Source organism: Equus asinus, chromosome 18 (genome assembly GCF_041296235.1).
Source record: "Equus asinus isolate D_3611 breed Donkey chromosome 18, EquAss-T2T_v2, whole genome shotgun sequence".
Classification (NCBI taxonomy): Eukaryota; Metazoa; Chordata; class Mammalia; order Perissodactyla; family Equidae; genus Equus; species Equus asinus.
This window is the reverse complement of record NC_091807.1, coordinates 19,849,935-19,994,113: the sequence shown is the minus strand read 5'-3', so window position 1 is coordinate 19,994,113 and position 144,179 is coordinate 19,849,935. Positions and strand designations below refer to the sequence as shown.

Sequence of the window (144,179 nt, the reverse complement as noted above, 5' to 3'; positions counted from 1 at the left end):
AAGAAAAAAATCATAAGAAGTTAGTGAATAAGAGAATTTCCCTGAATCTGGAAATATACTATTTAAAAACTCAGAGACTGAAATATAGCTCCACGAAATACCTTCCTTATAGGATTTGTTGTGTACACTTGTGTATGAAGATTGCTTAGAAGTGTGCCTAAAATTTAGTAAGTCACATAATATTTAGCAATGACTGCATGCATTCACCAATGATGGTGGCTCAAACTTGCTTTGCATTGGTAGATCCAGTTTCAGAGGACGCTCTGCACAGATTAATGCTTTGCATAATGCAGGTCATGACCTATTGTTGGGTCACAACACAATTTAGTGAGTTGCAATCTCCATTTTTTTAAAAATATGAAATAGAATAGACTGCAATTGAATAGAATGAATAATAGTGTACATTGCATAAAGTATAGATATTGTTTCTTAAATATTTTCTTTCAGATTATATCTCCACATCATAGGCATGCATGACCTATGTGGTTGCACTATAAAATATTTTTCTTCCTCTGGTCAAATATAGATAAAATTCACAGATTCTTGTTAAATCATCTAAAGATTTAAACTTAGATATGTCTGATATTCTTCTTGAAACTTTATTCTCTGAAAAAGGAAGTCATCTAGTTTCATTTTGCAGAGCATTTTTTTCTAAGTAATTGATAATAAAATGTAAATGAAAGAGAAAAGGAAGAAAATTAAAGACACTTCTAACATATTTCTTATTGATTTCTTCTTTCACTATACAAGACAATGATCATTTTCAATAGGACTAAATAAGTATTGGGAGGGAGTAGCTGTGGGAATAAATCCTAAAACTTTCTGGTAATTCAAAATAAAACTTTGCAGGTATGCATTGTTTTCCTCTAGATTCTACTAATTTGAAATTAGATTTCTATCTGTTTCTTTGAGTTTACAATCTATGTTAACAACTACTTTTGTATATTCCAAGGAATTTGTCTTAATCCTATTTTATTTACCTTTAAAAGAAACTTCATTGGTAATAGGAGTATGGAAGAAATAGAGCTCAGTTTTTTAGGGTCAACTTGATTTTTTGTAGGGAAAATTTTCAGTTTGATTGTCCCCAATAAATTGGATTATTTCTCTCTAAAAATATGTACAGAAAAGAATGAGAGAGTGCTGTAAATTAATCTACATTGCAGTGTATCTAATAAAAATATGTAAGCCTAAAACTGCTCTAAAATATAAAGTTTGTTAATTTTTTTAAAAAAAACCTAAAACTTGAAATGATCCAATTAATTCCAAGTAACTTAATTGCATATCATATGAAAACCATGATTATTTAAAACAACTCAACAAAACCCAGCATGCAAGAACATAAAGGTCATAGCACAAAATCCACAATTTCCAGGCCAACAAACGATAGGCTATTATGACCGATGTACATGTAAAAGACTCATTAGACTAGACTAAGAAATGTCAAAGATGATAGAACTAGTAGAAAAGTACTTTAAAATGATGATTCTAAACATACTTCTTATGTTAAAGAGGATGGAGTTAATACAAACATGGCAATGAGAGAAATAGAAAAATAACTCAAAAGAAACATCAAGTGATTAAAACCACAATATCTGAGATGAAAATGTCACTGGATGCAAGTCATAGGAGATTAGACACTGCAGATAGAAAGATCGATGAACTTGAAGATATAGTTATAAAAGTTATGCAAAATTAAGGAGAGAAAGAAAAAACTAGAGAAATCAGTGATCTGTGACACATTGTTAAGCAGTCTAAAATATGAGTGTTTGGAGTCCCAGGAAGAAAAGTTAGAGAAGGGAGACTAAAAAAATACATTGAAAAATTAATGTAATTTATTTATTTATTTATTTATTTTTTTACAATTTAATAAAAATTAACTCACAGGTCTAAAACCTCCATGAACCCAAATCAGAATACACCTAAAGAAAGCTCTGCTAAGGCACATCACAAGCAAATTGAGGAAAATAAATGTAAATTAAAAAAAAAACCTCCTAAAGACAGTCAGAGAAAAATGACATATTAGTTACAGAAGCGTAAAGAAATGAATAACAACAAACTTTTGTCCAAAGATTGCAAAGAAGGAGAGTATTGGCATTTTTAAAACATTGAAAGAAAGATCCTGTCAACGTAGAATTTGTTAGGAGCAAAATATCTTTCAAAATGAGGGCAAAATAAGTACTTCTTTTGCATACAGAAAGCTGAAATAATTCATGTCTTAGTATGCTCAGGCTACTATCACAAAGTACCATAGCCTGAGTGGCTTAAACAACAGAAACATGTTTCTTACAATTCTGGAGTCTTGAAGTCTGAGACCAGGGTGCCAGCAGGGTCAGGTTCTGGTAAGGACACTTTCTGGCTTGTAGATGGCCATCTTCCAGCTGTCTTGTCACATTGTGATGGGGAGAGAGAGGAAGAGAGAGAAAGCTCTCTGTTCTTTTCTCATAAAATCACTAATTCCATCAGGAGGACCCCACCCTCAAGACCTCACGTAAACCTAATTACTTTGCAAATGTCCCACCTCTGAATATCATCACGTTGAGGACTAAGGCTTCAACATGTGAATTTTGGGGAGACACAATTCAGTTCCTAGCTATTCATTATGTACAGACCCACACTGCAAGAAATATCTCTACTTCTTTCTCCATTTCAAATTAATTGCTAGGTCTGACTGATGTGGCCTTCTTTTTGTATCACTAATAGATCTATTTTTGTTCATTTCCAGTGTTATTACCTTACTTATAGTCACAACCGTTATGCCTTAACTTTTTCTTTCTGGGCCTAACTTTTTAAACTCACGCTCTTTACTTATATTATACTCAGATCATACTACCTTTCTTGTTACTTAAACATAAGCTGTACTCACTTAAGGCTCTTTTTCTCCAGCTTCTGGTGGGACCATTCTGCAGGACTTTCCATGGCTGCTCTCTCTTAGTCAATCAGCTCATCAGCCACCACCACTGAAGAGTGTTCTTTGTTACCACTGTTACTTACTTCCAATCACTGTATATCCCATTTATAAGATTTGCTACTATCTTAACTTGTCTTGTTCATTTATTTGTTCATGTTTTAGTCTCAGGATTTTCCCTTCAATGGGTGCGAAGGTAGCAACTATCTTGTCTATATATCTGGTACCTAGAAAAATATCTTGGAAGCAACTGTAGTTCAACAAATTATTACATTTGTTTATACTTTCTAGATTTGTACACCTGTGAATACCGGGTTACTTTGAGCTTACACTACCTAGAAAGCCCAACCTGATCCTCTACTCACCAATATGTATGCATCTGCACAGGTGCATGCACACACACACACATTCATACGCATCACACTTACATCCACATGCTATTTTGGCTTATCACATCAGCTTCCAACTTACACACAGCTTCCCTAAACACTGCCTCACCAAGCCACCGCCCACCCCAGACTGTAGAAGGTGATTCCTTATGTTCTCCTGTAGGATCCTCTACTTTACCTTCCTATTGCACAAATCACTCTGTAGTTTAAATGCTTATCTCCACACAAAATTGTAAGTTCTCAGAAAACAGATCTTTTTTATTTTCATTCCTTCCTCATTTTCCTTTGTACTTTGCATGTCATAAGCAACTAATGTATACCCAATGTCTGAAAGTATCCTAAATCTCTCTTCTCATCTCTTCTTCTTGATTATAAGGAAACTGCCTCACAGAAATCTATCTGCAAACTTCCAAGGATACATTGCACCACCCCCACCTCATCATGATTGATGCAATTTCCTATGTCTGATGCATTCCTGCCCTTCCACTCAGACTTTTGATTTAAAAAATAAAAACAAAACCAAAAAGCTTTATGCCTGAATTCAGGCTTTATTCCTCTGTTCTGTGATCATGTAATCATCTATCCATAGAGTAAAGTTTCCTCCTCTGATTCTTTACATATTGGTATATCATATTCATCAGTTTCAATTGACTGCTTCATATTATACTTAATATTTATTTGGAATTCTCTTAATGCATCTATATGGATCATATTTCCCATATTTCGTATAAATGACTACATTATTCATTGTTTTGAATTCTGATATTATCCAGTGCACTACTTACATAAAAGGGACCAAACACTCTTAATAAATTACTCATATATGATTTTCTAATTTTAGATAATCATACCATTGCCTGTGATCCCTATTAAAACCAGATTCCTGGGCAAACTTGCACGTGGACTCAAAATCTCCACAAGAATATCTCTTTTCAACAAATACTTCAAGTGAATTTGAGGAAGAGAAAGATTAGAAAACACTGGATTATTATTTTTCTAATATCCTAGTCAATTGGTATTCTTCCCTACTTACTCTTTCATACTTTCTCCTCTCTCAATTTCTCAATACCTACTCTCCATTCCTGATTCTCAGCTAACAAACTTACTTTGTATTTCAATGAAAAGTAGAAGCAATGAAAAGGAACTTTCACATGCTCCCTCTACCAAATTTTGTGACCTACTTTCTTCTTACCTGTGTATTCTCTAACTTTCTTCCTCTTATACCAGCTGAGCTGTCCACGCTCCTACGGCCAGTATCTTCACTTGACCTTCTCTTCCAGCTTCATCAATTTTCCCTTCTTTAAAAACAAACAAACAAAAAACCCTCACTGGATTATTTGATTTCCTGCTACTGATGAACTGAAATATGTTTATTTAAATACAAAATCCATGCAACATTCTAGCTCATTTACGTATTTGAACTTATAAGTATGAACTCTATTAAGAGCATTATGATGTTTTAAATTTCTTTGCTTTCTATAAATTTTATGTAATTTTTTTTCCTTTTGATCCACTTGTCTGAAAGTACATTGTGCTATTTTAATTATCAACACACATACATATATTCATATTGCTTCTTTTCAACGTACAAAAAAATAATTAAATTGACCTCACTTGCACTATAAATTGAAATTTTGACTACTCAAGATGGGATGAAAAAGATTTAAAGGTAATTTTCCAATTTTGTTTGTTCTTTTCTTAATGAAGAAAATAATCCAAAAATATTTAATGCCCTAGTTTTCTAAACAGAATTACATGGCATCTTAATATTATTATGATAATAGCAACAGCTTAATAGGAAGGAAAAAATATTTCAAAGAAAATTCTATTTCTTTAACTGCTCTTGTTTCAGCACCTTTTACTCAGAAAATATGACAATCTAAATGAAACAACAGGGTTTTGTTAAGAAAAAACTGAATTTAATAACTTTGAATTCAAAGTAATGAAAATTAGATCAAAGACAGCACTTCATTGTACTGAGGATGTCTAGCCCTTTCAAACTATCTATTGAAAAGTTTATGGTTAATTAACAAGAATTTTGCTTTTATCAATTTGTAAAGCTTGTAAAAGCCTTGAAACAATTTTTTTTTTTTAAAGTATGTGTCTCTATCGATAATCTAGACTGCTGGGTACCATGCATTGCTTCTGAAATGCTTCAGCTGAGCCTGTGTAAGCAAGTCCTCCTCAGGCTGGAAAGAACATCCGTGAAAGCTCTTTTGACCTCATCTGTCAAAGTGATCTCTCAGTTACACAAAAACTTCCATCTGCATCAGACATCCATTAACCACTGATCCTAAATAACAGCGCTAACATAATGGATGGCTGAGTCTCTGCTTGGAATTGGGATTGTCTTATAAGGCTGACTAAGCAAGCATACTAAACGGAATGGAACCAAGATAACTTAGACAAAACAGTCAAAACAGTAACGGGTGAAATATTACTTAAAATATAAATTGATTGCAATTTTAACCTCAGAATATAGAAATCCATTTGGTTATGTATGTGTTAAACTATTGTTTAAAATAAGACTAATAGTACCAATCCCTTCTACCATGTTTATGACCGTTCTAAGAGCTTTATAAGCATGAACTAATGTAAACTTCACAAAAACCCTTCGAGATGAACACTTTTCCCATCCCTATTTTTACAAGTGGAGGAACTGAGATCCATAGATTTGAGTTATTTGACATAGTTCGCACTGCTAGACAGTGGCAAGGCAGGGGTGGGTGATGGTGGGGCTAAGATTTGTTCTCAGACATTCTGGCTCCAAAAACCATGCCCTTAACCTTCTCACAGCACAATCTTTCAAATCAATCATTAGTAAAATGTGTTTGGTAAAACTATGTCAGATTATGTTTCATCTAAAATAAAAGATCAAACAGGACAGTAAGTACATGCTTTTTATAAGAATAACTGAAATTTTAGAGCTTGAAAATCCAAGACCCTGATATCATACAGTATAACATGGCAAAGACTGAGGAACATAAGTAGTACTACATTTGGCAGATGAATATTCTAGCACAATTGAAAATAAAAATGGTAATTGGATATTTCCAAATATATTGAAGTGAATTGAAGATTTAAATAGAAAAGTTGCTACAAAAGCATGTGTCATTCGTAATGTAATGAAGCCTAATGATGGATATAAGAAAGCACATTGGCTTTCATTTGAGAAACTTCTGACCGCACTTGCATGCAAAGCAGTTCATTGTCAAGCAATCAGTGTGTCCTGCAGAAATACTTCATATTTCTACCACTGACAAAGCCTTTCTTTTGAGACCAATTTAATAGGGTAGCAAAATAAGTGAATTTGAAATTATTATCTATCTGTTTTACATGTATATAGAAGGTAAATTATTCTTTAACATTCCACGTGATTGCTTAAAGTTTGAATTATAACTACGTAATTTTTTTTATTTTTAAAGAATCTTTTGAGGCTATTATAGCATGAGAGTTTTTGATTAAATACATAAACATTGATGAAATTTTTCTTTTATATTCTGCTCATAAAGAGATTGGGAATACAGTGACAAAATTAGAGATCAAAATGTTTTTTAGCTATGTATGGAGATAAAAAACTTTTAAACACACACAAAATATATACATATTTACACATACAAAAATTGTCAATTGACATGAGAGTTATGTAGATGGTTCTCTGGGAACAGAGAAAAAAATAACAAATTTATTTGGGAAGGGAGTGAAGGACAAGAGATACAAAAAAGGAAATACTTGAACTAAAACTTTCTGTGCAAGTTTTTCTAATACAGTATGTAGTGGCTATTTAGGAAAAAAGAAGGAAATTAAGTACAAGATTGTAAATGTAAGGAAAGTGCTTATTGTGTAAATATAAAATGATCTTAGTATGAAATAGGTTTTATTGGATGGTCTCCAACTATAAGCTCTTGTTGAATTATGAAGGGTTTTGTAAGATATGTGAAGACATTTTGGTTTTATACCCATAGGGAAGGACACACACATACACACACAAATATACACATATGCATCTATGAATGTATTACATAGTCGCACATATGTAAATGTACACACATGGACGCCCATTTCTTTATGTTAGAATGATAAATATGGTTGCCGTAAGGATAATGAAACAAGCTGGCTGCGGTGAGTTGCTGCTGAGCAAACACGGTAAAGTACTGATTTTTAAGACAGTGGTAGTAGGGATAAAGAGTTGGACAGAATTTGAGAAATACTTAGTTGGGAAACCTATCAGTACTTGGTCATTGATTGAGAAGGGTAAATGAGAGGAATATGAAGAAAACTTCCAGATCTGTTGATAGGATACACATCAATCTCTTTCTATCCTCCAACTCCCTTATTTAATTTCATGTGGTTTTCAACTATATATGAGTTAAGCAAGCTACCTATTTTTGATGCTTTATTCAACTAAATAAATTTTATGAAGATAAGCAAATTCTCTATTAGCCTGTATATTTACTATTTGGTAACAAACTGACTTTGAGAAAACTGCAACAGAATCATTATATATACATTTATTTATCACTATCCTTGACACGATATATAAATAATTTTGTACGAGAGTAATTAATTTTTAAATTATAGTGAGTCTGTTTTTCTTTTCTTATCAATGATAAATATTATTTTTAAATTACATAAGGAAATAGTATTTCCTAGTCAAAACAGTATCACTGTTTAATAGTTATATATTCTTAAATAACACAGCTTAAGACTACTTTCCTTTATCACTTTAAATGGTGTAATGAAGTAAGCCATGAGTGAATCAGTTTGAGGTAACCAATATCATGCTCATTAAATGCTCACATCAAGAAATATAGGGATTGAAATTTTCCGTGTGAGATGGAACTAGAACTTAAAATAAATATTTCAGAGATAAACATTTGTGAATAAACCAAATATGATTTAGAAATGAAACTTTAGGCTAGGTGGTACCAAAGTTATTTCCAATTACCTAAAAAGAAGTGAAGCAGGAAATTTTCCCTGGGCCCTTTAAAAATGAGAAACTAATCATTTCCTTGGTGAAATTCACTCATTCAGCCATTTGCGAAATATGAATTAAGCACCTCTGGAGGACACTTAGGTAACACAATTAAAATCTATTGATGTTATTGCCTTTCAACATTTAACATAGGTATTAGGAATTAAAATATAAAAGGATAATTTTTATCTTAGAATGCCATGCAAAGAACAACAGACTTTTAATCAGAGCACATAACACTTAAAATATTTGAGATGGAAAGAAATAAGTAACTGCCATCAAAATTTTAATGGCTTACTTCACGCAAAAGTCAGCTGATTCCAAACTATTAATTAAAAGGGCAAGGCAGTATTATTATTAATGCCTAAAGAACTCATTTGTTTTAGAAACAAAAATGATATTATCTGAAGAAAAATAAATTGTTTTGGCCTTTTGGGAATCTCACAGAGTGGAGAGAAGCTTTTTGATCACCTGGGTCCCAGGAATGGAGCTGAAGACCCCATCTACCCAAAGCATTGTCTCATTGATTTTTATTCTTAGCTGTCTCTGACTCATTCTCTCCCCTGGTCCCTTCCCTATCAAGAAGCATTGTCTGCATTGTAGAGCGTCAGAGTCAGTCAGTATTTATATATAGTCCTAGCAAATAATTTGTTAACACGGAGATTTTTATCCACTGCTTCAATCAATCACTTTGGCCAGAAGATTGAATACCCACATTTGTCAAACAGATCATTTTTCCATCCCTATCATGGACAGATTGGTGGCAGGTACTGAGTGCAGATTGAGAGAGTAAGAGGACACAGTAGGGAGAGAACCGTCTCCTAAACGTGGGGAATAAAGCGAGGATGAGAAGACAAAAACGAGTATATATGATACACTAAAAATTTTGTACAGGAATAAATACCAGATAATGACAAAAAATGATCTTGTTGGATGCAATGGACAGGGTTAAGTTGCAAAGCATATGACACAGTATAGCTAGGTGAAACAGAGTGACTAGGTATTGGGCAATAAATCACTCCTAATATCAGTAAGAGAGATGAGCAGATAGACTCAAAGTGAGTTTCAGCAATCACTCTCTAAACTTGATTTGCTGCTCCTTTTGCCATGAGGAAGGAGCTGCCTTTTGAAATGAGAATCTATCAATACAGCTACAGTCCCCAAAGCCACCTTCCCCACTACAGCCCACACCCATAAGATAGTCTTCTGCCCTACGTCTCTCCTCCATTACTAGAAAATGAATTCAAGCTTCACACTAAAAGCAGAATGAAAACCAAATCCAACACCTGAGCTGTAAGGGGTCTTTGATGAAAAGGGATCTGTTTATATTTCCAATCTCGGCAGAATTGCTATCTTCTGTTTGAGCACTTCATCTTAGCAGGCATCTTTTGGAAGATATATGAAAGGAGCTTGGACTGGATGTTGAGTAAGCCCATTTACATGATCTGCCATATTGGGCAACTTGATTCTCCCTTAGTAAATCACTTAAAAACATAATTTACAAAATAAATTACCTTTTCTTTAGAGAAGATTGGTTGCCATGACCTTTTGTGTTTGTTTCTTATTTTAGAAATGGTAAAGTGGCTTTCAGATTTTCTTTTCCACCATCTGTGTTTATGGCTAATGGATAATTTGTCATCTTCCTTTCTGTCTTCGATAGAATACTATTAAAACCAGTTTTCTATATATAGTACCCTATCTCCATCAATTATTTTTCTTTACAGTGAAAACCATATAGGATAAAATGCTAATGAACAGTTTTCTTTATTATTGATGATCTTTTCAAGAATGAAAGGATCATTTCAGAATACTTTTGTAAGATACAGCATAATAATTCTTTGAGGGATTTTGAAAAACAAAATGCAAAATACATTTATGTGTATATTCTTTATCCAAGGATTTTATCCAGAATTTTCATGAGATTGTTTAAGGAGGTCTAAGACCACTGCAGTTAATAGATGCACTCAATAGATGCAGAGAAAGCATTCGACAAGATCCAACACCCATTTATGATAAAGACCCTCAGTAAAATGGGTATAGAAGGAAAGTACCTCAACATAATAAAGGCCATATATGATAGACCCACAGCAAACATCATACTCAACGGACAAAAGCTGAAAGCCATCCCTCTGAGGACAGGAACAAGACAAGGGTGCCCACTTTCACCACTCCTATTCAACATAGTACTGGAGGTGCTGGCCAGAGCAATTCGGCAGGAAAAAGAAATAAAAGGAATCCAAATAGGTAACGAAGAAGTAAAACTCTCGTTGTTTGCAGACGACATGATCTTATACATAGAAAACCCCAAAGAATCCACAGAAAAACTATTAGAAATAATCAACAACTACAGCAAAGTAGCAGGGTATAAAATTAACGTGCATAAATCAGTAGCATTTCTATACACTAACAATAAACTAACAGAAAAAGAACTCAAGAACTCTATCCCATTCACAATCGAAACGAAAAGAATAAAATACCTTGGGATAAACTTAACCAAGGAAGTGAAGGATCTATACAATGAAAACTACAAGACTTTCTTGAAAGAAATTGACGATGACATAAAGAGATGGAAAGACATTCCTTGCACATGGATTGGAAGAATAAACATAGTTAAAATGTCCATACTACCTAAAGCAATATACAGATTCAATGCTATCCCAATCAGAATCCCAAGAACATTCTTCACAGAAATTGAACAAACAATCCTAAAATTCATATGGGGCAACAAAAGACCGCGAATTGCTAAAGCAATCCTGAGCAAGAAAAACAAAGCCGGCGGAATCACAATCCCCGATTTCAAAACATACTACAAAGCTACAGTGATCAAAACAGCATGGTACTGGTACAAAAACAGGTCCACAGATCAATGGAACAGAATTGAAAGCCCAGAGATAAAACCACACATCTATGGACAGCTAATCTTCGACAAAGGAGCAGAGGGCCTACAATGGAGAAAAGAAAGTCTCTTCAACAAATGGTGCTGGGAAAACTGGTCAGCCACATGCAAAAGATTGAAAATCGACCATTCTTTTTCACCACACACCAAAATAAACTCAAAATGGATCAAAGACCTAAAGATTAGGCCTGAGACAATAAGTCTTTTGGAAGAGAATATAGGCAGTACACTCTTTGACATCAGTTTCAAAAGAATCTTTTCGGACACTGTAACTCCTCAGTTGAGGGAAACAATAGAAAGAATAAACAAATGGGACTTCATCAGACTAAAGAGCTTCTTCAAGGCAAGGGAAAACAGAATTGAAACAAAAAAACAGCTCACTAATTGGGAAAAAATATTTACAAGCCACTTATCCGACAAAGGGTTAATCTCCATAATATACAAAGAACTCACACGGCTTAACAACAAAAAAACAAACAACCCGATCAAAAAATGGGCAGAGGACATGAACAGACATTTCTCAAAAGAAGATATGAATATGGCCAATAGACACATGAAAAGATGTTCATCATCGCTAATCATCAGGGAAATGCAAATCAAAACTACACTAAGATATCACCTTACCCCCGTTAGATTGGCAAAAACATCCAAAACCAAGAACGACAAATGTTGGAGAGGGTGTGGAGAAAGAGGAACCCTCATACACTGTTGGTGGGAATGCAAACTGGTACAGCCACTATGGAAAACAGTATGGAGATTTCTCAAAAAGTTAAAAATAGAAATACCCTATGACCCAGCCATCCCATTACTGGGTATCTATCCTAAGAACCTGATATCAGATATCTCAAGAGTCCGTTGCACCCCTATGTTCATCGCAGCATTATTTACAATAGCCAAGACGTGGAACCAGCCTACATGCCCAGAAACTGATGATTGGATAAAGAAGATGTGGTATATATACACAATGGAATACTACTCAGCCATAAAGAAAGACGAAATTGGCCCATTCACAACAACGTGGATGGACCTTGAGGGCATTATGTTAAGCGAAATAAGTCAGTCAGAGAAAGACGAACTCTATATGACTCCACTCATAGGTGGAAATTAGTATATTGAGAAGGAGATCCGATCGGTGGTTACCAGGGAAAAGGGGGGGTGGGGGGAGGGTACGGAGGGGGAAGTGGTGTACCCACAATATGACTAACAAAAATGTACAACTGAAATCTCAAAAAAAAAAAAAAAAAAAAAAAAAAAAAAAAAAAAGAAAATATAATAATAAAAAAAAAAAAAAAAAGCACTAATAAACAATGTACTTCTTACAGGAAATTATTCTATATTTATACAAATCATGAAGATTTATTAGTGTGAAATGTGAAAGGAATTTTTCTAGCCACTTTGCCAAATGAAAAATATAATGAGATCATAAATACTATGGTTTGTAAAATAAACTTGAAAACGCATTTAGGATGATTTAATTTCAATAAGAATCACACAAAAGTTATATGTGAAAAAGGGGTTGTGAGGAAAAAAAAAAACTTACCATAACTTCATTTAACTCGTACATTTAGATTATAAATTTCGAAGTTTGCAAATTTGAAGGCAGAGTATCATTTTATCATTGAATCTGGATAATTACCATCTTTTATAACAATAGACTGGTGCGCTGATTTTCTTCTAAATGGATTTTTACAAAGAAATTATGCACATAATTGACCAAGTTCTTATTTCTTTCCACAAAGCATTGATAGAAAAATGTCACAGTGTAAAACAAGAATATTGTAATTATGGTACTGATTTAAGCTATCCTCTTATATTTTATCATGTATTATAATAATGACATATCAAAGAAAATATGTATGTGCATAAATTTAATGCACATGTGTAAAGAAACATATACATTTATGTAAAGAAAATCTAACCTATTTTTAAAATCAGCTATCAAATTAAAATGTCTTTAGGTCTAACTAGAGAAAAACAGCAAGTTTTAATTTTCTACACAAATATATACCTTTTAAGAATAATGTAATTTCGCTTTAAAAGGTACAAATAGCTTTCTTCTTTTTAAAGATCATCTGTAATATGTCAAAATGTTGACAATATCTAAGAAATATTTTGTATTGTGTCAAGTGGTGGTTCTATTTTGCTAATCTAATTGACATCTCTTTTTCTTAATACACTATCCTTTATTGTAGGCTTATCAGGCAACAATGCTTTCATTTTCCATGGTGTACATGATAAAAATTCAAAAATCTGGCATTTAATGGGGAGTGTAAGTTCAGACCTAACTCTGCAGTCATCAGGTAAAATGAAAGAAGCAGCAATTTTGAAAACTGAAATTGGAAAGTTAATAGGAATTTTGAACTTTAAATGTTTCTATATTTCCAGTTGTTACGTGTTGTAACCTTTGGTTCATCTGTTTACATTGCATTTGGGAGTAAAAAGATAAGAATGTAGTAGGACATGTTAAAAATTGCTCGTAAAGTGGTTATGATTTTTAGCTATAAAACAATCAATAATTTTATACATCTGAATGCATTCAAATACATTGTCTTTTTTACAATTTTTATTTAGTTATTAAATATCAAGAATATCAATTAATAATTTTTAAAATCTGAATGTTAAGTATTTTATGATTTAATACCATTTAGATAGTGCATTTTCTTTTGAATTCAAAGCTTTTGATATTGTATATAGTGCTTAATAAAATTTAAAGGGAGAATGTGTTTCTTTGTGCAATATGCTATTTCTGTACTGTAGCATTGTATTTTCCTATAAATATTTAACATATGAATAACACATGCCAAGTTTATTATATAGATTTCAGTTATGAGAAGCTGATGTTATCTTTATATAAATGGCATAAAATCATAACATGAGTGATAGGTACATCAATATAATATGTAGTATAGCATTAAGACTGTTATGTCCTTTAAAAAATGGTGACATCGAAATTCTAGGAGTAAAATAATCTACTTTCATTGTGTTTATTATTTCCGACCACTCTGAAAGGAAGGTTGTTATAAATATTTTACAGATGTAGATGCTGATAGAGAAGTTGCTTAAAATTACTTATTTTTCCCCATTTATAGAGAAACTGGTACTAATCCTAGTATGTCTAGTCACAGCATGTGTGCATCTTTTCCTGTTTGTTTCTAGAGTGAGTCTCTGAAGATAATTGGAAGGAAGCTAAGAAGTGACAAAAATGCATTTTACTGTTCAGCTTTAGTTAAGTTGACTCAGGCCAAAAAATAAACTGCTAACGAGAGAAATCAAAATAATTATTGAAAATGACATACAGTGAAACATTAATGAAAATATCACAACTTGTGTTTGAAGTGTTAATTCTTTGCATTTGATTACCTTGTTGACATCGCATTTGTCCCTATATGGAAAAATAATATTAATAATGTTTCATTATAAGCTAACTTTTCAACCTCCTTTTAATTATATTTTTTTTAGGAAAAAGTTTTCATTTAAACCTGGGCAAGGTATTTAGCTTGCGTTTGATTACATTTCCTAATTAGTTACACTTTTCAATATATCTAATGGAATATTGATTTTCAAATAAAATGCTACAAGGTGAGAATAATGTCACGTTATGTTAGGAAGAAAACAAGGAAACGGAAACTATATAACTCTTTTGATGTATTAGAATTTACATGTGGATCACAAACTATCTAAGTTACCAGAAAAGTAGCAAGAGTTAAATCAGGTTCAAAAATGCAAACCAGTTAATACAGGTGCCCAACATTGTAAACAGTGTCAGGTCATACATAATACTGATTGCAAAATACACAAATTTAAAAAGAACTACTTTGTGTAATCTGTTTTAGTAATCTTGGACCTGTTTTATCCATTAAATTAATTATTTCTAACATATTTATGAGATAAAATTAATGTGCAATACTAGTTACACATTTAAAGTCTCCACTTAATGGCTATACTAACACTTATGCAACCATTGCCATAATCAATTTTAGAATATTTTCATCATCTAAAAAAGAAATCCTATACTTATTGCAAATTACTTCCCATCCCCTCATTCCTCAGTCCCTAAGCAACTACTCATCTACTTTCTGTCTTTATGCATTTGCCTATCCTGGAGATTTCCTATAAATGGAAACTCATAATAAGCAGTCTTTTGTGACTGGCTTATTTCATTCAGTGTGATGTTTTCAAAGTTTGTCTATATTTTCACATTATATTAGTACTTGATTTATTTTTATTTTTGGATAATATTGCATTGCATAGCTATACCACATTTTGTCCATCCATTCATAATTTAATGGACATTTTGGACTGATTTTGCTTTCTGAGTAATATGAATAATTGTATTAACATTCATGTACAAATGTTTATGTGGGTATATAGTTTATTTTTGGGGGGTATACTATATCTAAGAATGGAATTACTAGTAAACGTAGGTTTAACACTTTGATAAACTGCCAAACTGTTTTCCAAAGTAGTCACATCATTATACAGTTCAGGTATGAGAGTTCCAATTTCTCCACATCTTTGCCAATAGTTGTTAATATCTGTCTTTTGGTTATAAACAACCTGTGGGTATAAAGCGATATCCCATTGTGGTTTTGATTTTCATTGCCCTGATTGCTAATGACGTTGAGCATCTCTTCCTGTGCTTATTGGCTATTTGTGCATCTCTTCTAGAGTAGCGTCTATATAATTCCTTTGTTCACTTGTCAACTGGATAACTTTTGATTGCTGAGTAGAAAGTATTTCTTTATGTATTGTGGATACAAGTCCTTTATTAGCTATATGATTTGCAAATATTTTCTTCCATTCTATGAATTTTCTTATTTGTTTTGATGTGGTTTTTGAGTAACAACATCTTTAAATACAATGAAAATGTATCAATTTTTATTTTTTTATACTTTTCTCTTTAACTAGTGCTTTTGGTATAGTCTCTAAAAAGGCTTTTCTATGCCTGATCCAAGGTCATGGACTTTACTTCTAATTTTTTTTTTTTTTAAAGATTGGCACCTGAGCTAACAACTGTTGCCAATCTTCTTTTTTTCCTCCTGCTTTTTCTCCCCGAATCCCCCAAGTACATAGTTGTATATATTCTAGTTGTGGTCACTTCTAATTTTTTTTAAGAATTTCATAGTAACAGCTTTTACATTTGGGTATATGATATATCAAGTTAATTTTTGTGAATGGTCTAAGGAATAGTTCAACTTTGTACTTTTGGAGGTGTATATCCAGTTATCCAATAACTATATGTTCAAAACATTATCCTTTGCCTACTGAAGTGTGTCCTTGTAACCTTGTTGAAAGTGACGTATTTATTACATTACAAGTATTTATTGAAAAGTCCCTGAAAAAGTATGAAAACATTTCTAAGATTTTATGATCTATTTTTAAAACAGTAATGTAAGCAGAAAAGAAAGATACAATTCGATAACTTCAAAATGGAAAAATATAAAAAACGCAGTATTGCATATAAAAAAAATGAAAAAGACAACTAATCCTAAAACTGACCCTTGAGGTATTTCAGCCAGGAAAAAGAAAACCATGTGCAAAGAGGTACAAATGTGTGACAGAATGTGTCATGTTGAAAAACAAGAAGGTGCAATGTGTTGCTAGAAGATAAACGTGTATTTCTAGAGGGTACATTCTAAGAAAGAGAGAAATAAAATTTGGGATTTTTATGTGCCATTCCAAGGGATTCAATTTCATCTTGTACATAATGCAAAAGCATAAAAACATTAGCAGCAACGTGATATGGGGGTGCATATCATAGTAAGATCACTCTAGGGTTGGATGAGAGGACTGTGAGATAGAAGGTAGAGGAAATGTTAACGTAGATTTTACAATAGCAGCTCCAAGAGATGAAGAGCATCAGTGAAAGACAATAGCAGATGTGACAAAAATAAAGTGTGTCTAGTAAGCTATTAAAGATAAAGGGCAAATTGAATTCAGTAATGGATTAGATGTATAGTCTACTATGGGTAGCAGAAATAGAATTATCCTGCTCTGAATTTTTCCATTTTATGTGAACTCGTACACTATTGATTCCATGTAGAATATGATAAATTAAGAAAGCAAATTTTAATTTCTTGAAAAAAGTGACCACATGCAACACACACGCATAGCCAAGTACAAATAAAAGGGTTAGAATGGAATATTAAAAACACTATTGATGGCGCCATCGCAGTGGTGTAGTGGTTAAGTTTGCGTGCTCTGCTTGTGAAGCCTGGGGTTTTGCTGGTTTGGATCCCCAGGGTGGACCTGGCACCTCTCATCAAGCCACTTGATAAAATTGAGGAAGATGGGCCCAGGTGTTAGCTCAGTGTAATCAAATTAGAAATCAAAAACAATAAGACATCTAGGAAATTCTCAAATATTTAAAACTTAAGACACTTCTAAATAGTTCATGAATCAAACAGAAAATCATGAAGGAAATTAGAAAAGATTATAAACTGAATGGTAGGGAAAACACCACACCTTCAAATTCTTGGGATGCAATTAAAACAATGCTTAGATCTTTATGTTTGTGATTACTTATATGACAAAAGAAAGTTTCAATATCAATGATGTAAACTTCCATATTAAAAAGTTAGGATGAAAAGTGAACATTAAACCCAGTAGGAGAAAGGAAATAATAAAGTTTAGAGTGGTAATTAGTGAAATAAAAAGTAGAGAAACAATAAAAAAAATCAATGTAGAGTAAGCTGTTTTATTAATTATTAAAAAAATCATAAATATTTAAATCAAGAAAAGACTGAAATATAAATTATTAATATGAGAGGACAGAGGCCAAGTCATTATAGATTATGTGAATTTAAAATGGTAAAGAATATTAAGAACAACTTAATACCAACAAAATTGACATTTTAAAAAACTTTAATGTAGTATGAGACAATTTAATACAAAATATATAAAGAACACCATTTGGGGATTACACCAGCCATGAGATTGATTCAAGATTAGAAAACAAATCATTGAAATGCATAACCTTAATAGAATAAAGGAGCAAAATTATATGCCATATTAATACCCATAAAAATAGGTTTGGAATACATTTAATTACCATATTTCACGATTATAAGACTATTCAGGTGTATTATATATTCAATCTCTTTTAGTAATAATTTTTAAATGAATTTCACAATTTTGTCTATGTTTTCCACGTATTAGCATAACACTTTATATTGATTTATAATTATACTTAAAATTTCTGCAGTGGTTGTGTTTATATCTTTTGTAATTTTAATTTTGCGTATTTGACCCAGTTCCATTTTTTCCTTGATCATATTTGCCAGGGTGTTGCCAACCTTGTCATTCCAAAAATTCATCTTTAAGAGTCCTATTGACCTTTTTTGAATTGTCTTCCAAACCAACTGGAATATTTCAAAGATTATTTTCTACCTGAGAGCGAATCTTCAGTGTTTGTTGAGACATACTTTACAGCATAGTACTGTATTTGATTTGATACAAATCAAATTTTTTGATACAAAAAAATTGTATTTGATACCAAGTACTGGTATTTGATTCTTTGCTTAAGTAATTCTTATGCTTTATGTCTTTTACCATTTTCATTTAACATCTGAGCGTTTTCATTTTAATTTAAGTATTGATAAGTAATACAATTTATATTGTAAAAGTTGATATTTTATGTTGATTCTCATAATCATTTAATATGATATTTAAATATATGATTAAATATAATCATATTTAGTGAAATCTAAATTTCATAGTAATTTAATACCCATAACAATTTGTTTTAGAAATAAAAAGGCTTTTCTTTAACAGTGGGTAATATTAAATTTTTTAAATTTCTTCTTGAACTAATATTCTTTTCCATTTTTCTCATACAGATATTTATTCTATGGCAACGTCACTTGACGCTTGAAATTATTTTATCAATCTTCTTGCCTCACTAACAAATATGAATTTAAATTATATTTTAATTTCAATGATGATAAAGATCTAAGAGTTTCAGGGGAGTTGAGTTATCTTTAACACAATTTGCCCATAATTGGTTGAGTTAGCATAAATATATTGAACATTTTCGATAAGTAGATATTAAGTCTAAATAGTAAAAATGTGCTGAAATTCTACCTTGGGAGGGAGCAATGAATCTGCTGCTCTTCGTTGATATCCTTAGATCAACATGTCGTGTTGCTGCACTGACCAATTATCATTAAGTCCATGTATCTTTTAAATTTTGCGTCATAATTTGTATTTTTCACTTTTGTACTATAATTCCTGAGTCTACATTAACATGAAAATGGACGTTTATTTTAGTACCGTTAAATTTTTAAATTCCTATAAAATCATATGCTGAATTTCACATAACTATCCTTCCTCAAAAATGACTTTTGCTGATTAGCTTAAAACTATGCGGTCATTCCTAAATAAATAAATAAATAGAAATCTCACTATAGAAAGAATTTCTTACTCAGTCTTTAGAGTCATTATTTCATCAGTTTCTGGAGGCGTAAGAAAAATTATTTTTACATGACATGTTAATGTATTACGTAGTTTCTAAGATATCCCCTAAGAAGAGGTCATCCATTATTGCATGTAATGCTAAGAGGGCAAAATTAGGTGAATTAAGATATATTATTCTTCCTAATTTTCAATTATAAAAAAATCTTAATTTTAGTGATGCAAAAAATGTGAAAAAAAATGTGTGGTTTAGAAGAAATTATAGAAATACACCTGTTACATTTTCACTCAGGGAAATTCTGTTTAAAACATATACGTCTAGTTTTAGAAAATCAAAATATGTTTTAAATTTCCATATCATGACAATAGTATATCTTATAAAATATTTGTATATTATCATATGTTTTAAATTTAACTTTCTAAATATATACAGCTACAGATTGATTTCATTCCGTGGAAATTATCTGCCTTATAAACTAATCAGCGAAGTACTCTATGTTGTCAAAACAATCAGACTTAGTTTTCAGTCATGGAAAAAAATCTGACCTGATTCTTCAATACATATAAGTGCATCAATCCACAAACAAAATCTCACTCATTCTAATTTTAAGATAACTCTTAAACAACTTTGTTACTTTTTTTTCTTTTTTCCTTGTCACTGGATTATTCTTGTAAGCACGCAAACATGCTCTTATCTCTTCAATACTATTTAAAAAAGAACAGAAAAATCTTCTCTTGACCCACCTGCCTTCTGCTTCCCTGTGAGTCAAATTTATCTAAACAATGGTCTATATGAGTCCAATTCCTACTCTGCTAGTCAACTCCAATCAGAATCTTGCCTCCCACTTCACTGAAATTGACCTTGACCTAGTTGCCAGTGACTTTCATAGTAATCAAATGGTCATCAATTTTGAGTTCTTATCTCACTTAATTGAGCATAATCTGATACTGTTGATCAGTTTGCCTTCTGATTATATTTGCTTCATTTGTCTTTCATGAAAAAGAAATCCTTGTTCTCTTTCAGCCTCGTTGACTTCTCAGCATCTACCTTTGGTTATTACTCTTCTCTCAGACCACTCGATACGAAAATCCAAGGGTTATTGAATTTCTTTCTTTGTCTAACTAAACTCACCACCATAGTTTTTCTCATCCAATCTCATGGCTTCAAATACCATATAATTTCTGATGACCTCCCACCCAGAGATCCTTCTGGAAATCCTATCTTCTGTATTCAACTGCTTCCCTAGCCTCTCCACTTAGATATCTAAAAGATATCTCCCATATTTAAAATATATATCCAGTATCTGATCTTATTAACACCACTCTTACAACCTTTTCCAAGTCACCATCGTAGTTTCCCTGGAATATTGCCGTAGCTTCCTACTCAGAAACTTAAGTTTTCTATGCTATATTACAAACCACTTAAAAAAATGTAACAGTGTGAAACAATAATTCTATTATGCTTGCAGATTCTGTGGGTCAGGAAATCAGGAATGTTTCAGCTGGGCAGTTTTAATTCCTCCTCTTCAATCTACATGATTCTTTTATATGCCTTATTGCACTGGCTATGTCTTCCAATATAGTACTGAATAAAAGTGATGAGTGTGGACATCTTTGCTCTGTCCCTAATATTAGAGGACTATCATTCAGTCCATTAACTATGGTGTGAACTGTAAGTTTTTGTTAGGTGTCTTTATTTAGGTTAAGAAAGTGTCCCCGGATTTTTACTTTGCCAGACATTCTTATCATGAATAGGTGTTGAGATATCACAGTTTTAGTCTGTTGATATGATAAAACACATTATTTGTTTTCTAAAAGCCACATCAACTTTACATTCCTTCACAGGCTCCATTTAGTTATGATGTGTCTTTTGTTGTTGGATATGATTTGCTATAATCAATCATCCATATTTGTGAGTATGTGTCTGTATTTTCCTTTTCAATAATGTCTTGTTCTGGTTTTGGTATCGTATTAATGCTTGTGCTTACGTTGCCAGTGCTCACATTGTTATAACTGTTCTTAATTTTGAAATTATTATAGATTCACAGGAGGTTGCAAAGAAATTTGCAGGAAGGTCCTGTGCACCCTTCACCATACCTCCCCCAATGTCGACAACTTACATTACTATAGCACAATGGTAAAACCGGAATATTGAAATTGGTACAAACCAATGAGCTTATCCAGATTTCATCATTTATGAATGCACTCATTTATACATGTGCCACACGTGTGTGTGTGTGATTCTATGATTTTATATCACATGTATAGCATCATGGAACCACCTGCACAATCAAGATTACAGAACTCTTCCATCACCTTAGGGCCCCCTCATGCTACCCTTTATAGACCCGGTCACCACTACCTCTTCTCCCATCTGTAACCCCTAGCAACCACCAATCTGTTCTTTATCTACATAGTTTTATTTCAAGAAAGTTGTATAAATGGAACCACACAGTATGTAATATTTTAATACTGAATTTTTTTTTCACTCAGCGTAATGTTGATGTCCATCCAAGTTGTATGTATTAATAGCTTGTACATTTTTAGTGCTTAGCAGTATTTCATGACATGGATGTGCCACAGTTTGTTTAATTTACCCATTGAAAGAGATGTGGATAGTTTCCAATGTTTGACTATTACAAATAAAGCTACTATGAATATTTGCATGCAATTTTTGTGTGGACATAAGTTTTCATTTTTCTAGGATAAATGCCTAAGATCATAATTGCTGGGTCATACGGTAGATGAATTTTTATTTTAGAAGAAACTGGTAAATAGTTTTCTAGAGAGGGTATACCATTTTCCGATACCAGCACAAATGTATGAGTGAGCCAGTTTCACCACATCCTCATTATTTGATATTATCCCAATTTTTAAGCCATTTTGATAGGTATATATTAATATCCAACTTTAATTTACATTTATCTAATGATTAATACTTTCGAAATCTTTTCCTATGGTTATTTGCCATCTGTATATCCTCTTCATTGAAACGTCTCATGTCTTTTGCCCATTTTCTAATTGGATTTTTAAAAAATGTTGATTACTGAGAGTTCTTTAAATCTTAATCTTGACATCATATCATTTGTCATTTGTCATTTGTTTTTTTCTCTTTTTCAGTCATTTCTTTTTTTCTTGACTTCCTGTAGATTACTTAGACATTTTTAAGATTTTGTCTTGATTTATTTATAGGATTTTCCAGTATATTGCTTGATAGAATTTTGTTAATGGTTTTTCTAGGTAGCACAACATATATGTGTAGTATCACAGCCTACAGTTTATATGGCACATTGTTTTACTAACTTCAAGTGAGGTATTAAAACTCTACTTCCATTTTGATCTCTTACTCCTCATTTTAAAAATATGATTGTCCTGAATATTTCCTCTGTTTACACTAGTCACCACATCAGATGTTAGAATCTAATATATCTTAAGTAACTCATAAGGAGAAGAAAAACTCATTATATTTACCTCTACTTTTACTTTTTCGATTGTTCTTTCTTTCTGAAGTTCTCGCCTCTTCTATCATTTTCTTTCTGTTTTGAGAGGTTCCTTTAACCATTATTAATGATAGATCTCCTTGCCATAATGCCCGCCCCCCCAAAAGATTTGGGAATGTCTTGATTTCCCCTTTATTCTTGAAGAATATTTTTTTCCGGGTATGGAATGCTGGGTTGATAGTTCTTTACTTCCGGTAGCCTAAAAGCACTGTACCACTTCTGGTCTCCACAGTTTCTGTTGCAAAAACCACTGCCCTTCAATTGTCATTCAAATTATTTTTCTCTCACAGATAGGATGTTGTTGTTCTCTTGCTGTTTTCAAGATTTGATTTTCGTCTTTATTTTTCAGAGGTTTAACAATGACATGGCATGGTATGGATTTCTGCAGGTTTATTCTATGTGAATCTTCTTAGGTTCATATATCTCTAGGTTTATGTCTTTTGCCAAATTTGGTGAGTTTCCAGCCTTTATTTCTTTCAATAACTTCTGAGCCTCACTCTTTTGCTCCTGTCACCCTAGGATGCCGGTGAAGCAAACTATAGAACGCTAGATGTATTGTATAGTCTCGCAGGTCACTGAGGCTCTGTTATTTTTCTTTCTTTTTTTTTTGGTCTATTTTCTCTCTGTTGTTCAGATTGAGTAGATTCTATTGATCTGTCCTCAAGTTCACTGATTCTGTCCTCTGTCATCTCCACTCTACTATGAAGCCCATCCACTGAGTCTTTTTTGTTTTTGATTTATGTTACTTTGCTTTTCCGTTCTGTAATTTCTACTTAGTTCTTTTTCTATAATGTTAATTTCTTTGTGGAGATTGTCTAGATTTTTATGTTTGTTTTAATGGGATTTGCTATCACTTGTTGAAAGAGTTTTCTCATGGCTGCTTTAAAATATTCATCAGATATTTCCCACACCTGATTCATTAGATTCATTTCAGTATTGGCATCAGTTGACTGTCTTTTCTTATTCCATTTGTGATTTAATGGTTCTCGGTATAAGTGGTTTTTTTATAATACCCTTGACATTTGAGAAGTTATGTTAGAAATCTTGGTAGGCTGTCTCCCTGATCAGGTTTAGTGTGTACGTTCTGGAATACTTTTGTAGGCTGTAATTCCAATTTAGCATTCTGAGGCCTGGTAATACTATTCGGGTCTGCTTTCTTCTTAGGGCTTCTCTGGAGCACCTGTTAGATCCATACTGGTTCCACCTGTGTTGGTGGCACTATAGTTTCCTTGGCTACCAGTGTTGCTAGGTGGGGAAGGAGATGGATGCTGGACTTGAAGAGCAGAGAGCATGGCCTTGGCTTGTTCTCCAGCCACTGAGTGCCTGTTGCTCCTCACTATATCTCTGCCAATGCCCTCAGGGAAGGGAAGCAACTACTTGACCTGACTCCTGACATGGGGAGAGAGAAATGCCTGGCCTGTGTTGTCTTCCGCTGCTCAGCGGATGGCCAGGAGTTGCTAGATCTATGTAACTATGTCACTGGGTGGAGGATCATTGGTGTACTGGCACTAGTTTACCTTGTGCTGCTGGGCAGATGTCTGGGAGTTGCTGGGCCTGGGTTGCCTCTGGCCATGGGATGGCGAGTCAGAAGAAACTAGGTCTCATGGTAATTCCCGTTCAGTCCAAGGGGCTGTCTGTTGCTCCCTGTTGTGGAACAAGATCTAGTTCTCCCCACTTGAGGTCGTTGGCTTTGTGGTGGGCATGGATCAGATCCACCACATTTACTGTGTGTTGGGTGGAAAATTGATTGCTCCATCTTGTCTCTGGTGAGACTGCCTGTCACTGAGAATGTATTGGAGCTGCTGTTGCCATTTAGTCTGGGGTGGAGGATGTGTTGGCCCACCAGACTCCACGGACTCTACAGCTGTACACTGATGGCATCTACTACTGCTAGTGGGTTTGGGGTGAGTGAGGCATTGGCCCAACTGGACCCAGCTGATGTTGCCTCTGAGAGCAGATTAGTCACCTCTGCTGATGACTGTGACATATGGAGGTGGGTCAGCCTAGCCAGGCTATGCTGGCACCAATCTCTGTGGGGAGATCAGCTCCAAAGTTATCCCTGGGTATGGTCATTAGATGAATAACCCGTCTAGATCTCCAATTGGCTTTTAAATTCTGGTCCTTAGACCAAAGAGACTAGGCTGTTCTCATTATTTTTTTATGTTTGTCTATTTGATTTTGTCTACTCCTGATAGTTTTTCTGGGTTGGAGTCCTCTGTGGTGCACAATTTTGTCTATATGGAAGAAAAAATGGCAGATAAAACAAAAACAAGAGTCACCACATTGTCATTCTTCAAGTCCTGAGCTTGCCAGTCAGTTACCTTTTCTTTCTACGTCTCAGAGTCCTTTCGTGGTTATCTTTTGAATTATTTCCAGGTATTTAGTTGTAATGGAGGTTAGATGGAGGAAAAACTGAGTCTATGTCATCTGGTTAGGGACCAGACATCTAAGACAAAATAGTATTTATTCTAAATCCAAGTGTAGCTCCTCTACAGGTCCTTACATTTTCTTGACTCTCTAATCACCTTTTTCTTTTCACGATTTTTGTTTATCAGGGTAACTCCTTTCAGGTTTTCATATGACCCGTTATATCAAGAGATCTTTGAATCTCCACCCCTCTCCCAATGCACATGCATATCACATACATGTTTTCTCCCCACACCTCCAGAATCCTTTTACCCAGAGCCCATAGTCCTCCTGCTCCACTAATGACTGCTCTTACTTCTTCTGCACAGCCTCCTTCCTGAGGTTTTCTTTTAGGACATTACAGAGTTTAATTAAAAGTTTCCTAAATACCACAGTGTTTCTTTATTTTTTTGTCCTTATTTTGTCAGAATACCTTCTTCGTTAACTCTGTGAGAATAAAGTAGATCCAGATCAAAATCTGTGACTACTTATGAGGATGAAAATCAACTTAATTTACTCTCATTAATTATTTAGTTGGGTATGGAATTCTAAATTAAAAATTATTCATACTCAGATACTTTTGCAGTGGTCCTGCTGAGATATATTACACACAGCATATTTCATTTGCACTCTTTTATGATTTCCTATTATTATCTATTTGTATGTCTATGTACATGGGTTCACTGCCACTCATCTGTGAGTTTAGTGCTCCAGAGGATAGAAATGAGAGAGAGAAAATTCCAAAGGACAGATTGGATGAATAGTTCCAATTTCAGAGAAACTCACACAAGGAAACAGCGGAGAGGAGACAGTGCTTTTTTCCTAGTTCATGATTTCCACTATACACACCATACCTTGATGTACATAGATTATTAAGAAGATCAAAGCAACAAAATTGTTTTATTAGACAAAATAACTGTCCAAAGTCAGCGACAGAAGCAGTGAGTCTAGAATATCATGAAAGATCTCAAAAAGTCTGGCCTATGTTGCAATATTTATACAAATTCTATAAAGACATTTTTGTCCTTTCTCTTACTTTAGCCAGGATTCCCCCTTTCAGTATAGCTCTGGAGGCAGTGTGCTACTTACATCTGGACCCTATTAGCTTCATATATCCACATCCTTTTATTAACATATCCTTAAAATACGGGCAAAGGAAACAGTTTAGTCTTCTTCATAAATGTCTTTTTCATCTATTTAATCTTTCTATTTGTGATAACTCTATTTTATGGTTTAATTTCATTTTAGCTTTTGGGATCAAACATATGCCAAGAACAGGAATTTTATTTTCTAAGATTGCATTAAAACTTCTCCCCGACTCTTTACAAATTGCTCACTGCAAGATATTTTCCTTCAGATTGTGGTTTATTTAGTTTTTTTTTTTTTTAAAAAGGAATTTGTATCTGAACATTGAGGCATATATATGTTTTAAATTTCAACCCTCAATTTACTGCCTACGAATATTTGATAATGTCCTTTATTTTCTTTGTTCTCTCCCTGAATATTATAATAGACAGACACTGGATTCCCAGTTCTCTAATTCTCTCCTTCTCTTTCTTTCACTTTGTATTTTATTTAACGTCGAGGTGTATCTTTCACTTGATATTCCAACTCTTTAATTGACTTATGGCCACTGATAATTCATTCCTTTTTCCTATTAGAATTCCTGTAGTGTCACTTTAGTAGTGTCTTGAGAATTGATAGATGGATTTGATAGATAACCTTGTGTAATGAAACTCTATTGTGAAAAACAGAATATACAATTCTGATGGGCAAAAGGAAGATGGATATCTATTGTACATTAAAGTACTTTGAGTACAAACCAAGAAATTGTAAACAAGATAACTTCTTTCTTTTGTTCTACAAACTCTGTCAAATATACCAATATGCATGAAAAAAGTTCATGGCAAAAGGCATTAACAATCATAAAATGATAGCCATACACTATACTGCATTCGAGTCTAGAATGAGTCTATTCAGGTCATCTGAAAGATAAGATAAAATTCTTAAAATAATAACTCCTTTTTAAAAAATTATCTGTTTCTGCACCCCATGAAACTGGTTAGCAAATACATAATACTTCAAATAGTTGATACTTAGTGAGTGAATTAAATTTTTTCATTATATTTGTTTAATTCTTCAAAAACACCATTGCATTAACTTATTTTGGCATCTAGTAAATGAAAATATGCCACATTGATCATATTAAGGTGTACAGTAATATTTAATAATGTGTAATACTTTATTCATTTTAAAATATGTTTGTAACTAAAAGATATATAAAATAAAACTAATCATAATAAAATTTTGTTGATTATATATAATATAAAATATATATAAAAAATATATATAATGATATCTGTGCCCAATATTGCTTATATTTATTTTGTGAACATCTCCCAAAGTCAGTAAATTTGTCTGAACATATTATTTTCAATAACGATATACAATTTTGTCATATATATCAACCTTACTTGTCAATACTATTTTCATGTTTTTAAATTACTTTTGCTGTCTCCAGATTTTCCTATTACAAACAACAATCAGAATTACCCAAATTACAATGAAATATATCCTGTTATGAGTTAACGGGTGTTCACAAACATATTGGACAGAACTTTTTTCATGCATATTGGTATATTTGCCAGCGTTTGTAGGACAAAAGAAAGAAGTTATCTTGTTTACAATTTCTTGGTTTGTACTCAAAGCACAAAGTCATGCATGGTTCTATAGCACCACACCACCATCAGAGTTGAAAATAATTGTATGTAATTGTATTTGTATTAGGAAAATGACATCTTATTTTAATTCACTTCATTGCATTTTTACATGTATATAGATGTAAAAGTATATTTGAATAAAAATCAACTGTTAAAATATAACTTTTAATTGTCATGTTAATTATTGAAAATAATTTCAGAGAAATAAATATACAAAATATCCAATCCATACAATTCAAAGAGAATTCTCACTAATTTCCTTACCTGAGTAATAATGTGTTTGGTCAGGATGAGAGTAAAACTTATCAAGATATGCTTCTGTACACAAGGCTTTTTAGAATACCTGGGCGTGAAGCGTTTCTATTTGTTTGTAAACATTTGCATTAGAGATGCAAATTTTCATAGTTAAAATATTCCTAGAGTTCTACCAGTCAGATAATGGAAAACAACAGCATGTTCGCATCCCTCGCCTCTCTATCTCCCATTTTCAAGAGGCAAAAGCTTTACAATCTTTAGCTACTGTCTGAATATTTCTCCATTTCTCAAAAAGAATATGTTTATATATTTTAGTTTATCTCTTTTGAAACATTTCTACTGTGGGAAACTAAGAAGTCTCACTAAGGAAAAAATCCAACTAGCTCTTTATATCTGTGCTTGTATGCACATCATCCTCCACATATTGTTAATATCCAGTAGTCCCCTCTGTCCACGATTTCCCTTTCTGCAGTTCAGTTACCCACAGTCAACCATGGTCAGAAAATATTAAATGGAAAATTCCGGAAATAAAAATAATCATAAATTTTACATTATACATCATTCTGAGTAGCGTGATGAAATCTCACACTGTCCCCCTCTGTCCCACCTGGGACGTGAGTCGGCCCTGTGTCCAGCGTATCCATACCCTACCCTCTCCTTAGTCACTTAGTCTCTGTTATTAGACAGATTGTAGCAGTATTGCAGTGCTTGTGTTCTAATAACCCTTGTTTTACTTAATAATGGACCCAAAGAGTAAGAGTAGTGTTACTGGAAATTTGGATATGCCAAAAATAAGATGGAAAGTGCTTTCTTTAAGTGAAAAGGTTATTCTCGAATTAATAAGGAAAGAAAAAAATCATATGATGAGGTTACTCAGATCCTCAGTAACTTTTATTACAGTATATTGTTATAATTGTTCTATTTTATTGTTAGTTGTTGTTAGTCTCTTACTGTGTCTAATTTATAAATTAAACTTTATCATAGGTATGTATGTATAGGAAATAACAGTATACATAGGGATCGGGACATCCACAGGGGGTCTTGAAATATATTCCCCATAGATAAGGGGGGACTACTGTAATTGTATCATAATTTTATACTACTTTAGTATTACATATTAGCATTATAAATACCAGGTAATTGTTACTTATGGATGCAAATCTACCATATTATGATTTTATTCCTTTATGTATACAATTTGTACTTTTCCTCAAATTAGTAATAGACTCATTTTCTGTTTGCTTAATTTTCCTATGCATCTGCAATAAAATATACCTTAACTGTCCACCCAAAGTATAACTCTCTTCTCAGTAATTTCAGCTAGTTTAGCAATTTTGTCAATCTCTTGGAGAAAGTTCTTTTCAAGTCCTTCTCACTGTTTCTTTGTAGAGTCTACTGGTGTTTTGCATGGGTAATCTAATTAATATTATTTTTCTCAGGATATTAATATTATCTAATTAACTCTTCTTTTGAATTTTTCTTTTTCCTGATTTTCTCTTTCCTTGGATTCCTTTTATGTGTCTGCTTGCTCTAGCAGCTGTGTTTCGTGTTAGAGGTTTTCTGCAAATGTCTGATGAGACTTGGCTCTCTCTTCATATTTAGCAGTAAGACTGTATCTAGCTAATTGGAAGTTCCGTGTAGGTTGATGAGGTTCATTGAGTTTTTATTTTATTTTAGAGTGATCTTTCCAGACCCTTACATAAAGGATACCTCAAAACGGGACTATCTGTGAGTTTTTTCTTATATGGATAAGTGTTACCAGAAAAGAGTTTTTTCAGTCTTCCATGTGAGATTTTATACCTGGCTACCATGCTCTCATGGCTAGTAGGAGCTAGTCTTCAGAGTTATCACCTCAGTTCTGAGGCTCACCTTTCTAATTATTTCCATGTTTAAAGTATAGTACCTTTAAGTTCAGCTGTGCCCTGGGACCCCTTCTGGGTCTCTCTGGTTCAGTGTCTCCAGAGAGGAAATTTACAGTCTACTGTCAAAGGAGAAAGGGGCAATTTACCAGTTGGAATGGATGTTAAAGAATATCATGGGTCTACTTTCTATTTTTATAGATTTCATATGATTTCTGTTGTCAGCTTCACAGGCTTCCTACAATTTCAGACATATTTGGCTCATCTAATTCCCGATCCATTCTGAGAATCTCAGCCTTACGCACAGTGTCCCATAATTTCCATTTATTTATTAATGTTCTTTTGTCCCTCTGCTTTCCTGTTTCCAAAGCTTGTTTTTTCCTTTTTTCCATTCTGATTGTCTTGGTCATTTGGGTTTATTTATTGTTTAAACCCACTACTTTCATGTAAATTCATTTTTTAAAGAGCAGCTATAAACTGACATGCCTATTCTAGAATGCTTTAACTAATGCCCTGTATATCATCTTATAGTGTTTTATTGATTTTTTAAAACTATACTAAACTACCTTATTCTAAGATCTTAACAGCATACAACAAATGGGGATTTGGGGGGGATAAAAGATACTTCTTACCATAAAGGACAGTTTTTAATTCATTTGAGAGATTAACATCAATTGTATTTTCATGGCTTCCCCAAATCAAGTAAATTATAAGATACATTAATTTGCCATTTAATCTTCTCTGTCACAGCACTAAAGAAATGCTGTTGATGCAATCGTGTACAAGACATATTGTCCTTTCTTTCCCAGAGCCTACACTCTAGTGTGATAGACAGTCAAATAAACTACGAAATATGTTATAAGTTTTAGTAAAGGTAACATGCAACATGCTGCGAGTCCATTCACTTTGACCAATCAGTTTTAGAGATCACTAAATCCTTGATTATAAAGTAACATTTATACATATATTTAAGTGGCAAATTAGAATTAACCAAAATAAAAATATGGAAAGACTATTTAAGACAGTAAGTAAAGCATGCCCTGAGTTAAGAAAGAACATAACCTATTTTCTCCTAAGGAACACGTATAAGATGACTATGGAATGAAATGTGTGACTATGATGAAAGCACGCAGGGAAGGTACAGGGATAGTCATGGCATGGAATGATACCATATAATAGATTATACATCCTTAATAATTATAACAGATATGATCACCTTAATAGTGTTTCAAATGTGAAGCACTTTCACTATAATAAGAACAAGAATGATAAAAAGAAACGTTTACTCAATAAACCTTGGTGGTGTTTGGCTAGGGGATGTGTGAGTTCATTGGTAGAAAAGAGAAAAAACAGCTATTATAGTGGCCAGACAAAAGAGTTTGTTGATTTGGGCCAAAAGAGTGAAATAAATAGGTGAAAAATCTAGATTATGATGAAATAGAAGTGACAAGAATTTGTCTTTATCGGATATGGGGGAGGAAGGAGAAAGTGGAATCAAAGGTGAGTCTCAGTTTTGCAGTTTGTGCAGGGATGAGAGCAAAGAGATGTGAAAAAGAAGCAGCTAAAGAAGCAGGAGACAATCAGGAGTGTGAGGGCTCTGTCCCCCAGAGAAAAGTGTATTCCGAGGAGTAAGAAGTGCACTACAGGGGCAAGCCTGGTGGCTCAGCAGTTAAGTTCGCACGTTCCATTTCAGCGGCCCGGGGATCACCGGTTCGGATCCTGGGTGTGGACATGGCACCACTTGGCAAGTCATGCTGTGGCAGGCGTCCCACATAGAAAGCAGAGGAAGATGGGCACAGATGTTAGCTCAGGGCCAGGCTTCCTCAGCAAGAAGAGGAGGATTCGCAGCAGTTAGTTCAGGGCTAATCTTCCTCAAAAAAAAAAAAAAAAAAAAAAAAACAAAGAAGTGCACTGCAAAATCAAATTAGAAAAGACCTAAAAAATATCCATCTGACTAGCTATCAAATGACCCTCACTCCCGCCATCCAATCATGAACCCTGAATTCGTTTTCTGCCTCTTACATTTTCTCTTTCCCCAGTGTTTTTCTATCAATAGATAAAAATACAATATGTAATTAAGAAAATTCCATAACATAGGAAAAAGAAGTCAATGTTTGAACACTGTTGTCTACGTGCACATTTGGTAAGTGTGGAAATATTAGTATTATTTTGGCTTATTTGTGCATTAATGAAAGGCATAGCTAGTTATTTTCTAACGACCCACTTTTGTTAACTGATAGCTCTGATGAGAATATTAAAATGCTGTGGTTTTAGTTTGAATGCTAATATTCCTTTCAGACATTTGAAACACCGTTTATATTATCATATCTTTTGTTTAAAAGTATGACAAATATTCAGCTCATTCGTGAGGCTTAGGGAGCATTGATTTTGTTTTTTTCCTCTAAACAGGAAGATTTTCCATGTTAAAGGAAAAAAAAAAGGAAAACCTCCTGACATCTCTTTAAAATATGTAAGACTAGAAATGCAATATGAGGTTTTTTTATTGTTCACAACAATTAAATAGGCAAAAGATATTAGTCACACCAATAATGGATGCATATAGATAAAACATAGACACCTGTAACATTAGATTCCCTAAATTTGATTCCATCCTTAACCAGCCACCCCTCCTCTCAAAATTCAAGAGAGACATTTATGCACAGACGATGAAGCGTGACCAGATGGTATTTTCATTCTGTCTTGATATCTGACTCCTAAATTTAATATAGTATATGACTCGGCTGTGATTTTGAACGGAGAGGCCTCATGGTATGCAGGCGGTAGTAACCTCAGTAGGGAGGTTTGCCTTCATCTGCCCAAAGCCCACAAACTTAAAATGTGAATCAAATTCCATCACTGAAAAGAAAAAAATCCTAAAAACATCTAATAGCCAAAAAAGGTTTAGGAAAATGTGAGTGCACACCACATGCATTCAAAAGTCAACCGCAGTGAAAACTTCACGTCAGACAAAGGGAATACCTAGACAAGGCAGAGGGAAATACACAAATCCTGACGCCTTGTTGATGCTGAGTGATAAAATAAGAGAGAAATAAAATAGGTACTTTTAACTCTGAGCCAAAACTTATCCTGAATGGCTGACTGACTCATCGGTGTAGTTTTGGGTTTTTTTTCCCCTCTTCTTCTTCTTCAGTAACCTTAATGGAATTAATGGCTGAGCCATTGTCTTCTAGGACTGTGGTTAATTTCTAGGATCTGGATTGGAGTAGTAACAACCATGGCATGTGCGAGAAATCATACACTTTTCTGGAGACATTCCCTTGTCAGAGTCACTGTTTCTATTTGATTCAGGACTTTTAAGAATTTATTTTTGTCTTTAATATTTTATCATTGGTTTATAACATTATATAAATTTCAGGTATATATCATTATATTTCAATTCCTGTAGAGACTACATTGTGTTTACCATCCAAACTCTAATTGCCATCCATTCCCCTACACATGTGTCCTTTTATCCCTTTCACCCTCTCCCCTCCCACCTTCCCCTCTGGTAACCACCAATCTGTTCTCTGTGTCTGTGTGTTTGTTTGTTTGTTGTTGCTGTCATTTTTTATCTTCCACATATGAGTGAAATCATATGGTATTTGGCTTTCTCCATCTGACTTATTTCACTTAGCATAATGTCCTCAAGTTCCATTCATGTTGTCACAAATGACAAAATTTCATCTTTTCTATGGCTAAGTAGTATTCAATTGTATGTATATACACTGCATCTTCTTTATCCATTCATCTGGTTTTAATGTTGCTCCCAAAAGCCTCTGAGATGAATTAGAGGAAAGTATGAATAAATTAATCCTAAGGCCTATTTTAACCAACACAAGCATCTATTCTAAAGAGTTACATAGTGCACATCAGAGAAAATCAGAGCCAATTTCTTATCCCCACAAAGAAACAAGAGTTCTATAAAATATTTCTCCCTTTCCTGTACTGCTGGATAAACCGTAAATGTCTCCAATCCTCAGTCTATCTTAATATTCTGCTTCAGTAATAAATCTACTTCCTCATTTCTAATTTTTTCTTACTCCAAAACTGTCTCTCATTGTGTCTTAGTTTTTCAGTGTCAGAGAATTAATGGAACACAATTCGCTGACCTGTCCTCAAACTTCTTTAAAGAGTTGTTTTAAATACTCTCATTTTTTCACCTCTCGTTCTCTCCTCAAGACACTTTGAGTTTCATCATCTCCTTGTCACCAAGGCTATTATTTTTCAATCACCAGTAGCTTCCATGTTGACAAATCCCAGTGACTTCCTTTCTGAAACAGTATTAATCAACTTCCCACCATTATTCGAAGCAAGAGATAGCTCATGCGTTCTTGAAATATTTTATTTTTCTTGTTCCCAAGATCTCAAAGTTGCGCCTCCCCTGCCTTAGTTTTCATTTTTTTTTAATTTCTAAGCACTTTTATTTAAGAAAATTTGAATTATATCTATACATACACAAATACTTATAAGCACATTAAATACTGCTTTGCCAAGACAGCTAAGCATACTTCACAACTCTTAACACTATTCTATATGGAATGCAAAATACCCTTATCTGAACTAACATGCATCATAAAACAAATTTAATATATTTCAGAATAAAGAAATTGGAAATCTGTAGGAAAGATGCTAAGATAGAAGCACCAAAAATCAGCTTAGTAGATATTGACCACGTTTATTTTATATCTTTATAAAACTAGAACCTACAAATAATCTTAAGTAAATTTTTAAAGTACTATAGTTTTGCCCTGATGCCATTAGTAACAGTGACATAAGATAATTGCTACTAAGTTAGCCTTAATTTCTCATTTGCAAGACAAAACATTAATTCAGTTTCCTACTCAGTTTATAATTAAGTGCCAGGGATCTAGAAGTCTCGTTCAAGTTATGTGAGTTTTTTTTAACTTTGAGTTATCTTCATATGTGAATATCTAATAGGAAAAACAGAAAATGTTGATTTAAAATCTTAATCCTACTGCTTAGTGCATGTAATAAAAGTTAATGTAAAAAGTTACTGTTTATAAACAATTTACATATTTATATTTCCCTTTGTTTAGCTTCCAAAATGAACTTTAAAACCAAAGGTATAAAAATCTTTAATTTCCTTGCTAGAAGGTTTTTTTCCCTTTCAGGCTTGCTTTGGTGTTCAGGATCTCCAGCGATAAATGTAGTCACTCATTTCCGCATACCGTAAAGATGATTTCCCCAGTAATAGTATTTGACTCAATTGGTCCACAGTCTTAGGGTGTAGTCCATAATTAGCAAGCTCCTCATGAACAGTCTCCTTATCCAGTACTTTATCCATGGGCAGGCAGATATTAAATAAAGCGGTTGGCTCATGTCTATATAGTCCTTCAGAAAACAACCTACTGTGTGAGTATTTGAATAGCCCAGTCACAGAAGGTAGAAAATGAGGCACAATAGGACCCGTAATCTCCAAACTAACTGATCTCCCATCCAGAAAGAGTTAGTGTCTTCTCATTTATACTGCATGCATTAAGTATTTGCATTGTGGTACCTTGGAAAGCCATAAGGATTAAGAAGGTGGGTGGAAGTCCTGTCAGGGACCCAAGGTAGCAATGAAACTCTTACAGCAAAGACGTGGATTCCATTCGCCAATACAACAGACCCAGGTCTGTGATCCTTTTGTATTCATGTTTCTCTTTACATAGCTTGACAGAGAGTATGTCTGCTTTTTTTAAAATTTTGTCTTGCACACCTATCTCTTTAAGCCAGGAAAAACTTTCTTCTCCATCTTCATCATCTTCATCACTGATTGCTCGTTCCTCCTGTCCCTTTGTCCAGAGGCTTTCTTCTATTTATGACGATTTTCTTTTATTAAAGGTAGAGAAAATGTAGTACTTTCATTTTTCCATACCTTGTCTTACACCTCTAATTGTAGGAGATATGACAGCCATGAGGATATCATTTCCTGCTAATCCTGCTGCATGGAACAGGATAGTAAGCTCATAGATATAAATGTAGAACTAGGGATAAAGTTTTGTCTTCAGCAGATTATACAGAGAATTAAAGCTCACAGACGAGTTATTCATTAAAATATGTTGCACAGTTTCATCATTTGCCCAAGGACTTGTCTTTTCCGCTATTTTTCTATCAGTTCCAACATCGGGGAACAGTGGTAGCCAAGGCAAGGCAGGGTGGAGCCAATAGATAAGACACTGCTGGAATGTACAACGGAGCTCAGGGAAGAGTTTCAGATCCTGTGTACTTTGAGGCAAAATAACTTCTATTGTCCTACAATGCTGGACAATACCGTGAGCCTTTCCCTTTGCTTTCAAATGATCTCTCAGATAAAGTTGAGAAGAGGTGAAAGGAGTCAGGTTTTAATACTGCAGTCCACGGGTAACCCAGTACTTTCTGAGGATGGAATATCAGATCCGAGAATGATACATCTGGAGTCTAGAGTAATTCAGTAACTCTTTCACCCTCTGAGATCTGTTTATAAATATTGAGAAAAGCAGGGACTCAATCCTGTTTCGCTTTTCTTTACCTTCTACTTTCTTTCTATAAGTACTTACCTGTGGTTCACATTGTATTTCAAAGACTTTCAAATTTATCTCAAATCCGTGAGTCTTCTATATTCAATCACCTACTTGATACACTTAAACGAGAAATTTATTTTGCCCCAGATTTGTTCCTTTCCCAAACACCCATTTTTGTTAAATTGCACCCATTTCAGCCAATTGTCATACCTAAAAATTAAGCCATTTTGATATATCATTCCTTTTCACTCCCCAGTCCATATTGCCTTTAGTTTCTATTGATTCTAATTAGAAAAAAAATTTTTTTTTTGAGGGAGATTAGCCCTGAGTTAACTTCTGCCAGTCCTCCTCTTTTTGCTGAGGAACACTGGCTGTGAACTAACATCCATGCCCATCTTCCTCTACTTTATATGTGGGGCGCTTGCCACCACATGGCGTGCCAAGTGGTGCCAAGTCTGCACCTGGGATCCAAACCAGCAAACCCCAGGCCTCCGAAGTGGAATGTGCACACTCAACTGCTGTGCCACTGGGCCACTCCCAGAAAATATGTCTTCATTGTGCATGTTTATCTGTCTATACTTCTCTAGCACTCATATCCAAGGATTTGCACTCACCTATAGATTACTCTAATAGCTGCCTAACATGTCTCTCTCCTTTCACTCTTTAATCTTTAAAGTCAATTGCCCATCCAGGGGATAAAGAAATGTTTTAAAGATATATATAAGATCAAAGTGACAGAAGCTACAAGAAGAATGTTTTGTTATAGAGGAAATAGAAAACTACATCAAATGATGCTGACAAGCTGATAAAGATGTTGACAGACTAGCAAGCATGAAATTTGGCAATAGGAGTGTCATTAGTGATCTTGATAAGAGCAATTTAAGTGAAACGGTGTAGAATGGAATGAGTTATGAAGAGAAAGGAGGTGATAAACTGGAGAGAATAACATAGTCCTTTCAAAGAGATTTGGGTGAAATAAATAAGGAAATGAATAAATACTTGTAGTGAAATGTGAAAAAAGAGAGCGATTTTGCATAAGTGCGTTTATGTGTGCAGATGTGATTGTGTGTATATATTTCATTATAAGGGACATTAATATATGTCTGTGTAATGATGGAAAAGTCTAGAAAAGAGAGAAACTTGAGACACAGAAGAGAGAAATGGAATGAGGAAACTGAGACTTGAGTTCATGATAGCCAAAGAAGCTAATTCTAGAAACAAAATCATGGAGAGGAGAAAACTGATAAAACTAACCTCAAATTATGCTAGCTCACCCCTCTTCAAATATTTGCTTACATGTAAACTACTCATATACGAGGTGAGACACCAAGAATTCCAGCAGAAAGAAGTAATGAGGAGGCTGAAGGCTAAGCAAAAATTTCAGCAGCCATGAGCTACTGGTAACACAGACGACGGGATCCATAGCACACAAAGGCATAGGGAACTTGAGAAATATCCCAGATGTTCAAGAGAAACACAAGATGGTCACATCCTGAATGGACTATAGCTTAGGTTTAATGGGAAAAATAAACCCACCAGTCTGAACAAAGTTTAAAACCAACTCTGAATGGAGTTTAATCTGTATTGTCTGTCTACTGGAGAAAAAACAGTTCAATAAAAATATAGAAACTAAAAAAAATGCTGAGACGTGAAAAACATTCTAAAATCTGAATGATAATTGTAAGCATAAACAAATTTGCAGAATTTACACAACCAGGCTTGCTGACAAATAATGAAACTATAATAATTAAAACAATGTAGTATGGGTTCAAGGATAGACAAATTAACCAATGGAACAGAATAGAGAATCCAAAAACAGGAGTTCACAACTATAGTCACCTAATTTACAACAGTTACTTAATTTCAGTGGGGAAAATATGATCTTTTCAATAATTTGTGCTGGATGTATTGACTGTCTTTGACTGAAAAATATGAACTTTTACCCTTAATTCACACTGTACACAAAAATTAATTCCAAATGTTTGGTAAAGAAAATCCGAAATGTAATAAAATAAAGCTTGTAAAAATAAACATAAAGAATATCTTTATAAACTTGGGGTAAAGTTTTCTTAATTAGAATGTAAAAGGCATTAGCCACAAAAACATAATTAATCAAATGGATTACAATCAAATTAAGAATTTCTGTTAGTGAAAATACCCAATTAAAGGAATAAAAAAGCAATTAATGGTATTGTTATTCCCTTCCTGAAAAACACATGCAGTTTTTGGTAATACATATATCCGATGCTGTGTAAAAATATATTAAAAAAATCCTAATGTCCAAAAGAAAAAGACAAAGATAATAAAAACGAGACAGAAAAAGACAATTCACAGAAAAGTACTATTTAAATGATCAATAAACATAAACTTGCTTTCAGTGTAATTATTCTTTAGAAAATGTAAGTTAAAACCAACGTGTTGATTTTGACTCCTAGTGACCCTGTGTACAGCAGAGCAGAACCAAGCCCTGTCTTTTTGTGCCATCTTCTCATCTTCTAGCTCTGTGTCAGACAATGCTCCATTGCTATTCATAGGGTTTTCATGGCCAATTTTTTTGGAAATTGGTGACTGTTTCTTTCTAGTCTGCATAGGTCTGGATGTTCCGCTGAAACCTGTCCACCACGGGTGACTCTGCTGGCATTTGAAATACCAGTGGCAGAGCTTTCAGCATCACAGCAACACATAGCTGACATAGTATGACAACCAACAGATGGGCAGTGTGGTCCCCTGACTGGGAAATGAATCTGGACCTCAGCAGTGAGAGCACTGAATCTAAATAGAAATACAAAAATAGAGGCAAATAGAAATAGAAATAGAAAAAAATAGGATAAATAGAAAAAATAGCTACATGCAAAACATTGATGGATCTCACAAATACCATGTGGAATAAAATAAGTAAGAAATTCCAGATCAGGCAAAGCTAATTTCTGGTGATAGAAATAAAAATAGTCATTATATTTACCATGGGAATTGATAGTGCCACAGAGGGAGCATGAGACAGGATTCCGAAATGCTGAAAATGTTCTATCTTTTGTTGGAAGTGGGGGGATTGCACGGGTATATAGCAAACACCAAACCATACACATAAGGTTTGTATACTGTCTGCATGTATGCCGTACAGCAATTGAAAAACAAGCAAAGAAGCAATTGAAAAAAATTTGCATATCCTATATTTCCCTTGGATTAGTCAGATCACGACCGCTATTTGAATTAAGTATAGCTGGATAGACTGGTTTATTCCTCCTTTTATCACATGCAAACAAGCCACTAAACCCTGACCCCTAGAAAAGAAAGAAGTTTGTCTTTGTTGCTTGACGTATTCCAATTTTTGAGCAGTAAGATTTAACAGATATGATCAAATGATGTGTATTTTCCTGACTGAGTCTTTTGGGTAAATATTCTTTTACCTGTTAAACCTCAGTTTCACTCTATACAGTATGAATATGAATAACTTTGGAGATAGAAAACACCTTACCTCAAGTGTTCAACTTTATCCATTTATTAAGTCTGTGAATTTAGAATCACTCATGGAAATCTCAGCAGTTACCCTAATATTGGTTAAATAATTGTCAGATTATCTACATATTTGGTAAAGTGACCTCTAATATCAAAATTAGTATCTCGTCACAATTTTGGGCAACTTGTCTGTTATAGTAAAATCGAATATGCTTGCATGATTTCTGAACATCTAGTTGCTCTTACGAAGTGTATAATTTGCATAAAATTTAAGGCTAGTGATATTCAAGATAGAAAATGAAGGCAAGAGACATTTCCCCAAACCTCCCCAATCTAAAAGTCCCTTATGAGGTAGGAGCTCTGGACGTGATTTTTAGTTAATCCATAAATCCACAGATCTATGACAATGATTGCAGACAAGTCCAGGGCTCTTGTATACATCGCTTAAGTCCTCCTGGAACTACACAGAAGTTGCCTTGCAGTGTGAACCCTGATACGTCCACTGGTGTGACAGTTCCAAATTTACTTCTTCCAGTAATGAGCTGCAGAAAGAATATATAGTAGGAATGTAGAAGTCTATTGGGGCATGGGGCCACATTGCACCTTAATAAGTGGGAAAAAAAATAGTCAATCACTATTCTCTCCGACCTATAGAGACGCTGCCATTCCCTGCTAAATCATACGGATTTAATTTTTTCCGATAACAATTCAAGGACTGGATGTAACATTATCTAACAAATTAGGCAGATCTCATGTGATTTCCAGTAATTCATTCCAACTCAAACTTTTGCTTGTGTACTTGTCATTAGTCGATGTGCCTCTGAGCTGCTCTCACACAAGTGCTATTTTAATTCTACTTAAATTATTTTTCCCATCCTTGACAGCAAATATACATAGCCTCTCACACTCACATTCAAAATTAATATAATTTTAGAGACAAAGGGTACTGACCCAGAAACTTTCAATTTTCATCTTTTTTACCTTCCTCCGGGTTCCCTTACCACAGTGTCCAGTTGACATCTTTTATCTAGAACAAGAGGTATATGATGTGTTCCTGTAGTCTGCAGTGGGATTCAACTTAAAGGTCAAACAAAGCTTCCGGAAGTGTCATTTGGCAAGTGTTTGAGGTTGGGGGAATTACAAATTGTACTTGGATTTGACCTATCCTGTCCCCTACATTTCTTCACTTCATCATCCCAGTTCCCTACAGGTCACCAAAACCCCTTACGTAATGCTGGTATTAATCATGCTGCCAAATCTACAACGAAAGTGTCTTGCATTTCTATGACTCTCATTCTCTCTAATTCAACTGTCTGGAACAGGGGATATGTTTAGTTATGCCTTTTCCCTCAGTGCCACTTTGTATGCCTTCAGAGGAATGTGACTGTCGGTTGCTCAAGCTTCCTTGGAGAGATTGGGAGATGGAAGAAGTTTATCTCCTAGACATGCTCAATTAGTCTTACAAGTGTAACAATCTCTCCTGTAGGACATTTTCCAAACACTTCCTAGGTGTGGCATTCTGGTTCCTATCTGCACTCGTGCCGCATACCCAGGCAACACTCAGGCTCACATAGTTAAGATATCTTTCATTTGTTTTCTTCTTCTACAATGCTTCAGTTCTTGTAGTATTCTCGTTATATTTTCTTTTAAATTTCACTTTAAAATTGTCATCTTATTTAAAATATGAACTTCCTTTTTTTAAAAAAAAAAGTTGTATAACTTAGGTTAGGCTTAAACAGTCAAAACTCCAAGAGAGTATCCCATTTTTAGTGAATGTTTCTTAGAGCCTTTACAATGTCCTAATTTCCATTGTTGTCCTATAGTAAAGCAAGAACTATGAGAGAGAGAGAATGAGAGCGAGAGGAGGGAGGGAGAGGGAAGGAAGGAAGGAAAAAATTTGAAGCGGAAAGTTGTCCAGGCTACCAGCGCACGTTAATTGTTAGGGCCCTTTGATGGTTGTCGCATACTTGAGTTAGTTGTCTCCGACAGCATTGGTTTTAGTCATTTATTTATTTTTGTGAGGAAGATTGGCCCTGAGCTAACATCTGTGCCAATCTTCCTCTATTTTATGTGAGATGCCATCACAACATGGCTTAATGAGTGGTGCTAGGTCCGTGCCTAGATTCTAAACCCATGAACCCCAGGCCACCACAGTGGAGCACACAAACTTAACCACTACACCACTAGGCCAGCCTGTAGCATTGGTCTCAAAGGACTTTAGGAAAAAATGGGTATGTAGCATTGTAGGGGTCATGTGCTTCCAATTTACATGTTTTAGATAACTCGAATGAATAAAATTTTATTATGCAATTTATACCTTTGTACCTATTATACCTGCAATACAAGTTTATTTGTCTGACCCTTATAATGTATGCATTTCAAAAAAATTAAAATCAGCACAACTACTTAGTATAGACTAACTATAAAATTGGTTCCTATATTGATATCAAAATTAACGCATTATTAGAAGAAATGAATCACTGAGATTTTGGAAAGAACAAAACAAAAGTCAGTAAATCAGTGTCTGCATAGGGAAATGACTTCAGTTGGAGGATACGTAGCCCATTTAAAGTGCTTGCTGAGCAATCACCCCTTTAATTTGATGAATGTAGACAGTAATTTGTGATGATTTAAGCCTTGAAGTTCTATTTTTCTCTCAGATTCATAGAGTTTGTTTTACTTTAATATTTGGGTCATTGCCTTAATTCCCCATTTAACATTACTTGTGAAAAGACATTCCTATTTCTAAAGGGTGGCCTTTTTACCGAACTTCTTTCCGATACAGACTTTAACCTTTAAGCTCACCATGTTATGGCACTATATGTAAATAGCCACCTTGATACTGACATTTGGCAGGACTCCAGAAAGAAGAGTTGCGGGAACACAGTGAACTGAGCTTTCGTTCCTTCAATTTTAAGTGTATATTGTACTGTAGCATCATTTCTCCTGGAACTGGAAAAAATATTCTTGGGTATTTTTTTTCAGTCTCTCTCTCTCTCTTCCTCCTTCTCTTCCTCTCTTCTTTCTTCCTTTGTCCTGTTATATTTTGGAGTGCAGTTTAAGAAAGACTCAATTATATAAAAAATTTTGGACTTCTATTTGCTCAGGTCTTCATATTATTTCCTGAGCTATGTTTTAATAATTATACAGATTAGGTCATAAATTGGTATTAATTTGACATTACATTTACTTCTTTATTAAAGGTGTTTAAAATATGACATTGAAGTTTTTCGTTAAAAACTTAAGCACCTATATATTTATATCATCAAAATTGATAAAAAATAAAAATGGGGCTTAGTAATTTAATTAAATGTGAGGTTTTGGGTCAAACTAATATTCCTCAAAAAATAAAATTTTGTTTTATATTAGATTATGTTTTATAATGGCATACTTATGTGGCATTGGTCTTTAATCCTATTCAGTTTAAAATTTTCTTCTTGCAAAATTTTTATTGCACCACTTTTTGCCTTTCTGATTGATAGATGTGTATGCATTGAGGACAAGAGTAATGAATTAATTTTTACATTTAATTTTCATGTAATTACTAATTATAAATAGAAATAATTAGGATGTCAAACTTAATAAGCTTAATTTTAGTTTTCATTTAACTAAATTTGAATTGTCTATCTTTATTTTGAGACAGAACAACAGGAATATTTTCTTTAAAGTTGTTAAGCAAGATTTTGCAATATCTAGTTTATGCTTTAGGGGTCCAAGTTGATCACTTTGGTCTATTTTTATGAGAGACTCGAATCTTGTTGGAGGATATCTACTCTGAGAAATATAAAAGTAAATAAAGCTATGTTTGATATAGCTACACAGATTATGCATCCTCAAATCCTTGAATTCCTCTCTAAACATCTTTTCCTCTTGTCTATTCAGCCATTATTCCATGGTGAAACCCTAGATTTTGTCATTATCAGTAATAACAACATTCATAGTGCCCAGTATCCCACACTCCACTTGCACTCATGACGTTCCAGTGCATCCCCTCTAGTTTTCCGGTATTTGAATCCCAAAGGTTTTTGGATAAAAATATATCCAAAATGAAACAGGCAAAACTACCAGAATTCTTAGCTGTCTTCCTCCCCTCTTGATGGAATGATGAGACATCTACTGTCCTGTGTAAGGCCAGGTGCTCTTGTGTACTTGATCCAATGCTTGTTTGATTATTTGATCACATTACTTACGCAGTTGTTCCTGTTTACTTCTTTGTGATTGACTATTTCATCTTTATGGAAGCAGTCCTGTAACTGTACAAGCCAATACATGAAAAAACAAGAAGAAAAAGCAAATCCCTCTGATGACCCTACATCTTCTGCTATTGACTCATTGACTCCTCTTGCCTATTGACTCATTTCTCTGCTGATTTTTACAGCTATAATATTTCTATTCTCTTCTGAATCCACTCTGAACAGGCTTTTGTCTCCATCATTCTTCTCAAAGAACAGTTAACCTCTAAATGTTGAATCCAATGATCATTTCTCAGAAGTCATCTTACTTAGCCTGTGAGCAACATTCAACACAGTTGATTCTCCCAATTAAGGAAACACAAGCATTTATAACAAATTGCCTCTGTCCAAAGCCCCCTTGTGGTACAAGATATTCCCGTCCAATTATCCCTTTGTTATGGCACAAGATACTTTTCCCAACTCCGTTTCCAAGGCTTCTTATGGCATGAGATAGCCTTGCCTAATTGTGTTCTATGGCACAAGATAACTCTGCCCACAAGATCACCTGTGTCAAAAGAAATCTCTCTGTACAGAGTAAATAAGAACCATCTACCCACAATGAAGTGCAATTCTGTCAAGAGATCCTTCATTCTACTTAATAGAATGTGTCAGATGCAGAGTATTTACTGGTCACTTGCTATTCGTGAGAAGACAGCATAAACCCCTTTCTCAGCTTTCCTCTGAAATTAGTTTAGTGCCAGATGATTGCATGCTGGTCAATATTATGTGGGAAGAAGTATATGGAACTCTGCAGGTATAGGAATAATGACCCCTACACGTGATATTCTATATTTTCTATTACTCTTTGTGATGGCTACATAGGCCGTGTGTTTAAGACAATGGCATCACAAAATGACAGGGACAAGAACACCCGGTCCATTTCTTGGAGAGTCTGCAACAGATTCTGAACTGTGAATTAAGAAACATTGTTATGTTAAGACACAGAGATTTGAGGGTTAATTCAGTCGCCAAATACATAAAATCTCTCATACTTTCCTCCAGATATTGACCCTCACATATTTAACTGCCATCTGAAATTCCACTCTTGGAAATCTAATTAGCATCTGCAAATTGAAATAACCAAACATAATTCTTGATTTTCACTTTTTCCAAAAAATTAGTTTTGCCCACAGTGTCCCTTCATTTTATGTACCCTTTAGACTAAAAACTTTGAGTTGGATTTGACTCTTTCTCTTGTGCTCTCATCCTATATCCAGCATAATCAAATTCTTTTGGCTAAAACTTAGAATATTTATAATCTCAATCCAAACAGTTTCTCTTCCCGTTGTTATCACCTTAACCACATTACCTCTTACCTAGAACATTGCGATGGGCTTCTGACTGATATATTGTTTTTTCAAGTTTTTAAAGATTATTTTATTGAGGTCACACTGGTTTATAACATTGTATAAATGTTACATTGTACATCATTATATTTCAGCTCTGTATAGACTGCCCAGTGTTTACTACCAAAAGTCTAGTTTCTATCCGTCACCATTTATATGTGCCCCTTTACCACTCTTACCTTCCCCCCACCTCTGTCCCCTCTCATAGCCACCAATCTCTTCTCCATGTCTATGTGTTTGTTAATCTTTCACATATGAGTGAAATCATGTGGTATTTGTCTTTCCCTATCTGACTTATTTCACTTAGGATAATATCCTCAAGGTCCATTCAAGTTGTCACAAATGGCATGATTTTGTCTTTTTTATGGCTGAGTGACATTCCACTGTATATAAATACCACGTCTTCTTTATCCACTCATCTATGGTGGGCACTTAGGTTGCTTCCAAGTCTTGGCTATTGTGAATAATGCTGCGATGAACATAGGGATGTACATATCTTTTTGAACACATCACACTTCTGACTGAATCTCTACAGCGAGTTTTCATCTCTTTCAGACTAGCATCCATACCATAGCCTAAAAGTGTATGCTGGATTTAGCTCTGATGTCATAAGGAAACATTGCTGGGAGTCATGGAAAAAGATGCGACCTAAGAATCGATACCCATTTGTATCAGGTGGTAGAAGATTACTGAAGAGGGCAGCAGGCATTCTTTCACTCTAAAAGATTCTGTAAGACTGTATGAACTGTATAGTTTCTCTTGCTTCTGAATAGATAGTTCCTACAGACACATAATAATTAATATTGAAGATATTGGTACAAGGTCTCAAATAACTCTATTTCTAACTTGTTTGTGGTATTCCTTGTATTTTCCATGATATCCAGGACCAACGTTAAATATGGCAGAAGCAACAAAAATATCAATTGTCATGATGCAAGATTATTTGGGAGATATATAACTAAAAAGAAAAACAGTGTAAATCTTTGCATGTGATGCTACAGGTATAAAAACATATTTATACGGGCTACAATAAGTAACAATACTAGCTTTTGGAAATTTGGTGGCTTGTCTAACCATTATCTGATGTGGACTCTAAAAAAGGTAGAGAATATTTTCTCACTTCTATATTATCAAAGATCATTTTAACTTAGACTGCAAAAACCAAATTGGAAATTTAATTGCTGCTCATAATCTAAATGTCAGTAGTGGCAAATGGAAGTTGGTGATATGTATGGTCTGAAAAACATTTTACCCACTGCAACTAATTTTTTTTTTATTGTTCTAACCACATGAATGAACAGCTTAACATACCAAAAAAAAACAGTGTTGAGAGAAAAATTATCAGGTCCCTGTTTCTAATGAGAGTTGCATAGTTGGATTGTCTATAGCTTTGAAGTTAAAAATCTAATATCTTTTCACGTACAGTTAAGTACAGTTGCTAAGTAAAATTGGCCAGTGATGTAATAACTAATTTTGGCCATTCATACAAACACACACACATACATACATGAACTTATATTTCAGAAATCATTTAGCCTTACACCTGGAAATCACTTAGTGAAGATGTAATTCAGGCCTCTGTCATGCAGCTGGAAACAACTGTGAAATACAGATGCTGTAAATACAAGATAAAATCATGGAAACAGATTAAAACTACCATTCTCATTTTGTAATATCAAGACAAAGCCTGGTTAATTTGGCTTTGTTAATACATATTAATAATTAAATCTTCATCAGTTAGCTCCTATTTAATTCTCTCAACTGGCTACAGGGTCTCATTGTTTTATCAGGCTATATCACCATCTTATTTAAAAAATAAAAATATTGGAGGCTAGCCCTGTGGCCAAGTGGTTGGGTTCTCGAGCTCTGCTTCTGTGGCCTGGGGTTTGCCAGTTCGGATCCTGGGCACGGGCATACGGACATGGTTCATCAAACCATGCTGTGGTGGGTGGCAACCCACATAGAGGAACTAGAATGATCTACAACTAAGATATACAACTAAGTACTGGGGTTTGGGGGAAAGAAAGAAAAAAAAGAGGAAGATCAGCAACAGATGTTAGCTCAGAGCCAATCTTCCTCACGAAAAATAAAAAAAATAAAAATATTTATACAAAATCAATTTAATTACTCTTGTGGAAAATATCAGCTGGAAGAATCAGAACTAAAAACAAAATAGATACCATGACTATAGATCCATTACAAGACACTATCTTGATATTGGCAGGAAGATAAAAATCAAAGATAAAAATATACATATTACTACTGATACTAGGTACTAATAGTATTATACCTAACACATTGAAAGCTCAGGTGCCAAGTACTCTTCCAAGTGGTTTATGCTGATTATATGGAAATTCCAAGATGGTCCTTAGATGGCAGTTTTTTTACATGTGGTATGGAATTTATAATTAAGTTTTTCAAAGATACACAGCTGGCCAATGAAGGAATTAGATTTCAAACCCAATTATCATATACTGGTTTTCTTTATTTGTAATATTTCTAATATTTTATTGATAGAAATAATTTCTGACTTTGGTCGTGGAGACATTTGGCACCAATGATTTTAAGATTTACTTACAAAGTATGCCTCAATGAGTTTGTATTGCTGTTTAATTGTTCCTTCAAACAATTAAATCAACTGGGAATCCTGACACTTGTGACAATGGCTGACATAGTTTTGAGCTCCTATGGGCTTTGCTTCATCTGGTGCAGTGATCCTCAGACCCAGCCCTACAGATTCTGATTCTATTTGGAGTGAGGCTTAAGTACTGGCCTGTGTGTGTGAGTATGTGTGTGTGTGTGATGACAAATGGTAAAGGTATGTAAAAAAAAGTCCAGATAGTTGATTATATTGTTAACAATATGTGTATCATATATACATATTATATTTGTAATACATTATATATATATGATTAACAATATGGTTTAATGATATAAACAGTTAAATATCCAGATATTAATGCAGCCAGAGTTGGAAGCCACTGATTTAGAAATTTAATTTGAATATTTGTTACAGTGCTTACATTCTGGTAACAGGATAAAAACGATAAACAGGTAAGGTACCACATAAATACCTGAGAGTGGCATTGATGATTTGTATATTAAAAAAAAAATTGTATGTGCCAGGGAAATATGTATGGTAGTGGATGGAAAACTAGACTTCTGGTCGTGAAGCTGAAATATAATAATGTACACTTGAAATTTACACAATGTTATGAACCAATGTGACCTCAGCAAAGTAATTTTAAAAATTCATTCTCTAAAATAAATTATATTTATAAGAAACCCCAAAGTCTTTCCAAAGTGGTTGTATATTTTTACAATTCCACCAGCAATGCGTGAAGAAAAAAATCATCCCATATCCTTGCCAAGAATAGGTACTTTCAGTCTCTTAAATATTATATACCCTTTGGGTGTAGTGGAAGCTTATTGTAATTTAATTGGCATTTTCCTGATGATTAAAGGTAATGAGCATACTTTTATGTGCTTATAAGATATTTCTGTATACTTAGTGAAGTGTCTCTTCAAAACTTTTGCCCATATTTTAACTCAACTCTTTGTCTACTTGAGTCATATTGTTTTCTGTATATTCTAGATACAATTTTGTCATACATGTATATTTCAATTAATCTCTCCACAGCAAAAGAAAGTATATTTATTGTCTAGTATAGTAAATAGAATATATTCTTCAAGAGCAAAGAAAGGCATGTTTCCTGCCCATTTTAAAAGATCCAGGTTTCCTAAGCTCAAGTTCTTCTTTTATAATGAAACACAACACGGCTGCTGTTGTCATTGGACTCTCTTTACCTTGCCCTATGGAAATTTGGCCTTGGGAGGTTGGTAAAAATTGCTGATGATCTGGCTACTACCATTTCCATGAGGAGTAAACTTCTCTTCATCTCTGTCAAACTCAGGAATCTCTTGTCAACTACCAGCATGCATGAAACCATGGCAGCCTAACTTGTTGGCTTGCAAGTACTTTAAAAATCTCAGACCTTTTATAATTTTTGACAATGACTTCAACTGCATGGAAGCTGCTTATGACATATTTAGATTTCTCCATCCAAACCTCTCTTCTGGACTTATGGATATTTCCAAAGAAATTTAAGGAAAAATAATACAAAACATTTTTCAATCTTGTCTTCTGGAAGATTCTGGTACCAGTTAAAGAGGTCTGATGCCGCATGGTAACCCAGTATTTATATGGTTATGTTGGAAACAATGGAAAAATCCTCCCAATGATTAGAATGTCAAAGTAGATGTTGGTGCGTGCCTTCCTTAGTATAGAATATGACCAGAGGTAAAATATACATTTATTTATAGCCAGTAATTGTTTGATGTATGGTCATGGACTCGTTGACTTGGAGATTAGTGACAGTTTTATGTCAATAGTAACATAGGTATTTCGAGCATATTTTGTGTCCTATTTGAACGTACACCAAAGTTTACCTACTATAGAGGAGCATCTTGGTAATCAGGAGAACCAAATATTCAGTCTTTGTATAATTGTTATCTTGTTTTCTCAGCCAGACCATACTTGTTCATTAAGTCATATCTAGCCACAATATCTGTCACCATTTCTGAGTACCCTGTCAATGGTAGAGACCAGTGCTGAGCCACTAATATGCCATATCTCCAGGAGAGAACAAACTAGCTACCTTGTAGCTGGTTGATTACATTGCATCTCTTGCAAAATTGACAAAGCGAGCATATTTTTCTTTATTAGAAAAGTGAATTAATCTTAATATGGACTTACCTTCCTTGCTTCTGATCTTCTGTCCACATTGTCACATGTGGATTTAGTGAATATCTTATTCATTCTCTTGCTACCTCACACAACATTGCTTTTTTTTTGAGAAAGTTTAGCCCTGAGCTAACTACTGCCAGTCCTCCTCTTTATTGCTGAGGAAGCCTGGCCCTGAGCTAACATCCATGCCCATCTTCCTCTACTTTATGTGTGGGATGCCTACCACAGCATGGCGTGCCAAGTGGTGCCACGTCCACCCCTGGGATCCGGGCCGGCAAGCCCCAGGCCGCCGAGAAGTGGAATGTGCTCATTTAACTGCTGTGCCACCGGCTGGCCCACAACATTGCTTTTGACAAGTCAATAATTGTACAGCAAAAGAGGCAATGAACAACACCTTGTGGTGGTTAGTGGTCTTTCTGTATACATATCATCTAGAAAGAGTTGTAACAGAATATTGACATATCAGTTATATTGCTAACCAGGTAATAATCACTTACATGTTTAGGCACTAATCTATAAGAGGACCATGCATTTGGAATTTGAGTCTAAAATATAGTACTTTTTTCAAAGTCAGAACTCAGATATAAGAACCAACAGATGCAAGCAGAATGCTCTCTCACTGCAACCCTTAATTACACTCTTAATTTTCCTTAATTCTCCTTAATTCTTATTCCCCCACTTTTGCCTTCCTATGATTTAAATGTTTTCTCCAAGATAGTAGCTCTTCCACCGTGGAACACAGCAATGATTCCAGTGAACTAGAGATTAATACTACTTCCTGTCCATTTTGATCTCTTCATACCATCTGGCCATTGGGGGTTCCTTATACCACTGAAGCATAACCAATGGCTGTGGTGATTGATCCTGAATATCATGAAGAAATGAGACTGCTGTGGGGGAAGGAGATATATTTTTGGAAAGCAGAAGATTCTTTGGGGCACCCAGAGATGGCTCCAGTGATTGACAGATTTTGTGTCTTCCCTTTTGGGGAGAAGGGCAATTATCTGTTCTTTTGCACAATGATGTTTGTATCATATAAAGTGGAAACATGATACTTTTGGTTATTATCGTTTCTATACTTTAACGTGTATAGAAGGATGTGTTTGAAAGCTGAGCATCTAGAGAGACAAACTGATTGTGTAGGATGCTTTCTTTTCTTGTTAAAACCTACCATTGCCTTCTAATATCTTTTTGTGTATCTAGTATCCCAGGCTCCCTTGACTGCAGGATCCCAAATTCAAATCACATTTGTGAGATTTGGAAATTGGAAGAAAAGCAGAAGCTATTATTCTCCAACACCTTCAAAAATTGCTAAAGGCTTGGGCAGATGGAAGAAATGATGCTTGCAGTAGCTTCCAGGACAACTGTAGTGAATTGCCTTTTTAAGTGATGCAGGCAGCTGGACCACTGGTAGTTTCTCATGACTTCTATACTTCCAGATCTTCTTCTATGATTCCTCGTGATATCTGTTCCCCACCCCTTTGCACTTGTTTTGAAACCAACAAATTTCCTCAATAAATCCCATTTTATTAAAATACCTGGACTGTTTTCTGCTCTTATAACAAAACCTTGATTAACATATCAATCATCAATCTATTTTAGGAAATTAATGGTTTCCCTTTGAATTATGTATTAGTTCTTTTTAGATTGCTTAGTAGGGACAAATATCTGTAGACCTGATGATCTGTAAGTTAAGATATCATTTAAACGAAAATAAACACAATTTCTAATTTGCAAAATTTGCTGAGTGTCATGCTGAGTTCTATGCACAAAAATCTCTATTTTACTGTATATGTTAGTGATTTTCAAACTCTTGGGTAGATCAGAATCACTTGCAAGATGCATTAAAACAAATTTCTGGGCCTCACCCTCTGATTAATTTTCAATAAGTTTGGGGTGGGTTGCAAGAATTTGGATTTCTAAGAAGTTCCCAGGTAACGTCAATGCTGCTGGTTCAGGGATCACTTTTGAGAAACACTGCTCTTTCTCTCTATTTTAATTTAATAAATATTTAATGGATTATTTTATATTTTTTTAGCAGACCTTATATTTTCTTTTTTTTTTTTCTGATTCAGACTTACTGTCTGTCACTAATTCCTCAAGGGCCTCCTCAGCCAGCTCATTCGCCCAAACCTAATGGTCTCTGATGTAAATCTTTGCATTATCGACCAGTTATTTTTATGAAACAGCTTTATGGACATTCATAAATATGAAACTCTCATGTTAAACATGAATTTTGAAATGATTTGTGGTGAACAAAGTTAAGCATAAGAGAAGAAAACAGAAAACTCAGTTTGGAAACCGTGCATATGTGTACTTCTGTTGTGTATATTAGTTTTCAAACTTGGCTCTAATATTCTTTGACATCTCTCCCCTTAAGTCTGGGCTTTGTGATCAGCCTTCAAAGAAGTATTTCTTTGAAGCCTAATCCACTATTTAAATTGGTCAATTCAATTCAACAGTCAATAGATTTATTAGGTGTTCCTATGACCAACTGATTATTCCTATGAGTGTATAAGTTGTCCTACACCAGTTCAATATCCTTTAAGGAACCTTTCTAATTGATACTTTCATTCATAAATTTCATTTCATTTCAAGGTGGAACAGAAAAACTGATCAATTTTGTTGATCACAGGCAACATAATCTTTAATAGTGTTTAAATGTAATCTTTAATAGTCTGATCCACCACTTTTCCATTGTCACCCCCAGAGTAAATTTAGTTAATGTATCTGTTTCATCTCTCTTGTATAAATGATATTATTAATTACTAAATTAATTTCTAAAATCATTATTAAGTATTATTAATACATATAATGCTATAAATGAGTAGATAAAAATGCTGAGAGATTTAAATAAACAGTTGCTACATAAAAACCCAATCTGATCAGATGAGACTTTAAATATAAAATATTGTCTGGATTTTGTAATTTATTTTCTGATTATAAGAAGGAAATACAGAAAGTTATAAATACAGAAATCTGGTAGTGGATCCTGCATGCCATGAGATTATAAACATATTTTATCTCAAATAATATAACTTTTTTAATTACAGGATTTGTCAAATTTAATCATCACATTTTTCACATAAATTAAATATTTTCTGAATCTCTCAAAAATAGATATCTGGGAAAATTGAGCCTGGATGATAAACTCACACCTGGCTGCGTTCTTCCAGAACAGCTGCCTCTCTGAAAGGGCCTCAATTCTCCAGTACATTATCTGCAGTCAACTTCATTTATTTTCATGATTGTCTCAAATTTCTATGTATCCACATTTTGAAAACGTGATGTGAGAAGTTTAAATGTTTTGGGTCAGATTCCATAGAAGCAGAGCCTAAGACAAAGATCCAAGTGCATAAAGTTTGTTGGGAGAGGGTTCTTCAGGAAGTGCCTACAGCGAGGAAGTAGGCCAGAACAGGAAAGTAAGACAGAGCTGAGCAAAGATTTGGTATCACATAAAGCCTAGCTTTGGCCCTATCCACTGAGGGACCCCTCTGGAGCATCAACTGTACCAAAGAGTTACCCCTGCTGAGGGTCTGGTCCAGCCTTTGTAACCCACATCAGGTAGCCATTGGCTGCGGGCTGCTCATGGGCGTGGAACTTCCCTCTTGAGGCAGCTCCATTCAGCAGAGGACAATTCTCCAGAAAAGAGGTATCTATGAGACTTAACAGCTGACAGAATGGAAAAACAGAAACTGTTGAGATTATGTTTGTTTCCTTATTTGCTTTAAGACAATACCTTCTAGTGAGGAGAGTTCAATTTACTGTTTAAGAGTATAAATGCTGAAGCAAATCCTTAAATTAAAATTCAACTCTACCACTTAGGGATTGTTAGGGGCAGGTTAATTAACCCCTTATGTCATACATTTTTGAATCTGAAAAAACACAGATGATTTTGGAAGAATATCTTTATCACAAGGCGCTTGTAAAGGTTAAATAAGATCATAAATGTTAAGAATTTTGAACTGTTTGACCTGAATTAAGCAGTACATGAATATTGTCCATTATCATTATTATTTTTAATTCTTTATGAAAATATGTGGGAAGATAGGCGGGTAACTAGAAAGTGTATTAGGTACTCCACTCAAAAAATAGGAGAATTCCAAATATTTTCTTGCAAACTACTTTTATAAGTAACTATATCAGGTGCCTTTTCATATATCCATAAATATAATAATTTTGGTCAATTTTCCATAGATAGTAACTTTGATTATTTTCTATTTCAGCAACTGTTAACAATGTTGTCATAAAATTTTGCATGTGATTATTATGAATATAGAAATGTTATTCATTTTTATTAAATACCTATAAGTGGAATTTCTAAAAGAACACATATTTTAAAGTTTTAGGGGACTTTTATCAGATATTCTTCTAGAATTTTGAACATTTTACTATAAATAACTATGTATCAGAATGATTGTTTCTCCTCAAAATATACACTTTTCCCGCAATATACACATTACATATATATTTTTTACTTTTTGTAAATGTAGTAGGATAAACATATATTTGAAATTTCAATATTGTTTTTGATCTTTTTTACTACAGTGATATTGAATATCGTCCTATGGCTTTCTATCCTCTTATGCAAATGTATAAACTTTCTGATTCTGTTGTCTATAATTATAACTAATCATTCTCGGTTTATAAATTTTTAAGAAATTCTACATATTACTATGTTGACAATTATATATCCATTTAGTAATGCCTCCCATAATTTTGAAAAAAAATCCCCAAAATCTTTACTCACATATCCCCTACCGCCAGCCATTTCCCTTTTTTTGTGAACAGCATATTTCTTCCAATGTATCTTTTTATACCTACTATCTCTAGTTTCTCACTTCTATTCTCTGTCTTAAGTATAGATAATTTTTGACTTTTTATGGTGAAGGTAAAGAGTATGAAATATTAAGGTATAGCTTAATATATTTATTATTAAACACTTCTGTAATTACCACATGGAAAGAGAAAACATTATCAGAAACTCAAAGCTCCTCTTTCGCTCTATCCTAACTTCTATGTAACTACTCTGTAGCTCTTCTTTCGAGTTTTTTCACCTATGTATTTACACCTAAAATTACAGTTTAGTTTTGCTTATTGATAAACTGGACATAAAGGAAAGCATGAAATGAATTTCTTTGTGCCTGACTTCATTGATTACATCTGTGAGATTTTATCTTTGTATACAGCTTGAAGGAGTCCCTTATTTTTTATTGCTAAATAAAATTGCATTATATGAATATATCCCAGTTCATTCTTACATTATATCATTGATTGACATTTGTGTTGTTTTAAGGTTTAGCTACTTAAAGTTTTCAGAACTGTCTTGTACATATTTTTTGGTGTAAATGGGCATCCATGTCAGAGTATGCACATGTTCAACTTCAGTAGATATTCCTGAATGTCAGTAGTTATTTTTACCAAGTAGTTGTACTGATTAACTGTTGCACCAAAAGATCCATTGATCCATATCTTCATGAATTGTTTAGATTTTCAATCTTCGATATTTTAGTCATCAGGGTAGGCTCGTAACATTTTTTCAAATTTTAACTTTCCTGATAAATAATGATGGTGAGGCAATTTTCATATCAGACTTTGGGATGTTCTCTTTTTAAAGTGGCTGATAACATCTCTTGCTGATTTTATTGTTTGATATTTTCCTCATATTGTTATCTGTCTATTTTGTTGATGATATTTTAGTTATATAAGTTACAAATACATTTTCAAAAGCATGGCTTTTATTTCCACTTTCTTCTTGATCTTTTGATGTTTTTGATATTAATAGAGTTCAGTTTATTAATCATTTCGTTTGTGGGAAGTGATTTTTTGAGTATTGGTTTAAAAGGATCTACAGGTCAAGAATGTATTTTTATATATTATGATATACAATTTACATGTACAATTTAAATTTGAATTTAGACGAACAATTCACTTAGAATTATGTTCGGGCAGAAGAGAGGAGTCAGGGTTTATTTTTTATATGTGAATATTCAATAGCCTCAGTATCATTTATTGGAAAATATTTTGTCTACTGCTCTATTCAACTAATTTTTTTTTTCATTTATTCATGTCCTAATTTACACTCTTAATTACTTCAGATTTATAATAATCCCTGATATCTGGAAGAGCAATTCTTTTCTGTTTTCTATTATTTAAGAATATTTTGGTTGTTCTTGTTCCTTTTTTTCCCTTCTATGCTTTAGAATCTACTTATTAGAGTTTTTGTTATGATTGACTTGAATCTTAGATTAATTTAGTAACAATGAGCATCATTCTAATATTCAGGCTTCCATATGCATGATATATTTATTAACCAGATATTTTTTTCTTAATTTCCCTCATTTGTGTCTTATAATTTTCTTTGTATGTATCTTGCACATTTTGTTGAATATTTTGGATGTTTTATGTATTTTCCTGAAATGTGAATTTGTATGAATTTACATTCCCAAGTCTTTGTGGTTTTATGGAAACTCAGTGGAATTTTCTATTTTGATCTTGTATCCTATACGATTTCTAAACTCAGTTTTATATCCCTGAATGTGTCTTTAGATTTTTTAAGTGTTCCACATCTTCATGTTATACATCCTCATGAAAAATGGGAGCTTTATTTCTTCCTTTCCTATTTTTATAGCATCGTTTCTTTTTCTTGCATCGCTACACTGCCTAGAATCCTCAATATTGAATCAAAGCGATGATAATCAGTATCTTTGTCTTCATTATTTTTGCTTGGTACTTATATTATTTTAGTACTTTTAAAAACAAACATTCAATTTCATTTGCTCCAGTGCAGTTCTCTCTATTTCATCAATTTTTGTTTTGATCTTTTTATTTTCCTCCTTCCACAAATTTTCCTAACTTCTTAATATGAATATTAGCTCATGAACTTAAAACTATTTTTCTTATTTAAATTTGCCTCTAAAGTAACATAATTTACTTTGGCAGCATTGCACACATGTCGATAGGTATTCCTTGTTTTGTCATTCAGTTAAATGTCATAATTTCAATTAGGATTTTTTTTAATGGTTTATTTAATTAGGGTATTTTGTTAATTTACCAAACTATGGGTATTTTCTAGTTACATGTCAGATGCTAATTTCAAACTAATTGTTTTGTATGCCAAAATGTAAGCTGTGTGATTTTGAACCTTGTGAAAACTGTTGAGATTTGCTTTATGACCAGTATATGATCACTTTTTTTGCAAACATACTGTATATTTTTTAAAAGAATGTGAATCTGATGATGTTGAAGCTACATCTCCATTATTCTCCATGTAGTTTTGCATTAAATTTCTGAAGCCATATTAACAGGCATATCCAAATTTAGAATATCTTGTTGTTCTATTAATTACCAATATGATTTTGTTAGAAACTAGATCATCCCTAAATAGCCCAGATTTAACAGATCAACATGTTTAATTTGTGCTTTTACTGTATTCTCAAGTACAGTATTAAACTTTGGATACTTTATTCCATTATCCTCATCCTCAGGAATATACTTTTATTGTCCTGTATTTTTTTTTTTTAAAGATTTTATTTTTTCCTTTTTCTCCCCAAAGCCCCCCGATACATAGTTGTATGTTCTTCGTTGTGGGTTCTTCTAGTTGTGGTATGTGGGACGCTGCCTCAGCGTGGTCTGACGAGCAGCGCCATGTCCGCGCCCAGGATTCGAACCAACGAAACACTGGGCCACCTGCAGTGGAGCGCGGGAACTCAACCACTCGGCCATGGGGCCAGCCCCCCTACTGTCCTGTATTTTAATTAAATATATAATTTATCTCACTTAAAATGTATTCTTCTAATTATTTATACCATCGTAATGATCATAGCAATTTACATATATTTATTGGTTTACATATGTATATATTGGTTTCCCAGGTAGTATTCCAGTAGCAATTTCTCTAAAGTTTTATTTGTATGTGTTTGGATTGCAAATCTCTTTAAAAGTTATTTATTCATTTTTTATATGGATGCCATTGGATGTCTTCTTTTTTTTTTTTTTTTTTGAGGAAGATTAGCCCTGAGCTAACTACTGCCAGTCCTCCTCTTTTTTGCTGAGGAAGCCTGGCCCTGAGCTACCATCGTGCCCATCTTCCTCTACTTTATACGTGGGATGCATACCACAGCATGGCATGCTAAGTGGTGCCATGTCCGCACATGGGATCTGAATCGGTGAACCCCGGGCCTCAGAGAAGCAGAACGTGCAAACTTAACCGCTGTGCCACCGGGCCGGCTCTACCATTGGGTGTCTTAATTTTGTTGATATCTTTTAATAATTTTGGGAAACTTTATGTCTCATTAAATTACTTCCACCACATTCTCTATTTTGTTTCTTACCAAGAATCCAATAGCATGTGGTAAGCCTTTGTAACCCTTCCAACTGTCTCATGAGGGCTGTCTCACCATTTAAGACTCACTTTAAATATCACTTTCTGAAAAGCGTTCCTTGTATTCTTGTTTATATGAGCCCTTTTTCTTAGTCTTCTTAAGATGGTATCTTATTTTTTTTATTTACCGATTATTAGCTGGAATCCAACATCAATTCTATGAGAAGAAATACTTAATATATTTTGTTCTCCAATGTATCCTGAGAGTCTAAGAAAACAACAAACACCCAGTACACACTAAATAAATATAGGTCAGGTAAAAAAATACATAATTGTTGTCAGAAGTTAAACTAATTTGAGATCAAAGAGGCAATGAAGTGCAGTATATTTCAAGAAAATGTATCAAATCCTGGCTCTGCCACTTAATAAAATAAATCTGTACTATTAGCAAATCACTTATTGTTTGAGCTTTGGTTTCTTTATCTGTAAAATGAGGATTAAAAATAACTACATCATATATTGTGGTAAGCATTACAACAACTAATATTCATATTTTATTATTTAATATAATTTATGCCACATAAGTAAGGTTTTACTTAATTTTGGCCAACACTAGAATAATATTATACAAGCAATTACTGAGAAAAAATTATCATTTAATAAATTTGGAGATGTGATCAAAGTTTACTTTCCTAACCTTAGAGTTGTAGGTTATTAATTTGAAATGATTAGTTTGAACAAGTTCATGCAATTCTCCTATTACAGATGAGAAAATAAAGAACTATTTTAAAAAATTTACTCTCAACTGTTTCATAGGCTCTTACTTTCACAAGTGTACGACTTTTTGATGGGCAGCTCAATAACATGCTTTATGTTTTCAGTTATTTTTATGTCAAACATTACATTCGAAGCAGGCTTTTTTTCAATAGTGTTCCAAGAATTATTTTTGAGGTTAAAATAATAGTATTCAGAGCTTTGAAACTGCATTTTAACCCAAACGCCACATTAACATTACCCGTTTTGGTCGAGTCAAATTCTGTACAGCAAGATCCAAGTTGCTGTTAAAATTAGACTCCCGTCAGTGTTTTCTTCTTGGCTGTCTTGCAAAGAATGGAAAGTTGAACACAATAGAGATGGGGGGAAAAAAAGCATGTGATTATTATCATGCAAGTTATTAACAGTGTCAGAATAGCAGCCATAAAAATGTGTCACAGGGAAAAATGAGCGTGTGATGGGATTTATCAGCTCAGTAGGCATGTAAAGACTATTTGTTTTAATGGCATATTTTAACACAAACAAGGAAATGCATTTTGTGGCAACAATTTTAATTTGTTTTTGGTCAAGCTATATTCCTTTCCAAATTTAAAAACAACAGCAATCAGAATACTTAAAATTAATTATGATAGTTCAGATTATTCACTTCCCATTTTAAAATGCCAACCATCTTAATCACTGAATCCTTTCCATGCAACTATAGACATGCTGAGAAATTCCACTTGCAACCATTTGGATAGCCTCATGACATTCATTAAATGTATTGCACAAATATTTCCTACAGTGTATCTAGCCCTGTACATTTATATGCTTGTGCTAATAACTACTATTCGAATCTAAGAAACAACAGTATTTTGAGTAAATTGCTTGAGTCCTAACAACACTCAAATGATCCTAAAAGCCTATCACTGAAAAATGTTCTCAATTTGCAAAATTATACAGTTCAGAATCAGTTTATACTATGTCAGTAAGTTAAAAGTGTTTATCATTGATTACTATACGGATATAGGTTTCAATGGAACAAATACAATCTCTTTCAGGCAGCCATTCAATAAAAGATAAAATCAAACCATTGTCTATACAACCACAGTCTTATTGGCAGACTAAAAACTCTAGTCCGACTCTAATTGAGATGACATTTCAAACTTAGTTAATCTCCTGTTGCCTGAAGCATATTTTCACATTTACTCACATGGATTTTAAATCCATAATGATGAGTATTGTTTTCCCTCTCTTTTTTTTTTTGCTGAGGAAGATTCATCCTCACCTAACATCTTTTATCAATCTTCCTCTGTTTGCTTGAGGAAGGTCTGCCATGAGCTAACATCTGTACCAGTCTTCCTCTATTTTGTATGTGGGTCACTGCCACAGCATGGCTGCAGTAGAGTGGTGTAGGTCTGTACCCAGAAACCGAACTCAGGCTGCCACACAGAACTTAACCACTATGCAGTGGAACCAGCCCCTCCCTTTTTCTTTTGATACCCAAATATAGCTCCTTGCCTTGAAATGGTACTTTCTCAAGCATTTGGTTGATTTTGTCGATTCACGTTGTCTATGCTTATTTCCCTTAAATTGTAACTAAGGTTATTAAATCACCAGCTGAAAATCTTATCAAATTTTATCATCCTAAAATCTCAACAACCAATTTTTGAAAGTCAGTCTCTTGCTTCTACTTTGAATTAATGGAAATTGTGACCTTTTCAAAAGAGAAGTGTAAAAGCTCAATCAGCAGACCACAATAAACATACACCCTTCCCCTCGGCACTACGTTTCAGCCCTTTGGACTCCTTGACCCTCAATGTCAAGGTGCGCACTTCTCTACAGTGCCTTCCAGATTCTTCCTCTCCTTAGCACCCCAAATCTGGAAAGACAAAACCAAGAACTACTAAGAGGTTTTCTTTCATGTAAACTTCCTCCAGGCACGTCTCTGCCACTCTCACTCTCTCTCTCATAGTTCCACTTTTTCTCATGGAAGTGATTTTCCTTTTTTTTTCCAAAAGATTTTCCCTTCCGTAAAGAATCCAGTTCACCTCTGTTCAAGCCTCAGGTTTCTCAAGTATCTCAGGCCTCTCTGATACTGCTTTTGTCAATCTCAGGTTCATGGCTCTATTTCGGTACAACTTTGCGATTTCAGGGAGACTGAAGCTGAGAGGTGAGGGTTCTTCTTCATACACACAAAAATAATGGTGTCTGAAACTCACTACTCATTCTTTTTTTTTCATTTTTAACAATAAGGATCTAGGCTTAGGCTTAGCTTTGCATCTTTTTTTATTCTTTTAAAGATTGGCACCTGGGCTAACAACTGTTGCCAATCTTTATGGGTTTTTTCCTGCTTTATCTCCCCAAACCCCCCCTGTACACAGTTGTATATCTTAGTTGCACATCCTTCTAGTTGTGGGATGTGGGACTCCACCTCAACATGGCCTGACGAGTGGTGCCATGTCCGCGCCCAGGATCCGAAAGCTGGGCCACCGCAGCGGAGCGCACGAACTTAACCACTCGGCCATGGAGCCGGCCCCTCACTACTCATTCTGAGTGTGTCTAATTTACAGTGGAATGCCATTTGACATCAACTGGTGAGAGCCAATTGTCAAATGGTAAGGAAATTTGTGAGCCAGCCAAGATGGGTGTATTTATGCCACGTGAATGTCACAAATCACGTCACATGAATGCCAACCCCTGTCCCTGAGAACTAGTTCTTGAATCCCACTGACATTGGGCCATATAGGAGGCTATTTGTGGAAAGAATCTTAAGATTCCTAGAAGTCTTTTCACCTAGCTGAAAGGGTAAACTATGCAACACCATAATTCTTTAAGAGATCTTAAGAAATCTTAGATTCACCCTTAATTTAATCATTACACTGAGGCCAGTTCTTACTTTCAGAAATTTTTTTCTCATGCAGAGACTGGGGAGGACAAACAGCTTTATTTTTTAACCCAATAGATCTTGATTGCAACTAAGAAGAGCCAGTTGGCACTTCTTTCATTCTACCAAGATAGTCCTTAGCCAGGTACACAGTCAATCTGGCAAATTTTCCATTTTTCCAAGTTGCTGGAGGCAAAATTTTTGCCAATTTTTCTGTCACTTTGTAGCGTGTGCTGCTTTTTATCTAACCTTGGGTAATTATTTCCTCGCTCTGCCAGCTTCTACCTGTGGTCTCCTTGTGGCCCTTTCCAACTCCACCTGTCACACAAACCCAAAGTAAATGCCACACGTTTTAAAGCACCAAATTTAATTATCCATTGCAAAGTGACACATCAACTCAAAACCTTAGTGACTTACAACTGTGGTTTATTAGTTCTTAAGGTTCTGTGAGTTTTCTGGGTGATTTTCAGTTGGTTTCACCTTAGCTCAAACATATGCCTGGGATGAAAGTTTGAAGACGGTTTCATTCACGTCTTTAGCAGGCGGTGTGCCTGTCAGCCTGTTTGCCTCGGTCCTCTTCTGTGTGGACTTCGTTCTCTAGTACAAGATTCAGCAGGTGTTTTCTGTGAAGGTCCAGGTGGTAAATATTTTAGGTTTTGTGGGCCATAGGGTCTCTGTCACAACGTCTCAATCCTGCCATTGTAGTGTGAAAACATCTATGGAAAGCATGCAAACAAACTGAGCATGAGCCAATAAAACTTTATTTATAAGAACAGGTAGCAAAACGGATTTGGCCAATGGGCTGTACTTTTCATCTCCCTGCTCTACAAGGCTACTCTGGCCTTACTTGACAGTCTCCAGGCAACATTTAAGAGAAAAAAGCCCTAATGCATAAGTCCTTAAACTTCTGCTTGTGTCTCATTATCCTATTGGTCTAAAAAAGTCACATGACCAAGCCCCATATCAAAATATGAGAGGACTGAAACAGGGCATGGATACAGGCGCCTGATTCTTTGAGGACTATTCATGAAATAACCTACAAGAGATAGTTATTTTTATAATTTTATTTAAATTATACTTTATATAAATTAGTCCTTAAGCTCTCCACTGACATCTATTACAGCAAACATTTATTCCATATCATATACACGTTTTAATGGTAATCTTTAAAAAATGGCAGTATCTCCTGTTAATATTCATATATTTAAACTTAATATATGCTTAATAAACATTTATTTAAACATATATATGTGTTTGTATGTGGCATATATATATATATTTCTTGTATTTATATATATGGGAAGCTATCATACTAAGGGCCAAAATTTCTAGGTAACCTACTATCTTCACTGTCAAAATCTCAATATTATTTCTACTATGAAATTAAAGTTTATGTCCATTAAACCCTTGAATTCTTTTTCATTTTTAAGTTTAAATAATATTGTGTTTATTATTACCTAAAACAGAAGTTGGCGAGCATTTTGTGCAAAGAGCCAGAGAGTAAATATTTTAAGATTTAAGGACCATATGGTCTCTGTTGCATGGTTTTCTTTGTTTTTGTTTTATTTTGTTTTGTTTTATATTTTATAACCCTTTGCTAACATGAAAAACAATCTTAGCTCTCAGGCCATACAAAACCAGGCCACAAAGTGAATTTGCCTTGAAGATTATAGTTTGCAAACCCCTGTAAAAAAAAAAAAAAAAGAAAAATGGTATTATTCATTTTCATTTATAATTACCTCAATTTTAAGCAATAAAGAAAAATCAATAGCTTCTTTATCATTACAAATTGATTATGTCTACTTTATAAAAGAATATATGCACACATATATAAGCCTACATTTGTTATCATTGTTGTATTTAAACTTAGGATGAATGCTTTTCTTGAAATGTTTGTTTTACAGAATAAGATCATTAAATAATTTTTTGTTTAAAGTTATATATTTTGGCCTCAATTAGAATTTGGAAAGTGGGGACTTTAGATGTTTTCTTTAGAGTGTGAATTATTTAGGTGGTGTGTCTCCTCTTATTACCCTCCAGAGTCTTCTCTTTGATGCTCCATGTATTTGTGGTAGTTACCTGTCCTTTGTAGGCCTTTGAATTCGCAATTCATGGTATAAATGGGCAATAATTCCGTGCTTGAAACAATTTACTGCCTTTCTACTTTTCTCTGGGTAAAACCACACTCCACTTTGTTTCTTCCCCATTTGATCTTCTCCATTCTAAACTATCTCAGGTTTTCTGTCTATTCTTTGTATTTCTGCCATGCTGGAATTCCTCTAGTTTTTCTAATATGCTTTGCAACCAGCATTCCCTTTGTCTTTAAATAGTCCTCTATCCCATTATTTTTTTCTAGTTAAATTCTACTCTCCATATTTCAGCACAATCCCCACCAAGCCAGAAATAGTTCTCTCATAAACCAGAGACAGTAAATAATAGTTAATAGTTAATGATTAATAATAATAGTTAATATTTTTATCCTCTTACCAAGGACCAGACAGTTCTCAGCACTATACTTGTATGAACTCATTTCATCTTAACAAAATCCCTAAGCAGTTGATACTATTATTATCCCTTTTTTTCATGATCCAAGGCTAAAAAAATAAAGCTTCTATATGGTAATACAATTTTTGAGCTAGAAGTCTGGTTTTGGGGCCTATGATTTTGGCCGTGACAGGTTCATCATACTGAGCAGCATAGCATCACACTTTATAAAAAGGCAAATTATAACAATAGTTGAAAGAACTAACATATACTAAGAGCTTACAACATAATGGGCCCTGTGCTAAATAAATTCTATTCATATTTTCACCTCATCTTTACAATAACACTCCAGAAACTGTGTCTTTTAGTAAAGGAGATAAAGTAATGATTCTTTGGTGTCTTAGTAATTCATATTATTTTCTTCTCAAAGACTTCAAATTCATGTTGTTACAGGAAAACAAATGACTTGATCTCAATTTTTTTTCTACTTCCTTAAATATAGTGCTAGTTGCATTCAAGTCATCCTGCCCACTAACACTGCGTCTCATGCTAGATGTTGCCCTCACCAATATCTGCTCCATCATTTAAATCTCAACTCCTTCACACTAGCCTGGAAAACCTTCAACTCCAGAAGAATATTTTCTTTACCTTCTCCATATGGTTTCCTAAGCAAATAAAATTTGCTGGATAAAAACCCATTCTAAAGCAGATAGTTTCACCCTAAATTTGTAATCACAAGGTTCACCTTAACATTTGGTACTTCTCATACCATATTTTATGTGAAATAGTGTAATACCATTTGAAAATTCCTTTTTTAGTGGTGAAGCATATAGTAAACTATAGAGCTGTGTTGTAGACATGAATCACACATATCTAAGTTTAAATTAGTTAAAACTAAACAATTTAACAATTCATGTTCGTAATTGTATTTGCCATATTCTCAATGTACAATTGGCTCACGTAGCTAGTGGCTATCATATTGAACAGTGCAGATAACAGAACATTCCCATTGCCACAGAAAGGTTCATTGGACAGTATTGCTCTAGGATAAACACTATATAATAAGTCAAAGAATTACAGTTAAAAGCCAATAGAAGATATTTAAAGAAGAAACACTTAGAAATACTCAATTAAACCAAGAAATGCCAAGTAAATTAATAAAAAGAATCCACAAATATATCCAAATAATTTAATGATTCTGCTTATGTAATAGAAAGAAAGAGAACCAAAAAAGTGCTTAAAGCATAACAATGCTCTCCAAGCCCTAACCTAATTCACATTTATAGAATACTAAATGTAATGACTTTTGAAAACCCCTTCATTTCAAGAATGTATGCAACATTCACCAAAATAGATCAACATTCACCATGATAAACTATATACTAGGGCATCAAACCATATCTCAATGCATTTCAAAGGACTGAAATAATGTACCATGTGTTCTTTAACAACGCTAGTAACCGAGTAAAAGCAGTATCAATTGGTTATATGGAAAATCCCCAAATAATTAGGAATTAAATTATGCAATACAAAATAATGCATTATTTAAATAAGAAACTCCAGTAGAACTTATAAAATATCTCCAACTCAACATGAGAATACATTCTATTCAATTATGTATGATGTGGATAAAACAGTGCTTATCGGAAAATGTATAGATTTAAATGGCTGTACAAGAACAAAAATGATATAAATAATAAAGTTTAAAATCAATAATATAAGTTTTTATCTTTAGAAACTTGAAACAGAACAGCAAATTATGCCCCAAATAAGGAGGACAATAAAGATAAAATTTGAAAATAAAAAATATAAATCAAAGAAGCAAAAAAACAAAAAAAGGAAAAAGTTCCTTCGAAACAAAAATAAAACTGATAACTCTAGCAAGATTATCAAGATTTAAAGGAGAGGAAACAAAATTTCCCAAATCAGAAGTGAACAAGTAGTTATCACTAGATAAGGGACGGAATTTAAAATAATTGAGTAGAAAACATGCACACATAGCTTTCTACCAATAAATTCAACACCTTTGAGGAAAAATCACATCCCTTGAGAAATACAACTAACCAAAAATGACATAACAGAACATAAAAATCTAAATAGCACTTCATTATCTATCATAGAAATTTCAATTTACAGTCAAAACTTTTCTGAAAGGAAAACTCTAAGCCAGATAAAACTGTTGAATGCTACCTAACATTTAAGTAAAAAAGAAAAATTAGCTTATACAAACTCTTTCAAAAATGAGGAAAAAAAGTATAATTATCAAATAATTTTATTGATACAGTCATGACTCTGACACCAAAACATGTTAAAGATATTAGAAGTATAGAAAATTATAGATCAATATCTTTCATGAACATAGATATCCTTAGCAAAATATTACCAAACCTATTTCTGCAATATAGAAAGAGGATGAAATACTATGTCTATATTAGGTTTATTCCATTTATCCAAGATTGTTTTAATTATAAAAATAAAGTGTAAATCAGTACATTAAGGAAAATTTGTAGGAGTAATATAATTATCTCAATAGAAGCAGAAAATAAAAGGACAGATGCCAAATCCATTTATGATTATAAATTCTTATCAAACTAGGAATAAAAGAGATCATTTTCAGTACAAATCAGGGGAGTCTAAGAAAAACATTTATCCATCATCATACATTAAGCTAAAAGTTCAAACATTTCCCATATGTTTGAGCACAAGGCAAAGAAGTCTGATCTCACCCCACTCATTAACATTTTACCAAAGCTCATAGTCAATGAAATTCAGCAAAACAAAAGAAGCAGCAGCGCACTGTCTATTTTCAGAAGGTGCATTGAGTACACAGAAAATACTAAAGAAATTCTGAAAAAAATAAATTCTCATAGTGAATTTCAAAAGGCTGCTGGGCACATATTTGACAGAAAACTAATTATATTTCTAAAAATATATGAGGAATTCTTCATGGCATTGGATCTGGCAATGATTCTCCTGGATTTGACACCAAAAGCAAAGGCAACCAAAGCAAGAAAATAGATAAATTGACTACATTGAACTAAAAAGCTTCTGTACAGAAAGGGAAACAACAGAGTGGAAAGGCAACGCGGAATGGGAGAAAATATTTGCAAATCATATATATGATAAGAGATTAGTATCCAGCCTATAGAAACGGCTCCTACAACTCAAAATGCAAAAGCAAATAACCTGACTAAAAATCGGTCAAAGAATTTAAATAGAAGTTCTTCCAAAGATGATATGCAAATGGCCAGCAAGCATATGAAAAGATGTTCAACATCACAAATCATCAGGGAAATGCAAATCAAAACCACAATGAGATATCACCTCACACCCATTAGGATGGCTACTGTTAGAAACAGCAACAGCAGAAAATAGCAGGTGTTGGCAAGAATGTGGATAAATTGAAACAATTTTGCACTATTGGTAAGAATGTGAAATGGAACAGCCACTTTGAAAAACAATATGATGGTTCCACAGAAAGTTAAAAATAGAATTACTTAAGAGGGTAGATCTTATGTTAAGTGTTCTTAACACACATACAGCAAAAGGAGCCCAGGGTACACTGAGAGAAATTAGATATGTCTATTACTTTGATTATGGTGATGTCATCATGAGTATTTGCATATGTCCCAACTCATCAAATTATACACATTAAAAATGTGCAGTTCTCTGTATATCAATTATACCTCAATAAAGCTATTAAACAAAAGAATGGCTCAGCAATTCCACTTCTGGGTATATACTGAAAAAAAATTGAAAGCAGAGTATTAAGAGATATTTGTACACCCACATTCATAGCAACATTATTCACAAAAGCTAAAATGTGGAAGCAATCTACATATCCATTGATGGATGAATAGATAAGCAAAATGTAGTATACACAGACCATGGAATATTATTCAGCTTTAAGAAGGAAGGGAAATTCTGATACATGTAACAACGTAGATGAACCTTGAGGACATTATGCTAAGTGAAATAAGCCAGTCACAAAAAGACAAATACTGTATGAGTCTACTCACATGAACTATCTAGAGTAGTCAAATTCATAGTGACAGAAAGCAGAATGGTGGTTGCCAGGGGAGAGGAGTAGGGAGAAATGGGAATTTATTGTTTAATGAGTGTAGAATTTTAGTTTTGCAGAGTGAAAGAGTTCTGGAGATGAATGGTGGTGATGGTTGCACAACAATATGAATGCACTTAGTACCACTGAAGTGTGCACTTACAATTGTTATCATGGTAAATTTAACTTTATATGTATTTTACCATAATTAATTTTTAAATAGTTGAATAATAAATACCATTTATATCTGCAACACAAATAATTACCAAAGAGTAAATATAAAGAAAAGTGAACAAGAACTCCACATTAAATGCTGGAAAACATTACTGAGAGAAGTAAAAGAAAATCTAAAGAATGGGAAGATATGCTGTACTATTTCCGTTGTGTAGACGACTCAGTGTTGCTAAGGAGTCCATTCTTTATAAACCAATCTATAGATGTGATATCGATAAGGATACCAGCAGGGTTTGTTTTTGTTTTTGCTTTTGTTTTTTGACAGCAAATGGCAGGGTGATTGAAACAAACGTGGCAAGAAAAAAAATACCCAAAACATTTTTGATAAAAACTTAAAAATTTGGGGGGCAGCCTGATGGAGTAGTGGTTAAGTTCACGTGTTCTGCTTCAGCCGGGGGTTTGCAAGTCTGGATCCCAAGCGCAGACCTACTACACACCACTCATCAAGCCATGCTGTGGTGGTGTCCTGTATACACAATAGAGGAAGATTGACACAGATGTTAGCTCAACAACAATCTTCCTCAAGCAAAAAGAGGAAGATTGATAACAGATGTGAGCTCAGGGCCATTGTTCCTCACCAAAAAAAAAAAAAGGAAAAATGTATACTCTCTAAAGTTAGAAAATAGGTGGCTGGCCTGGTGGTGCAACGGTTAAGTTCGCATGTTCCACTTTGGCAGCCCAGGGTTTGCTGGTTTAGATCCCGGGTGTAGATCTACGCACGGCTTGTCAAGCCATGCTGTGCCAGGCATCCCACATATAAAGTAGAGGGAGATGGGCACAGATGTTAGCTCAGGGCCAGTCTTCCTCAGCAAAAAGACGAGGATTGGGGGCATATGTTAGCTCAGGGCTAAACTTCCTCAAAAATAAATTACAAAACTAACAAAAGTGCAGTATTGGTTTAGGTATATACTAATGGACAGGGGGAATTGAAGAGATTCCAGACATAGAGGCACACGTAAAGAACACTTGATTTTTGGAAAGGCTCCAAAGCTCCAAGAAAATCTAATAAGGACAGGATAATCTTTTTAACAAATTATGCTTCAACAAGTGGATACCAGTATGAATAAATTAAAACTCAATCCCTATAGCGCTTTATATATAAAAATTAATTCACGGTTTATCATAGACCTAAAGGTAAAAATTGGAATCATAAAGCTTCAAGGAAAGAATATGGGAATATCTTTGTGAATCTAGGGATAGGCAAATCAATTTTAGACAGCTCAAAGAACATATAAAACATAGAAATATGTAAAAGGAATTTATCAAAATGAAAAATTAAAGTTATCAAAAGACACCATTTAAAATCAATAATCAATTACACACTGAAAAACTATTAAAAACACATATATCTGAAAAAGAAATTTTGATCAGGATATATGAAAGACACTTAATTTTTTAAAAACTCCAATAAGATAGAGCCAAAGACTTCAATTGACAATTCACAAAAGAAGATATGGAAATTACCAATAAGAACATGAAAAATTATCCAACATCATTAGTCACCAGGGAAAATGCAAATTTCAACCATGTGTGATATTATTTGCACATTCTAAAATGGACACAAATTTAAAAGACTAATAATACCAAGGTAATATCAAACATGGGCAAGATTGCAAGACCTACTATAACCCATACATACCTGAAATGTAAAATTGTAAAAACACCTTGAAAATTTGTTTCAGTTTCTTATCAGTTACATCTACAACTAGCTCTGTGACCTAGCCACTCAACTTCTAAATATTTGCCCAATGAAATGAAATCATGTGACCACAAAACACTTGTAACAATAAGGTTGGTCTTACATTATATTACCTATAATAGCTCAAATCAGGAAAGAAATGTGTGCATCAACAGGAAAACATGTATCAAGAGAACAATGATTAAATGGGATATTTCCCTACAATAGAATAGTGCTTAGCAATGAAAAAGAGCAAACTAAGGAAGAGCATAATGATATTCAAGAATTTCGAGGTCAATATGTTGAGAAAAATGTCTGGTACAAAATGAAGGACTCAGATTTTTATGCAGCCCCAAAAACTGTAGCACTAATCTATTGTGATACAAATGGGAAATTGGTACTGATGCTTCTGTGTAGGGATTTTGAGGAGGCAGACAAAAAAAGGGATGTGAAGTGGCTTCTACAACTTAATTTAGGTGTTAATTACATCAATAATTTTATAACTTAATTTGACTATTGTTTACATTCATGATGATAATCATCAAACGTCATTGTTCACTTAAGTTCTGTGCATTTCACTGTGTGGAAATTATAATACCAGAAACAGTTTTAAAAATGAAAGTGTTGGGGCCGGCGCCGGGGCCCAGTGGTTAAGTTTGCACTCTCCGCTGCGGCGGCCCAGGGTTCGGATCCTGGGCGCGGACATGGCACCACTTGTCAGGCCACTTTGAGGCGGCGTCCCACATCCCACAACTAGAAGAACCTGCAACTAAGATATACAACTATGTACAGGGCAGATTTGGGGACATGAAGCAGGAAAAAAAAAAAAAAAAGATTGGCAACAGTTGTTAGCCCAGGTGCCAATCTTAAAAAAAAAATGAAAGTGTTTTCACCATTCCCTGTAGTTATTGCTTCATTTTCTCTGTCCATAGCCAAATGCCAAAAAGAATCATCCGAAAAATATCATATTCACCACTTCTAATTCATGAGAGAACTACAGTGAGCTGTCAAACTGGCCAATAATCTCATATTGCCAAGGACTCATCTCACTTGACCCTTCATCAGTATTCTTCACAGTTGACCTACTGGTCTTTTATTTTTTCTTCCCCCTTGACTATTTCTGCTTCAGCTGGTCTGACACCACACTTTTTTTTTTCTCCTCTGGTTTTTCCTTCTCTAGTTACCTTTTGTTTTTCCCCACATCTACCTCTCTTCTTCAATATTTGTCCTCATTGTCAATACTATGCTTCCTTTAATCTCTATGTTCTATTTAGATTATCTCATCTATTTTTATGGGTGTAAAAATAATCTCTGTGAAGATGACTATTGTTTTGCCTTCTGAGCATGTTGAGAGTCACAGATCCTATTGATCAATCGGTGTGTTTGGATGTCAGACTGATTTCTCAAAATTTTTACACATCTAAAAATGAACACTTGGATCTCCCCTGAATAGACCTTTTCCCAAACTAAAATATTCCTCTAACTATATCATCTAAACAGTTACTCAGTGGAAATAATCAGAAGTCACTCTTGATTTCTCCATTTCTTTCATGTTCAGTTTATCCAATTCTCTTAGTCATAGACAGATAAATACGTAAAATGATAGAAAGGAGACATAAATGTAAATTTATATATGTAAAATAATATATATATCATACTTTATGACAATTATGGCTTATAGATAATAAAGATATATTTTATTAAAAACACAAAATATCATGTTAATAACATTACATAGTTACTATATTTTATTTTAAAGAAGGTCCAACTTAAAGGTAATTAAATGTGATCTATTTTAAACATTAAGTTGAAATTATAAGGTTCTATGTGAGCATTAACAATAATCAGCCAAGTCAAAATGTAGTTTCACTGATTATTTATATTTCTAGAAGAGGAATAAATATAATATGGCATGTTTTCAACATGGTTACATAAGTACGTGAATACATCTGTTCCTTCGTATTCTCAGCACAGAAACTATCTGTGTAGACTCATCTAATTCTTGACTAATCGAGTGATCAGCTTCTGTTTTCTTAACAAATGCGATATGCCACGTAATTTAGCATACTTCTAGCTCTCATGATAACTAGGAGCCATTTCAGATGAAAGTATAACTTTAAAATATTATGGTGGTATGTGAAGCAAGATAATTGCTGCTCAATAATGCATAAAATTAACGTCTATCACCAGCATAAATTCTGGACTAACACCTGAGGCACATTTCTTTGCCCTCTAATTTATTAGTACAGTTTGCACGTTATGCCATGGTTAAATAGCATTAAGAAAATTGCTAGGCTCCCACACTTAAAAATAGATTTAATTTACACCTATGTTGCATGCATTGTATGTTTGCTTCTGTTTAGTTTGGTTGAAAGCGTGGAACTTTGCAATTATCCTGTAGTACCAATTTTTATGAACTCAAATTACATAGAAAAAACAGTTAACTTTTTGAAATTTGATTAAAGGTTTATAAAAAGGAGAAGATATTCAAGGCCTGTTTTGTTTGATACATATTTTTGTTTCATTTGTCATGTAAAGAGTTACTGTTTCTCACATAACAAGTAGCAAGAAAAATAAATTATGAAGCCAAAATGTATTAAAATTGCAAACCAATACATAAGAAATAGCTTTGGACTATGTAGTTATGAAAACGAATAGCTCTTCTGTATCAATGAAACATATAATTTTGCAGGAAAAAAATGAACAATTTCCAGTTTTAATTTTCTTTGGCACTATCATTAATTCATGGAACCATTTAACAAATTTAACTACTCATACTAGTAATTTCATACTCATACATTCATATTTTCATAAAATGAACACTTCATAATAATCATTTATTTGAATGTTTCCTTTGAGAATTGTGATAACAACAGCGAATGTTTTCCCTTCTGTCTCCATTATTGGCTATATCACTTAAAGGAGATAAGAGCCCACCAGCTAATTACTTTGTGGATACAGAAAATTAAGTTTTCTATCTGGCAAACAGTTGTAAAAAATATATTATTAGCTTAAAAATGAATTTTAGATCAAGGAGAAGAAATTAATTAGGTAATTACCCAGTTAGGGAAGTTAAATTGACTTGAATAAAAGTTTAAGTTTTCCTGATATTAATGATTTTCTATATTTTAAAATAAATTTTTAAACTTATGAATTGGAAGAAAACTGACTTCAAACCCAATATTTTTAAAGGAAAAATCAAAACATTTATACTTAGATGCTTCTTAGATTTTCCTTAGTTTACACTTTGGTCACCATCTTGCAAAATCTCCATCCTGAACTTTCTGGACTATAATAGAAACCTGCCAAGTTATCCTGGTTCCTGACTTCATCCACAGAAACATTTAAAAGTGATTTAGAAGATGAATAAATTCTGAGGGTCTAATGTACAGCATGGTGATTATAGTTAATGGTACTGTATTACATACTTGAAAGTTGCTAAGAGGGATCTTAAATGTTCTCACCACAAAAAAGAAATGGCAACTATCTGATATGATGCTGGTGTTAGCTAAGGTTTTGGTGGTAATTATTTTACAATATATAAGTGTATCATAGCAAGTACACCTTTGTATAGCCAAATCTTACAAATGTTGTGTGTCAATTATATCTCAATAAAGCTTGGAAAAATAAATTATAAAGCAAAAATTAAATAAAAACAAATGAGTGAATGAATGAACAATGTGTTTATATATCTGCCATGTGGATAGCAGATTTCTCAGTCCTGGTCTAGTTCCAGCACTCCATCTTCAGTGCTAGAGCAGTAAACTGCTAAATCCCATACAATAAATGCATGAGGCAAATGAACACATATCTTTATATGTTATGGAAATAATGCAAAGTCACAAAATTATCTGAATGACAATTTTTCAAAGAAAAACACGACTGACCTAAACCTTTTGCCTTTTAAACACCACGATGTATCATCTCCACATTCAGAAGAGGGCCTAGCCTCTTGTGACCATTAAGTGTCCACTACACTTTTGATTATTGCCAAATTTCATGTTTTGTTATAAAATCCTAAATTTTATGGTTGAAGTCACTGTGAGATTCAGAACTACTTTGTAACGTAGACATTTTCTTATGAGTGATGATTCATGAAATGCCTCAAAAGTAAAACTCTCTCTGAGAAGAACCATGGATATTCACTAACTTTCAAATTATATCTTTTTGTTTTTCAAAAATACCATCATAGATGATTATGTCTAATCCAATGTTATGACAAATGTATTTTGTTATTAAATTTGAAATGATGAGTAATATAAAGCAAACATTGTTGAAAATGTCAGAAACAGTTTTCACATATAATTTATGAATAGTTTATTTACTTGACTAGGCTAGAATTTTATGTATCCAATCATTTAGCCTTCTTTAATCTTAAGTCTAAAAGAGTACATTAGATTTAAGAAAGATGAAAATGCAGTAATATTTTCTAAAATACTCTAAAGGAAATTAACCATGAAAAATTTTGTAAGACTGAGAAAAAATATAAAATTATTTTCAATTACATGATAAATATGATCTGAGATGGTTGCCAGACAAAAAATAAACATATAACCAGTTTCATTTTATTGATAGGCAACCATTCATTTACTCATCCACTCATTGATTCAACAAATATGGGTAAAGTACGTGTAATTTAAGTGTGAACCAATGAACATGATGAAAGTACAGTGATTCATTTCAGAGTTCAGTTAAAGTAGTTCTATGGTTAACTACGAATCAAAATAATATACACTACTATTGTTTGTGGTCAAATACAACTCATGTTGAAATTCATTTCAATACATTTTATTCAATAATCATACTTAAAACTAAGGATCATTAAAATCAATAATGGAAGAACATTTTTTTGATACTTATCGGATTTAAAATGAGAGAAGAGGGGCCAGCCCGGTGGCACAGTTGTTAAGTTTTGTGTGTTCCGCTTCAGTGGCCTGGGGTTTGTGGGTTCGGATCCCAGGCACGGACTTACACCACTCATCAAGCCATGCTGTGGTGGCATCCCACATACAAAATAGAGGAAGATGGGTACAGATCTTAGCTCAGGGCCACTCTTCTCTCCAAAACAATAATAAAAAATATTAGATAAAATGATAGAAGACTCAATGAGAGAAGAAAATAGGTAGGATTGATGAAATTATTAAGAGATCTGCTTATGTTTGTAATCTTTGCAGTTATTTGCACTAATCGTAGTAGATTGAACATTTTCCTTACATTTATTTTGCTGCTGTGATATTCTCATGAAAATGGTATCTTCTGAACTCAGTTTTTTATTCATTTGAAAAGTCCACTATCATAGTGGCAAAATATTTCATCAGATTGCTTATGAACAATTCTGAGAACAAGTTTTTCTACACGTGAAAGTTAGTTAAGAATGTGCTGTAAGAAACATTGCAGGACTGGGAGTAAAAGTGAGCCCCTCCTAAGTCATCTCTTCAAGAGCAAAGGATGGAACACTACTGTTAACTTTGTCACTAATAATAAATCAATGTATAAACTAATTTGCTAAGAATTTATAATCATATAGGTTAAAATTATTTTTCTTAAAAATATGCCTTATTTTTGTGTGTCCACCTCCCTAGATCTCAAACTTTTACATTTTTCTAATAGCAGCAGTTATTTTTATAAATTTAATCAAGCCTACATGATGTATTTGAAGATAATGATGGAGCAAAAGAGACTGTGCTTTCAAATTTAATATATATAACTCTTTGTTATACTACTGTCTTTATGACTACTATACAAAAGTTGAAACCTGGCTCGGGAAATCTATGTGTTTACACCAACTTGAAATATACCTGTGAAAGGTGATTCCAATTCCTTCGAAAACCAGGCTACGGCTGCTGTTGTTGCTTTTGCAGCTGTTGACCTGGAATTCCATTGCTGTGGGATCTGCTGGTGGTAGTTATTACTATGCAAACGTTAATTCAAGGGAAGAAAAATTACATAAAAATATATTTTATATTCTATGTAAGCGTTGTATTTTAAAAATTTATATGAATATAAACATATACATCATTTTATGGAGTTTTAAAAAAATCTTCCTGTCTATTAATAAACTGAATTTCAAAGCATAAACAGCATTCCTGAATTTTCCATTGAGAGCCCCCAAATGGAATATCTTCAGCCATTCAGCTGTTAGTTTTGAATAAATCTTTTCAGTGCCTTGACATGATTGAAAGAAAGTTTTGAATATGGTGAAAGTTGATATTTTAATATTTTCCAAAAAAATAAAGAGTAAAGGGATTGTCTGTGGTCTTTAAGTCTCTGGACTTGGGCATTCATCTTTGCCACTGTTCCCGTTTTTAAACAAGTCAAGTTGAGGCTGCATTGTCAGATCCTTGTACAGAAGCAGGGAGAAGAGAGCAAGAATGATTGGGAGAATGGCTACAAAAGTTACCATTTCCCAGAAAAAACACATTATTGTAGAAGGTGCTCTTATTTCTGAGCTGTACTGTAGATTTTGGAGTCAGCAAGAGTCATTAATGAAAGTATTTTTAGTTTGAATGTTTATTTAAAATAGAAATAAGAAACGTGGGGGAAAAAAAGGGAACCAGAAAACGTACTTTTTATAGTCTATTGTTTCCTTCATTTGGGCAAAACTCACGTTAGAATTTAACCAGTCTTAGTACCGAGAACATTTTACTTCACTTCATTTATCCATTGATATCACAGAGCATAGATACTTAAGTTATTTGCTACTTAAACAGTGATCAGCAGAATGTCAGCATCGGTGTTACTAAGGAGTTTGAAATTCGTCTTAACCTCTATCCCCTACACACTGGGCCAGAATTTGCCTTTTTAACAGGATCCCATGTGGTTCATATACACAGTAAAATCTGAGAAACACTTTCTGGAGTACCTTGAAGGTCGTGTAATTGCATAAATATAAAATTCAACTCTGCAATAAATTATATGGCTATTTATACCACTGTTTTCATAACTTGTGTGGATTAAAGTATACTTTGCACCCAGAAAATCAAAGAAAAAGATACCAGCGCCGTGTTATTAGGGACACAGTTATCAACTGGGATGTTTATCAATTATAGATACAATTTAAGTGATCATGGTAAAAACTAAACATATACTTTTTCTAACCAATTACATTCTTTGTATATGTTCCTGGCCTTAACTCATTCATATTTTAATAAATGTTATATAATAAAATATATAACAGAAAAATAATCATGGCTAATATATAGTTAAAGAATTGATAGTAGAGAAGATTTAACACGTTTGTTCATGCAAGAGGTGAAAAATATGTGTGATTTCCTTAGAGTTTTTTTCATCAAGTTATTCTGACTCATTTGCCCTTGGTGTCTATTACCGATGTTGACCACGAGAATAAGTCAAATTTCACTGTGGCAAGGTGAATGATTTATAGTTTTCATCCTGGGATTTAATACCTGAAAGTGATTGCATTGTCACAATAAACCATTCCCAGACCATCCCTCTCATCGAATGCCATATACCAATTGTTTATTTTACAACAAACGCCATTTAAAGTTTTGACTCAACTAATAACAGTTCTCTGAAACAGTGAATCTAGGAAGAACTATCTTCAATTTTTATAGTGGAAGCTATTAAGATTTGAGAGCAGGCCTTTATTTTTAAAGCACCCTTTCTACTCTAGATCCCACGTTGCTGTTATTATTTCGGTGACTGGAATGTAAATGGACAAATGCAAAGCCTCATTCTCTCAGCCCCTACCCTCCATAGGAAAGAGTAAATTCTCACAGATGAAGTGTTAAAGTAAATCGGTGATCTCTTCCCCACTGGAATATATTTCATCCAGAAACAGTCTCTCCACCTGAACATTCCTAGAGAAATATGAGTTGCTTTGACATTGAAAAAAAGAAAGGGGTGAAGTTCAAAAACACAAACTTTATTATTCTTCTTCTGCAATAATTTTCCAGCAAGTACACTTTAGAAAGTACGCAGCACCCTCGTATGTTCAGAAAGGTATTATTTTAATGCTAAAAGTCACTACTATCCATCAAGCTGCTATCTTTCTCTACTTTGATTTTTATCAATTTCCACTATAAGCAATGAAATTGAGCCATAGTTCCTCAATTTAAATATTTTTTCTAAAAGATCTCAAATATGTTCTCAAAGAACTGGTCTTAATCTCTTTTTGAATTAGTGTTTGAAAAGAAAATTAACAGTTATCACAAACGACATTTAGACTCTGGTAATTAACAAGAGCAAGTTAACAGCTGGAGAGAATTTAGGGTTGGGTGGAAATATCTGGAATTAGAACCCATCTTCATTTAGGGACACTAAAACGAACCCTTGCGTTTTGGTCTGTAGAGCATGCCTAGGTAAAGAACTCTCCTCATTTTCTTATAACCAATTCTACCCAAACCCCTTAATCTGAATCGACACTCGTCTACCTTTTCTTTGTTACTGTGAATGAAATAGCCCTGGTACTACTTAAGTCCAAATTCTTCACATGTGCCATGGATACCATCCACTAGTGGCTTCTCAAAGGCCATCTTCCATCACCAGTTTCTCTCTCAACCTTTTCACCATCATAGAAACCTGCACACATTCCCTCCAGCTACTATTTCTGTTTCCCTCCTTTCACAGAAAAACTTCTTCAGGAAGGTGTCTATAATCAATGCTTGTATTTCCTCCTCTACATTTTTATATCATCAAGCCAAAATAAACCATCCCTCCTCCCTCACTATCCCAACGGATTTCCTGGTCATTATCACCAATGACCTCCATCTTGCCATGGTCACTTCTTTGTGTTCTACTTATTTGACCTAAGAGTAGCATTGGGTACTCCTCCTTTTTTAATAACCTTCTATCCTTGGATACCATAATCCCTCAGTATCTTAGATGTTTTCCCCTCCATATCACTAGCTACATACCCTAAGTCATCTTTACTATCTTCTCCATTGTAAAATCTTGACTGTGAAGGGCCTAAAGTTTTCATCCTCAGCCTTAATGTTTTGCTATATTTACTTTCCTGCTATTTAATCACACATAGACATGATTTTGCATACAATATATATGTTAATGTTTCCCAAATTTATATCTCTGGCCCTCACTGGACACTAGATTCTTATATCCTCCACTTAATATTTCAGCCGTACTCCACATTGCCTCACCTAAGTATACTATATACGTAAGAGTAGTAATAAAATTATTAGTACCAATAAACTAACCCTAACCAAAATTCCTCATTTCAGAATTTGGCAGACTTTTTCTCAGTTGTTAAGCCACAGAGAAAGGAGTTAGCATGTATTCCTCTTTTTCTCTTATTCCCTCCATTCAGTAAATCAGCAATACCTACATCTCTGCCCATCAAAATACATCTGGAACATGCTGACTTTATTCCTCTCCTCTTACACTTGCTCTTGAGCAAGCTAGCGTTAATAACCATCTAAGCTATGCAGTCACCTGATTGCCATCTTCTGGGCTTTCTCACTACTCACAAAGAAGTTAGAGGAATACTTGAAACCATAAGATATATTGTTTTACTCACCAAATCAAAACTATCCAGGCAATGGATTCAAATGCATTCATCATAAAATCTAAACTCTTTGCTTTAGTCTGTGAGGCCTATCATGGCTTGGCCCAAGACTCCTCCTCCGAAATGTCTCTGAGCTTCCTCTTCATGACTCACTAAACTGTAGCTGGTTAAACCATCTAGCCACATTGCTTTTCTCTCTGGTCCTTGATTGCACTGAATTTGTCATTTTAAGGCCTTCACCCAATTTTCCTGCCTGACAAGTTATTCCGTTTAAATATCCAGTTCTTTCTAACAGTTACTTAAATGCAGCCTTCTCCAATTGCCTTTCCTGACCATCCAACATAGAGTAGTACTCGGTTCTCTCTACACCTACTATTATTTGATTTCATTTATCAAAGCAATTATAATAACGTGTTTTCTTGTTTACCCCATTGTTTAAACTGCCCATTGGCTGTCTCTGTTAACTAGATGATATTACACAGAAGAAGAGTAATTTTTCTGTTTTGTACACGGTTGTATCCTAAATACTTTAAAAAGAACAAGCACATAGTTACTACACTATAGACATTAATTGAATAAATTAACAGGATACATTCAGTATTTAAGCTACATATGCTATTATTCCGACTGGGTACACACTGGGCCCACAGATGAAGGGTCCCTTGTATCTAGTTATCAGAAGCTATTAGAAGTCAGAGTAACCAAAATCAGATAAACCATTGTCTAATTGGTATAAGTTTTCCTCATAGTATGCATAGTCAAGTAATATTACAATTCACCTTTTTTTTCTGATATAAATATTATTAGGCTCAAGTTCCACTCCTCTGGTAGTGAGAAACTCAATCTCAGTCACGTTATTTCGAGTCCTTTCCTGCAGATATAGAAAAAAAATAACTAAATAATATAAGAGTTTCCTGGGACTTTATCATGGTCAATTTTGCTCCTTCTTCATGGCAGATTCCTGACAAATAGTGGGCACTGAAAGCTTTGGTGAGTATAGGAGCTGTCCATCACAAGAGTACAGGTTCCAAAACAGAACAAGATCTTGGGGAAATGATCCCACTTTGCAGCATTTTCAGTTTTCAATTATGCAACACAAAAGTTATCAGTAGCCCCTCAATTTGTGTCCTAGTACCCAAACACCTAAGGTTAGCCACCTTTTTGGGTGACAGAGAAGAAAAGAATAAATACCTCATTAGTTCATAGTCTCACAGTAGAAAGAAACAAATGGTAATATCTCCATAAATTACCTTGTTACGATTATTTATTTTAAATGTCTGGATGCAACATCTAATCCAATTTGGGTTAATAAAGCATAAAATTTTTAGTATGGCCCATTTGTAATAATCTTCTCACTTCTCATCCTCCATTATCAAAATGTTAACATTACAGTCCTTTGATATATATGTTTACCAGTTTTGTTTTTACAATTAATACATTACTGTTTCATGCTTAAATGATGGAAGCTGTGATCTAGAGCTTTGTTTCCCAGTGTTTATTTAATGTGCACGAATGTGGAGTGTGAAAGAGCCAGGCTTTATTGAAGCTGTGCTGCATCTTCTGAAGGGGTCAGTGACCTGTGAAAAAGCAGTTCATCAATGAATAGGGATCATCTAGGATGTTGGGGACCATTTCTAGCTATCATTCAAACTAAGAGCTATATTCTCTTCTAGCCAAAGGCCAAAGAAGCTCAGTAATGACATCAAGTTCCCACCGAAAACCCTTAGAGAAGAGGAAAAAGATCATCCTTCTAAGGAGCTGGAACAGACTTCAGTAGAAATTTTCATGTGGGCAGGGATCATGTGTGCCCAGAAAAATAGCTGGTACATGGCAGACATGTAGATAACATTTGTTCAATAAATGAATGTGAGGGTCAACAAATGAATAAGGATGATCTCATCTCCAGCATTTGTAGAAATCTGTACAGTAGGAAAAAAATTGAGTAAAAAATGTGAAGTACAAATAAAGAGCATAAGGGTTGTGTAGGGGTGTGTGTGTGTGTGTGTTGTGCCTAGAGTCCACTAGTATCTACTCTATGTTTTCTTTCTCCTCGATAAGACTACTGTTCAGGAACTCCCATACTCTGTTCATTTGTATTGTTCACTTCTACTTGCTTTTCTCTATTTAAAGTTTATATTTTTCAGTTTTAATTTCCAGTATATAATTTTTTTCAGAGGCTTACTGATATAATTTATAAATTAAAGATCATACATTCTATAGGCCTAAAACCTCAGAAGAACAGCTTAAAAATGTTTAAGCGTTTTAAGTACCCTTCTGCATTATGGAACTACAATACAATATGCTGCATAAATGATTTCTATCTCTTGTCTACTTTTAATATGAACACTAGTCCAGTCATCTTGTAGACTTACTTATGTATCTATAAAGTTATTAAAAATATCTATATATGCATACCTAAATAAAATGCCTTACTCTTTGATATTAAAGTTTAATGCCTTTTCATTAGTAATTGTATGGAAGTACCAATTGTTGTATTAATCACTTGGAGGGAAGATGCAACATCACTGATTAGAAGAAATGGTTATAACTATAAAGCTTTTAGAAAAAGCAAAACAAATATGGTTTAAACTATGTCATAAACAAAACCAATGCAGACTTTTATTTATTTTTTAGTAATTTCCTTTTCATCTATTCAAAGAGACATGCATTATTTGTTATCTTAATGGCATCTTTGGAACACTGTGAATCACTGTCTATCCTTATAAAATCTATTTTCACTTAGTGTTTTATCTAACTCTCAGAGAAATTGATGGGTATGATTAACAACAGAATAACTGCATTTTTGTGGATATATTAGATATAGCAAAGAGAGGTCAAGACTGTTTAGTAAGCAATAGAAACAAAGAGAAAAACCATCAACCATTCAAGGTTAAAAGAGACTGTGAGGAAACAATATTTGCTTGGTATTAAATGCTGAAATGACAGAGTTATGCTACTGAAAAAATAAGCTCATGTTTTTATACATGCACTATTGATTCATATCATTTTTCTTAATAAAATAGTCGAATTATATATTCATAATAAACTGCTTTATTCTAGAACAGTTTTGGGTTTACATAATTTTTGAGAATATAGAACAAAATTCCTGTATACTCCACACCCAGTTTCTCCTATTATTAATATCTTACATTAGCATGGTGGATTTGTCACAATTAATGAACCCATATTGGTATATTATTTTTAATTAAAGACTGTACTTCATTCAGATTTCCATATTTTTCCCTAACATCCTATTTTTGTTCCAGGATACCATATTACATTTAGTTGTCAGGTCTCCTTAGGCTCCTCATGGCTTTGACAGTTTCTCAGACATTGCTTGTTTTTATGAAATTGACAGTTTTGAGGAATACCATTGGGATTTGTCTGATGTTTTTCTCATGATGAGTTTGCAGTAATGGTTTTTGGAAGGAAGACATGGAAGTAACGTGAAATTCTTATCACACTATATTGAGTATCTACAAAAACATTACTTCCACTTTTGATATTGACTTTGATCACCTGGCTGAGGTAGTGTTTGTCAAGTTTCACCATGGTTAAGATACTCAATCCTCTTTCCATACCTTATTCTTTGTAGGAAGTCATGATGCGCAGCCCACACTTAAGGAATGGGGAGTTATGCTCCACCTTGATAAGGACAGAGTATCTACGTTCATTATTTGGAATTCTCCTGCACAGAATTCTATTTATTTATTCCATAATTTATTTATATTAGTATGGAATCATGTTAAATTATCTTAGATCCTTGGTGTCATAATTCGAACCTCCCTGCCATGTCTGGTTTTGATGCTTGCTCTCTCTCTCCAAATTGTGTTTTTGCCTTGTGCAATGCCTTGTAATTTTTTCTTGGTAGCTGGACAAGGTGTACTAGGTAAAAGGAAATACTATAAATAGGCCTTAGTGACGTGATGGTGAGGTGTGCAGGGAGGGGAAGCGTTGTACAGTTCTATGATTGGGTCTCAGTCTTAATGAGTCTGTATCTCTGGACTGGGAACCTCACAAGTGCTTCTCAATTTTTTTCTTCCCCCTTAGGTGGGACAGGCTGGCTACAGCAGGCTGGAGTTGGGTATTTCCCTTCTCCCAGGTCAGTTAGGTTCTGATAATACCCCAGCAGGTTAGGCTTTAGTTAACTAGTTTCCCCCTGGTGGGGCGGGGGGGGGGGGTGGTCCTTATTAAGAAAAACAGTGTGCTCTGGGGTATTTCAGAATGGTTCCTCTTCCCCTCTCCCTGCAGTAGCAGAAGGGAATTTTTTCTGATATTTATTGGGGGAAGGTGGTAGAGCTCCCAGAGGAAAATTTCACAATAATGTGGGGCCCCCATGACTAGGTCCTCTTGGAGTTTTTAACTCTCAGACTTGTCCACACAGAGACTCCAGCGATTCATCAATTCCAGCCCAGTTTTCTTGCCCTGGCACTGGTTCCCAGGGCAATTTCCCTGTCGTGAGTCTCTGCTCAGGTAAGCTATGTGTTTAGCCACACACCCAGCTGGGTGAGCAGTGCAGGATAGGCTGCCAAGAGACAGAAGAAAAGACCTAGAGATGGCGAATGAGACATGTGGATTTATTAGGAATTACTTACAGGGAAGATCCAGTGGTGGGTGGCTGGATGGAAGCATACACTGCTACCCACCCCCTGAGAGAAGCTTGCTTAAGTAGGCAGAGGAATTAAAGCTGCGTGCTTGCCAAGGAGGACTATCCTTGTATGACCTACATTCCCAGGCCCAGAGCTCCCTGAGGGCCTCCGTGTTCATTCAGACTGTGACGGTCTTTGTACTAATTATCCCACAAGAAACAACCGGGTTGGCCAAGCCCAGGATTGTTATCATCATGAGTGCTGGAGTGTAGCCCAGACAAGGGACCCCAAAGACACATGGTTTAAAGGGCATGTAGGCTAGTGCCTCTACACCATGTCTGTCCGTATTTGCTTGTCTCTCAAATCTTGGGGGCAGAGGTTTGCCGTGTGTCCTCCCCTCTCTTTCTGATCCAAGAAAAGTTTTGGTTTTGTTTTTTCACTCCACCAGCTTTTTACTTGTTGTTAAAATGAAGTGGTGACTTCCAAGCTCCTTTTATGTGGAGCTGGAGACAGAAGTCCCTTAAATTGTTTTATACAAGTATTTCGCCGTTCGAGTTCTTTCCATTTGTTCCTGGGTCCTTCTGATGTACTCTATCATCATAGGATTTTTTAAAACAAACCTTTTGTTATTTTCTGCTCTGTGAGACACTACCTAGATCAACTTGTATATTTTCTGTCCAGACCTAGATTCAGCAGTTGTTGCAAGGATCTCGGGCTCCTTTTTTTGGAGAATGACATTAAGAAAACAAGATCTGGCTGCTAGTTGTACTCATTGCTACAGGAGTGTCATGTATATAGACATATCATGTAGACATGTCATGTCATATAGAATTACCTCTATATGGAATCATCTGTGTCTGTATTAAGCTAAAACAAGTTCATACTGATGTCTCCGATATATTGGAATCCATTAACACATGAGTTATTTTCACTTCTTCCACTTGTTTTCTGTAAACTCTCACTCCAACAGTGAGAAACCTGGCCTGGCACACCCACCATCAATTTACTTACTTCTTCAATTCCAGTATATATGTGGAGTAGATTCAGAATAGTTAACCTGTACCCTATGGAAAACAACACTACTCTGTGCTTATGTGCAGTTCCATTGCCTTTATCTTACAGACTCCATTCATATCCAAAGTTGATTAAATTATCGCTTTATTGCCCTACTCCCTTTATTGAAGTTGTTTCATTGATTTGTAAGACATTTAGATTATTTGGTCACATTCTTCATTCCACCTTGAAATCTCCAAACTCTGAATGAATTTTTAAATCTTTACACTGATTAAGGTCACTCTTTGGGCTGTAAAATTCTTTAGATTTTGACAAATGCTTACTGTCTGGATTTCATCATCATAATATCATACCCAATAGTTTCTCTGCCCTAAAAAATCTTCTATGCTTCAAGGATTTATCTCATTTCCTCTGAGTCTGAAGGAACCACTGATCTGTTTACTGTCTCAATAGTTTTGTTTTTCCAAAAATGTATATAATTGAAATCGTAAACTATGCAGCTTTTTCAGACTGGCTTTCCTCACTTAGCAATATGCATTTAAGTTTCATCCTGTCTTTTTCATGGTTTAATAGCATATTTCTTTTTATTACTGAATAATATTCCACTGTATAGATGTACTACAGTCTGTTATCCTTTCACATATTGATGGATATCTTGGTTGCTTCCAGATTTTGGTAATTATGATAAGGTGCTATAAACATCTGTGTGTAGGTTTTTGTGGACACAGGTGTTCAACTCAGTTGGGTAAATATCTCTGATCTTGATTGCTGAATCATATGGTAAAACTATATTTAATTTTATGGGAAACTGCCTAAATGTCTTCCCACGTGGCTGTACCGTTTTGCATTCCCTCTAGCAATGAATGAGAGTTCCTGGGCTCGTATCATTGTCACCTTTTAATACTGTCAGTCTTTCAGGATTTTAGTCATTCTAATAGGTGTGTGATGATATCTCATTGTGGTTTTAAGTTGTGTTTTTCCAATAACAAATGATGTTGAGTATCTTTTCATATGCTTCTTTATGATCTGTGTATTTTCTTTGCTGATGTCTGTTCAGATCTTTTGCCCACTTTTTTAATTGGCTTCATTTCTTTAATATTGAGTTTAAATATGTTTTTTATATTTTGGATACAATGTTGTTTTTCAGATATATATTTTCTGTTAGTCTCTTGTTTCTTTTTTCATTCTCTTCATAGTGTCTTCTGCAGAGAACTTTCAAACTATAATAAAGTCCACATCCTTTTTTTTTGATGGATCATGCTATTTGTGCTATATTTAAAAAGTCAACACCAAACTAAAGATCATACATGTTTTCTTTCACCTTTACTCAAGAAATTTTGTAAATTAACATTTAGACCTAAAATCTGTCTTACATTAATTTTTGTGAAAGCTGTAAGCCCTATGTCTAGCTTCATTTTTTTTTGCATATGAATCTGTAATTGTTCAAGCATCATTGATTTAAAAGACTACCTTTTTTCATTGACTTGCATTTCTCACTTTTCAAAGATCAGTTGACCAGTATAAGTCCATTTGACCTATGTGTCTATTCCTTCGCTAAAACAATGCTGTATTGATTACTGAAGCATTAAAATCTTGAAGTCAGGCGGTGTGCGGTGTGAGTCCTCAAAATTTGCTTTTCCTCTTTAGTAGTGCTGTTCTGACTATTCGAGGTCTTTGCCTTCTCATAAAAATTTGGAATCAGTTTGTCAATATCTGCAAAAGAGTTTACTGGGATTTTGACTAGGATTAGATTTAATCTATAGATCAAGTTAGGAAGTACTGACATCTTAACAATAGTCTGTCATTCAAATCATGACCACTGATTATCTTTCCATTTATTTAGAACTTATCTGATTTTTTCAGTGTTTTGTAGTTTTATACATATAGGTTCTATATATTTTGGGGGATTTATATGTAATTATTTAATTTGTGGGCTGTTTTATTGCAAATGGTAGTGGTTTTCCCTTCAATTTCAAATTCCAGCAGTTCATTTCTAGTATATAGGAAGGTAACTGAATTTCACATATTAACCATCTATCATGTGACCTTGCTGTATTCATTTATTATTTCCATGTTTGTCTGGTTTTTACTTAATTCCTTGTGATTTTCTATAGCAAGTAGAAACAATTATCAGCAAGTAGAGACAATTCTTTCTTTTTAATTGTGCATCTTCTATTTCCTTTTATTGTGCTATTGCCCTAGCTATAATTTCCAGTATGATATTGAAGAGTAGTAATGGAAAAGGACATCTTTGCCTGCCTGTGGATGTGGTGGAATGCTTTGATTAATAATCAAATGTTTAACCAGTCTTGAAAACTCGGCAGTAGTGTATACTTCTTTTTATACATTGTTGAATTCATTTTGCTGATACTTTGTTGAGAATGTTGTATCTATGCTCATGAAAGAGATTGGTTTGTTGTTTTTCATGTTAGCAATATCTTTATCTACTTTTGGTGTTAGGGTAATACTGACCTCACATGTTCATAAACAACTTTTTCTTCTTCTTCTAGTTTCTGGAAGAGATTGTGGAAAATTGGTATAATTTTACCCTATAACATTTGGTAGAATTCTCTGGTGAAACCATCTGGGCCTGGTGCTTTCCTTTTTTTGGAAGGGAATTAAAGGCTGATTCTATTTCTTTAGTAGATATATGTCTATTCAAGTTGTCTATTTCTCATTGTGTGAATGTTGCTAATTCGTGTCCTTTAAGGGAGTTTTCTCTTTCACTTAAGATATCAGATTTGTGGGCATAAAGTTCATAGAATTCCTTTATTATAATTTCATTTCCATAAGATCAGTAGGGAAGCTGCTTATTTCATTTACGATATTAGTAGTGTTTTGTTTTTGGGGTTTTTTTTTGTTTGTTTGCTTTTTTTTTGTTTGTTTGTTAGCTTTGCTAGAGATATAGCAATTTATTGATTTTTGAAAAAAGAACTGGCTTTTGCCATATTGTGTCAATCTTATGTTGATTTTTTTCTACTGTTTTCCTGTTTTCAAGTTCACTGAATTCTGTTCTAATTTTTGGTTATTACTTTTTGGCTTCCTTTAAACTTAAGTCATTCTTTTTTCTTTAGTTTCCTAAGATGGAAGCTCCAATATATATTATTTTCCAATACCGCCAAGCAATTCTGGAACACCAGCTGGGTATCTTACAATTCAACTCAGTTCTGATACTACTTATCCACAGGTAAAGGGCTCAGTCCTACAAGACTTCACCCCCCAAAAAAAGACTTCAGACACCAATCACGAGTCCAGATTGTCACTTGTGCTTCTGACCTATCGGCTTTGGATCAGAGGTCATCAGAGGTTCCCATGATCCTCCCTGCCTTGTGTTTGATTAATTTGCTAGAGCAGATCACAGAACTCAGAGAAACATTGTATATACTAGATTACTGGTTGAGTATAAAAGGATATAACTAAGAAACAACCAAACGGAAGAGATGCATAGGGCGAGGTATGGGAAAAGGGGGCAGAGCTTCCGTGCTCTCTGCTCTCTCCAAGCGTGCAGCTCTCCCAGCACCTCCACATGTTCAGTATCCTGGAAGCTCTCTGAACTCCATTGTTTTGGGTTTTTATGGAGGATTCATTACAGAAATATGACTGATTAAATCATTGGCAGTTGGTGATTAAACTCAATCTTCAATGCCTCTCCTCTCCCTGTGTGTCGGGGGTGGGGATTAGGGGGCTGAAAGTTCCAACCCTGTAATCACTTACTCTTTCTGGTGACCGGTCCCATCCCAAGGTGCTTTCCAAAAGTCACCTCCTGGAGTTGAAGGGGTTTGTTATGAATATCCAGTCACTTTTATCATGTAGGAAATCCCGAGTTTTACAAAGCACTTTGCCAGAAACGGGGACAAAGACCAAATATATATTTCTTATTACAAATCATAGTATCACAGAAGGTGAGATCATTGATTTTAGAACTTTCTTCCTTTAAAATATCTTCATTTAATGATCCCTCCAAGCACAGATTTTGCTGCATCGCACAAATTTAGACAAGTTGTATTTTCATTTTTATTGAATTGAAAATCATTTTTAAAACTTCGTTTGAAACTTCTTTGACACTTTTGCTACTTAAAAATATGTTGTTTAATTTCCAAATATTTGGTTTCCCAGCTATCTTTCTGTTATTGTTTACTCATTTAATTTCACTGTAATCTAAGAATATACTTTATGTAATTTCCATTTTTTTAATTTGTTAATGTGCATTTTGTGTCCCAGAATCTGGCCTACCTTGGTAAAAATGTCATGCAAACTTGAAAAGTGTGCGTTCTGCAGCTATTTAATGGAAGTATTATATGCATGTCAATTAGATCAAATTGATTGATAGTGCAGCTCAGACCAACCTTTGTTGATTTTCTTCATCCTCAATCTATCAATTATTAACACAGAATGTTGATGTCTCCGCCTAAAATAGTGGATTTCATATTTCTTTTCAATTCTATCAGTTTTACTCCACGTATTTGGAGACGTTGTTAGGTGCAGACAAGTGTAGGATGGTTACAACTTCTTAAAAAGAAATAACCTCTTTATGATTTTGTAGTGCTCTTCTATAAAGAAGGTAACGCTGATAATTTTCCTTGTATGGAAGTATGATTTGTCTGAAATTAATATAGCTACCCCAGATTTCATTTGATCAGTGTCAGCATGCTCTATCACTCTCTGTCCCTTTACTGTTAAATTATCTGAATTTTTAAATGTAAAATAGGTTTGTTGTGAACAACATGTAGTTAGTTCTCCTTATTTTATGCATTGTGACAATCTCTGTCCTTTATTGGTATATTTACCATTCCTACTTAAAATGGTTATTTATATATTTGGATTAATAGCGACCAATTTGTGACTGTATTCTATTTGTTGCCAAAGACCTATTTTTCTGTATCCTCAGGTTTTAATTTTGCTTTCAGATTTTATTTTACCTCTTGTGTAGCGCAGGAAATGTATACCAGTATTCCCAATCCTCTCCCATCCCTTATATATCACTGTCATCCATTTCACTTATTCAAACGCTATAATCATCCAATACATTATTACTATTATTACTTTAAATAAAGCTGTTCTTTAGATAAATTATGAATAAGACAAATGAGATATTTTCTTTTCCTTCATTTAGTCCTTCTCCAACACTCTTTCTTTCTCTATTTAGATACAAGTTTCTGACATCTAACTTTTCCTTCTGCCTAAAGAAAATCATTGACAGGTCTTACAGAGTAGGTCTGCTGGCATCAGTTTTTGTTTGTCTGAGAATGTCTTTATTTCTCCTTCATTTCTGAAGGACAGTTTCTCTGCATATAGAATTCTAGGTTAGTGTATTTTTCTTTCAACACTTTAAATACTCCAATTCACTTTCTACTTGCTTGTATGATTTGTGGTATAACACCCATGGTAATTTCTATCCTTGTTCCTGGCCATTTATAGGTAATTTTTTCCCCCTTTTGCTTTCTTCAATATTTTCTTTCTATTTTGGTTCTCTGCAGTTTGAATATCATATGCCTAAATGTAGGGGTTTTTAGGGGAAAGAGGTATTGTTTTGGTTTACTTATTCTGCTTGGTATTCTCTGAGCTTCCAGAGTGGTTTGGTATTTCTCATTAAGTTTAAAAGTCCTTATCCATTATTACTCCAAATATTTCTACTGCTCCATTTTCTCTTTCTGTTTCTTCTATTTTGCCATCAGCACGTATTTTACATCTTTTGAAGTTGTCCCACCTTTCTTCAAAGTTCTGTTCTCTTTCGTCCATTCTTTTTCTCTTTGCATTTCAGCTTAGGAAGTTTCTGTTGGCGTATCTTCATGGTTCTAGTTCTTTTCCTTGTTGTGTCCAGTCTACCAATGAGCCCATCAAAGGCAGTCTTCACGTCTGTTACGCTGCTTTTGATTTCTATCATTTCCCTTTGATTCTTAGAATTTCCATTTCTCTATTTATACTACTGATCTGTTTTTATATGCTAGTTCTTTTGTTACAGCTCTTAATATATTAATCATAATTATTTTAAATACTATGCCTAATAATTCAAATATCTACATTATACCTGAGTCTGGTTCTTGTGCTTCTTTGTCTCTTCAGACTGTTTCATTCCTTTTGGTGTGCCATATATTTTTATTGCTTTTGTTGTTATTGAAAGCCAGACCTGATTTATCCCATGTTAGGAATTAAGGCAAATGGGCCTCTGCTGTGAGGATTTACATCAATCTGTCTAGGAGTTGTGTTAATTGATTATTTGCTTTATCAATAGTTGCCCCTGGTTTTAGATTCCTCTCGTGTCTATGTTTTTCTCTTCCCTCTTGACTTTGGGCTTCCCTTAGTAATCCTCCTCAGAAAGAGTCTGTTTCTTGCAACTCTTTCAGTTGTTTTCATAGTTTCCTAGGACGACTATAACAAATTAACAGCATTTCAATGACTCAAAACAACAGACATTTATTCTCTCATAGTTCTGAAAATGAAAAGACAACACCCAGACTGGGAGAAAACATTTGCAAAACGTATATCTGACAAGTGATTTGTGCCTGTAATGTATCAATTTCTTGTAACTCTAGGAATTAGGAAGACAATCTCACTGAAATATGGGTAATTTTAAACAGAATTCATCAAAGAAGATATCCAGATGACAAATAATAATGTGAAAACCTGCTTAAGATGATTAGCCTTTAGGGAAATACAAAATAAAACCAAGATATATCATTATACAACCTCTAGAATGGTGAAATTAAATGACTCTCCACACCAGCTGTTGATATGAATGATATTTTCTTACCTTCAAACCCACAGTAGAGAATCTTTGGGTGTGAAGTGTCAAGGGAGATCAGTAATACCTTTGTCCAAATAAATGCACAAATAAATCTATGTGCATGTTCTCAAACTGAGCATTCCTAAAGAAATAAATCAATCGGCTTTCTGTCAGTATAAAATTGGTTGTTATCCCTAGAATTTTTATTAATGGAGTCATACAATATGCATTGATTTTTGTCTATTAACTCAATATCTTTCTTACAAATGACAACGTCTGGAATATATAAAGAACTCCTAAAACTCATTAATGAGAAGAAAAATAACCCAGTATGAATGGGCAAAATATTTAAGCATACACTTTACAAAAGAAGGTAGAGCAATTGATCATTACATGAAAAGATGGTCAACATAGTTATTTTGAGATTCACCCTTGTGTGTTAATTGGTTTTCATTCCTGCTATTCCATTCTATGGATACTAAAATGTTTTCAGTCATTCAACTTTTGGTGGACATTTGGGTTGTTTCCTCTTTTCGTCACTCATGAATAAAACTGCCATGAACATTTGTGACTAAGCCTTCATGTGAAAACATGGTTTCATTTCTCTGAGGTAAATTTATTCAATCTAGTCTTTGTTAATATTGTATTTTTGTGAATTTGGATAATAGAGGCTTACTTTGTCAAGTATCAAAATTCAGATTAGCAGGAAGATTAGTTACTTGGAAATCACGTTGATCCTTTCAACACTTATATTAAGGTTTGATAAGATGTATTTAATAGCAAACATTACTTTAAGGCTGATTAAGCCCTAATATTAGTGAATGGCTTTTTTATTGTCTATGGTAATCACAGTGAGTGTTTATTCAAGGTGTTTCTCCTTTGGTTAGACAGAATTCAAACATCTTCCATTCTTGAAAGATTATTTGAAGAATTGTTTCACTTATATGTCTTCGGTGATAATCCTTTGCTAAGACTGAGGGAGTTTCCCCGTACATATGTACAGTTTCATATTCATCCAAAGACTCATGATGACACCTATGAAAACTTTTGGAGCTCTGCATCTCCATAGATTCTTCCTCTTTAGCAGTCTAGCCTTCAAATTCCATCTCCCTTAACCTCCAAAAACTACCATATTTGTGTCCTGAAGTCAGTGGGACAGCTATGCTCTGTTTTAATTACTTCCTCATATGCTGCAGTCCAGAAACTTGGTACAGGCAGAAAGACTTCGTGATAGGAGGACTTACCTTGTTACCCTTTTCTCAGGGTCACAGTCCTGCAATGCTTGTTCATTTGCTAGAGTTGCCATAACAAACTACCACACACTGGTGGTTTTAAACAACAGGAATTCATTTTCTCACAATCCTGGAGGCTAGATTTCTGAGATCAAGGATTGGCAGTTTTGATTTCTCCTAAGGCCTCTCTCCTTCACTGGTAGAAGGCTATCTTTGTCCAGTGTCATCACATGGTCTTCCCTCTGTGTCTGTGTCCTAATCTGCTCTTCTTATAAGGACACAAGTTATATTGCATTAGAACCCATTCATATGACCCTATTTTACCTTCATTAACTCTTTAAAGCCCAATCTCAAAGCAGAGTCACATTCTGAGGGCCTGAGGGTTGAGACTTCAACACATGAATTTGTGGGGGTGGATGGGACATAATTTTAGCCCATAACAAGTCCTTATTGTCTAAATATTTGAAAATAGTTGTTTGTATATAAATGTGTCTATGTTTCTAGTTGTTTATTGCGGTAGCAAAAGTTCTTTACCACCTCGTGCCCTCACCTTAAGGCATATCTTGGCCTCATACAATGATGCGAGAAATGTTCATTTCTTTTCATTTTTTCCTTTGAATACGTGTATACTTCATTGGTATTTTATCCCGAAATATTCAGAGCTTTAGACCAGTTGAGTCATCCATTCCTGGATTTTCTTTGTGGAAACTATTTTAATTATGAAATTATCTCTTAATAGATAAAAGACTTCTGTATTTTTTAAATTCTGTTTTTTCATATTTCAGTTTTGGTAAGAGAGTATTTACAAAGAATTTATCTGATTTACATACATTGCCAAATGTATTAACATAAAGCATTTAAAAGTCTCTTTTCTCTTTTCTTTGATAATTTATAGAATCTGTCTATGATGATGTATTCTTTTCTCAGTTTTGATATTAGTAACTAAAATCTCTCTCTTTCTCCTGACCAGTCTTGCTAGATATTTTTAAGTCAGTTTTTTGGGATATACTTTATATATAGTAAAATTTTTTTAGATGTGCAGTCCTATAAATTGTGGGGGGCAAAGTGTACAGCTATTTAACCATCACAAAAATAAAAATAGAGAACATTTCTATCACACCAAAAATGTTTGTGTTTCTTTGTGGGCAGTCATCTTGAAAACCCCAGTTCCTGGAAACCATTGATCTGGTTTGGCTTTTCTAGAATGTTAAGAACATTGAATCATATATATGTAGACTTTTTAATCTAGCTGTTTTCATTTAGCATAATTCATGGGATTTATCTATGATGTTGCGCATATATCACATGGTGTTGTGTGTGGTGGTGTTTGATGTATCACCTTTGTGATACCGCTGATCATGTGTGATACGTGTTGACCACGTGTGAACCATGTTGCATGGCTCCCTTATTTTTATTGCTGAGTAATATTTCCTTGTACCACAGTATGCTTATTTAGTCATCAATTGAACATTAGTTTCGATTTTAGTTTTGTGTAATTGTGAATAAAGTTACTATAAACCTTCATATGCAGGCTATTTTGAGGACATGGATTTCCTTACTCTTGCATAATTCCCTAGGAAAGAAAATGATTGGTCATATAATAAGTGTATGTTTAATTTTAAGAAGTGTCCAAACTACTTTGGCAAGTAACTTTACAATTTTGTATTCCTGCTGACAGTGTATGAAATTTCTATTTTCTCTGCTTACGAACCAGCAATTGATACTGCCATTTAAAACTACAAAAAATGTTTCAATCATTCTATTAGGTAGAGAGAAGTATCTCAGTTTGGTTTTAATTTGTATTCCTTTAATGAATAACGATGTTAAACCTATTTTTATACATATATTTACCACTCATATATCTTCTTTTTGTGAAGTGTCTGTTCAAATATTTTCTCATTATCCACTTGTTTAAATTATTATTATCAATATATATTTAAATGATTTTTCAGATGTGTTTTCAAAATATTTTTGTATTATTTGACTCATTTTCTCATTTTACAACAACGTCCTTCAAAACAAAGATTTTTTTTATTTTTATGAAGTTCAACTTGTTGATTTTTTTCTTTTATGATTTGTGGATTTTGTGTTCTATCTAAAAGAAAAAAACTTTGCCAAGCCAAAGCTGAAAAGAATTTTCTCCCATTCATCCACATATTTTCTAGGTTTAGGTATTGCATTTAGATCTATGATCTATTCTGAGTTTGTTTATTTTTAAATTCAATGTGGATTATCAATTGAGATTTTCTTTTACGGATACAAAATTATTTCAGGACTGTTTTTTGAAAAGACCATTTTTTAATGGAATTGCTTTGACTTTTGTTGAAAATCAGTTGACTACTTATAAATGGTTTCATTTCTTGTCTCTATTCTATTTCTTGAATCGTGTGTCTGAGCTTTTGCCAATATGACACAGTCTTGATAATTACGTAGTATGTGTTCTACAGTTTTTTAAAATTAAAATTGTTTTAGCTATTCTAGTTTCTCCCTTTTTTTTTTCTCTTGAGGAAGATTATCTCTGAGCTAACATCTATGCCAATCTTCCTCTGTTTTATGTGGGATGGCACTATTGCATGGCTTGGCGAGCAGTACTAGGTCTGTGACTGGGAATTGAGCCTTCGAACCAAAGCAGAGCTGCAAAGTTAACAACTACACCACTAGGCTGGCCTCTTCTTTTACATTTTTAAAAATTTGTTTATTTTTACGAAAAGACTACCACGATATGTTTTCTTATTTTCTAGAGGTTTTTTTTTTTAACTTTTACTTTCGCAATAATATATACATATTTTAGAAATACATCTTGATGAATTTTGGTATATGTAGATAGTGAACACACACATCACTACAAGAAGTTTTCCTGTGCCTCCTACCTCTTTATAATACATTTCACTCTCCCATCTTCTGACTCAAGGCCACTGAGGAGCTGCTTTTTGCCACTATACATTAGATTGTATTTTGAAGAATTTTATATAAAAAGAATAGTACAGTATGTGTCTTTTTTAGCTTTTTAAAAACTCAACATAAGTGTTTTGAGATTTACCCTTGTGTGTGTGTATCAACAGTTCATTATTTTTCATTGCCGTGTAGTATTCCATTTTGTAGATAAACCAAAATTTGTTAGGTTGTTTCCAAGTTTTTGCTTTTACAAATAAAGCTGCAATAAACCAATCTTTGAACAGACACATATTCATCTCTCTTGAGCAAATGTTTAGAGTATGATAGCTAAGCAATTTGGTAGGTAAATATTTAAATTTCTAAGTAACTGGAAAATTGTCCTCCAAAGTGTTAATGAAATCATCTCTACACAACATATGTTAGTGTTACAATTGCTCCAAATCCTTGCCAACAATTGTACAGACAGTCTTTTTACGTTTTTACCATTCTAGAGGATTTGTAGTTGTATGCCATTGTGACTTTATTTTGTGTTATCCTAAAGACTAATTTTGTTGTACAGTTTCCCACGTGAGTACTTGCCATCCATATATCTTCTTTGATAAAGTATCTATTCAAAAAATTTCCCCTTTTCATGGGTCCAGCCCAGTGACACAGTGGTTAAGTGCACACATTCTGCCTCAGTGGCCCAGGATTTGCTGGTTTGGATCCCAGGTGCAGACATAGCACCGCTTGGCAAGTCATGCTGTGGTAGGCATCCCACATATAAAGTAGAGGAAGATGGGCATAGATGTTAGATCAGGGCCAGTCTTCCTCAGCAAAAGGGGAGGATTGGCAGCAGATGTTAGCTCAGTGCTAATCTTCCTCAAAAAAAAATTCCCATTTTTAGGTGACATTTTATAAATTTTTATTGAGTTGTAAGATTTTTAAATATATATTCTAGATACAAAACTTATATAATCTATATTTTGCAAATATTTTCTCCTATTCTGTGAGCATTCTACATTTTTCTTCTTAAATGAAGGAAATATAAAACTTTCTTTCATATAACCAAAAACTGAGAGGATCTATTACCAGTAGACAGAGAATGTTAAAGGAAGACCTTCTGGAAGAAAAAAATATGATACAGATATAAACTTGGATCTATTTGAAGAAATGAAAATCTTAGGAAATGGGGGAAATGAATTTAAATATGAATAACATTTACTATTGTTATCATTCTAAAAGTTAAATGGTGATATAAACATTAATGCATTGTGGTATTATATAACATATAAATGTAAAATACCACAAAAGGTAAAAGAGAGGAATTAGGAATGTGTAATTTAAAGTTCTCACATTGCAATTGAAAATTGTTTGAAGGTACACTCTGATTAATAGCATATATATCTCTCAAATGTCTTTAGAATGTAATTTTTTGTGTATTCATTTCTTCTAATTATTTCATAGGAAGCATTGACCTGCTGTGACTACTACATCCTCCTTGAAGGTAGATATTTTCACACCTAATTTTGACCTTGTAACATAAGATAAAATTCTACTGATAATCTTAAACATTACAAAAATAATGAAACATACACACCTTACAAGTCATATTTACCACAGTAATCTGCTTTTATATGGTAACAAAAATTCTCATCTCAAAAGAGCTAAATCCAGCAATATGCTCTATAAAATAACATGAATTAAAACAAAGCAATCATTCAAGAACAAACAGAATACAAATAAAATGATACTGTTAAAACCATAAGTTGATTTCAAAATTATTTCCAGAATAAAATGTGTAAACATGAATCAAGACTGTTATAAATATTTTACCAGAACAACAACAGAAAATCCTACACACCAGAATTTAGAACAAAATAAAACAAAACAAAAATATAAGAAGAGCAAAGCAAATTTACATAAAGGGATTTTCATTGTTTTAGCTTATTTAGTTGTATATTTGAAACTACAGAACCTCTGCCCAATACTCATGGTATATTAGCAGAGTAGAATACTAAATAGACAAATATTATTTTTATATAGTTTCAAAAACAATAGAGTTCCATCGCTTTCAAATGGGGATATTTTGAAAAAGGTCACTTTCAAATTGAAATATTGTAACTGTAAATATGTGGTTGTATGTGTGGTAAGAATTTCCCTTTGAAAAGAAAAAAGTGTGCCAAATAAACTCATATAAGCTACAGGACTAGCAAGAATACATGCTGATAGTTAGGTTATTGGGAAAACATCCCAAAATTCCTGTGGAGTAATGTCGTGTCTTGGTAAGCTTTGGGATTGTCCTCTAGTCATTCTATTAGCTGAGTTTTAAAAATAACCTAAATATTTCAAATTCTTTTTCATGGCATTTTTTTATGCACTAGTAATTCATGTTTGGATTCCCATTTAGGATCTAAAGAGCATATAGCTTTCGTTGCATTTCAAATGCTCTTGTCTCAAAATGAAAAATGGTCTTTGAACTTGCTTTCAAGTACATTTTAAATGATATTGGTAATATTTCAATATTAGAAAATCTGAGTTTGGAAATTATAAACTGATGAAAAGTTGAAGGCCTTGTGTAAATAACTGCCTGGTAACTCTGAGTGTAACAAGTTATTGAAAGAGAAGAAAATATACCCAAACCTACGCCCCATTCCTGTATTGGTATGGTGATCTCAGTGGGCAACTTATGGGACTGAGACTTGAATAAAGAAGAACAGATATAACGGGATTAGAGAGCATTGTAGTTTCTCATTGACCTTGATGATATTAGGATAGTTATGTTGACACATGAATGGAATTTTTGCTATTTATTCTAAAGGAGCATGTTTCACATACATTGCTGTTCTTAACAAAAACAATTTCATTCTATGAATCTGAGTAATGTTTTGTCTTTATTCATTGTGTGTTGGGATAGATTTGGTCAAACGATAGAGGCGGCAATAAATATTTTTACCTGAATTCTTTAAGGGCCTGAGAATTTTAAAGGGTTGAAAAGAAAATCCTTGGATAGAATATCTTCCCCTAAAATTCCAGGAAAACAGTGCAGCACACATACACTTACAAGTATCCTAAATCACATCAGTAAATTTCCTTTGAAACTATTCCCTGTCAAAGATGAATGCTTTTCTAAAAAAATAAATAATACAGTTTAACTTAACATACAATTTTTATGTCAATGGTTCTTTAATATATTTACAGGATGTCAAAATACTTTCAAAAGTAGCTGAAGCTGTATGAGACTTAATGACCATAATTTCCTGTCTGCACTTTTAGCAGTTATACTCTTTGAAACTTTTGAGTACATTCACAGTTGTGTTCTCAGTAAAATTGAATATGTTGAGTTGATTGAATGTCCAGAGGAACCAATTAAAGGTGGGATATTAATATTAACGGGAATGTTTCATAAATTATGACATTATTCCCTACTTTTTCACATTGGTAGATAGATTGCTTTCCCTCTAGAGCTAAAAGCTTTTTAAAATTTTTATTTGTTAAAGTATGGGTTTTCTTTAAAAGTGAGGCTAGAATAACTGTACATGTAATCATCCTAGTTGGAAGTAGGGGAGAATGAACCCTGTGTAAAGTCATGTTTAATCTATCCATCTCTTAGAATCATGCAGAGAAGAGTTACCAATGGAAATTCAATCAAAAACAGTTGTGCACAGGGGCCAAGCTCCACTTTAGGAAATAACATTTCCTGATTATGCATTTGGGACCATATTTTATAGAGGAAATTATACAAATGGGATTATTCTACCTAAGTTTTCTGTCAGACAGTTTCTTTATTTGAAATGTCTGATATTCATTGGTTTGCAAACGATGGAAGGGTGCCACACATAGTATAAATACAAATGTGTATAATCACATCATTTTAAAGATAATTTAGTTTTTCGTGCCTAGATACTCCTAATTCAAAATGAATCTAAAAGGGTCTATAAAAGTGAGGCAAGTAATACTAGGAAGTTATGTAAGAGATATTTAAATTCGTTTCTAAAGCTCCTGCACTGGCTGTTCTCTGAATCAGCGTATTGCCATCCTGCACTCCTGCCCTCAATACAGTCATTATTTAATTGAAGTGAGAAAATTGACTGCTTACTATATGCTAATTTTTGGATTATCACAGAAACCATATATCGCTAAGTTATTATATTTTATTAGCTCAGTATAATAGCCTAAAATGCCATTGATCCACTATTAAAAGTTGAAAACCTTAACCGAAGTAAAAGTAAAATGAAAGGAACTAAACATTTGAAAACAACTTTAAAATAATATTTGATGTGAGAACAGCTAACAAAGAAAAATGCTGCTTATTACCACTAAAATCATGCAATTAATTTTATAGTCAAATACAATTATGGCCAAATGATCAATTCAACTTCAATATTATGCCACATGTTATACTCTGTTTATAATTTAATATTCTTCTTAAATGTTTCCATTAACATGACCTAAGTATTGCAAACCATCCTTAATCTTAATTTATTTCTTATTATGTAAACATTCTTAAGTTACATTATATGCCTCCATATGACTTACTACTTCATGGGGCAACTGGATTTTTCTTCCATCAATTACCTGTATCAGTGGTTAAAATCAAAGTAGTATGGATTGGCTCTTAGAAAATTTGAAAACACTGATTTGAACTTCGTTGAGCCATTTTCTCCTATGATCTTTTCCTAAAAAATACATTTCAGACACACACACATACACACAGGAGTAATTTTAACTTTTCCTCTGTAGAAAGTTTGTTATACTTAGTATTTAATAAAATGTTTCTAGGGTGTGGAAGAAATATTGTTATGTTACAAAATCACAATGATCCTATTAAAAATTCAAAACCATTCAAATATGTTGCTATCACGCTCTTCCACCATTCACTAAAGTTACTAAACCAGAGGTACCAACCTTTCACGGTTTATAGCACCCTTACTTTCTCAGTAGTTATTTTTCATTGCTGCACCAGAAGAAATGACTAATAGCTCCATTTGTGAAGTAGTTATGAATACTATTAGAACACACAGAATCCAAAAATCTCACCGTATTTTGCTAAAAATTTAAACTATCCCTTAGTGTCCCTTTGAGTTAACTGTGAGGTCTTGGGTCACATTTTGAGAACTGCAGGATTAACTGGCGGAGTTTCTATAATTATTAGGAAATTATTGCAAAAATATGTCTACTTATTTTTTCATAGGTACAGAAGGAAAATCCCGTATGAAGAGTTTTCTAAATATATAAAAGTTTAAAAAAATTCTATATCATCATGAAGTGAGGTTTAGTTAGTTCCTAGACTGAAAGCATACCCTGAATATAAATATAAGCATAAATATCCACCCTATGTTATAGTGTCGCCAAATTTGGTAAGCCAAATTTGACTCTGCGACACTACAGGTTTTCTTTAAGAGACTGATGACTTATGGCATATATGTGACATATATGTTACTCCCCATGAACCTGTTCTCAGTCTGTGATTAAGAAATGGCTAATTATTTAAATTTCCTGGAAGCATTACATTATCAAAAAAATAAAGGTTAAAGTTTTTATGGGTTCTAAAGGTATTTTGTAATTAAAAATATTTACATATTTTGATGTGATTAGAGAAAGACACGACATAGTTATATATACATGCATACACATCTGAAAGAGTGACTCAGAAATGTAAGTAATTTATCATCTCAGGATCTGATTTGATCTCCTCCTCAATATTTAATTTGAAGAATCATTATAATATCTCTGTTAGTCCCTCACCCTTGAATTTTCTTCCCTTTTGTGCCCACGTCATTTACTTTAAATAAAACATATTTCCATTGTCTTATACCATACACAAAAATTAACTCAAAATGAATGAAAGACTTGAATGTAAGACCTAAAACCATAAAACTCCTAAAAGAAAACATAGGTAGATTGTTCTTTGACATCAGTCTTAGCGTATCTTTCTAAATACCGTGTCTGCTCAGGCAAGGGAAACGAAAAAATAAACAAATGTGACTATGTCAAACTAAAAAGCTTTTGCTTGGCAAAGGGAACCATCAACAAAACAAAAAGACAACTGACCAACAGGGAGAAAATATTTGCAAACCGTATTATCAGATAAAGGGTTAATATCCAAAATATATGAAGAACTCATATAACTCAAAAAAAACCAAAGCAACTTGATCAAAAAATGGGCAGAGGATATGAACAGACATTTTTCCAAAGATATACAGATGGCCAACAGGCATATGAAAAAGGTGTTCAACATTACTAACTATTAGGAAAATGCAAATCTAATTCACAAGGAGATCACTCCCATCAGAATGGCAATTATTAAAAGACAAGAAAATACACGTGTTGGGGAGGATATGAAGAAAAGGGAATCCTTGTATACTGCTGGTGGGAATGCAAACTGGTGCAGCCACTATGGAAAACAGTATGGAGATTTCTCAAAAAATTTAAAAAAATTATATGATCCAGTTATTCTACTTCTTGGTATTTATCCAAAGAACATGAAAACACTAATTTGAAAAGATATATGCACTCCTATGTTCATTGCAGCCTTATTCACAACAGCCCAGATGTGGAAGCAACTCAAGTGCCCATCAGTGGATGAATGGATAAACAATGGAATACTACTCAGCCACAAAAAAGGACAGAATTGTGCCATTTGCAACAACATGGATGGACCTTGAGGGTATTATGCTAAGTGAAATAGACAGAGAAAGGCAAATATCGTATGATTTCATTCATATGTGGAAGAGAAACAAACAAACACATGTATAAGAAGAACAGGTTGATAGTTACCAGAGGAGAAGGGAGTGTGGGGAGAGTGAAACGGGTGAAGGGGAGCATGTATATGGTGATAGATGGGAACTAGACATTTAGTGGTGAACACGATGCAGTCTGTAGAGAAGCTGAAATATGATGTACACCTGAAATTTACACAGTCATAAACCAATGTGGTTTCAATAAAATAATAGAAAGAAAAAACATTTCTCTCACAAGTTTTTAATAAACATAATCTTTAAGATAGTTTTAGGTTTATAGAAAAATTATGAACACATTATATAGATTTTTTTGTCTACCTGGCACAGTTTCCCCCATTGTTGGCATCTAACATAAATATGGCACAATGTTTACAATTAATGAACCAATATTGATAGATCATTATTATTAAAGTCCGTATCGAATTTCCTTAGATTTCCCAATGTCATTTGACTCTTCCAAGTTATCATTCGAGATACTACATTTTGATTAGCAGTGTTGTCTCCTAGATGCCTCTGTGCTGGGACAGTTTCTCAGACATTCCTTGTTTTTGATGACTTTGGCAGTTCGAATCCTGGGCGTGGACATGGCACAACTCGTCAGGCCACGTTGAGGTGGCCTCACATATGCCACAACTAGAAAGACCTGCAACTAAGATATACAACTATGTACCGGGGGGATTTGAGGAGACAAAGCAGAAAAAGAAATCCAGTTAGCATCTATCACTATACATAGTTACAAAATTTTTTTCTTATGATGAAAACTTTTGAAATGTACAAGTAATGTTTTAATATAACTATAAAAGTAGTTTTGACTTCATGGACCTGCTGAAGGGAACTTCAGGGCTCCCTGGGTCACACTTGAAGAAAGATTCTTGCCTTAGATAATGAGCATGTCATAGAAGTGTTTAGATTCCATTTATATCAGATTTCTAAACATAGCGTAATGCCTGTCACATTGTAAATGACTAATATAAATATGCAATATTAATTTACTAAGTAATATTAATTTAGAAACAACTTTTCAACTTAAATGCAGCTGAAATTTGTATTGATGCTTGCTAATATTACCGGAGAGTAATGATGAAAGAAAGATCAAAACTAGAAGTTATTCGTGGGTTATGACTGAATTTTCATAAAATAGTAATTTATAATCTGTTATGCATCATAAGCTAAAGTACCCCTACTCTAATATTATGGAGTTTATTTAATTACCTTTTATTTTATTCGGTGATTTTTTCCATAATTTCTTCTGAGATTTTAGCTCAACTATGGGTTTGGGGAATTAATTCAGTCTTTCTGCCTGGAAATTTTATTTGAAAGAATATGTACACATAATATAGTATTTTGGTTATGGTATTAATCTTTGTAATTAATGCAATTATTTCTGCTCTGGGGCGTCTATTAGAAACATAAGAAATTAACACAGGGAAGAAGAAAGATGGCAGAAAAAAATACTGACTCCATTTACTTATGCTAAATAAATCTTATATGATCATCCATAAAATTACCTATGACTTCCTTCATCATCTTCAATTCAAAATAATGCCAATATCCCTTTCTCTTGATAGAATATCTTCACATCCCTTTCTGATAATTTCCTACCTTCCAAGCTGTACATGATGTTGGGTTGAGGGTGTGACCAGCACACTGGGTTCTTGTCCCCCAGGATAAAAATCAAGAGAGACAACAAACAGGAGCAGAAAAGTAAAAGTTTATCAGCTTATGCCCAGGAGAGGCACAAGGGAGCCAATGCAGAGAGGAAAGGGGCAGGTGACTGACTGTTTAGGGAGTGGGATTGTGGGGCTTTTATTAGGCAAAGGTTGGGGAGGAGGGCCTTGTCATGGCATGTAGAGAGGCACAAGGGAGCCAATGCAGAGAGGAAAGGGGCAGGTGACTGACTGTTTAGGGAGTGGGATTGTGGGGCTTTTATTAGGCAAAGGTTGGGGAGGAGGGCCTTGTCATGGCATGTAGAGGTGGGGTTGTGCTTGTGCCTGAACTGTCACGTAGCATGCTATTACATGCCACGTATGTATCATTAGCATGTTAGCTCTCCACCCCTGGGTGTGATTTTTACTATGCTAACGGGGCTAGTGGTCTACTCAGGAGTGGACTCCTGTGTGTTAGGGCACATGGGTAAGTCCAAGAAAGGCCAAAGGCTGTGGAGTGTGGATCTTGGTGGTCTCTATGTGATTCTCCTAGCTTGTGGGTTGGTTAGTGGCCTTATCTTGTTAGGCCAGGGGCCTTGAAGGTTGCCCTGTCTCATTAGGCTGGTTCCTGTCTCAAGAGGAATTTAAGGAAGAAAAATCAAAAAAGCAAAGTTTCAAGAGTATTCTCTCCACTGAAATCACCACCAGGTACAAATAAGAAGATAGTAGTAAAATCTCAGAACATAAAGGGAAGATAGAAAACATTAAAGGCACCCAGAAAGGAAAAGAAGATTATAAAATACAGTCATTGGATTTTCCATCAACAACAAATAGATATAAAAGACAACATAGCAATTATTTCAAAGTGCTGAGGGAAATAGTTTTGAGTGCAGTATTAGATAATCGATCAAATGCTTATTCATGTTAGAAGAAAAAATACGATTTTTATAATACAAGAAGTTAGATTATAACTAACCCTTACACAGCTCAAAGAATAAACAACAACGAGGAAAATCAGAATGATAATAAATTCAAGAAGGTAGTGTTAGGATGTAAGACACAATATTAAAATATGTGTTCATTATTTTTTGTTAAATGTAATTAATAATTGATGCCAAAATTTAATATTGCAATATTGTAAGTACTAATTTTGATTTAAAATTCCAACTAATCTATACCGAAGGTAGGGACTAAGCAATGGAGAGAATAGAGGGAAACAAAACCTCATATGGTGTGGCCACAAAATACAAGTAGCAATTGAATTCCAGACATTTTGTGAAAATTTGAATTTTAAATATTCATATGATAAATACAGAGATAAGCACTAAAAATAAATATAAAATATATGTTCAAAAGCAATAAAATCAAACCTGCAGTGGTCAAATTACCTTATACAGAACAGCATAGGCAAAAAGAAAACACAGAGACATACATATTATTTATTATTAAAATACTGGAAACTTAGATTTGGATTTTAAAAAAACTAAGATATAATTCTTATAACTTTCTCATGGTTATACAAGGGGCAAGTCAGTATGAAAGCAATGCTTATAAAATGTTAACTCTCTTGTCCACAGGTATTGAGACCTTAATCATAGTACTTAGAGAGACTATAGATGGTTATAGTTATAATGCATGTGACTCAATGACATAATTTTGTTATATTTGTAATATATTTGATCATTTCTGGAGGCAAAAGAAAATCTCCAGTATTAATTCTTTTTCTGTGAAATTATCTTGTCCAATTTATAATAGGCTTTTGGAAAAATCTTGAAGGAAAAGCAGACATCAAAATAACTATTTCAAGCTAAAGCTATCCATTTGGATGACATACGGTGACAATTTCATTTTGCCATTGTTGTGAAAAATCTACTTATCACTCTAATTAAGAAACCACTGACTGTTCGGATCCCAGGTGTGGACATGGCACCGCTTAGCAAGCGATTCTGTGGTAGGCATCCCGCATACAAAGTAGAGGAAGATGGGCATGGATGTTAGCTCAGGGCCAGTCTTCCTCAGCAAAAAGAGGAGAATTGGCAGTAGTTAGCTCAGGACTAATCTTTCTCAAAAAAGAAAAAAAAGAAGAAACCACTGACTATGAAGAGATGAGATATGTGTTTGAATACATATGTATGTCCTTTATTGAGTATTGTATGATGTTAGTGGTGTATTAAACGTCCTACTTAAAAATACCAATAAATCCATTTTTTGACCTACTGTTTTCCTTCTGAGATTTGACATAACAGAATTAAGATATTTCTGCTCTTTCTGCAAGTTTTCATTCGCTCGTTTGACCTAAATATTCTCTGCAATAACTATGTAGGTGATCCCTGGATTCTTCTGCAATTGACAGTTATAAGGTTTTGTAGGTGAAGATAAAAGGGAATTAGTGAACGGTTGTTCCCGAAACAAGGAGCAGGAATATCACACAGTATATTAACTATTACGTTTAATTATTAATATTCTCATTTTTATTTTTCATATTCATTAATAGAAAACAAGTAATGATAAATTATTTCAGCAATTTTAAAGAGTAAAACATCAATTAAACATGACCAGCTGCATATTCTTACCAATTTTAAGGAATATTGAGTAAAATAAAAATGAACAATGAAAAGTAGCTTGAAGATAATAATTTCAAATTCAATAAATATATTTTTCAAAGCTTAATTTAACATATAAACGGACCTTTCAAATTTGACACTGGAAAATTCCGAAGCAACAAATTATCCTATTCTTCTCATTGTATCAGAGAAAATTAAGTACCTTAAGATACAAATTATGCTTTTACTTTATAATATTAGGTGTAACAAATGAGTGTAATTTTAGACTATATGTTTTAAAGTAAATATTGGATGGAAGAGTGTTTAAAGAAAAAATAGTTACGATAATGTAGAACCTGCAAGAAAAAAACAGAAACATGAAATAAAATAACTATTGTTAACATCATTCATTGCGTGCAATAAAAAAGCTAAAAACATAATATATTATTTAAATTTTTGTTTGTTACAGATATTAACTGTCTAAAGTAAAAAAGATTAGTCATGTTGTGTGAGTTTTTAGCATATATTAAATTAAAATTTATGCAAAAAATATCTCAGGGGATTGGAGAGCAGCAATGGCAATATGCTGTTAAACAAGCTAATTATGTGAAGGTAGACTCTGAATAATTAAAGATGAATATCATGAAATCTAGCCCAATAACTAAGTTTTAAAAGAAATATAAATAATAAGGCAATAGTGGAGATAATAAGGAATCTTTAAAAATGTACAATACAAAGAATGCAGAAAAAGAGGAAAAATAAAGATTTAATGGAATAAGTAGAAAATAGTCAAACAGTAGATTTTAATCCAATAATACTAATAACTACAATAAGTATAAACAGTCTAAGTGCAGCAAGTAAAAACAGAGGGTACACTTAAAATATATGTCTATAGATACGTTAAAATGTAAAAGGTGACAGAAGATGTGCAAATCAAATACTAACCAAAGGATATGGATATTATAAAAAGTTGACTTGAGAATTTGGAAAATAACCAAGAAAAAGAAGGACACTTTTATAATGATAAAGAACCTATTTTCTAGAATAAATAAAAATCCAGAATGTATAAGCACCTAGTAAGAGAGCTGGAAAAATATAAAACAAAACTGAAAGAGAAATAGTCAGATTCATAACTATAGTTGGGAACTTCAAAATTATTTTCTTAGTAGTTGATAGAATGAGCAGATAAAATATCAGAAATTACAATAATATACTTCAACAACACGATAAATCAACATGATGAAGTTGAAATTTATAGAACACTACAACCTGACACTAAGAGAATGTATATTCCTCTCAAATTCACTTGAAACATTCACAAGATGCACTATATTCTAGGTCATACAATAAATCGTAACAAATTAAAAATAATTAAATGTATATAAAGTGAGTTCTTGTACCATTTCTGAATTACATTAGAAATCACAAGGGAAATTATAAATTATTGTGAATTGAATGAAAATAAAAACAAATATATCAGTTTATGGGTTGCAGCTAAGCCTGTGCTAAGAGGGAACTTTGTTGCACTAGAATTTTATATTAAAAAGAAAGAAAGAACTGAAATCCATGATCTAGGCTACCAGTGTATGAAACTAGGGAAAAAAAGAGGAAAATAAACCTAAAGGAAGTAGAAAGCAGGAAATGATAGAGATAACAGAAAAATCAGAGAGTAAATACAGAGATACAGTAGAAAAATATTCTTAAATTTCTTTATAAAGATCCATAAAATTGTTAAACTTCTAATCAGATGAGTAGACAAAATCAGATAGAAGGTGCAAATGGTCAATATCAGTAATGAAACTGGGGGCAGTGCTACAGATTCTACCTATTTTAAAAGAATAATAAGAGAATATAAGATTATACTTAAAAGTTACCTATAGAGATGAAACGGACAAATTTCTTCAAAAGATATGACCAGCAAAGCTCACAGAAAGATAAATTACCAAAATGTCACTATATATTTTTAAAAACTGAATTTTCAGTTAAATACATTTATACAAACACATACACACATACATAATTCAAGCTGAGATGGTTTCAGTGGTGAACTCTACCAAACATTTAATGTGAACTTAATCCCAAATCCTACACAAACTCTTCCAGAATATTGAAAATCATTCAGAGGTTCAGCATGCCCCAGATATGGCAAAGAAATTAAAAGAACACACAGCTAGACACCAATACCCCTCATAAATATAGACACAAAAGTTATCTTAAGAAATAGTTGAAAATTCAATTTAACATTCTATAAAATGAATAAAAGATACAGCCAAGAATGTTTTCTCCTGTGAATCAAAGTTGATTCAACATTCCAAAATCAAGCAATGTAATTCACCATGTGAACAGACTAACCAAAATCAACGATAAAAAAATTCAGAAAAAGCTTCTGAGCAAATTCAACATTCACTTATGATACGAATATTGAGTAAATTGGGAATAAAAGAATATATTAAGTTTATTAACTATATCAAAGAAAATTTTAAATTAATTTCATACTGAAGAGCGAAAGACTAAGATCATGAATGAGAGAAAAATATCTCCTCTCTTTAGTATCATATTGAAGGTCCTAGCAAATGCAGAAAGACAAAGACAGAAACTTTTAAAAGTAAGATATAAAAATGTTTGCTTACTAACAGCCAAATTATACATTTAAAAATTTCTTTAAAAATCACAAAGCTACTGGAACTACAATATTAGCTAACAAGTCCCTATAAGGCCAATACAAAACTCAATGTGATATCAATGTAAAACTGAATTACATTTCTACAACAAAGCAATAAACAATTAGAAACTGAAATAAAAATAAACACTATCATCTACAGTAGTGCCAAATGTAAAATAATTAGGTGTAAATCCTACTGCATATGTGCAATACAAGTACACTAAAATCTTCAAAATACTGTTAAAATAAATCAAGAAAGACAAATAGAGATGTATACCATGTTCATAGACTAGAAGACTAATGTTAACTATCTTCATACTGATCTACAGATTTAAGGCATTACAATTAACCTCACTGCAGGATATATGTGTGTGTGTGTATATTCACACATATATTTATATATATTAGCAAACTTTCCTGATATATTTGGAGAAAGGCAAATAAATTATAATACTCAAAACACTTGTAAAAGAAGACCAAAGTTGAGGGACTTTCACTACCTGAGGTTCAGACCTATAAGAAAACTATATTATTCAAGAGAGATTGTTACTGGAGAAAGGATAGACATAAAGATTGATGGAATGGTAGAGTGAATCCAGAAGATTCACATACATATTGCCAATTTATATTTAATAAACACAAACTGTACTGAACAGTGACATACACATGCAAATAAAAGAACTTCAATCCCTGCCTCATACTGTATAAAAAAATAAGTAAAAATCAATCAATAACCTGAGTGTGAGACCTAAATCTATGACTCTTTTAAAAGAAAACATATGAGAAAATCTTTGTGACTTTAGGTTAAGGCAAAATTTTGTTAGATATGATGCCAAAAAACCTATCTATAAAAAAATGATAAACTGAACTTTATTAAATTCTAAAAAATCTGGTCTTCAAATGAGACTGTCAAGAGAATGAAAGAAAAGCAATACACTGGAAGAAAAATATTACAAATAAATTTGATTTTAAAAATGTGTTCATAATACATATAAAGAACACACTCCATTTAATAATAACAAATCAAATAACCCAATTTAAAAAAGGCAACAAAGATTTAAACATATCTTGCCACAAGAGACGTGGATAGCAAATAAGCAAATGAAAAGATAGTCAACATCATAAGTCATTAGGGAAATGCAAATTAAAACCATGAGCTATCACTGCACAGCTATTTTAATGGATATCATTTTAAGAAACTAAAAAAATCATATGAAGTACTGGTGAAGAAGAGGAAAAATGAGTCCACGTGAGTCGATGAAGGCAATGCAAACTGCTATGGCCACTCTCAAAACTGGCAAGTTCTTACAAAGTCAGAAACTTACCCAAGTGAAATAAAATCCTGTGTTGACGCAAGTACTATCTGGATGCAAATGCTTATAGTGGCTTTATTTGCAATGGCCAAAACCTAGAAAAAACATAAATATATCTCAGGGAATGGATAAATAACAAACTCATAAAAGAGGCAACAACATGGATGAATCTTAAATGCATTATCATAAATAAAAAACAAAAAAGCAGGCAAAATTATACTTATTATATAATTCCATTTATATGAATTTCTTGCAAAGGCAAAACTTTGTGTGGAGAAACTAGAACAGATTGGCAGAGCCTGAACGTGGGGGAGGTGTTGTGTACAAATGGGGCAGGGGAATTTTGTGGGTGATAAAGAGTTCTATCTTTGTACCAACCCTGTGTCTAAGACTGGTATCAAATTCCTAAAGATAGAATTTGGTATATACGTGTTGGACCAGGCATCCACATCTGCTCCAGTCAAATGGAGCCGGGTACAGAATAACATATTGATAATTTTGGCTGTGAGAAGAAAATGTTCTAAAAAATATACCACCCATTTAACAAGATTCGTGATTTCATTAAAACTCTTTTCAAGGGAAGAGAGTAAACAATCTAGTTGAAATTGCCTATTTAAAAATAATTACAATAACTGTGGTAATGACATAATTTCCCATGAAAATTACAATGATAAAAATTTTAGATATTCTTTGTTCTACGAATATAATATCTGTAAATATGTAAGGGGTAAATTTAGAAAAGTATCTAAATTTGGTATGTGCAAATCAATCCTTACATCTTTCTGGTATTCTGCTAATTTTGAATCTACTAATTATCTATTGCTGCGTAACAAATTACTCAGACATTGAGCTGTTGAAAACAACAAATATTTATTATCTCACAGAGACTGTGGGGCTGGAATCTGGGTGTGTCTTAGCTGGGTCCCTTGGCTCAGGGACTCTAACAAGGCATAAGACTGCAATCAAGTTGTTGGCTGGGGCTGCAGCCATCCCAAGATTCAACTAGGGGGCAAGGCCACTTCCACACTCACTGAAGTCGCTGTTGGCAGGCACTAGATCTACACTGGCTGTTTGCTGGAGCCATCAGTTCCTTCCCAGATGAGCCTCTCTCCACAGCGCTGCTCACAGCCTTAGAGCTTCCTCTCCCCAAGAGCCAAGGCTGTCTCCCTGGAGAGAGAGAGGGAAGTCACAGACATTTTATAACCAAATCTCAGAAATAGCATCTCATCACTTTTATGTTCCCCTCAGTAGAAGCAACACAGAGTCCACCTCACAGCAAGGAGCGGGTATTACAAAAGAGGCAGCATGTCAATGGGAGCCATTTTAGAAGCTGCTTACACTTGGTAATACTTGTTTTCAGAAATATAAAAGCCTCAAAGATAAATTCCCAGAGTGTAAATATAAATATATGTCATCAGACTAATGGGGATCCAAGAAAGACAGATCAGAAATATAAAGACAGAACAATTTCCTCAGTGAGAGAAAAATGAAGCCATGCCTTGCATCTGGCAGAAAGGATACCTACAGCAAAATCAAGTTCAAGAAAGGGGTGACCTTTCAAATTTTCTGAGCAACGTTTGAACAACACAATGCCTGGGTATTCTTTAGGGTTATTGCTACCAGGCTGAGGAGGAAGACAGCATTTAAGATGGCTCAGTGAAAGAATAGAAAGAGGCTGAAGTCAGATGATATTATTGAGTGCTAATTACTGCTACTGCTACTGCTAATACTGCTATTACTGCTAGTACTACACTATTATTACTACTGCTGCTGTTGCTGCTGCTGCTACTAGTACTACTACTGTTTCTACTGCTGTTAACCATGATAATACCACTAGCTAAAATATAATGAGTTCTTACTGTGAGTGGATTTTGGTTCCAAACGCTTTACAGAGATATTTCATTTCACATACATCCATTTCTATAAAGAAGTCACTATTATGTTAATACTATAGGGAAGTGTCACATGAAGAGATTTAGCATATGACCGGAGAAGAGATGTATGACCTGGCTCCGAGTCTGCCCTCTGTCTGTGGTGCTCCAGTGTGTTCTTGGGCCTCACACTCTGGACAGGCTTTTTATGAGTTAATCATGATTGTTTATGCTCCTCTGAGCTCAGTTTCTGTTACTTTCAGCATCTGGTAGCCTAACTTGTAATGTTCTAGAGATGTTAATCTTAAAGAAAAAACTCACTTGAAGAATGAAACGCACACTATGTCTTGTGAATAATCATTTATTAACCTTAGAAATATTCATGTATACCATATTTTTAATTATTTACCATCTCTTACAATGAAGTCACTATTTAAGATGACTCTGCCTTTTCATTTCTGTGAGACAATGGTTAACGGGCTTGCTTCATAGGAGAGAATATGCCTGCAAAGGGGAAATTTGTTCTCTGTCTGCCCCTCATGGGTACTAGGTTCTGAGATCCATTTCTCATGGCCTGGCTCTATCAGCCCCCCTTGGACACACATCTTTAGCTCCATTTCTAATCAAAAACAACATTGCACTTTTCCAAGGAAACTTTTCAAATTTCTTCTCAAGTAGAACTGAGACATTTTCTGTTTCTCTTCCATCTGCTTCATTTATGTGTTCTTGTTATTCCTTACACTTCATTCTCTCTTTAGAGTTATCTTCCCGAGAAACTAAATCCAAAGTGAGAATATATTGGAAGATAAGCTGTTATAATTGACAGAAATGCAATCAGAAATGTAGTAATTACATGAGAAAATTTTGCAAAACTCATTATATACAACTTCTTATAAAATTTTATTGAGTGTGGCATACCCATAACAGAGGTAAACAAGCAGAATGCATGTAATATCTGAGACTGATTTAAAATATTGAGGAGATGAAATTATGTGTGAATATTGTCTTAATTCATTTGGATAGGTAGATGATTGTGTATATTTTAATTCTTTATGACTATTACTCTATAGCCTATAGGAAGTCAAAATATCATACATATTTTTTCTTTTTTTTTTTGAGGAAGATTAGCCCTGAGCTAAAATCAGCCTCCAATCCTCCTCTTTTTGCTGAGAAAGATTGGCCCTTAGCTAACATCCGTTCCAATCTTCCTCTACTTTATATGTGGGGTGCCACCTCAGCATGGCTTGATAAGCGGTACATAGGTGTCCATGCCCTGGATCTGAAACAGCGAATCCCAGGCTGCCAAAGCAGAACGTGCAAACTTAACCACTACACATCTGGGCCAGCCCTCAAAATATCATACATATTTATATGAAATATCCACTTTAGATTCTATCATTTTATTCCTGGGTTATTTTCAAGAATAAACTAATGGTTCAATTTTGTCGATTAAAATAGATTTTTAAAATATTTAACAGCACAATATAAAGACAAAGTAAAAATTGTCCCAAATCCAACTGTCAAAATAATCTTTCTGGTGCGAAAGCAAAAGCAATAGATGTATTTTGAACACCAAATTCAACAGACAAATCCTTCCTTCCCTCCAGTAATACAGATCCTATGTTGGTTTTTATTAATATTTTTGTATATAATTTTCCACGAACAAAATATGTCTGTGAATGTACCACATTGAAGGACAAATTTTGTGCCTCTGCATACTACTACTTAAGTGAGTGTTGATAGCTAAATAGGATAAACAAGACCCAAAATTAGATCTAGTTGAGATTTAGATCTATATATTTTTTATAGCTATGCATTATTTTAATGTTAGGGGGAACAAATGTGTCCTGTACATCATCTGCATCTATTTTTTATTGCATATATACTCAACTATTTCCCTGCTAGAAAGTGTTTGGTATAGTTATGTTTTGGTTGTAGCTATGGTGCTGTGAACAATTGAACTGGTCTTTAAAAAGACATGAGAAACCTAATTTGTATTATTTTTTTTAATTATGAAAAAGTGAAAATTTCTTAACTATCCATATATAATTAGTTTATACATTGGTAGGGCTTTCAATATTCTACTTAAAAAGACACTGCATGCACTTGAAAAAAAGATCATGTTAGAGAAAATTGAGAATGAATATGTCTTACTTTATTCTTCAATGGAAATAAAAATGAAAGGTACAATAAAAGGGTCAGTGACCTAAATTTAAAATGCATCATCTTTTGAGAGAAGAAAATAATAAGCGCAGAGCTAGTAACCTCTTTATACAGCTATGGCCTGACTAGTAAATAAAACCTCAGCGTAGCACTCAAAATAACTCTCATTATGCTCTCCAATATTGTATTATTCAAGGACTCATGAATTTTTACATGATAGCTTGACCTAAAAACATTTTTAACAGCTTACAAATAATATTCCAATGTGTCATTTAATATTTTGATGGGATAAAAAGACAAATCTGATATCTCAAGGGCCATTTAAATCAATATTTTTCCTTAGGTGTTTTTCTATACATATTCCACTATTGAACATTTCATTTGTTTCCAGATTAGTTCTCTTTAGAAAAGAAAGATTGCAATCAGTCTTCTTTTATAAGTATTCCTCTTAGGAGAAAACAAACCTCTGAACTGTCTAGGATAGGCATGCATTTCGTTTAATTGAAAAACTTATTTCCAAAGGATTTGTAATATTTCACATTCCAATCAGCAATGCATAAAATTTCTGGACGCTCTACTTTCTCATTGATATTTGGTATGTCAATCTTTTTTGTTTCATCATTCTACTTATTGTATCCTTAGTTGTCTTATTTGTGTCTTTCAGTGTTTTATGTTTTCAAATTGTTTAAGCTATTCTGCTTTCATTGCATTTTCATATAAACTTAAGAAGCAACCTTTCTATTTCTATTTAAAAAAAGCCTTACTGGAACTCTTATTAGAATTGCATTGAATCTATAGATAAATGTGGGAAAAACTGATATCTTAATAATATTGTCTTCCAATTCATGAACATGCTGTGTCTTTTTGTCATCTTTAGTTAAATTTTTGTACATTTTACATTTATAGTTTTGTATTGTTACATATATTTTAAATTTACTTGTAAATATTTGATATTTGATGACAGTATATAGAAATAAAATGCAGCTGTATAATTATACATATATAGAGAGAGAGAGGTATCTTCTATATGTATATTGTATAGATAATATACATACATTTGTGTGTGTGTGTATGTGTACATGGAGGAGAGAGAACACGTTTTATCCATAGCTGCATGCTACTTTAAAGCATTAAGAGAGGACACGTCAAAGGTGAACTTAAAGTGCTATTTACTAAAGTTGTAAATTTATGGGAAACAAACCTTTCTTGCTAAGTCTTTGAATATTCTTTTTCATAAATGTTGTCATTTAATCTCGGAAAGAGAAATATTCAAACAGACCAGAACCTGCTCCAGAAAAGCAGCGTTTCATTTTGTTTCTCAGTATGAATGCTCGTAAAATGCATGCTTATTCTCCTACAATCATTCAAAATATCGGGGATATGTTATGTTTTACATATTTTTTTCACTACACATGTGATATCTACCAGATAAATGTTAATAGTGTATATTTGATCTTTAATTCATTTCCACTTGTAGCAACATCATATTAAGGAAGTGTATTGGTTTGTATTTTTTAATTTTGTCCTCTCTTGTCCTAACCTGATGCTATCATATAATTTTTATTTGTTTTTGTAAGAGCTTTCTGATGACTCAGTGATTATAGCCCATTGCTTATATAATCCTACATTTCTGAGGATGCCCCAGTTACCACCATCCCTATTTGTTGATAAGCTAAATATGAGCCGTTGCTCTTTATGTAATGATGAATTCTGTTAGCTGAATAAGACAACATATATTTCCTACAGGCGTTGTTATTGAAACTTCTATTAGGAGGCATTCTGAATCTCTGTGTGAGCAGATAGAGAAAAAATTACCCCATTTTATACCATTGTTGTTTGGTTTGTTTCTCATCTTTAAGGTATGGTTTTACTCCAAGTTTCAATATTTTTACTGTTTATCATAGACAGTATATTTGGAAATTATGAGATAATAGAGAGGAACAAGATGCAGTATGTGTATTGGTTAAGAATATTACCTTAAAATTTAGACTTGAGTTTGAATTATTTGTATATCTTTCTAGTTTTGGAAGTTGGACATTTTATCTCTCTCTCAATGTTTCGATATCAATAAATTTGAGATAAGAAAGTACTAAGTTTATTACTTTGAGGATTATTAGGGGCAATAAATGTAAAATATTTAGCACATTGCTTACCAATAAATATTGCATACTATTTTTATTATTGGCTATTATTCAATGGAACTATAGCAGAGTCTCTCGGACAGATTTAATTTTACTTAAGAAACTAGATGTCTTGGAGATTTACCAGCTATCCTTTCCTGCATAACAAATTACCACAAAGCCCTGTAGCTTTAAACAACCAATTTATTTTCTCATAATCTTGTATGTCAGCCATTTGGAATGGGCTTACATGGGCACGTCTCCTGTTAATCTTGCCGGGGGTCAATCATAAGGCCATAGTCATCTTGCCACTCTACTGTTGCTGGATGTTCTAACATGGGCTTACATGTCTGATGTTTGTTGCTGGCTGTCAATTCTAGAGGGACTCAGCCAAGAGAGTTCTGCTTAATGTGACCTATGATCCTCCAGTAGGAGGATAAGGGATTTTTACACGGCAGCTTCAGAGCGTTTTGCCGAAAGGGTGAGAGTAGAAACTTCCAGTCCTCTTCAGGCCCAGTATCAGAATGCCCTTAATGCATTTCCGCTGCCTTTTGTCAATCAACACAACTCGCCTGACCAACCCTGATTCTACTCGATGGAGAAATAGACCCCACCTCTTGAGAAGAGCAGCGGGGAAAATCGCATTGTAAAGCAGAAGGAGGAATTTGTAGCCATTTTCTATGTCAATTAAATACGCAAGTGTATATCCTAGGCTCTATTTCTGAAATCTGTATCCTCGACTCATTATGCTAAGAGTCTTTGCAATTTTCTATCACGATGAAATCTCTCTTATATTTTCTGAAAATGACAGAAAATTCCTGAATATCTTCTCCCTCATCAAGTGAGAGGATGATGGTTAGTAATGGTAGAGTATTAATAAGAAATTTTAGGTTTTATTTTTTCTATCAGAGAAATAACCTCATTTATATCTACAAGGTTTTTTTTTCATGGAATTATTTTTATCAGTGTAGCTATAAACAACATAAGTGTATGAAAATCAATGAAATATTTTGTACACAAATTGTAACAAATCAGTAATATTTAACATTTTGACCCAATAAATTATGTTTCTAAGTGCTTAAAGAAGTGCTTACATCTATCTGTCAGAGAATGTGAATTGCATTTTTATGTTCTTTATGCAATAATATTTTTCCTGATTCTACTTGTATTATCAAGTTATTCATTTTAATCAGAAAATAAAACAGCACTTTTGAAATATTTACATCATTTCACAATTTCATTATTAAAATTTGAAAAACACAATAAAGAATATAAAAATTTTCAGTAATTTAATTAAGACCGAGCCACAGCTAGCAGACTGTTTAAATATCCTTTAAGTTTTTCATACTATGGCTTTATCCATTTTATACACTTGAGGGTGTACAATATATTAACGTATATCTCGCTGTTCTTACAAAACTTTTGCATGCTTTTAATTTTCCATGTCCTTTTCTGTTAGAGCACTTATCATCATTGTAATTATGCATTCGATTAATGTCTCTCCCTTCACTGCACTGGAAGCTTTCTCTCTGAAGACTGTATTTACTCTATGATCATCATTGTCCCCTGTGCCATGGACAATGCTAGCATATAGTAGCACTAAATATGTATTTTCCCTAATAAATGTTGAATAAAATATTAACTGAGTACTTTAAACCATGTTTTTCTATTAAAACTTGAAAACAACTTTTATTTTCCTAAAAGAAAAGTTTACTCATTATAAAACATCTAGTGGTCAAGAAGTGAAGGTCATAGCTCTCCATAATGAAGGAATAACAAGTAACTACATGGTTTAAGATAGTAATGTATTTCTCAGTACCAGGGGACTAAAGCTGCTCTTTGTTTTCCTGCAATTTGGCAGTGAATGGGTAGCTCAGAGGGCAATTGGCTTTTTTATCTTCCTTTGGTAATAAGACAGAGTCATTACTACCTTTGTATTTTTCTCCTTCTCTTGTCAAGGGCAAGCATCTTGACACTGTACATTTGCTACTTATCCTATTTAATAGTTGTGGCCAAGCAGAAAACAGGCTAGACATGGCTTTTGCACTTGAGCTTTCCACACCCTATTTACCAAAACACAGATTGATTTAACCTCTGACATGCTTTCTTTGCTCACCCAGAGATGTGCCAGAATCAGCAACTCTAACGAGCTCTAGAGGTCACAGCATGAGAAGAAGTGAAGGCTGTGTCCAATTTGAGCTTCCAGCTTTGAAAATCTCTGCCCAAAGAATGAGATCATGTTTTTGGCTTCATCAATATTTTACAATTGTTATTACATCAGACAATAGTGTCCGTGAAAAGTTGTAGAAGAGACTACTCCTTTTTTGTGAGTAAAAAGGAATGGGATAAAAGGCATCTAGGATTTATTTTCAAAAATAAATGAAGAAGGGGCTGGCCCCGTGGCCAAGTGTTTAAGTTCACGTACTCTGCTTTGGTGGCCCAGGGTTTCACTGGTTAGGATCCTGGGCACGGACATGGCATCTCTTGTCAGGCCACACTAAGGCAGTGTCCCACATGCCACAACTCTAAGGATCCACAACTAGAATATACAACTATGTACTTGGGGGATTTGGGGAGAAAAGCAGAAAGAAAAACAAAAAAGAAGATTGGCAACAGTTATAAAAAAATAAAAATAAATAAATGAAGAGAATCATTTTAGAGTTACGCATCAGCCACATGTGCCACATGTAAAAGAGTCTGCAATCCATTGGGGTTATTTTCCTTTTAATATTCCTTCATGAAAGCATTGTTTATGGTTCTTCTGGGGAGACAAGGCTGGATAAAGAGCTTAGAAAAACACATTCCATTCTATTCTGCATATCTTCCTATGTTGCGATATTTCATGATCTAAGCACAGCTACTAGTGTCATATACTATATATGTAGAGAGTAGAATGTTTGGAGTGAAGTTTTCCCATCCATAATACATAATCATGTGTGGTTTTAACTTAGGTATCTCCTGGTGTAAATGGTCAGCCACTCTCATATAATGTTAAGTGAATATATCCCCAGAAACAAAAACAAGGAAACAAACAAAAACAAACACTAAAAAACTCTTCAGTTCATTTTTATATTATATCATGGAAAAGTTGGACCAGATAAGTTAAACAGGCACCAGAGACTTTATTCAAGGCTATTGCAACAGAGGAGAGAGATCTAACTTAGCTCCACTAAAAGAGAAGGCAGGAGAGTTTTAAGCACTGGTGTAAACTTGAGGAAAGGACTGTCAGCAGGGAGATGGGTCAATGGGACTAGGCCATCAGAATTTGTTAGTTGGTGCTTCTAGAAGTTAAGCTCCTTTCCCCCTACAGAGATAAGAAGATAAGGGCCATCTTTCTTGATGATTACATTTCAAAGAAATGGCTCCCTGGGCCTTGAGAAAGATATTTCTAGGTTGTAAAATTGCCAAGAGGCTGGAAGAAGATTTACATCTCAAAGGGGCAGAGAAAGAATTTGTTATTAAAAGTTTTTGAAAGTAAATGCTCTAAGAAAAGAGAGGTCAGGAGCCTATGTATGAGGAAGAAATCTGTCTAAAGTTTAGTCAAGCTGAGGGGAACATTAAGGACATCTTGGTCAATTATAACTGCCACTTCTGTTCACCTGGACAGAAAAGATATATCCCCAAAATCAATTACATAGAACAACTAAAAATAAGACCAAAATACAGTTTTTTAAAAAAATATTGTATTATAGTCACATATTTTAGTGCTTTCATCTCCAATCTCAACTCTTTTACAAGATTTCTATGAACATTTTATTTTAAAAGTTTCATTGCTGTACAAAACTGAAAATTTGTTTTACTTTGATCTGCCTATGAAATCTGTATCATAAATAATTGGATACAGAAAACTTAGAATATAATAAATTTTACTTCTCTTGAATCTTGTCAATAACCAGAATATATTTACCGTATATTAATATTATTTTAAAATTTAAAATTTTCTGGACAACTGTCATTATGGACATAATAATTTGTGTAGACTGAATTACCTCATGAATAACGTATTAGCAGTTCTTATAAACCTGGTAAATAAATAGAGTTGTGACCACAGGAAGCTCACAGAAGAACAGGAATTGTCATCTAATTTATAAACAAATTGGTCTAAGGACTGAATACATACACACGCACAGAGAAGTGCGTAAATATAAACCCATATTCATAAATCCATTTGCTTCTGGATGATATAATAATGATATAAATAATAGTCTCAAAATAATGAGTATGCATTTAGTCCTTATTATATACCAGATATTCTTTTTAATGCTTTATATGTATTTGAAGTAAGTGATCTTTTATTATTACAGGTGAGGAAATTGAAGGAGTGGGAGGTTATGGATGTTTTCTAACATCTCATAGTAAATGGCAGAGGCAGAGCTTAACCTCAGGACTAAAATAGAAATCAGTATTATCCACCCCAAAGTGATCTCCTTGCATTTCACATTTTAGTGGGTGCTAACATTAATTGCCCTTTTGCTCATTCTGAAATCATGGAAGTTACTCTGACTGCTTTCTATATTTTATGGCTCATCTCCAATCAACCACTAAGTCTGGTTGATTTTATCATGTTAACAAGTTCCCAAAGCCATTAACATACTATCACCCTCTTCCTTTTATTGAAATTCAGACTCTTGCCTGCCTTAGCCCTGAGCTAACATCTGTGCCAGTCTTCCACTATTTTGTATGTGGGATGCCTCCACAGCCTGGCTGTGAACCTGTGAACCTTGGGCCTCCAAAACAGAGCAAGGGGAAATTTGACTATTCAGCCTAGGAACAGCCCCTCCATCCTCCATTCTTGTAACCTTTTCCTTTCATTCATTACTTCAGAAAATCTTTGTTTAATAGAAATTGCATACCATTACATGAACAATTATTTACTGGATGATAACCATGGCACTATTGTTGGCCTACATATTGGTAATGCCTTGGAATAATAAAATAGAATGTGGGTCAAGGAGTGCAGCATGGAAGGGTGTTTGCAAATTTAAATAGAACAGTCAGGGGGCCGACCCTGTGGCCAAGTGGTTAGGTTTGAGCTCTCTGCTTCAGCCACCCACGGTTTCGCTGGTTCGGATTGTGTGCGCGGTCATGGCACTTCTCATCAGGCCACACTGGGGTGGCATCTCACATGCCACAACTAGAAGGACCCACAACTAAAATATACAGCTATGTAGTAGGGGGGACTTGGGGAGGAAAAGCAGAAAAGAAAAAAATGATTGGCAACAGTTGTTAGCTCAGGTGCCAATCTTTAAATAGAAGAGTCAGGAAAAACCTCACTGAGATCCTGAGATTTGTGCAAAAACCTAAAGCATCTGAGGGAATGATCCCAGTGAATATTTGGATTAATGCGATTTCAGGTACAGGGGACAACAGTTGTTTTAATAGTTTGGCTTTTAGGCTTAAGTGGGATGGGAGGTTTATGGGTGGAGGAATGACTTGATAGTACTTAAGTCTTAGCAGGATTACTCTAGTGGCATGTTGCAATGAGACTGTAGGGGATGTAAGGACAAATATAAATTAACAATAAACTCTCCTTTTGAAGATAAGAGAAGAGAGTTCCCTGCCTTTCCTTTTCTTGGAGCATTAATCTAAGTAACTGTAAATTCTAAGTAATTGTAATCTAAGTAATTATTAAGTTCTTTTTTTGTCTTTAAAATGTATGTAAACCTTTTTGAAAGATGACCTCTTTCTAGTTTAAGAGCCAGAAATGTCTTTCTCAAGGATTTGGGCATTATTTCTCTGAAATGGAATCATCAAGGAAGATGGGATCACCATCTCCCAGTTTCTGTAGGAGGCTGGCTAAGTGCCTAACTTGAAGCATCTTTGCCTCAAGTGAAAAAACTACCAGCTGTTATAAAGATATGAGAAATTTATTTTTCTTACGAATGAAGCAAATTAGCAAACACGGCCATCTATCTCCATTACCAGGTGAATCCAGGATGAACTACATGTGACAAATGGTGCTGTCAATTTGTGTTACTTCAGGACTAGTTATTATTTATTTTGAGAAAATGTCTGTAATGAGTTGTGTCTACTTGGCTAGATAAAAGGGTAAGGTTTTTGTCTGTTTTTGCAATGTCTTAGAAGATAGCTCATTGTGCACATCGCATTCTGTTTTAATACTTATTCAGTAATAAACTTGTTTTCTTTCTACCTTTGTGAAGAGGTTTTCTGGATTAGAAAGAAATTTTGCCTTTAATTCTATTTGCTCAACAGAGAATAAGATTGGAAGCAGCCAGAGGGAAATCTCGACAACTCAAAATTATTTTCCTGCTATCCCTGTGTGGAACGTCGTTCCATCTTCTCCCTCAACTCTTACCAATATGGTGCATTCATAATGTCTGGTCATCCTTTAGGGCTCAATTCAGAATAGTTGCTTCCCCCCAATTATCTTATCTGCCCCTCCTATGAACTCCCGCAGTCTTGTGGTGTAGAAGTGGTCACAATCGTATGTAGGAGCTAATAAGGTCCATAGTTAATACATGAAACACGTCTGCGTGTAATCTTGATTGTCGGGTTCTCTGAAGATCTGCAGGAATCACATTCTTTATAAAGCAGTCAGAGAGTGCCATTCAAGATATCAGGTCCTGACTTCTGGTGCCGGCCTAAGTAGGGTGAGCTGACCACAGTGCATATCTGCCAACTGCCTGAAGACTCCAAAAAATGAACAATAGCAGACAGGATAGGGATCAAGGACAAAACTTAAATAACATACCTTAATAAGAATGAGTGTTTTGTTTTTATTTTACTTTTTGCCTCAGGAATGTGGCAAATCACAGAAGTGAGCAGCTAGCTGGGCAGCATAAATTTCAGGAGAAAACCCAAATTTCAAGCAGAGAACTTGGAAAAGGGACTTCTATTTGCCAGAGTGTGAGGGGAGTCCTCTTTCTTTGTGTTTATTTGTTTGATTTCTTTTTATTCTCTCCCAGTCCTGTCCTGAGGCCAACTCCACTTGCCTAGTGTAATTTAGATAAAGAATCAACAGCATTGTCACCTGAAAAACTAAAAGTAGAAACTTCTCCATGATCAGAGGAACTTGGAAGCAGAAACCTTGATTTGTGGAGATATTAAACATCGTTACTTAAGAGGGAAACACAAATTAAAGCTATAATATAACACCACTATATACCTATTAGAATGGCTTTACAATAAAAAAGGAACATATCAAATCCTGTTGAGCATATAGGGCAACTTGAACTCTCATATAGGGGAGCCACTTTGGAAACCCATTTGGCAGCTTCTTATAAAAGTGAACATAGGAGAAAATCTGGATGACCTTGGGTATAGTGATGACTCTGTAAATAGTACACCAAAGCCACTATCCATGAAAGAAAGAATTGATAAGCTGGATTTATGTCATTAAAGTTAAAAACTTTTTCTCTATTAAGGACATTTTCAAAAGACTGAGAAGACAACCCACAGACTGGGAGAAAATACTTGCCAAAGATGTACAGATAAGAACTGTTGTCCAAAATTCACAAAGAACTCCTAAACCTCAACAGTAAGAAAACAAACTACCCAATCAGAAAATGAGCCAAAGACTTCCACAGACACCTTACCAAAGAAGATATTCTGATAGCAAATAGCATATGAAAATATGCTCAACCTCATATATCACTGGGAGAATGAAAATTAAAACAACGAGATACCACTACACATCTACTAAGAGGACAAAAATCCAAAACACTGACAGTATCAGGTGCTAGTGAAGACTTGGAGCAACAGGAACTCTCATTCCTTGCTGGTGGGAATGCAAAATGGTACAGCTACTTTCGGAAGACAGTTTGGTGGTTTCATAACAAAACTAAACATACTCTTACCATACAATCCAACAATCACACACCTGGCATTTATCCAAACAAATTAAAAAGTTATATCCAAACCAAAGCTTGCACATGAATGTTTATTGGAGCTTTGTTTGTAATTGCCAAAACTTGGAAGCATCCAAGATGTCCTTCAGCTGGTTAATGGGTAAATAAACTTTGGTATATCAAACAATGAGACATTTATGGAGTGCTAAAAAGAAATATTCTATCAAGCTGTGAAAAAACATGGAGGAATCTTAAAGGTGTATTACTAAGTCAAAGAAACCAGTCTGAAAAGTCTACATATGGTATCATTCCAACTATATGACATTCTGGAAAAGGCAAAACTCTTGAGAAAGTAAAAAGTTCAATGTTTGCTAGGAGTAAGGGAGGAGCGAGAAATGAATAGGCAGGTCACAGAGGATTTTTAGGTCATTTCCCAAAAGAAATGAAGACTTAGGTTCATACAAACATGTCTATATGAATGTTGATAGAAACTTTGCTCACAATTACAACATTGGTCAGTTACAACAAGGCCACTGAAATGCCCTTCAACTGGTGAATGGATAAACTGTGATGAATTCATACAATGAAATATTACTTAACAATAAGAAGGAACAAACTCTTGAACAAGCAACAACACAGATGACTCTCGAATATGTTATGCTAGTTCAGAGAAGGCATCTGTCCCTATATACTCTGTGATTCCATTTTAATCTTATTCTGCAATAGACAAAATTAGTGAGAGAACAGATTATTGATTGCCAGTGGTTAAAAGTGGGGAAAATGTTTGACTACAAAGGGGCGGCACAAGGGAGATTTTTTGAGGGAGTGATGAAACTTTCTCTATTTTGATTGTGTGTATGGTTACATGACTCAGTACACATCAAAATTCAGAGAATTGCACACACACACATACCAAAAAGAGTGAATTTTACAATATATAAGTTACACACACAGAGAGAAAGAAAGAAAGTGGGTCCATGGTGTCCATATTTCCTATTTTTCAAGGAAAAAATGGAAATTATTTTTTTTACCTGCTGATAAATAATTACGGCTTATATTCTAAATATTCTGTAGACTAAACAAAGCGTATCTACTTGTCAAACACAAAGTCTGTAGGCCATTAAATTGTAACCTTCTTGTAGAAGCCTGTATTTCAATTGCTTCTATAATATACTCTCTTAAAAACAAATTATGTTTTTAAGACTGTGTTTTATTCATGTTATGTCCTTCATATCTAACATGATGCTTCAATAACAGTGAAGCACAGGATATGGGTATCTGGAAGAGTCTTCGCTTACATACGCAGTGACTCTAGAAGTGTACACACAAAGAATTTTATCACTTTGTTGTCACTAGGAGAGGGACCTTATGGTAAGATGAAAAGGGATGGAGGAAGACATTTTGAATTTTGTAAGCTATATTATGACTTAAAAAAATCAATAAGATTTCATTAAAAGAATGTAGTTGGAGTGAAGCTTAATACAATCCTGGTGCCATTTTAAACATATTAAACTGAGTCTTGTGAAATAAGACTAGTGTTTTGCAAAAACTAGACCAAAGAAATCTGTGCGTATCATAGAACACTACATTGTGTTGTACTTTTAGGAAATTTCTAGTATAGAGAAATGATTAGTGGAACTGAAAGTATATTTTAATACGAGGATATGGAGGCAGAAGCCAGATCACAAAGGGATTTGTATGCAATGCTAAGTTGTTTCTATTTCAGCTTGAAGTTAAGGCACCATTAAAACCTGTTAAATGAAAATGCCATGATCTGATTTGTCCTTAATAATGATCCATCCACAGAGAAAAGAATGACTATATTATAACAGCCTATGTAAATGAAAAGAAGACTAATTTAGAAGATACTGTAAAAGACCAGTCAAAACAAGATGAAAGCCTAAGTTGTTAACTTGTCAATGTTACACACAATTATTTAATTAATTACTTTATGTTTAAGTGTAATTATGAGACATGATACAGAAATACTGAAGAATTTTTAAGTAATGCCAAATTTGACAACTAAGAAACAACTTAAATGTAAATCTATGAAGTAGCAGCATTTCATTTATCCACAGGGTTTAGTTTTCATTTATTCCTGAAACTCAACGGAATGTGTTTAGAAGTATACTACTGAATTCTGTATGTCTACATCTATATGTCATCTATCTATATCATCTGAATCTATATCTGTCAACATCTATATTTGTATCTACATCTGTATCTATATTTATATCTCTATCTGTAGAAGTATATTTTAGCAATCTGGTGATTCTCGTATTACCTCATACTTTCTTTTACATGTTCATTTTCTAAAAGTTCTGGGGAAATTTGTGAAAGTGAGTTTGAATCTATGGATTCACCTATCCTTCTCCACTTTCCCATTACCCTGCATCCCTCCTACCATCCTCTGTTCTCTCATGCCCATATAGGTTTTGTCTGGTGTGTAAGCACAGATACAATTATTAAAGCTGGAGAAGAATTTCTATCGAGAATAATCTAGGGGAGTAATTTCTTCCATTTTTAGAAGTAGGTAGTTTTGTTTCCTATCACATGCACCCTCACTTTTTACAGGTCGTAGTAGACTGAGGGGATACAAATTCAAATTTTAACGTAAATATACCAAATTTTCCTATAGCATGAATATCCCATTAAATACAGCATTTCCAATATCTTTAATAGCACAAATAGTCAAGGCCACCCCTAGTGGGAAAATCCTGATTTCCAGAAGAAGACTTATACAGTGTTCTAGACTAAACCATCTACTAAAGCTCAGCACACAATGGGACAATTGTTAGCATATGATTCAGGTACCAATAACCATAGTACATGAAAGCACTTAACCGCTGTTGTATTTGGGGGTCCTTTCTTGGGGCCAGAAAGTGTGGATAAGATTTTCTGTTGAATAAATTCTAGTAGTGTCTGGTCTGTAGAAGATCACAAATCATCAGCAGAAAACAAACTTTAGCCTAAAATCTGAAACACAAGTACACTTGGAGCAAATTGCTTCTGAGGCCTTAGTGCTTGACATCTTTAATTGTCAAGTATTATTAAACCTTTGGTAAAATTATGGTTGGGAGAGAAAGAGAAAAGGAGAGAGAGAGAGGGAGGGAGGGAGAGAGGGAAGGGAGGGAGAGAGACAGACTCTGACTTTGTTTTAAAACTTTAGGCACTCTGCCCTGAACATGTGTCCCTGTTATTTAGTTTTGTTTGCTTGAAACAGCTACCCTGTTGCTCAAAGTTAATAGGTAATTTGATTCAGTTTCTCAACAGTTGACAACTGATCTCATCTTATTAGGAAATTGAAAATCTCTTTGATGTGTTTATATTTTCCTTTAATTAAAAAGTGCAATCGTGAATTTTCAAATTTATATTTGAGTATTTCTAAATAAGTGTAGCTTACTAAATTCTACTTCTGACTAGAAAGTAAACAAAGGAGGGAAAGACTCCTGATTCTTGTTTATAAATATTTTTTCCAGACTTTTTTTCTTGATATCATGTTTGCTTGGGTACTCAAATTTTCTCATCTTTCTAGGAAAATAGAGCTGAGAAGGTTTTTTTTTTTAATAAATGGGAGAATTGACTAAATTGAATCTTATTTTAAAAGGACAAAAATGGCATGTCACAGAAGAATATTATAGAAGTCTAGGATGGCTTTGTTATGGGGACATACACAATGAGACAGAAAGTAGAGGATAGCTTTAGAGAAAGCAACGAGAAGATGAACATAAATGGGAAAACTGAAAAGATTTTGGGTGAAAAAGTAGGAGAAATATTTTGGGGGAGCAGATACCATAATATTTGAAATTTGGGGAGACACAATGACTAGTAGAAAATCTAACCTTAGCCCTTTTTAGAAAACTTCAATAAAAATTTAAATTATGTACATTTGCTTTGGATGACTGACAAGTGTCTAGATGATACCAACAATAATTTCATATTTACTTTTTTTGTTTTTCTAAAGATTGGCCCTGAGCTAACATCTATTGTCAATCTCTTTTTTCTTCTTCTTCTTCTCCCCAGAGCCCCCCAGTCCATAGTTGTATTTTCTAGTTGTAGGTCCTTCTAGTTGTGCCATGTGGGACACCACCTCAGCATGGCTTGATGAGCGGTGCTAGGTCCATCACCAGGATCTGAACGAGTGGAAAGGCCATGTATAAATTAACTACAATAGTTCAAGTATGTTTTCATGTTTTGCAATTATTGTTTATTACATATGTCTATATAACATATATTTTTATATATTCTGATCAAATAAAATACAATATTTTTATAATTTAGAAAGATCTGAGTTTGTATTTTTTTCTTGGACGTGACAATACTTTCTAAAAGTAACTAGTTGTAACAATTTCTTATTTTCTGTTTTTTTTTAATGTGTGTTCAGATGGCCTGAATAATGTAAACAATAAAGAAAAATTTGTTGATTCCAAGATGTACACTGATTACTCATATCTTCACTAATCTGGGTGGGACCAATTAAATGAAAGATTCTTCACTCTCAGTATATCAGTCAAATGAGCAAACAAGCACAGAATCCTGTTTTTCAGGGCGATATGACAGAGTCAACACATAACATAGCCTTCTCCTTTCCCATCCTGGTTTCCCAAAATAGGCTATTTCTTATGACCAGTGCTTCTTCCTGAGTATAGGACTTTCAGTGCAGGGACTGTGGATATCTTGGGCCATGTTGTCTCCTAATTGATGCCAAGTGTCTTATTTTTGAGGTGTCTTCACAGGTACTTTCCTTGGGAAACTCACAGTGGAATAAAGGTAGACCTGATCCTCCAAAACACTGGTTAGTAGTCAAATGACACCTGGCTCCTGTCCAGATTGCCACAGTTTTATGACTTTGGTTTTTCAATTCTTGAAATCAAAATAGGAAACAGTCCCAAACTAGTCCCCTTCATAGTTTATACAGTGACAAGAAGAATGAGTTATTGCCTGTTTATTATCATTGATTGAATTACATGAATCTCTCAATATTTCCCACAAAGAGTCTTTTTTAAAGACATGTAACCCTTTCTCATAATATGACATTTGTAACTGTATGAGGGCTTCTTAATAGTTTCTCTAATTGTTTCCTATGTGTTTCATAGTATTTACATGCAGCTGCCAGAAAGAGACACCTAAACCAAATGAGATATAAATGCTTTCCTCTCTATTATAAATATCCTGAAATCAACAGGCAAGAGCATATATGTCAATGCTATTCCACATCATATTACGTACAGTGTGACCCTTAGCCTAACTGGTAGCTCTAGCCGTCATATATTGATTCTAGGCAGCAGGCTGGAAGAAGGCATGATGAATAAAAGCATCAAAGTATGTGTATTCACTAGCTTCTAAAGTAAGTTTCCCAAACTTTCACAAGACACTTCTGCTTATATCAGTCAGTACTTAATCACCTGGCCATTGTTAGCCATAAGAGACTGGAAAATACTGCCTTTGTACTAAGTAGTCATGTTCTGGCGGCTCATCCTGTCTTTGATGGCTGTTTCAGCCAGGCTCTCAGTTACAGAATTGTCCAGTGATAAGGAAGCATAAGCTGTCACTTCAAAGATAATAAGTTGTTTAGTTTGATATTCTGCTGGTATATGTACTAAAACCCATCATCCAGTTCTATGTATCTATATCTATACATATCTATATCTGTCCACACATATGTATACAGATTTATATACATGTATACAATTTTTACCTGTAATCACTTTATGTATTTATATATTATTACTATTATTTCCATCTAATTGTGTGAGAAAATTTAACTTCTGTGTTAAAAGTTTCGGGAAAGCAATTTCCCATTAACTCAGTAATTTCCTGTATATGTGTATGTTTCACTGCCTATGTATCAATATCTATTTTGGACTGCAGAAACATGGCTAAGGATAATATCAGTTTAAATTGTTAAGAATTTATTTTGATATTATTCTCAATTTTAGACATGTGTATGAATAATGACAATATAAAGATGATGATCAATATATTCTTATGTTTCCACATCTATTTTGTTTTCAAAGTGTATCTGATGCTGGGTCTGATATCAGTTCCTCTACATTAAACCCAGCATATATGGGGTTAAAACCAAAGCACTCTTTCCCTGCTTACTCCCTGGCTCCCTGGCTCCAGAATCCACTATCCACCATGAAGACAGACAGCCAAGGACAGCTACCTGGATTCTTTATCATCTCCTCCTCCTCCCAGGGCCAAACGCAGGCTGGTGGGAAAGCTTCAACCAGCAAGGCCACTGACTTCCCTCACCTCTCTACAAGCAGCTGCATTCCTCACAAACCTTTAAAACCCCTCCCTTCCCCTCTTCCAAGGAGATGAGATGAAACGAGGCAAATTTGAGCTCATCTCCCAGCTGATATCATTTGAAATAAAAGCTCTTTCCTTGCCATATGCCTAGCATTCTAATTTTTGTTTGGTCCCTCTTGTGTGGTGGGTAAAGAACCTATGTTTGTAGGCTGTAACATATACATGTATATTTCATTTTTTTTCTCACAGCTCCCTTGTGAGTCACCTCAGCCATGCAATAAATATAGGTCAAAAGGTACACAGCTTACTCACAGGTTCACAGCCAGGTAGTGGTAGAATTTAATTCACCTTGATCACCTAGAATTTAATAATTCATCTAGATCTGTCTCTAATTTTCTTTTTGTAATTTTTGTCATACTACTTTTTCCATTAATGTGTTTGTATATGTGTGTGGATATGTATACACATAATAAGTAATGAGTTTGGAGAGAAGGTGAGAAAGGAGAAAAGGATTGTGATATAATGTATCTAATACTGCGTATGGTACAGTAAACAATCAGCAAACCATATTCTTCATACAGGCAGTCAGCTCTTGCCTGCACAACCAATAAACAGACAATCTCTATTACACACCCTATTTAAATTATCAAAATAGTTCTTATTATCTATTGCTTTTGAGTTTTTTTATTTAGTCTCTGTCATCTTCCACTCCTACCCTCATTAGTTAATGGGTTTCATAAGAATAGGGTGATCTCTTCTGGTGATTGCTTAATCCTCAGTACTAAGAACACTGCTTGGTACATAATAGATTTAGTAAATATTCAGTGACTAGTCTACCCAAACCTGATAGCTTGACATTTTATATTTATGCCTTGCACTTCTCATTGAGCTGAATTTGGCCTTGTTCTTTCTTCCTGGAGTATTCCTACATACTTCCCAGTCTGTCAATAACCTAACTATAACTTCATTGTTTACCTCACATTCCCTCTTTTGTATGGATCCTTAATGATCCCCATGACATCTGCTTCTTCATTAAATTACTCTATATAATTAATCTTGCTTCTTTTCTGAATATTATATTTGTAGGTCTATTTAGTCCTTTTCATTATTGTGCTTATTTCTTTTCTGGCCTCCCCCGACTTTTGATTGTAGGTTCTTAGAGGAGAGGGGCCACATGCATTTAAATCTAAATTTCTACACTCGTTGGGGCCGGCCCAGTGGCGCAGCGGTTAAGTTCACATGTTCCGCTTCACAGAGGCCCGGGGTTCTCTGGTTTGGATCATGGGTGTGGACATGGCAATGCTTGGCAAGCCATGCTGTGGTAGGCGTTGCACACACAAAATAGAGGAAGATGGGCACAGATGTTAGCTCAGGGCCAGTCTTCCTCAGCAAAAAGAGGAGGATTGGCAGTAGTTAGCTCAGGGCTAAAATAAATAAATTTCTACACTCGTCACTACACTGTATTGAAAACAAGATGTGCTTAATTGAATCTTATTATAGATTTGGATTAAATATAATATTTCTATTAAACAAGAATACTTTTTCAATAAAGTACATGTTATTTCAGCAGAAAACATTTTCCTTCTGTGAGCATCTTAAAATGCATTGTGTTGGTCAGGGTTCTCCAGAGAAACAGAACTAATTTTATATCTATAAAATAAGGAATTTGTTCATATGATAATTGAAGCTGAAAAAAGTCCCACAATCCGCCATCTGCAAGCTGCATACTCAGGAAAGCCTGTGGTGTAGTTCCAGTCTGAGTCCAAAGGCCCGAGGACCAGAGTTGGTGTTGTAAATTCCAGTCTGAGTTTAAAGGTCTGAGAACCAAGAGCACCAATGGTGTAAATCCCAACCAAGGGCAGGAGGTCCATGTCTCGGCTCACCAGTCAGACATAGAGGGAAAGGATTCTCCTTCCTCTGCCTTTTTGTTCTATTCAGATCTTCAATGAATTGGAGAATGCCCACCCACTTTGAGGAGGGCCATCTGCTTTACTCAGTCTACTGATTCAAATGCTAATCTCACGCAGAAACACCCCATAGACACATCCAGAAATAATATTAAGCCAAATATATGGGCACCCTGTGATCCAGTGGATTTGACACGTGAAATTAACCATGACATGCATTTTGAAATGTTTATCTCAATCCTGCTCTAATTTTTTTCTTCTCAAACTTCTGTCCCTTTCTCTCTGTGAATAACTGAAACAAGTATGTAACATTGTCTTGTTAATGGCGTCTTTTTGAATTCAATTGTTTGACAATCTTTCCACTTACTACTCCATTAGAAGTATTTTAACTAGTTAAAAAAATCTAGTATGTTGATGTTGTTATGTTAATATTATTACTAATTATTATATTTAATGCTACTTATCTCTGAGAGAAACACTAAAATACAAAGTTTTTCTAAAAGTTTGCAATAAATTATTCACTAATCATTAGTTTTAGCTTTTTGAATCCAAGAGTATAAATTTTAGGAAATAGCAAAGCAGGTATAATGATTTTATTTATATGATCAGACTACTAATTATCCAATTTGAAATTATCACATAAACAAAGTATGAGACTCTGACATCACTTATATATTTATCATGTGCCATGATACAATAAAAATACTTGAATTGCAATTTAGGTGGCTCATAGTCGCTATTAAATTTCGTATTCTGAAAGAAGCATAATGAAACTGGTGGAGGTAATTTCATCATTCTGACATGTACCTTCCCAATCTTCATTGGAAAAAAGTATTTTCAGTCAAGTTTTTCAGTTGTTTTTGATTACCTGATTCAGAGAATAAAAAATTTAATTGAGCCATGAGCCTATTCTGTTAACGTAGTCCTGGTTATCACTACACTTACTGACTTCTCCATGTGAAATTCTTCTGTTTTTCAAGTTGTCACCACTATAGATTACACTCATTTAGATTTTCTAATATTTTACTTATAAAAATGATTAAAAGAGGTAATGGAGAAGAAGACAGACATACTATTAAGAAGTCATCATTTTAAAAAATGAAAATAACAAAGAATTCATATTTTTCAAGTTACTTCAGTCCCTATATAGTTTTAGTAACAACATTTAAAACATAGGCTACAGTGAAATAGTCGTAAATGTAATGAAAGAGATTAATCTGATAAAAGAAATTCAAAAGCTAAAAAAAGTGACAAAGTCATCACAATTCTGACACTTATCTCTGCAATTATTATTCAATATCTCTATATTCACTTAACCCATAATTACTCAGCACCTTCAGTGTACTATGTCAGGAGAGAAACCATTGTGAATATTAAACAAATAATTATACAAATACAAAGCAGAAATACATTTTGATAGCTGTTATGAGACATACAAGGGAGAATAATGTAATCTTAAATGATGGTCCTGGATACCGAAGAAGGGATAGTTAAGCTAAGGCTAGAATAATGAAGAGAAATATAAGAAAGAGACAGGAGGAAGGAAGAACTTGCCCAAGGTCTAGGAAATAGGAAGAAGTGTGGTGCCTACGAGCAATTGAACCATGAGAAGTGTATTTGGAGAGTATCTGATGAGAGCAGGAGTGGGATGAGCACTTGGCCAGACCGTGCAGGCTTTTAGCTTCATCCTAAAAACAACAGACAGCCATTGAAGTGTTTATGCTATGAAATCTAATTATCAACTTTGGTTAAGATAATTCTGCTCATTCGGTTGAGAATGCCTTTGAAAAGGTCAAGAGCAACTATATAGATACCTGTTACAAAAATATCTAAATTGTTCAGATGGCTTGAACTAACTTGGTAGGAGAGATAGTGAAGAGTGATTTAGGGACTGACTTACAATTTAAAATTAGTAATTTATCTTTGAAGTGGAAGTGGAAGGTAAGGTGAGGGAGGTAAGAGAAAGTGTTGAGGTAAATCTCCCAGCTTTCTAGCTATGCTTACAATGTAGATAGTAATGAGACAGAGATCATTTAAGGAGCAAGAGTCTTGGAGTTGAGGAAGGTCTAGAATTTCGTTGTTACGTCTCCCTATCCATATACAATTTTAGGAGCATTTAAAACATTCGCTTGATATTTTTAATTAGGAAAGTGGATATATTTGTTTTGATGCTAGAAGAGAGATGTAATTTGAAGATATACTTTGGAAATTTTAGGTACATAAATAGCATTTGAATTCATGGGAATTGATAAATTGACCTAGGTGAAGAAAGTACAGTGAGAAGTAGAAGACAAAGTTCAAAATCTTAATGATTTCCAACAGTTAAAATTAGATATGTGAGGAAGAACTTACATAATAGATAAAAAGAAAGGCTTGATCAGAGATATAAAAAGAAACCCAGGGGAAAGAAGTATTATATGGAATGAAAGATAATTTTTTAATAAGGAGGGAGATGTCCATTGTGTCAAAAGCTAGTCAAACGTCGAGGGGTATAAACATTGTAATATTTCCATTGGATTTAGCAATATGGAGATTCTTAATATTCTTCTGCAGTTTCAGTGAACTGAAGAAAACGGATATACGTGGAAGAAATGTTTCAGCTAGTAAGAAGTTATTTAAATGAGTAACAATGCTGAATATTTTGTTCATGTTGTGGATCAAGAATTTACACAAATGTTAGAGGTTATCCTTATTTGCAAATAAGACAATACACTCAAGCTGGTTTCCACATGGAATATTATGTGCCTCAGTAGATTGTTTTGGTGAATAACCCTATGTCACTGCTTGTAGTCTAGAGCTGATCAGGATCAGAATCAGATCTATGCCAGATCCTTTGCTGCTCCTGGAAGATCGGATGATTTTACAATTATGCTTCTTGCAGCATCAGTGGCTCATGTGCAGCCATCTCCTTGTGTTGACCACTTCAGCCTTCACATTTCAAATGGGTGTGTGGAAACTATGGTCCTAACTAAATGTAAATCTTGAAACCACTGAGAAAGCCAAAATGCATTTTCTCCACAGAGCTCCTGGGAGAGAAGCCACATTCTAGGAAAAACTGGGAATATTTGGAGGAAATGAATTATAAGAAATAGGAGAAGAACAGTTTGAATTATGAATTCACTAAAGTATTTATGATGCCAGCAAATTCCTGAGGTAGAGAAACAAAATTGACAGGCAATCTTAGAGACTACATGAATAGGTCAGTGTGTTTGGCCAGCTGTACTGTGAGTCCAAAATAATGTAATGGATTCCATGGCTATACCATTTGAAAGACAAAGATCTTGAAATGTAGTTATAATCAGATATTTTGCAATAAGAAATTTAGACCATGCTTTTGGATTTAGTAGAACAACTGATTAGTGGTACTAATTATACTAAAATCCTTCAAAAATCAAGATAGGTATTTCTGTTTATGGGATCCAATAATTAAGAGAAAGGGAATGGTGTTGACAACTTAAAGAATCGTACAGAACAACAGAGTCAGAAATATCTAATCAAAACCAACTTGGGGATGGAAGTTGATATTGGAGTGGTGAAGCCACGTGAAGTCGAGTTTCCATCACTCAAAGTCCACATGAGTGGTATTAAGCTTCTTGCCCATTTAAACCCATGTGTATCCCCAAAACAAGCTAGCCTCAAATCTTATTGATCAAATAAATGCACAAGCAAAATTGCTAACAATCGAGTTATACGATCACAAAGAGATGAGCTATAATCCACTGAGCTAAATCTACTCCATTGTATGGTAAACGTAATCTAGGAGACAAATACAGAAAAAGGCATAAGAAGACATTGAGTCAGAAGATTATTGTAGCAATGGAAGGGAACCAGACACCATGGAAGGGCAATTTCCCAGCTCCATATAGTAAGCAGGTATGAGGTTGGACATTGGGGCTCAGTGAAGCCGAAGTTAGATTTCATCTCAAGAAACCACTTTCTTTGCTCTTCCATAAGAAGCAACTCCTCGTCCATTAAAGTTGTTTCACAAAATTGCAGCAATTCAGTTACATCTTCCAGCTCCATTTCTAACTCTAGTTCTTTTGCTATTTCCACCACATCCGCAGTTACTCCCTTCACTAAAGTCTTGAACCCCTCAAAGTCATCCTTGAGGGTTAGTATCAACTTCTCCCAAACTCCTGTTAATGTTGATATTTTGACCTCTTTCTATGAATCATAAATGTCCTTAATGGTATCAAAAATAGTGAATCTTTTCCAGAAAGTTTCCAATTTACTTTGCTCAGATCCATCAGAGGAATCACTATCTATGGCAGCTCTAGCCTTACAAAACGTATTTCTCATATAATAAGACTTGAAAGTCAAAATTACTTCTTGATTCATGGGCTGCAGAATAGATGTTGCATTAGTAGGCATGAAAACATTAATTTCATTGTACATCTGCATGAGAGTGCTTGGTGGCCAGGTGCATTGTCAATAAGCAGCCATATTTTGAAAGGAATCTCTTTTTCTGAGTAGTAGGTTTCAACAATGGGCTTAAAATAGTCAGTAAACTGTGTTGTAAACAGATGTGCTGTCATCGAGTCTTTGTTGTTCCATTTACAGAGCACAGGCAGAGTAGAGGATTTTTGGAATGGTCAATGAGCATTGACTTCAACTTAAAGTCACCAGCTGCATTATCCCCTAACAAGAGAGTCAGCCTGTCCTTTGTAGCTTTGAAGTATGCATTGATTTCTCCTCTCTAGCTGTGAAAGTCCTGGATGGCATTTTCTTCCAATGTAAGGCTGTTTTGTCTACACTGAAAAATCTGTTGATTAATGTGGTCACCTTCATTAATTATTTTAGCTAAATCTTCTGGATAACTTGCTGCAGCTTCTATATCAGCACTTGCTGCTTCAGCTTGTACTTTTATGTTATGGAGATGGCTTCTTTCCTTAAACCTCATGAACCAAACTCTGCTGCCTTCAAACATTTCTTCTGCAGCTTCCTCACCTCTCTCAGAATTGAAAAGAGTTGGGAACTTGCTCTGGATTAGGCTTTGGCTTAAGGGAATGTTGTGGCTGGTTTGATCCTCTATCCACACCACTCAAACTTTATCCATAACAGCAATGTCTGTTTCACTTTCTTCTTATTCATGTGTTCACTGGAGTAGCACTTGTAATTTCCTTCAAGAACTTTCTCTTTGTTTTCAGAACGTGGCTCACTATTTGGCACAAAAGTCCTAGCTTTCAGTCTTCCTCAGCTTTTGACATGTCTTCCTCACTAAGCTTAATCATTTCTAATGTTTGATTTAAAATGAGGGATATGTGACTCTTCCTTTCACTTGAACACTTAGAGGCCTTTATAGGGTTATTAATTAGCCTAATTTCCATATTGGTGTGTTTCAGGGAATAGGGAGGATGAAGGAGAGAAAGAGAGTTGGGGGGCAGGCAGCTGGTCGGTGGAGCAGTCCGAACACACACTATGTTTATACATTAAATTCACTGTCTTATATGGCTATGGTTCATGGCGTCCCAAAATAATTATAATAATATCAAAGATCACTGATCACAGATCACCATAACAAAGAAATTAATAATAAAAAACTATGAAGTATTGCAATAATTACCAAAATGTGACACAGAGACATGAAGTGAACAAATGCTGTTAGAAAAATGGCACTTAGAGGCTTGCTTGGTGCAGGCTTGTCACAAAACTTCAATTTGTACAAAATGCAGTATCTGTGAAATGCAATAAAGCAAAGTACAATAATACGAGATATGCCTATATCTACTCTGAATAACGCTCGCCTGAGAAGGATAAGGAAGAAATGTGGACTAGGAGACGAGAAATCCTGACAGAGTAATTGCATATACTGAATTGTCAGTGATATTCCTCTTTCCTCAGAGACTGAGATCACAGAATGAGGAGATGAGATTGGGCAAAATCCAGTCTCATGATATCCTTTCTGTGGTTTGAGAGTTAAAGATAATGGGATGGGCTTTACATTTGAAGGTGAAGGATTTTGGCGGGACTACCCAATGCCCAAATCCATATGCAGCTGTTTGTTTGTTTGTTATGGTCAAAGGCAGCTTCCTATGTCCAAATAAATTAAGACTTGCTAAGAATATCCCCTGAAACAAGGGGAGCCAGGACTAACCCAGTGTTCCCTGAGTGTTACAGCCGATACACAGTGCTTTATGTATTTAAGAAAGGCCAAAGCTAAGGAGAAAGATGATCATATCTGTGAAGTTAGTTTGAAAATTCTTCCTTTGGTAAAAGGAGAGTCACTGTTCTTTTTCTCCAACCGTATTTTTAAATGTTTTCACTTTATAAGAATTTGTTCTTTGCTGAGAATCTGCAGGCAGAAAGGAAATGAAATGCTCCATACACATTCGATTACCACACTACACTCCTTATCTATTCAAAGTTAAATATGCAATTCAATTTTATATATTTTGATCTAAGATTTCCCTCCAAAACTTGCTTTGTGGTTAAAAGGAAAGGCGAATTTTGAGACCCTTTGATGAGGAAAATGTCTTGTGACACTCAGAATGCAGTAAAACTTATTTATACTTCGGAGAGATCACAGAAGTAACAGATCTTTCTTTAGAGAGTGAGCCCTAAGAGGCCCCTTGTAAGCAAGAATTACCTTTGACGGTAGTTACTGAGTTTGTGGAGTAGAACGTTAATAATTGATCCCATCCTCTCCTGCTTTCCCAAGATCCTCAAGGTTTATCTCTTTTCTCTCATAATTCAACCACTCACTTCCAATAAAGCCATCTTACCAGCTTTTAAACATGTTTATGCTCGTTCTAATAGGTTTGTTCTTTCTTTATTTTTTGGCTGAAGAACATTTGCCCTGAGCTAACATCCACTGCCAATCTTCCTTTTTTGTACGAGAGCCACTGCCGCAGCATGGCCACTGACAGACGAGTGGTCTAGATCTGTACCTGGGAACTAAACTAAGGCTGCTGATGTGGAGCGTGCTGCACTTAACCACTAGGCCACCAGGGTTGGCACCTAATATGTTATTTTTGCATAAATAAGTTTTGCTCACATTCCATTGGCTGAAACAAACTGTTTAAATCAAGACTGGTTGTCTTTTTGGCAGCGAATTTTCTGAAGAATATAATCAGCTTTTTAATGAATTTGATTTCAGTTGCCTCCATCCATTAATGAGTATACTCACAATTATCTTCAATACATCAGACCTTATTCTCTAGACTTTCTTCCTCATAGCTTAAGATTAACAGCCATCAACCAGACGCTAAAATTTCTTTGAGCTATTTTTTCCCAACTAAAAGGTATAATGTGAGTGCTTTAATACAAGCATAACTTATAAGGTTTGTTAGTAATTTACTTTTTTTTTAAATAGTTTTTTTTTTTTTTTGAGGAAGATTAACCCTGAGCTAACATCCATGCCCATCTTCCTCTAATTTATATGTGGGACGCCTGCCACAGCATGGCTTGCCAAGCAGTGCCATGTCTGCACCCAGGATCCGAACCAGCGAACCCCGGGCTGCCGAAGCGGAATGTGCGAACTTAACAGCTGTGCCACCAGGCTGGGCCCTACCTTTGTTTTGCGTTGTTCAATCTATCTTTATTTAGTAGTAGATGAAAAATAGTTTTATCTTTTCATCTGAATTTTCTGGAATTTAGAGACTATCTCTTTCCTTTTTATCTTTGATTGCACAGCTACTGAATCTTATTTGAACTAAATTCTTTCTTTTAGGTTCTTAATGAACCTAGCCTGTAAACACTAAGCCATGCTTGAAACAGTTTTCTCAGACATCTTTAATAAATTATAGGCTTAATTGTTATAATACATAACTCTCCGGTTATCATACAAATTTTAACAGTTGCTTTGGGCTTGGGCAGAACATGACTCTCTATGTCCAATCTCCAGGAACAATTTTCTTGCTATCTCCTGTCTGGTGCCAAAGCCAATGCCACTTGTATTAGGTTTTAGTGACTGTATCAGGCCACTCCTTAGACAATTTTCATACTTTTAAGCTCTTACTTGATTATGCTATAGTAACAAATAACCTCAAAATCTCTTTCAACAAGTGGCTTATTTCTCACCTATGCTACATTTCAACTGCAAATCGGCTTTGGCTCTGTGCTGTGCTGCTCAGTTCTGCTGCACGTATCTTCTTCATTTAAGAATCCAATCTGAAAGAAGAGTCCAAAGCTACGCCATGCTGTTAGTGTGGTGGATTGGAGAAAGCAATGGTAGAACCATCAAAAGGATTTTAAGGTTTCTTTCAGAGCAATACACATCCATTGTTTTTACATTTCGTTGTCCAAAGCAAGCCATTAGGTCAAAGTTGATGTCAATGAGAGAGGAGGAGAAGTTCCTGCCCTAAAGAATCCATGAAGGTCACATGGAATTTAGGGGAGAAATGTAATTAGACGAAGGGCGTCAGTAACTGGGAATAGCGTAATCAGCTATAACAAGTGTCCATTTAATGTGTTACTGCTAGACATACTTTGAGTCTTATGAAAACTCTCAGTAAAACCATAAGTAGTGAATTTTTTCATTTCAACTTTCATTTAGGAAGCCACTCTTTCTCCCAAGCAACAAAATAACATCTTTTTTCTTCCTTCATATGCCCACCCACTTTTCCTCTGCCTGTCCTTTCTTCTCCCCTCAACCCTTTCCTGTGTATCTTTGTTAATTGTCAAACACCTGAGCCAACTAGATAGAAAAATAATTCAAAATAGGGGAATTCATAGTTTAGGGAGAAAAAAAGCAACATAACCATGGAATTATTTAGACTTTCCAAGGAAGCAAATCATTCGAAAGAACTCCACAGAGAATATTGTGAGGAAGATCCCATCCTACACACACCACTGATATTTCATTGATACAGTTGAGAAACTGAACTCAAGAAAATATTGAAGTATTTTCAAAAGAGATTATAAAGACAAATACATCCCCGTGAGGAACTCTATATGATCATAAAAATAAACATTAAAAAATAGGAATAGACAACAAAAGAAGAATTCAAAAAAGACCAGAAAAGACTCTCCTTTCAACTAAAAATTTTTACCAATTAATAGTGTAAGGGAAATGGAGTATTAACATTAGAAATATTTTGAATAATAGAACTTATCTCTTTCTATAGCAATGTGTTAGATTAAGGAGTTAGCCCTATAACCCGTGGGCCAAGTCAAACCATCTACCTGTTGTTGAAATAAAGTTTTATTGGAAGACAACTATGCTTATTGATTGATTGATTGATTGATGCATTGTCTATGGATGTTTTCATGCTGAAATGGCATAATCAAATGGATGCAACAGAGACTATATGGCCACAAAGCCTAAAACATTTACTGCCTGGCCTTCTACAGAAAAAGTTTGCTAAGCCCAGGTTTCTATAACTACATATTCAACTGTTCTTATTCCAAAAGTAAATCAACAACATAGAATTGTTTTACATTATTAACAAATAATGTATCTTAATGAAGTCTGAGAGTAAAAAATAACCAAAATGTAAAATTCAGTTATTCTTAAGGATGCGTTTCTTAGCCAACTCTAAATATTGGTTTTAAGATTCTGCTTTTCAAAGCGGACAACCAAAAAAAAACCCAAAGCTGCATGTGTAATGTCAACTTACACAGGATTATCTCTGTCTTATCATGCTGCTTACTACTTACTAATCAATGAATTTACATGAAATTCAACACCACAATTGAAATTTTAAAAATATGTATATATATATATATATATATATTAAATACAAAGTAGTAGGGGAAATCTGAATGTGAAACATATTTGAATATCACCAAAGAGAGAGTGAAGTAAAGAAGATAAGACCAATGCACCAATAACAAGTAAATATTTGTTTATATTTTTTTAATGTATAGATATATGAAGGAAATCTAAAAATTGGTGGGATTAGTGATACATTTTCTTTGACATCTTAACATTGCAGCTGTCATTTGGAACAAGTTCAGAAGTCTGCTTAGAGGCTCAATTAAAAAATACAATTTTATTTGCAAGGGGAAATGATAAAATAGGAAAATTATAGCTTTTTTTTTTTCATTTTTTTATCAGTAAAATTCAAGCCACTGTCGTAAGTTTGCAAGCTGTTTTCATACTGATTGCTCAGTGTTGCATCATCTAAATTATGCTGAATTTCCACCTCATTCTCAGCAGGAGTTTTTCTGATGAGAAATTAGCAGATGTTTAGTCATTAAATATTTCAAGGTGGTTTTCAATCACAGACATCAGTAAAATAATGCTAACATTTCATTTTTAAAAGAAATGTCTT

At 34.1% G+C, this 144,179-nt stretch overlaps 1 pseudogene; it reads right to left on the bottom strand.

Moving 5' to 3' along the window:
- Nucleotides 1-35,463: 35,463 nt before the first annotated feature.
- Nucleotides 35,464-133,929, bottom strand: LOC106826208 (protein downstream neighbor of Son pseudogene; annotated as a pseudogene).
- Between the last annotated feature and the right edge of the window lie 10,250 nt (nt 133,930-144,179).